Source organism: Podarcis liolepis, assembly GCF_965112155.1.
Source record: "Podarcis liolepis genome assembly, chromosome: 15".
In the NCBI taxonomy this organism is placed as follows: Eukaryota; Metazoa; Chordata; class Lepidosauria; order Squamata; family Lacertidae; genus Podarcis; species Podarcis liolepis.
In genome coordinates, this window is record NC_139566.1 from 19,948,899 (window position 1) to 20,089,879 (window position 140,981).

At 49.6% G+C, this 140,981-nt stretch overlaps 5 protein-coding genes across 12 annotated transcripts in view; 2 read left to right on the forward strand and 3 right to left on the reverse strand.

Moving 5' to 3' along the window:
* LTBP3 (latent transforming growth factor beta binding protein 3) overlaps nt 1–19,858 on the reverse strand; it is a 40,828-nt gene extending 20,970 nt beyond the window's left edge. Inside the window, exons 1-7 of the mRNA XM_083478185.1 lie at nt 19,314–19,858; nt 10,187–10,489; nt 8,643–8,857; nt 6,907–7,012; nt 3,843–3,917; nt 2,058–2,180; nt 377–535 (exon numbers count right to left, since the gene is read on the reverse strand). Coding sequence (XP_083334311.1) covers nt 377–535; nt 2,058–2,180; nt 3,843–3,917; nt 6,907–7,012; nt 8,643–8,857; nt 10,187–10,489; nt 19,314–19,596 — 1,264 coding nt within the window. The 5' untranslated portion in view covers nt 19,597–19,858. The remainder of the gene's footprint in view (nt 1–376; nt 536–2,057; nt 2,181–3,842; nt 3,918–6,906; nt 7,013–8,642; nt 8,858–10,186; nt 10,490–19,313) is intronic.
* A 10,042-nt stretch (nt 19,859–29,900) lies between these two features.
* On the forward strand, nt 29,901–31,603 carry LOC310694096 (insulinoma-associated protein 1-like). The gene has a single exon (XM_083476866.1). It carries the CDS (start codon nt 30,160–30,162, stop codon nt 31,003–31,005), a length of 846 nt encoding a protein of 281 aa, XP_083332992.1. The 5' UTR covers nt 29,901–30,159; the 3' UTR covers nt 31,006–31,603.
* Nucleotides 31,604–34,422: 2,819 nt separating this feature from the next.
* SIPA1 (signal-induced proliferation-associated 1) lies at nt 34,423–71,158 on the reverse strand. 8 transcript variants are annotated; one of them, XM_083478241.1, is made up of 17 exons: nt 71,037–71,158; nt 65,992–66,121; nt 55,065–56,350; nt 53,005–53,129; nt 52,033–52,221; nt 50,408–50,582; nt 49,120–49,223; nt 48,741–48,898; nt 43,726–44,323; nt 43,151–43,425; nt 42,068–42,295; nt 41,066–41,156; nt 39,510–39,678; nt 39,277–39,375; nt 38,955–39,033; nt 38,616–38,697; nt 34,423–36,010 (listed from the first exon to the last, which is right to left on the reverse strand). In XM_083478241.1, exons 3-17 carry the CDS (start codon nt 55,972–55,974, stop codon nt 35,858–35,860), a joined length of 3,435 nt encoding a protein of 1,144 aa, XP_083334367.1. In that variant the 5' UTR covers nt 55,975–56,350; nt 65,992–66,121; nt 71,037–71,158; the 3' UTR covers nt 34,423–35,857. The 8 variants fall into 8 exon arrangements, with proteins under 8 accessions (XP_083334367.1, XP_083334371.1, XP_083334366.1 ...); XM_083478245.1 differs by lacking the exons at nt 65,992–66,121; nt 71,037–71,158 and adding an exon at nt 63,336–63,505; XM_083478240.1 differs by lacking the exons at nt 65,992–66,121; nt 71,037–71,158 and adding an exon at nt 59,635–59,867.
* Nucleotides 71,159–72,877: 1,719 nt separating this feature from the next.
* PCNX3 (pecanex 3) lies at nt 72,878–119,063 on the reverse strand. Its single transcript, XM_083478410.1, has 35 exons — nt 117,991–119,063; nt 111,586–111,779; nt 110,854–110,956; nt 109,373–109,412; nt 108,736–108,831; nt 105,590–106,879; nt 104,304–104,433; nt 104,036–104,205; nt 102,096–102,192; nt 100,346–100,481; nt 99,171–99,331; nt 98,428–98,581; nt 98,227–98,259; nt 96,660–96,831; nt 96,442–96,552; nt 94,949–95,040; nt 94,525–94,634; nt 93,976–94,081; nt 93,043–93,135; nt 92,094–92,244; nt 91,520–91,667; nt 89,914–90,091; nt 88,696–88,804; nt 87,825–87,954; nt 86,331–86,389; nt 84,935–85,150; nt 83,315–83,568; nt 82,217–82,447; nt 81,551–81,654; nt 80,707–80,854; nt 80,259–80,489; nt 78,515–78,789; nt 77,408–77,604; nt 76,031–76,458; nt 72,878–73,156 (listed from the first exon to the last, which is right to left on the reverse strand). The coding sequence occupies exons 1-35, from the start codon at nt 118,141–118,143 to the stop codon at nt 72,965–72,967; spliced, it is 6,492 nt and encodes a 2,163-aa protein (XP_083334536.1). The 5' UTR covers nt 118,144–119,063; the 3' UTR covers nt 72,878–72,964.
* An 11,163-nt stretch (nt 119,064–130,226) lies between these two features.
* MAP3K11 (mitogen-activated protein kinase kinase kinase 11) overlaps nt 130,227–140,981 on the forward strand; it is a 30,608-nt gene continuing 19,853 nt past the window's right edge. The window contains exon 1 of the mRNA XM_083478543.1: nt 130,227–133,096. Within this exon, the coding sequence (XP_083334669.1) occupies nt 132,403–133,096 (694 nt within the window). The 5' untranslated portion in view covers nt 130,227–132,402. The remainder of the gene's footprint in view (nt 133,097–140,981) is intronic.

Sequence of the window (140,981 nt, forward strand, 5' to 3'; positions counted from 1 at the left end):
GTGGCACCACTGCCGAGGGCTGCCCAGTTGGCGCTGGCCTGTGACAGGGCCTTTTCAGTGGTGGCTCCCTAGTTGTGGAATACCCTTCCTAGTGATGTACACCTGTCCCCATCATTATTAACTATCAGAATAAATTTGAAGACATTTCTGTTTGCACTGAATGTACTTATGGAGAATCAATAAAAGCATATTAAAAGATAAGTAAGTAAAACATTGAAAAACAGACTGAACAGTACAATAGCATGTCTTTGGTGTTTTCCAAATGCCCAGGGAAAACAAAAATGATTTTGTACAAACAGGGGTGGGGAACGTCTGGTCCAGGTGTGGCAGAACGCAGGAGGAAATGGGGGAGAGGGAAAAGACCTCTTCTATTTACCGGTTCCGTCGGCTGGGCAGCGCTCACAACGCGCCCCCCAGGCCTTGCCCACGCTACAGCAGCAGGTCTGGCGGGTGAGCTTGGTGGGCAGCGGGTGCTGGCAATGGTGCTCAGGGCTCACCAGTCGGAAGCACAAACTCTTCTCCCCAGCCTTCTCCGCTATCGTTGTCCCCCACAAAGAGGAGAAGGAGAGAGAGAGAGAGAGAGAGAGAGAGAGAGAGAGAGAGAGAGAGGTTAGGGGGTCACAAGAGAAAACAAGGACAACGATTAAGAGACCCAGTTTCAAAAACCCACTGGCCTGGTAAACTCACTCAACGGCTGTATGCTAGTTCCTCTCTTTCAGCCTAGGCTACCTCACAGGGTTGTTGTGTGGCTAAAAATGGAAAAGGGGGATATTCTTGGTCAGTCTCTTTCTCTCCATCTAACTTACCTCACAGGAGCGTTATGGGGTTAAAAGGTAATGGGGGAAATCTTGGCCACCTCTTCCTCTCAGCCTAACCTACATCACAGGGCTGTTGTGTTGCTGCAATGGAAGGTGGGATTTTTGGCCTGTCTCTTTCTTTCGGCCTAGCCTACCTCACAGGGTTGTTTTGTGGATAAAACAGGACTGGGAGGGGGAAAGCCTAGTATGCTGCCCCAAACTCCCTGGGCCAAAGCACAGGATTAAAAATATGATTCATAAAATAAAAACACAAAATAAACCTCAAATTCTCCACAGAAAGCCTGGCCACTACAAGGTATAGAGTCAGCAGAAAGACAGAAGCACCCACATGATACATTTAAAGAACATGGCTGCCCCAAAGAATCCTAGGAACTGTCATTTCTCCCCCTCACAGAGGTAAACTACAGTTCCCAGGATTCTTAGGGGGAAGCAATGTGCTTTATCAGTATGGTGTCAACCACAGCAGCTGAGGAGTCTCCTCTACAATAGACAAAAAGACAGTTTGGTGTCCGCAGCACTGCCATCGTCACAAGTCCCTGTACCAAGGAATGGGTGAAGCATTCCATCACTTCCTTCTCACAGCAAACTCAGGTGATGAGTGCCAATAAAAAAACGAGGCCAGTTCACTGAGAAACTACAGGGAGGTATCAGCGTGTTCAGAGGAAGCTGGAGGTTTGCAGAAGTACAAAATATAAAAGTGGGTGGAAAGACTTAAGAGGGGGCAGAAAGCCCAAGCAGAAGCCCAAAGAGGACTGAGCATGCTCAGAAAATCTTGTGTGAGGAAAGCGAAACTGGAGGGTAGCCAGTTATGTGTCCCCCTTGAGCTGTAGAATATGTCTGGCTGGAACCCTGATCAGGAAGACTCTTACTAGGACAAGCAATTGATGACGATAAAGAAAATAGCAACAGCATTGGCAGAAAAAACTCTGATCATGCGCAGAGTGCAGAGTTGAGCCATGGTGCTGAAAGACCCACAAGTACCTGCCCTGACTCAGACTAACTCCTTTATCTGCACCAGCCCCTGAATCTTGCACTTCCATGGTCCCAGCTACCAGTACTTTAATATGGTGGCTGTCAGTATTGACATTTGCTTATCGTCAGCTGTGGGCCAGACAATGCGCAGAAAGGACTTAAGACCCATGTGATAGGGATTATATTCTTTGGGGAGGGAAGGAGCAGAGAGAGGCTGGGTTGGTTAGATATGAGAGATCTTCCCACCTCCCCAGCCAAGATACGTACGCACACAATGGGTCCGCGAAGGCCCCAGGACATGTCCTGGCTTGCATGCGCAGCGGAAGCTCCCTTGGGTGTTCAAGCATTCGCCCCCCTGGCAGACTCCTTGCATGGCACACTCGTTGATGTCTGTGGGAGGAAGAGACACAGGGCAGTTGCAGTGGAGGGGGCAGGTGGGGGAAATGCAAGAGCAATCTCCAAAGCTGCCTTTTGTCTCCGTTCTTGGGAACAAGCGAACATACACTCTTCGGGTGAATCTTGGTGCCCTTGCCTCTTGGTGCATTCATTTCAATGGGCTTGTGCGGGAGAACCTCCCAATGGACCGGGCTCTGTGTTCCATTGGTGAAAGAGAAGGCACCTTGTAGGTTTATCCCAGAGTATTGGGGCTGTTATGCTCCATTTACAGATGATTGAGTCAAGGCTGGCATAAAATCTTCACTGTTTTGAGTCGAACCTGTCAGTCTGCATTTCTTAGCGCAGAAAGTATTGGTCTGATGTATAGAGATTTTTCCTACTCTTAATTTATTCAAGGGGGTTCTGGAAGTTTCTGGAAGCTTCTCTGTGTGAAAGAAGCTTCATGATGTTTGGGTTATTCCTTCAGAGAAGCTAAGTACAGCTGGCTTAAACTGGTTCTCTTATCTCTTCTGTCATGCTGACTATATACCGTAAGTAAGGCCAGAAGGAGCCTGAGTTTCACTTTCTCTTCCTATCTCTCTTCTTCCTGCTATGGTGTTCTGTACATAGTATGCTAAGTGTTAAGTTTTAGACTTGTTATAACTATTGTAAGTTTAAGTTAAGTCTGCTGCAACTGGATTTCTTCTGGACTGTGCCAATCCTGAATGTATTGGATTTGTGACCATTATGCTCATTTGCCTTCAGTAGTAGTAAAGCTCTGCTGGAAGAAGTACAATTGCCTCTGATCTATTTTTTGGAAACTTTGCATTGTGTTTTAATTTTTTTCCTCCCCCTGGATGACAGAACCATGGCCCAAGCTTTCGGCTGGATCCGTCAACCTTGGTCCACATTCACACCATATATTTAAAGCACTACGATACCACTTTAAACAGCCATGGCTTCCCCCAAAGAATTCTGGGAGCTGAAGTTTGTTAAGGGTGTGGAGAGTGGTTAAAGGTAAAGGTAAAGGGACCCCTGACCATTAGGTCCAGTCGTGACCGACTCTGGGGTTGCGGCGCTCATCTCGCTTTATTGGCCGAGGGAGTAGGCGTACAGCTTCCAGGTCATGTGGCCAGCATGACTAAGCCGCTTCTGGCAAACCAGAGCAGCGCACGGAAATGCCGTTTACCTTCCCGCCAGAGCGGTACCTATTTATCTACTTGCACTTTGACATGCTTTCAAACTGCTATGTTGGCAGGAGCTGGGACAGAGCAACGGGAGCTCACCCCGTCATGGGGATTCGAACCGCCAACTTTCTGATCGACAAGTCCTAGGCTCTGTGGTTTAACCCACAGCACCACCCGCGTCCCCAGGAGAGTGGTTAGGAGGTCCCTATTCCTAGAGTTCCCTGGGAAGAGGGATTGATTGTTAAACCGTTGGGAACACGTTGGGAACTGTAGTTCTGTGGGAGAGGAATAGGGACCTCCTAACAACTCTTAACACCCTTAACAAACTACAGTTCCCATGATTCTTTGGGGGGAGCCTTTAAGTGGTACCATGGTGTTTTCAATGTGTGGTGTGAATGTGGCCTAATACTAGATCACAATTCTCAAAAGCAAAGAGGACCCCCCCCCCAGTGGTACATTCCATCTCTCAGTCTCCACCCCAATTTTATACCTTGGCAATGGCTGCTGTTCAGTCGCTTGTATCCCTGTGGGCAGTCACTCCCCAGCGTTTTCTGCACTCCCAAGTCTGAAAGAGGAAAAATGCATGCATTTAATGAACATCACACATATGTACAGCAGCTCCCATCCTCGAGTGATGGGGATTGCCAAAGGCAGCCTATGATCTCAAAGCAACAGGACTGATTCTGATATTCTGAAATATTTATTTATAGATATTTTATGCCAAACACCAGGGAGCAGGCAAACAACCAGGCAGTTGGGGGTCAGGGAATAATAGAATAACAGAGTTGGCGGGTACCCCAGGGGTCATCTAGTCCAACCCTCTGCAATCCAGGAATCCCTGACAGATGGCCACCCAACCTCTGCTTAGAAACCTCCAATGAAGGAGAGTCCATGATCTCCCGAGGGAGTCTGTTCCACTGTTGAACAGCTCTTTTCTATTTAATAGGAACCAATAAATAAATAAATAAATAAAGGCCCTTCAGAAGGCCAATTCTAAGCACATTTAATCTCATGGGGAGAGCAGCAAACAGTGAAGTCCTATACATTACTCAGAACTCAATGGGGCTTGCTCCCATGTGAAAATGTATACGGCGGCAGCCAGTCTGTGCAGAATTCCATAAGGCTATCGCAACTACAATGCATCTTTAAAGTAACCCCACTTCAGTGCAGGCTCCCAAAAGAAAGCATCAAAATCCTGCAGGGGTCAAAACATGAGCAATACAAAAAGCCCTGGTCTGCCTGGCCTGAACGCTTGAAATGGCAATAAGAACTCCTAGAAAGCTGCCTTCTATTGACTCAGAGAACTCCGGTCCCTCTCACTCTGAACCGCCCACACTGATTGACAGTGGCTGCCCAGGGTTTCAGACAGAAGTCTCTGCTAGGCATACTGGGAGATGCCCTCAGGGACTGAACCCGAGACCTTCTGCAAGCAAAGCAGGTGTTCTGCCACCAAGCTACAACCCTTCCCCATTTGCTTCTGTGCCAACGACGGCATGGCGCATAATCCGAGAAGCCCAGAGAAACGTCCCCTTCCTTGCCATTTTGGACATCATCTTTTAAACATTAGCCTTGCAGGGAGGGGCGCCGAGTTGTGGTTGCCAAGGGGGCAGTTGCCAAGCCAGCCAGCCAGCTGCAGGAAAGTGAAGCGGAGGGGCCTGCATACTGCCTTGGGGCTGGAAGGGAAGAGGGAGGGCCCACAGCCTGAGCACATTCCAGGCCTCGTCCAACACAAACAGATCCGGCCCCTTGCGCGGCTGATTTCATGAAGCTAGAAAATCCATTCAGGCAGGGTCTAGGAGGGGGAGAGCTTGGCTCCCCCAAACCAGTGCCAGCCACCCCCCTGTCCTTGCAAGCAAGACACTAGACATACGGGGCAAAATCTCTCTCATCGTCCCTCCCCAGCCATTCCTTGCCAGTTGTGAAAATGCAACCGAAAGCTCTTTAAACAAAAACAAAAACCTCAGCTTCCCTCACAGTGTATTTATGTATTTAAACTGCAAGACAGGCAGAAATGCAGCAGGTGCAGCTTCTTCCTGGCTGGCAGATGCAGGAATGGGAAACTCTTCTCCGGTTTTATAGGGGACGCAAGAAGCTGCCTTTTACAGCTTTTTTGTCCATCATGCCCACTACGGTCTGCTCTGTCTGGCAACACCTCAGAAAATAAACAGCGTCGGAGATTGTGGCAGAAAGCTTAGGCATGCAAAGGAGATTTTTGACCACTAAGCTACAGCCCCTTCTCTGGAACACCGTCTCAGACAGCCAACTTCCATCCAGCACTGTCTCCTTGGACAGGCAGCAGTTCTCCAGGGTCTCAGTCACAGAAGAGTTTTCCTGCTACCTGATCTATTTTTTAACTGGGATTTGAATGTGGGACCTTCTGCATTCAAAGGACATATTCCGCTCCTAATATCGAGAGTGCTGGTATGCAAAGCATGCAGAGTATGGCTTGTGAATTTGGCTAGACTTACCTGTTGCAATTAAATGCAGGGAGATGCTTGTAGGGTAAGAAAATAATAGTGCTGTTTACAATAGGGAATACACCATTGGGATAGAAAGTTTTCTAGTTCTAACTAATCTAGAGAAGGCAAAGGCAGCCATGGTTGCTCCTTTGCTTTCCGGAGGATAGATTCAAGGTGATTAATCTCAGGGTCCTGGATCTGAGCCCCACATTAGGTGAAAGATTCCTGCATTGCAGGGAGTTGGACTAAATGACCCTCTTGGACCCTTCCAACAAGTCTGTGATTCGGTGTGATTCTCATTTTGAGGCGCAAGAGTGGTGAGAGGAAGGAGAAGCTGCAAACAGGATGCAACCTAAAACGACAGCACATGGCTGTCCCCAACCCCATTTTATCCTCACAAGGGTCCTATGAGGTAAGTAAGGCTGAGAGACAGTAACTAGACCCGGATCACCCAGCAAGCTTCACAGCTTTGTGGATATGGGAACACTTGTCTCCAGTGGGGGGTGCAGGGGGGGCCGGCTGCACCGGGCGCAACATCTGGGGGTTAGGGTTAGGGTGTGCAAATCCACGGGTTAGGGGGCGCAAATCCACGGGTTAGGGGGCGCAAATTACTTGCCTTGCTCCGGGTGCTGACAACCCACGCTACGCCACTGCTTGTCTCCCAGGCAGCGGCAGAGCAAGCCAAATTAGTGCGTGGGGCAGCACGCATGCCCTGCGCCCAGGGGCGGGGCAAGCTGGGGCAGGACACTCTGCAGGGCCTCCGAGGAGTCCGCCTGCCTCCTTCCACTCAGCCACCCTACAGCTGAGGGGGAGGCGGTGGGCGGACCGTTTGGGGCAGCTTGGAGCCTGCGGGCGCCCAAACCACTACATCACTCCCAGGAGAGACGTATGGCTCGGGCGCACTGCAGGCCCCGCAGTGAGTGCCGCCTACCATTTGATCACACACACCCCGGTGGTGACACCCAGGCGGGCCCCCCTTCCTCCGACCCCTGCTCTCAGGTTGCTATCCAACATTTTTAATCATCCACCCGCTCCCTGCAAAGTTTCTAGGTTAGAGGGTGCAGAACTTGGAAGTGGAGGGCAAGAGAGACTTACATTGCAAGTGGGGGCACTTGTGGCATTTATTCTGCCCCCAGGAGGTGCCGATGCTGCCGCAGCAATCTTCTTGCTTGGTGAGGCCTGGGAGAGGGTTGCTTCCACACTGAACAGGACAGGCAAAGGTTGAAATATAAGATTTCATGAACTCCACATAAAAATCTCATGCACACCCACATCACTCAGGGGCCATCCATTCTGTGGTTTGATGTGGACAGTAAACTTCTTGTACCTGCCTTGGTTCTCCATTGTTTGCACGGTGCTGTCTTCCAAATCACTACCTCTCCACACTTTCCCTTCTCTCAGTCCGGATTTTAGCATACCCTCTCCTTTTTTGAGAGTATCCCTCGGATGAGAAAATCCGGACTGAGGGAAAGGAAAGTGTTTGGAAGCAGTGAATTGGAGGAGGAGAATGTCACATGGGCAATGCAGAGTTTAGTGGAGATACAGGAAGCTTGCTATAGGTATTAAACCACAGCGCGGAGAAGCCCTTAAACCTTTCTCCCACCAGCCTCCACACTATGCGTGGAACACCTGCTACAAATAAAAGACGGGCTGGTTTTATTCCTGCATTTTTAAGTGTCTAGATCTCATGGACCATTGGAACGCCTGCGGCTGGTTTTCTCAAGCTAAGGAGCTGCAGCCGTGTGTTTGAGATATTAGTTTAATTCATTGTTTTGTATGTTGCTTCACACATCCAGAGGTGTCCCAAAGCTATTTGCAGGAAATAAAACACAAATAAGAAATGCATTTAAAATTGACATATATAATTTTTGTTAATGTTCGTCCAAATGTGCCCCCAAACCCAGTATGTGCAACTATTGTTTCTGCATCATTGAAAAATAAAATAAAATGCTGGGCTGTGGTGAACTAAACTACAGCCTGCCTTAAACTCTAGTCTCTGGCCAGCCAGCCAGTTGGGGGTACCCATCCTCTCTTATTTGTCCTTAACGTCTGATGCTCAGGTATGGAGCTTTTGTATGTGGAAGCTCCATCCAGCTATTGCAAACATCCCTTCTGCATCTAATTCTTTGCTAAAGCCATCTGAGGTCAAAAGTTCTATGGACTGTGAACAACTGGCTGGTTTGCAAGCAACAGCCTGTGATCTGCTGGAAAGTTTCAGAACCATTGATACTATCTCTACTTGGCTCTAGACTTGAATTATTATTTTTTCAGACAGTAGAAATAAGGGATGTTTTTTTGATCAGGGCTGGATTATCAAACCAGCTAAGGTGGTCCTGGCTTAAGACCCAATGGTTTCCATAATTTGGGGCTGGTTCTAATAATGATGCTTGAGCTGGAGAAAAATACTTCTATTTTTCCTCATCCAGCACATTAGAACAGGAAGACAGCAGTTATTAAAATATGTACGTGCTTTGATTTGTAGAACAAACAAACGAAATTCTGGCCAAGACCCTCTGGGTCCATCCTCCCCCCACCCCCCATGTTGGCCCATCCAAGGAATCAAGTTTGAGAACGTCTGGTCTAGGCTGATGGGCAACCATCACATTCTGTGGCAAAGCAAATCTCATGAGAGAATTATGTGCGGATTTAAAATCACCTCCCTTTGAAACATCCTGCTGATTAGTTTTAAGGAATGGTATCCAGATTTAAGTTAAGTGCTCGTGAGGTAAAATAAATCTCCTCTCCCTTCATATCCTTGCAAAATTAACTGTGTCTCTCTGCTTGGGTGCCATTCCTATGCCTCAGAATTGTCAGAAGACCACTCCACTCACCGACTGTTTAGGCATCGTTTCCTGAAAGCACCGCCCGAGGGGCTTCTGGGTGGGGGGCCTGGTATAAGCGGGCTTGGGAGCAGGGTGCTGGATCAGGTGTTGCTGGCTGCCTGGCCCACTTCCCTCCGAGCTGAGGCTGTCGATCCGGTGGACTTGCACTGAGGCGTCTGGGGGGTGATGTACCCGGACATTGACCAGCGGCTGGTGCACCTGAACTAGAGGGCAAAAAGGTGAGCTACCTGGTCATTCCCTCTGACCTGCAAGCACTCCCTGGGAAATCTCAAAAATGTTGGGCAGTCTGGCATGACCCCTGCATGTGGCCAAAGGCTCTTGTGTTTGCGTAATGCAGGTATGGGGAACTTTTGGCCCTCGAGTCATTGCTGAACTACGACTCCCATCATCCCTGGCCTTGTCTGTCAGCTTCCTCCTCTTTAGTCTCTGTAGCACTCAACAGAAGGAAGGAGACAAAAAGTGAAATGATTTGTCTCCACCTGTTGTTGGCTCTGGCGCCACCTACTGTTTTCCTCCATGACTCCCGCCCTACCAATCCCAAAATGCACCAGTCACCACTAGCAGAGGGGGCATGGTCTCCTCTGCAGTTAGTATGGAAATACAGACATCTAGCTCCTTAGCAGGCTACTAAAAATATTGTGTGGCTTTTCTATGTTTATTTTATTAGTGACTTTTCTGGGTTTATTTACTAGGCTGCAAGAGAGGCAGCTGCTAGAAGCAGTTGCCATTTTGGTAGCTCCTAGGTCACATATGGGAGGCGGGTGGCGCTGTGGTCTAAGCCACTGAGCCTAGGGCTTGCCAATTGGAAGGTTGGCAGTTCGAATCCCCGTGACGGGGTGAGCTCCCGTTGCTCGGTCCCAGCTCCTGCCAACCTAGCAGTTCAAAAGCACATCAAAGTGCAAGTAGATAAATAGGCACCGCTTCAGCGGGAAGGTAAATAGTGTTTCCGTGCGCTGCTCTGGTTTTGCCAGAAGCGGCTTAGTCATGCTGGCCACATGACCTGGAAAAACTGTCTGCAGACAAACGCTGGCTCCCTCAGTCTGTAAAGCGAGATGAGCACCACAATCCCAGATTCGTCTGTGACTGGACGTACCTGTCAGGGGTCCTTTACCTTTACCTCACAGACCTTTACCTCACAGATCTCACAGACGTCTCCTTTAGCCACAAGTGTTGTAGGAGCTGGATGTGGTCATTCTTAACATGGTCAGAGACACCCCTTTTATGTTATTTGCTTATCTACCACCTTACCAGTTCCAGTTGCTGGGCAAGAAGTAAGCGGGACTGAGCCACAGAGCCTGCCGCCACCTAGACAGAAGTGCCACTGAGAAGTTAAGCACTGATGCCAGGGGACTAAAAAAAGCACTCTGCACATGCTCGGGAATCTTATTTCACACACAAGTTCCTACAGTTGGGTTCAAATTAAGCCTCTGCGGTCTCCTAACCTAACTAACCACAATTCTCCCATAGTGGCCGGTGCCCTTCTCAAAGCAGAATCCATCCCTACCCACACATAAATGCCCCTTCTCGGGTACCTTCGGATGAATGTTGTCCAGGGCCCAGAGGCACCATGAAGGTGGAGTGGCTGATGGTGCCTTTCGAGCCGGGCCCAGAGGCCGTGTCCCCGTGGCCGTCCGAGATGAGCTGGACTGCGTAGATGGCGTGCTTGCTGGAGCCCGTCTCCATGGCAAGGCCCTCACCGGGCAGTCGGGCCTGCTGGCTTTGGCTCTGGCGACCGGCCGGCACTTGGCAGAATCGCCCTGTGAACTCCGGAGGGCACAAGCAATGGTTCCCAGATGTACACTGCCCACCGTTCATGCAGGGCAGAGGGCAAACCACTGCCGGGGGGTGGGGTGGGGGGGGAGAGAAACAGAGAGGGGAAGCATTAACTTGAGGTGCATCAAACCCTGTGATAATTCAAACAGTGCTTAATATGGGCGGGATACTGCCTCACTTTGCATGTTTAAATCTCTCTGACTATGGTTCAGGCAAACTGCAAAATCTCCAACTTCAGACTCTTCTATTTTCCCAGGACAGTCCTGGATTTACAGAAGCCATCTCAGTTTCCGGGTAGTTAGGTTAGGAAACCACAGAGGCTTAATTTGATACTGCAATGTCCTGCTTTTCCTTAGGACGTCCCTATTTTCATCGGATAAATATTGGAGGGTATGGAGTTATGCGACCCCCCACCCCGCAAGCCAAGGAGATAACTATACAACCTTTAGAACACATCTGAAGGCAGCCCTGTTATAGGGAAGTTTTTTAAATGTTTAATTATGTTTTTATATTCTATATTTTTCCGTGTATAAGATGACCCCTATTTTTTGAGCCCAAAATTAGAAAATAAATAATTGCAACATTCTGTCTATAAGACGACCCCCAATTTTAAACTTTAAAAAATTGGGGGGGGGGGATATAGTCTTATACACGGAAAAATACAGTATGTTGGAAGCTGCCCAGAATAGCTGGGGCAACCCAGTCCAGTAGGTGAGGTATAAATAATAAAAAATTCATTGGATAAATGTTGGAAGGTACACTCTACTTTGGAGGGTGTGTGTTTATGTATGTGTACGGTATTATGTTCCACAAGTGCCTGTCAGGAACTTAATTTTTAAAAACATGTCTGCCACTTCTTCATCGAATGAGTCCCCAGCTCCCAGGGTGCCCCCTTTCCCAGAAAACAAACCTTTGGACAAAGAGCGGGGAGAAAGACATTTCTAGCTACCAGGATTGAGAGAACAACATTTCAGCCTCTTTGAATTCCGAGTGCTGAGTCAGCAGCCGGGAAGCTGGCAAACATGCCCTCTCCAACGCACACACTCTCATCCCCAGACAACAGTCAGCAGCTGCAGGCTGGTCCTGCCCAAACGCCACCCTCCATTCACAAAAACAAGTAAAAGAGCAGGGCATGGTGCCCAGCTACGGAAAGGCCAACCCAGCAGGGAAAGATCGGTGAAGGACGGTTTTTTATCCCCCTTGGGGAGGGTGTGTGGAAATTCCTTGGCTGCCTTAAGTCCAACCTGTCACACACTGTGGCCTAAAGTTGGCCTCCTGCAGATATCACTTTGCCAGGAAGTCTGTTCTGTACAGTGCAGGAATCGGGGCTTTAATGTGGTGGCACATGCCCTTTGGAGCTTCTTCCTATAACATATAAGTCAGGCAGATAAGAATATGGGTGGGTAAGGCCCATCTATTACAGTGGTACCTCGGGTTAAGTACTTAATTCGTTCTGGAGGTCCGTACTTAACCTGAAAATGTTCTTAACCTGAAGCACCACTTTAGCTAATGGGGCCTCCTGCTGCTGCCGCACCGCCAGAACACGATTTCTGTTCTCATCCTGAAGCAAAGTTCTTAACCTGAAGCACTATTTCTGGGTTAGCGGAGTCTGTAACCTGAAGCGTATGTAACCCGAGGCACCACTGTACAGCATCCAGATCTCACAGCGGCCAGACAGACAGCCCTCAAGCAGGACCTAAGCAGGACGGTACTCTCCCCATCGACGAGTCCGTACCCTCCGACATTCAGAGGGGTACAATGGGGGGCAATTCTCACTGCCCCGATGACTGACTCTCCTCAACCTCCCCGTTTTGGGTCCCCCTACCCCACCCCACAGAGCATTTCCTATCCACCACAACGCTAACAGGACACAGCACACACAAACCCCACCGTCCTAAGAAAACAACCACCCTTAATTCCTATTTTGGGTCATTCCATATCAAGTGATCCATTATTATTTTTTTACCTCGTGCCATTCAATTCTCTTAACATGTTGTACACTGGTTGAATAATCAAAACTAAGTTAAAATCTTAAAATCTTAAAATGGAAAGGGGCCAAACCATCATCACAAGAGGTGTCGAAATTTTGGGAGGTTGGATAGTTACAATGGAGTGGTCTCGGGGGTGGAGTGCACACATTTATTTATTTATTATTATTAGTTTGTTTAAAGCAAACAAACATAGCATACTTTCTGCCATGCTACAGCTTTAACACGTTTGTGTTTGTATTATTAACATGCAGCATAAGTGATCAAATTTAATTAAAAATATAAGAATGAATAAACAAACAAAAGGTGTGCAAGTCAGTAACTGGTATTCAGAGGCATACCACTCTAATATCTCTGCTATCAGCACTTCTGGCTACTAGTGTCGTCTCCACAGAAAGAGGCAGTGGTGCTTCTGAAGACCATTTGCTGGAAGCCACAGGAGAGGTGTGCTGTTGTTGAGCTCAGGTCCTGCTTTCAGGCTTCCCACAAGCATCTTGTGGTCCAGTTCTGTGAGTCTATGACCTGGTTAGCCACTGTGAGAACAGGATGCTAGATTATTGGCCACTGGACTGATCTAGCAAGATGATGGTGGTGGTGGTGATTACCCCACCCATCTGGCTGGGTTTCCCCAACCACTTTGGGCGGCTTACAGCATATCTAAAAATATAATAACCCTGTGGCCCTCCAGATGTTGTTGGACTCCAACCCCCATCATCCCCAGGCAGCATAGCCAACAATTCAGGGACTGTGGGGGCACAAGCCACAAGGAAGTTCTCAAAATGGGGGGGGGGGCCTGGGCTGGAGAAGCCCCAAAGGGGGAAACAGGACAGGTTGGGATATATAAACATGAGTAACTCCTTAACTCAGAAGCTGGGTTGTCTGCTGAATGTCTACAACAATACAATACATCCCATAAAATCAGGAGAAGCCGCAGATGTGTGCAATTTACAAAGCGTAGGCCTAGAGTCAAACCTGGGAATTCTGACATTTCTTCTGAAGTTCTGGAAACAGCCACAAAGCCAGTATTGTATGAAATGGGGAGAGGAGGGAGTCTGAACACACCCCAGATTAGTCAAACCCAGACTTTCAGGAAGTTTCATATCAAATATCAAAACTCCTTTCACTGGAAAATGAAAGGAGCTGCCTTGTGAGTCATTGGTCTATTGAGCTTGGTATTTCAAGCACTGACTGGCAGAAATTCCCCAGGGTTATAGACGGGGCACATTCCCAGTCTTACCTGGTGATGCCAGAGATCAAACCTGTGACCTTTTCACAGGTACTGTGGTAAAGTTGGGTGTTACCCATCTTACATTTGTGCATATTTCTTACTCTAATAAAAACTTTACAGTCATTTCAGGTGAAATTGAGTGTGTGCCCCAGAGTCGGTCACGACTGGACCAAATGGTCAGGGGTCCCTTTACCTTTTACACACACACACCTATAATGCAGCTTTCCCCAGCCTGGTTACCTGTGTTGGCCCCATCGAACAGAGCCGCAAACATACAGCATTTGCTGAAAATGAACTAAAATGGCTTTTTCTCAACAGGATATTCTGTCTTTTTTTTCACAACCTGACCTTCCAAACATTATTTAGTTAAGCAGCAACCTTGACAGGGAATGCCATATAATACATCAAACTGGACAAACAAAATTAAAATGCTTCCCATAGCTAACTGAATCTAATTTTTTGGCACCTCCCATTAGTCCTAAAGAGGGAGAAGAACTTTTTCCTTTCTATACTCAGAAGTTAGGAACATTGGAAGCTCCCTTGCAAAGAGTCAGGCCGCCAGTCCAACTCGGTTGCAGCTTCTTCTAAGAAATGAGGGGTGCTGGAGCTTAGTGGTGGTGCAGTGGTCAGAGACCAGGGCTCAAGTCATGACACTCACTGGATGACCTTGGGCCAGTCATAGGCTCTCAACCTAACCTATCTCACAGGGTTGCTGCAAGGAAGAACTATGCACATTCCTTTAAGCTCCCTGGATAAAAAAAAGTGGGATATAAAAGCACTCAGTAAATACACTTTCAACCCACACCCACAGGTCTAGAAAATCTGCCCGCAAGCCCCACAGCTTTGAACATGGCAAGAAAGGCACTCTGCACATGCCCAGCAGCTATCTCCAATAGCATACACCTCAACTATCCTGGGAAAACCGGGACATCCTGTTTTCTTGCGCGAGAGCACGGTGGCAATGTTGAATGCAGCAATTTTACCCAAAAAAAACCCTGTTTTCGCGGCTGTAATCCCACGTGGGTCATGTGACTCACCCAGGAGCACGTCCTGGTTTTGGGCCTGGACATGTTGGAGGGTATATGCAAGTGTGGCTATGTGCAGGAGTTCATCACAAAGCACATCCCATGAAACCCCTCAATCTGCCCGTCTCATAGGCCCCTATAACCAGGGTTCTAGTTGTCCACGGTCCCTGGGAGAAAAAGGTGATTGAGTAGCCTCTGAGCAATATCAGAGGCAGAGAGAAAACAAGGGGTTGGGCCCAGGAGAACGAAGCCCCAGCCAAAGGCGATGGTGAAATGACAAAGCTTTATGGTGTGGAGGCAGCTGCAGAACGGAAGTGGGAAACTGGGAGGCTCCAGTCCTCCAAGAGGCTGCCCCGGCCACGGATGCAAAGTGCCCTTAGCTTGCCCCTGCCCACGCTCTGGGAATGTGCCAAGGCACCCCCCCACACACCTTCAGGATATGGCAGGTTATGATTGGGGAGAAGGAAAAGGGGAGAGCAGTCAAGAGAGGAAGCTGGCTATAGAGCAGCAACAGACGAGAGCGAGAAAATGAGACACAGACACAGAGGAGGAAGCTGCCTTTTACTGAGCCAGAAGAGCAAAAATGACACAGGCCTGTTTTTGGGAAGGGCTGAAGTTCAGCAGGACAGCACCCGCCTTGCAAGGGGAGGGAGGGACTCCCCTAGGTGGAAAGGCACACTTCTTAACCTCGGCCTTTGGCCCCTGAGATGTGCGTTTCCAGAACCCAATCCATTCCGGTGATTGGGATCTATTTCAACTGTTTATGATTTTAAGTTTCCTGCTCTGGAACCTGCTGGTGAAGGGCAGGTAAATAATAATAATAATAATAATAATAATAATAATAATAATAATAATAATAATACAGTGGTACCTCTGGTTACGAACTTAAATCGTTCCGGAGGTCCATTCTTAACCTGAAACTGTTCTTAACCTGAGGTATTACTTTAGCTAACGGGGCCTTCTGCTGCCGCTGTGCCGCTGGCACGCGATTTCTGTTCTCATCCTGAGGTAAAGTTCTTAACCCTAGGTACTACTTCCGGGTTAGCGGAGTCTGTAACCTGAAGTGTTTGTAACCCGAGGTACCACTGTAGTAATAATAATAGCTATTCCAAATCCAGGACACACACCCCACCCAATGAAGAGACTCCACATTTCCCAGTTTCAGCTTAGACACAATGCTGTATTTCTCACTGGAATTGGTTAACACATTTAGCTGTGAGCTTCTGAGTTCTGCAAATGCAGGACTCAGTCCTGGAAAATGTGGGTCGACTGAATGCTCTTAAAACTACCTAGTGAGGTCTGAGTCCATGGCCTATATTAGCCACATTGGAAGTTGCCATATACATAGTCAGACCATCAGCCTATAGGTTCAGTCTTGTCCACTCTGACTGGCAGCATCTCTCTAGAGTTTTGGACAGGAAGCCTTCTCCCAGCCCTACCCGGTGATGCCAGGACCAAATACTGCACCTTCTGCACACAAAGCAGGTGCCCTAACATTGGCCTACAGTCCTTCCCCTTGAAGATAAGGAAATCTGACAGGGTCAGGAAAAGCTCTGAAATACTTATCTAGCCTCTTTAAGAATGTGCGGTCCTAGCTAAAGCAATGCCTTCTGGGGAATTGGCTGTCCCAAAAGTTCGGGTATCCCACTCTGGAGAGGTTATAGGGAGGGACCCCTCTGCAGAGAGTAATCAGCCAAGCCAGGAAGGCTCCTTCCCACGCTGGCCGGCCTCCTTCCCAAGCTGCAGAAAGTCAACAAACGCTGCAGTTTTTGGCTCATATTGGGTATCTTGAGCCTTTGTGCGAAGAAAAACAAAACATGGGGGTGGTGGGAAGGCGATCTAGGAAGGAAACAGGACTCCAAATCCAAAATGCTCAGGATGAAGGGAAGGAGGGAAGGTTCGGAATGTAGAAGGGGGAAGAGGGGGTGCCGCTTCTGGGCTAGACCAGAACAGGACTTGGACTGATTCGGAGCCCTCGCTCTCTGCATACTCCCAGAGGCCCCACCTCTCCAGCTCTTGGCTAGCGAGATGGGCTCACAGGCCAAAGTTTCCACCTCTGGATTCCATTAGCTGAAGGACGTTCCCTTCCACCGCTCCCCTCTTCCACTCCTGAACAAAGATTAGCTTGCCAAGGAGAGTCCTCTCCAAGAGACCCTGATTTTCGCCCTAGGCGATTTAAAAGGGGGAGAGATTTTTGGCAGTCAGATACCACTCCAGCTGGTAAAGAAATCTTTGCAGCAAAGGAGAAGGCTGCTGTCAGCAAAGCCTGCCTGCCTAGGAATGGCAGTGCCCATCAACTTTGGGAAGGGGGTGGGGCGGCCCCCCAAATACTTTATGGGGGGGGCAAAGAGACCTCAGTCCCTAGGAGTTGACTCCTATGGTCTGCATAAAGAGAAGTTCATGGACTTGTGGCGGCTTGAAACCACACATGCCAACTTGAATGCCAGAGCTAGAAACAGATCCTGGTGCTTAAACCCTCAGACTGAAAATGCCTAGGAAGCCAGTATTGTCTGCTCTGACTAGCAGCAGCTCTCCAGGTTCTTGGGCAGAGAAGGGTCTTCCCCAACGCTTCCTACTTGACCGTTTGCAAGAGATTGAACCTTCTGCATGCAAAGCAGGTGCTCTGTCACTGAACTGCATTCACCTGGGCGCCATTCACCTGAACTCCATTCACCTGGGCGCCAGTTCCCCCTGCCTTATGGTTTCCCCTTCTTTGCCCAAGTACCACCAGCTTATTCACTTCAAAATAGGGCTAGACAAATTATGAGGCTAGTGGTGGTGTTCTGGTGTTATCGGCTTGCCAATTTCAGGATGTCTGTGTCATCAAAAACTACCATTAAGTATGTAAGTTTGCAAAAGGACAAAAAGAGAAAATCATAGTGGTCGTGGAATGATGGACGGTTTTGAGGAGGGGCCATGAAGGAAACAGAAAACCAGGAAAGCAGGCAGATGAAACGGAATATTCTAGAAGAGGAAACACGGTGGGAAAGGAGCATGCTGCAACACTTTGCTGCAGACCTCACTTGTCATGCCTAACAGCCATTTACAGGCCCATCACTTTCTCTCTCTCTCTCTCTCTCTCTCTCTCTCTCTCTCTCTCTCTCATATACTGTAATACTCAGGAGCCATCTGAGGAAGGTGAATGTTGGAAGATTAAGGACAGACAAAAGGAAAGTATATCGTCACACAGCACACAGTTAAATCTATGGTATCCACTCCAACAAGAGGTAGTTAGGGTCACCAACTTGGAGGGCTTTAGAAGAGAATTAGACAAATTCATGGAGGATCAGTCTATTGGTGGCTACAATAGCCACAATGGCTATGTTCCACCTCCATCGCTTGAGGCAAAGGCCTCTCCTCTGAACACCAGTTCTGGGAATTACAAATGGGGAGAGAGTTGCTGTTGCACCCATGTCCTGCTTGCGGACTCACCTTGGAGCATCTTGGCTGGCCACTGTGAATAAATGGGACTTAGCCCTGACCATTTACAACCTGGTCCTTGTACTTTAAAAAAGCCTGTATATCAATTGTTTTATGTTGTGCCTTAATTGTGGTTCCTTTCTCCTCCTGCTCCTCATGGGCCACCCACGAGTTTGAGTTATGGAGCAGCTATATAACTTGTAGTATGAAGTAGGACACTTCCTAGGTTGCAGCAAGTCCCGCTGCCCCAAATCTTGGCCTGAAAGTGGCAGAGTTTTGTGTAGCTCAGTTGCTGACTTGTCCTGCCTTCTCCGCAGTCAGCTTAATTTCTAAAGAGCGGTTGTTGTGGCCCACCGTTTTAAAGCAGCTCTGTGTGCCACCTCTGACTGGCACACAGAAAACAAATTCTGGGCAATAGTCATTAGAGATCTTGGGCCAAAAACTAAATCCTATCTAGGCCATTTGGGCTCCTGTTTATCCCTACCTAGCAAGTGTTTTCATAGCCTCTTCACGCACGTTTGTCTTGGCGAGGCAGCCTCTGGATCTGCATGTGTATTTGCTTGGCTAACGGTTCTGATCTGCTGCTGCTGCTGCAGCAACAACTCTGAGGCAGCCAGGGCCCCAGAGATGGGCTGGGACATGAGGTAAGGTTTTCCACCAGCCAAAAGCAGTTGAGGAAAGAATGGGGTGGCGGGGGAGAGAGAAAAAGAGAGAGAGAGAGAACAGAGAGAGGGAGGGGCAACGGCAGTGGTGTGTGTATGTGTGTTGCTAGATGCTATCTGGAAAAGTGCGTAAAAGTTAAGTGTCCTCAAGTGGGCAAGGCCTTTTGGCCTCGATGTTGAAAAACAAACCGTAGGAAGTGCATCTCTTCTTGGGAAAAGCATCCAACTTGCCTGATTATGCCACCAACCCACCTTCCCGAGTTAACTTGGGCTTGGATCCTGACACTAGGGGTGAGTTGCCTCCTGCACTGGGATTGACCAGAGAGCATCAGAGCCCCGTGAGCACCTCCAGGAAGGCACTTCTGCAAAGGAGGGGATGTCTCCTTCTCCTGAGCAACATCTGGGGCAAATGAAGGGGTTGGGCGGAGGGAGCGTTAACGCTTCATTTGAAAGTGGGTGACTTACTCCGGAACAACAACTCCCCAAGGGCCCCCTCCCCAGCCTTTCCCTGGCATCTCTCCCGCCCTGCTTGGAGTGGGGGGAGAAGAGTTGGCCCATCTCACCCACGCGGAAGCCGGAGCCCGTGAGCGTGTCCATGGAGTGCCCGTTCTCTCCGATGAGGGTCATGTTGCTGCCCGGCTTGCAGCTGTCGCGGCACTGGCCCTTCAGGCACGTCCGCTTGCAGATGAGGGGCGCGAAGACCACCTTGAAGCGCTCCCGCGCCAGCGCCGTCCGCTCCGAGGGGCCCGCCGACGACGAGGAGGCGGCGGCGGCAGAAGCGGCGGCGGCGGCGCCCGGCCAGCCCAGCGCCAGCACCCACAGTACGGCGAGCCCCCGCCAGGGCATCTTGGCATCCCGCGGCCCGCAGGCCAAGCCCGGAGCGGAGGAGCGCGGCGCGCCTCTCGCCTGGCCCCTACGGGGCGCCCCGCGGAAAGCTGCGCGCGAGGCGGCCGAGGGAGCCGCTGGAGCGGAGGGGAGGCGAGCCCAGAAGGAGCAGAAGCAGGAGGAGGAGGAGGAGGAGAGGAGGGGCGAAGCGGAGCGGAGGCGGCTCGCCTTCCCGGCCGCCGCTGCCAAGGCTGGAGAGCAACGCGCGCCCCGACGGGCCCGCTCCGCTCGCCTCGCAGCCAATCTCCGGCCGGGGGCAGGAATCTGGGAGCGCCGCCAAGAGACGCGGAGCCGGCGGCAGGAGAAGAGAGGAGAGGCGGCTCCCGGCCGGAGAAGGGAACCGCGACGGGACGGGCCGACAGGGGGCGCGGGAAAGAGAGGGAAGGAAGGAAGGAAGGAACATCAGAGGAGGAGGGCAGGTTGGCGAAGGAGCCAGGCAGCGGCGCCAGCAGTAGGACTTCTATAGAATCGTAGGATCCATGAACCCGTAGAATCGTGGAGTTGGAAGGGACTCCGAGAGTCATCTAGTCCAACCCCTTGCAGGAATATGCAAGTGGCCCGTATTGGGGATCGAACCCGCGACTGTGGCAGAAGTCCAGAGCCCTGTTCCACAAACTACGCAGGAGGGTCCCCAGACGCAGCAGGGTGGGCTGCCTTCATCTGGAAGTGAAGGCAGTCATCGGGCACCGTCTTTCATTTTATCCGTTTGTTTGAGAGTCGCTTTCCGCAGGTCGATTTTTCTCAAGCTGATTTGCAAACATACCATAAAAAGCAACTAAAATGTCGTAAAACAGTGAAGGCGTTCTACCAGCGTGGTTTAGTGGTGAGAGCAGCATTCTCCAACTTGGCGCCCTCTGGGTGTTTTGGACCACAGCTCCCATCAGCCCCAGCCAGCTGACCTTGGGCCAGCCACCATCTCTCAGCCTGACCTACCTCACAGGGTTCCTGTGGGGATTAAATGAGGGAGGGAGAGAACCATCTACACCACCTTGAGTTCATTGGAGAAAAGGTGAAATGTAAATGAAAACAAACAAGCAAACAATGAATAAATAATATTTAAAACAATATTTTTAACTGCTATATGGAGGTCTAAAAACAAGAGAAAACGAACACCTAAGAATGAGACCTTATCTACCTGGAAAAGTTTTCTGGAAACAAAAATGCCTTCAGTTGTTTCCAGAAAGTTTTGACAGTAGATGTTGTGGAAGAAGCTTCACAGAATGTCTTCTTCCTCAAGGCTCATTCAGTTTAGGAATGGTTTTTTTTGGGGGGGGGGTTAATTTAATTTTTCATGACTCTTGGATAGAATGAGTCTTTTCTCTCTCTTTTTTGTGTGTGAACAGGTGCCCTGGAAACAGCCAGCACATAGATGAAATACAGAAATTCCTGCCCCAAGAAGTTGTGATGGCCACCATCTTGGATGGCTTTTGAAGGGGATTGGACAAAATCATGGAAGAGAGAAGGTTACCAATGGAATCAGAAGCAACCTGCCTCTGAATACCATAGGCTAGGGAACATGAGAATACCATGACGCTCCCATGCTGCTTGTGGGCTTCTCACATTTGGTTAATCACGGGGAGAACATCATGTTGGCCTAGATAGGTCTATGGCCTGACTGAAGTCTTAGGCCCAGCCACAAAAGAGAGGTTGATAACTTGGGGAAAGCGACCATTGCTGTTCCCTGCATGCCACCATTTTGGGCAGCATGGTTAGGGAACCACTCTTAAGTACAGTGGTACCTCGGGTTACATACACTTCAGGTTACAGACTCTGCTAACCCATAAATAGTACCTCGGGTTAAGAACTTTGCTTCAGGATGAGAACATAAATCGCTTGGCGGTGGCACGACAGCAGTAGGAGGCCCCATTAGCTAAAGTGGTGCTTCAGGTTAAGAACAGTTTCAGGTTAAGAACGGACCTCCGGAACGAATTAAGTACATAACCAGAGGTACCACTGTATATGAAAGTATGTGTGTAGGTGCCTTTCAATGTCCTCATTGTTCCAGTTTAAATAGGGTCAACCAAGGCTGGAGAGTCAAGTGGTGAAGATGACTCGCAAGTAAGCGCATCGCTCAGCGCCTCCATGGGCGTCTGTCTCCAGTCTGATAGCCTAATGCATCTCTGGCTGTGAATGCAATTTATTCAGCTCTACCACCTGGTACCCTCCAAAGGTCTCCTGCTTCTTCAAGAACAAACAAACAACAAAAATCTTCCGGCATCTTGAAAGACTAAGTCATTTAATTGTTAAGCGTTTGTTGACCAACATCAGGTGCATGCCTCAAGACTCTTGGCTCTTTTGGGCTGCTTCCTAGTAACATGACCAAAGGCCCATCCAAACCTGCCCACAAAATCCACACTTTGCATAATCTCAGTTTGTCCACTGGCAGCCCATCCCTGAGCAGTTTATATTTGGATGAGATTTTAACCAAAGTTTCCATGTCCATTCTCCCTTTTCCACTGTTTGCTGTTTCAAGCAACTCTGCATAATCTGCACCACCTCAAAAACACCCACTTAAAAAAAGGGGGGGAGACAAGGGCACCCACGGAAAACTAGTAGGAGCACTTTTAAAGTAGAGCAGATTTCATTTTTGGATTTTCCAAGGATGGGGAAACTCCGGATTTAGCAGGAGAAAGTTGGGGACAGCAGCTGTCTCCAGTGTCAGTTATATGGACAATTGGGAATTAAAAAAGGACGGAGGGGTCCACATTAAGCTGGGGTGTGGATGGGCCCTGAGTTCCTCTGCAAAATGACTCAGAAATAGCTGGAAGCTCCACTAAGAGGCAAGAGATGTTTTGGGAAAGGAGCAAACTTTCCTCTCCAGACTGCAGCTTGAGTGAGACTACTACAGGATAGACAGGGAGAGAGGTTTAAAGCTGTTTGCGCTCCATAAACTAAGTTACATCTTAGTAGTTGGGGGGAGGGGCTAGTTTCCTCTCCCTAGAGCAGCCTCCCCCAACCTGGGAAGACTACAACTCCCATCAACCCTAGCTAGTACTGTGTAGACAAAGGTCAGGGATATTAGAAGCCATAGTGAGAAAGAGGTGCATGTTCAAAACATCTGGAGGGTACGAGGTTGGGGTCACCTGCCCTAGAGAGCAGATGACTTTGTAACACCATGTACCTGAAGGTAAGCACAATCTTTTCTGCATATTTGTAGATACATCCAAATATTACGAAACACCAATAAGCCCAGTGGTATCTAGTGCCCTGGGGAATCGGTAGGACTTACTAAGAAGTCATGGCAGGGGTGGTCAAGTCCTGGTTCTCTCTTTGCGAAGAAACAGTGAACACTTAAACATTGCAGTTTTATTCATTTATTTTAGAAAACACAATCCATGAAAACAACAACAGGCCACTAAACAACAGTTCATAACGGCAGCAATCATTACAGTTCAATTAACACTTAGCACCAAAGAGCCTTACTTTGTTTCAGAAGGGGGTCTCGGCTGTCGCCATTTCTAATATGGGTTCATGCCAAAGAAGCTGTACATTATTCAGAAGTAAGCCCCACTGAACTCCATGGGGATTTATTCCCTGGTAAGTATGTACAGAATTGCAGTCTGAATTTATTGAAAGGTGCCACACAAGACGGTTAACAGAGGACATAGCCAGGACCCATGATGAGTTGTGCCAAATACAAAAGTGTCCTGGCTTGATAATCTGAATTAAAGACTGCCCTGTTTAAATTTTCATCATAGCTATCTCCAGTTCCCTTGTCCTATGCAGTCCTACTCAGAAGGAAGACACCACTGGGTGTGATGGGATTCCCCTTAAGTATGCAGAGAGGTATGGTTTGTTTGTTTTTAAGTACTGTACAACAGAACAATAGACCTACTGTTCCAGAAAGCAAGTGAAAGCAATTACTTTCTGACATTAGTGTGCTGCACACAGACACAGAGCAGAAGGCACTCACCCCCCCCCCCACTACAGCTTCTTATCCTCAAGCCACACCACCAGGAGAAGAGTTTTATTTAAAAATTATTATTATTATTATTATTATTATTATTATTATTATTATTATTATTATTATTATCCAACTACTTCCCCTTCCAGTTGTTCAGAAACTACACGAAAAGGGGGGATATTCAAAAGGTGGGAAAATGAGGAGGCAAAAAGGAAGGAAGGAAGGAAGGAAGGAAGGAAGGAAGGAAGGAAGGAAGGAAGGAAGGAAGGAAGGAAGGCTGATGGGCTGGAATTAAAGGGCAGCTTCAAGAGGCCTGGGGAGGCTGCATAACCTGGGAGAGGGGCTGTGCTGTTCACCTGTATTGGGTATCCCCCAGTCAGAAAACTGAGGTTCAGTGTGAGAAGGAAACCTCAAAGGACATTTTTTGCAGAGGGGCAAGCTGCTCACAGAAGCTGCCGCAACTCGTCCCAAGAAGAGAGCTGGATTGACTCGTTGCCCTTTTAACTTTAGTCTTCCTATAAACCAGGCACCTCTCATACCTCACCCTTCTTTATCCACTTCTCTAGCAGTATCTTCCTTCCCCTTCCTCCCGGATCCGGACCCTAACGGGTTAACCACAGACAGCTCCTCGGTGGTGGTGGTGCTGCGCTGGGGAGGGGGGCCCATTGTCTGGCATCTGCAAGGGGGCCTTGCAGCTTTATGGAGATGGGGGTTAGGGAGGTCAAGGCAGGCGCGTGTCTGTGCTTTTCAGACACACTCCCTTGTGTTCCTGGGGGGCGGGGGCGGGGGGGAAGGGATGCTGCAAATCTCAATGTGCCAGGAGGCCTGGCCTGCCCCCACCCCTAGGGAGCAGGGGGCAAGGTTGCAGAAAGGGGGGGCGGGCGGGTTGTCCCCGCAGTGTGTTCAAAGATCCAAGACCAACTGCGCTTCCTGCATACAATGAGCAAAGGCACAGCTGAAAAACTCGGAAGGACAATTGAAGCCTTACCCCCCACCCCCCCACCCCATGGCTGCCTGCCTGTGTGTGTGTGTGCACGAGCGCATGGGCACATGTGTTTAGGTGGTGGTTTCTTTCCTCCTTGCTCAATGAATACCTGGGGGTAGCCAAGGGAAGCTTATTTTAAAAAGAAGTTTGCAAAAAAACAAAACCCACCCCGCAACTGCTTTGAAAATAATCCAGGAGACGTTTCATACAGAGAAACTGTGGAAGAGCACATTTGAAGCACATTTCCAACCCCCCAACCCCCCCAAGAATCCCGGGAACTGCCAGGAATGGTAGGTCTGTGATGGGTGAACAACAGTTATCAGGATTCTCGAGACGGTGGCTTGGCTTGGCTTGCTTTAAATGTAGGGCGTGCAGACAGTGTGCACCACACCGCTATTGTGACTGCATCTATTAAAAAGAAAATCAACAAGAACAGCCTACCTGGTAATACCTTTGAGACCTCAAAGCACCACGGAATCTGTGTGCAAGGGCATAGCTTAAGCCCTCGCAGCATTTCAAATAAAGGGGGGGGGGTGCAAAGAGGGCTCCTCCGCACACGCAGGCAACGCTACTTCGACAGTACTGTGGCAGATACCCAGTATTGGACTGGAAGGACTGCTGCTTATTCCAAGCCAGAGGAGAGGGCAGGATTCTCGGACCACTGTCGAATTCTATGGACTTCCTAGATTGAGCCTCCTAGACAGAGACATCTAGGAGGCACCTGAGCACAGTGAGATATGGGGCTACCAATAAATACTTTAGTTCTCTGTCTGAAGGGCTGGCACTGCCAGAAGATAGCTTCCAGATAAAATCCTGCCTGGTCCAAACCTATATACATATACATGTACATGTACATATACATATACATATACACGTGTGTGTGTGTGTGTGTGTGTGTGTGTGTATGCGCACACGTGTGTTAGATATTTATCTATACCCCACATTTTTTTTCCTGACGGGGACTCCAAGTGGCTTACAGATAAAGATAAGAACCGCTTTTTAAAGAAATCAAAGATAAAGAACCTTCAGAAGGGTAGCCAGGGTAGCGGGGAATGACTCTTAAGTTGCCCATCCACGGTTAGCAACACTGGACAGCAGACGAGGCAGGCACCACACAGCTTACCTGGTCACAGTCTTCCCCACTATGACGAGATGCATTTCTGTTTAAATTACAGCAATTGTTTATAAATCTGCATCGATGCATGTAAATTAGCATTTGCAAAGGGGATGCAATCCGCACCCTCTTTTATCCTCCCCCCCCCCCCCCGTGATGCAGTGACAGGCTATCCTAATAGAGGAATCCCTTTGGTGTTCAGGAGGAACAGGGGCAACTTTACATCCTATAAATAACCCCCTTACCCAGAACCTGGGGCTAGATTTCCACTTCCCTTATCCACTGATTAATTTCTACACTGAGACGGCAGGGCTATCTTAGAAACCTGGGATCTGCTTGCCCCATGTATATGTGGACACCCAGTGCTGAAGACAAGACGCTTTGCACATGCTTAGAAGCACTCTCACCACGATCATAACTTGCTAGAGTTGAGAGTGCACATGAAAGGAGGAGTTCCAGCAAGGGCATGGCGCTTTATCCCTTCTGTAAACGTTATTGCACACTGCCAATATGGTATGAGGGATGGTCTAAAAATAATGAAAAGTAGTAGTCCTGGCTCAAAGCAGGTTGAGTTTAGAACAGGGATCAGTTGAGGTTTGCAATTCCTTCCTTATGTGGTTCAGAGCCGAACATAGGAAGCTGCCTTATACTGATTCGTACCACAGGCACACCTAGACAAATATTGTCTATACAAAAGGTAGCCAATAGGGTGCCCTCAAAATGTTGCTAGCCTACAAGTCCCATCAGCCCCAGCAAGCTTAGCCAGTGGCTAGGGGTGCTGGGACTTGGAGTCCAACGGCATCTAGAGCGGAGCTTTCTAAACTTTTCATGTTGGTGACACACTTTTTGGACATGCATTATTTCGCGACACAGTAATTCAGTTTTACTAGCCAACTGGAGGTTAAACTAACCTCTTTCCAGCCCTGGGGCGAGTGTGGGGAGCGTCTGCACAACACAGCTACACACGGCAGCCGACATACTAATGTATTACGACACACAGTTTGGAAAGCTGTCCTCTCTAGAGGGCACCTTATTGGCTTCGCCCATCCTGCTTCTCCATCCTGGTACCCTCCAGGTGGACTGGAACTCCCACTGGAAATTTGCAGATTGGGGAAGACCATCAAGTGCATAACCTATTTGGAGCCTCAGCTAGAGATGCAAAGGATTGAAGTGGGATCTTATGCGTGCAGGGGCGGAGCAAGGGGGGCGGGGGGAGCGGGCCGCTCCCGGCTCCATCTTTTGGGGGGCAGCGCGCTGCCATCACGCCGCCAACACCGCGAATGGCAACCCCCCCGGCGCATTTCCTCTCGGGAATCGGATCCGTCCGCCACCGCTCCCCCTTAGCTTAGCTTTCCTTGCTTTTCAAGCATTTAATTCTCAAGCCTCTTATCTTAAACGCCTCTTTCCTGCTACTTTTATTCTGCTACGTCCGTGCATCTTTCTGCGAGTGTAGCTACTGTTACTTTTAATTGATAATAATAATAATAATAATAATAATAATAATAATAATAATAATAATAATAATAATAATTTATTTGTACCCCGCCCATCTGGCTGGGTTTCCCCAGCCACTCTGGGCGGCTTCCATAGAAACCAAAAATACAGTACGTAAAATATCACAGATTAAAAACTTCCCTGAACAGGGCTGAACAGGGTTACGTTCCTGTGCCGTTCTTTCAGCGAGTCTACTGCTGCTACCATTGTTTTGTTACATTCGCGTGCCTTTCCTGGAGTGAGGCTACAGTTGCTATTGTTTTTGTTACTATCGTGTATGCTGTTGTCAGCCCGTTGTATTTTGTGAGTGGGTCTGTTAAGTTTTCCTGGCAGCTGCCTTTGGATTCTCTCCGTCCTGCGCCCACGCGCCCTTGGCCAGGGTCATTGCTTCGGAGTTATCTATTTGCCACTACCGCGCAAGCCCCTGACTGGGCAAGATCGCTCTGACTCCCCTCTCCCCCTCTAGTGCAGTCCCCCCCTCTTTGCAATCTTTGTACAGTGGTGCCCCGCAAGACGAATGCCTCGCAAGACGAAAAGACTCGCGGAACGAATTATTTTCGTCTTACGAGGCAGCACTGTATAATTGGCAAGCAGTTTACGTAGTTTTAAACTTTTGCAGGGGAGCTAGTTCAAAGTTTCGGGGAAAGAGTTTTAAGAGCTTATGCTCACAATGTAAATAAACCAGAAAATAACACTGTTAACTGCAAGTATCTTATTTTTCCTTCTTTTAATAATTTCAGGGGGGGGCGGGGTGACAAAAAAAAAATTCGCATCCGGGTACCAATTTACCTTGCTCCGCCTCTGTATGCATGCAGAGCTGGGCTGTACCACTGAGCTGGGCTCTACCACTGGAAAACTGCACTTTTTTGCAGGGAGAAGACAGCTTCCAGCTCTACAGTGGTGCAAGTGTTCAGTGTCCCCGTTCTCCATCCCCATGGATTTTCATGCTCAGCTGCATACATGCAATGCTCAGAGGCTCCAGGTCAGCACCTCCCTGCCCGCCCCATGCTTACAACCACCTTCATTTATTTAGCAGGCAGTGCGTGAAAATATTGGAATGACTACACACAGAACATGCTGCCCCTCCTGAGGCCTCTAGAAGGCCAGACCTGGCCCCACCAACAGATGACAGTGGCGGATGGTAGGCTGCCCTAGATGATGTATCTGGTCTGGGCAGGGGTGAGGGCAGGGGCAGGGGAGTTGGAGGGCTCTGAAAGGCTGGCATGTGCTTCTTCCCTCCCAAGATGGCAAGGGAAGGGAACTGACAGAGGTGTCGTGCCCCTCCCAGGAGGACCACAAACAAACCTTCAGCGGCCACTTACAAGTTCCCTCCAGGAAGTGAGGTCACTCATTTACAGTCGTAGACTGGGACACGGCCGCCACTGCTATCCACAGACAAATATTGCTGCGTTTGTTAATATCTCCTCGGGAGGTCAGTGGCAAAGCACCTGCTTTGCATTCAGAAGGTCCCAGGTTCAATCCCTTGATGGTGATGGTGGGATCGATTTCCTTCTGGAGAGTTCCTGCTCTCTGTCAGAGCAGGTATGTATAAAGCAGCTTCCACTCCAAGCTGCTGAGTTTGGCCCAAGGACTTGCTTTCAGCAGCACATTTCAACCTGCAAAACATGTCCTGCAATAAAATATATTTATTAAAATGCTTTTGATCACATGCAGAGTGCCCTTTCCTCTGCGATGGAGAAAAGTAGCCTCTGTAAGCAATAAATGCTGGAGCAGAGAGTGCTTCTCACATTGGGGAAACTTTCAGTCATGCTAACTCATGTATTTTTGATATATGCATGTGTGTCTGACTGTGCATATGTGTGATGTGATATATATATAGGGGAAAGAGAGGTCTGGGGGCAGGGGTGCCAACTTTAATAAAATATTGGAGGGGGCAGGTAAGCCCCACCCCGCATAATTGATCACATGACATGGCACACACTTGCGCGCACACACTACGTATTTGAATGACAATGCCCATCAACTTTGGGGGCAGCCCCCTTAAATATTTTATTAGGGAAGCAAAGGGACCTCAGCCCCTAGAAGTTGGCTCCTATGTCTGGGGGAGAGAATAATGTAGATAAAGATAAGGCATGAATGCAACAAGGGTCCCTTACCTCCTTGTTGTCAGCAGTGAAGCTGAAATAGAAAATGGGGTTTCTGACCCAAAGGTGGCATCGTTTTAAAAGCACTTTACCTACCAGCTCTGTCAAATGGCAATTGTAGTGTTGATGTGAACTTGCTCCAAGCCACCGAGGAGAGCTGGCTCTCCAGCCAAATAAATTCATACACCCTTAACTAAGCCGATTCCTCTTCTCCGGCCGTTTCTTTTAGCAGTGGGTGAAAAAACGGGCTTTGCAGGCTTAACTGAGATTTGCCCGCTGTCTCTTGTTCGTCTTTCTTGCCTTTCCAAAAAGGCCCAGTAAAGGGTTAACTTTCCCCCAGACCCCCGCCCGCCCGCCCTGCCTGGCCCGTTGATGCTGTCAGCCTCCCTGGGGGATCAGCCCGCAGCCCACCCCCCTTTTGTGGCGGCCCGGCGTGTGCCACCCCTTGCCCCCAATCTGCATAATGGCAGGGCCCACGCGCCAGGGCCAGTGCTCCCATCTGCCGCTCGCCCCCACGGGACCCGCAGCCACGCAACCAGCGCAGCGCCCATTGGCTGCCCCGCACCAGCCATCTGCAGCTTCCAGCCAGCACAATAGGCGCCCGGGCCTTTATAGAGCGGGGCAGCCGCCGTGCTTGCTCCCAGAGGCCAGCTGGCTCCGCGCTGAAGACACGACGGCGGGCACGGGCAAGAGACGCCGACGTCGCCACCACCAGCAGCAGCAGCCCCGGCTAACAAAAGCCTGAGCGGACGCGCCAAGCGGGAGAGCCCCTGCGCCAAGTTTGGAAGCCTCTCCTCTTGCAGGGCCCGCAAAGCAGCAACAGGTGCCAGCAGCCCCCTCGACGTGCGCCGCCGTGCCAGGCCCCTGGTGCCCAAGGGCTAAGCGCCAGCGCCCTTCTCCGCCCTCCGTCGAGCCTCCCAAGATGCCCCGGGGGTTCCTGGTGAAGAGGACGCGTCGAGAAGCGCCCATTTCCTACCGGATCCGGACCCCGCAGAAGGAGGTGGATGGCGGCGGGGTGCCGTCGGGCCTGCTGGTCTCCGGCGGGGTCTTGGCCTTGCCCTCCTCCGCCCCAAGGAAGCTGCCCCGGGCCGGGGGGCTGCCGGACTGCCCGGCCCCAGGGCCTGGCCCCCTGCGCCTGGCGGGAAGCGCCGCGACGCTGGGCAGCTGTCTGGAGCGAGGGGGCCTCCATTCGGGGTCGCCGGCCCCGGGCGCGTCCGCCCCGACGTGCGCCTCGCAGGCTCTGGGCACCGGGTCGGCCTGCGCGCCGTCGGCTAAGCAGCCCAGCGCCCTGGCGCCCGCGAAGAGGGCCGGCGGCGGCGCTGCCCCTGACCGAGGGGCGGTGGTGCTGCTGGGCGCCTTCGTGTGCCAGCTGTGCCAGGAGTCCTACCCGGGTCCGCTGGCCCTGGCGCAACACTGCTGCTCCCGCATCGCCCGCGTCGAGTACCGCTGCCACGAGTGCAGCAAGGCCTTCAGCTGCCCGGCCAACCTGGCTTCCCACCGCCGCTGGCACAAGCCCCGGGGCGGCGGGCACGCGGGGGGCACCACCAAGGAGAACGAGAGCCCCGAGCCGGGCAACGCGCCCCGGGGGGCCCTGCCCCACCCCGGCGCCGCCGAAGGAAGCTACTGCTGCTCGCATTGCCCCAAGCGCTTCCGCCGCCGGGCCTACCTTGGCAAGCACTTGGCCCTGCACAGCGCCGGAGGGCAGGTGCTGTCCGAAAGCCAGTGCCTCCGCGGCAATCTCGCCCCTTGGCCCAAGAAACCCTTTTAAGAAACCCCGCCAGGACCGGGATCGAGGACGCCCTCTCAGAGAGTGCTGAGAAGGGGCGGGGGGAACAGCATTGCCAAGGCCTGGCCCCACAGGCCCCTGCCCCAGCTGTCCGGATTGGGGAGCCAGGGCTAGCCAGGCACCCGTGTTGTGCCACCGGCCTTTCTCCATCACCCGCAGTCTGCAGGGCAGAAAACGAGCTTCTGTGTGATCCGAAGGCTGGCACCTTTCTCGATGATTTTTTCAGTGTGACTCTGAAGCTGCTACGGCCTTTGCGGGGGACCTTTTATTTGTTGGGAGCCAGAGTGCAGAACTTCTGTTGCACTTCACAACGGATTCTTGCATGGACCCTGAACTAAGATCTGTGGCGCCAGATTAAAAGACAAGCTCGACTTTCTCAGTTCCCAGCTTCCAGCTGAAACTGTGCAGTGAGAATGGCGGTTCCCGGCATGTACAGCCTCCCCATGAACAGACGGAAATGCAAGAGGCATCTTCCAGTGAAGAACTGATCTTCCAGTGTGGTTTTCAGGGTGCAAGGGAATAGGAAGTGGGTATTAGTGAGAATGCCGACAGCTGGAATTTGAGATTGTGATTGTGTGATAGTAAAAGAAGCGTTTTGGAAAAAAAACAAAAACAAAAACCTGCCTTGTCTCTCCTCTCTTTCTGTGTAAGAGTTTTGCATTATTGGACACATGGTGTCTCATTGCCAGAGGTGGTAGACATGCTTGTGAAACCACGTGGCTTTCTTCCAAATGTGTTTGGAATACATTCAGAAACAAATCTGCTGTTTTGATTTCAGATTCGTTAATCCATACACAATGTCACAGAATCAATGAACATGGGTAAAACTTCATACCTGAAGCTTTGGCGCATTTAATGAAAACAGATTGTACCCCTTAGGTTTGGTTGCAGATTGGGGAAAGTTTTTATTTATTTATTTTTTTAAATGGTTTTCTCCAAGTAAGAAAAAGTCATTAGCGAGGAACATTCCTGCCTAAGCCTGTTGCTGATGCACTACTTTTCTGCTGACAGGGAGCCTTTTCTTTGCATGGGAGATTGTTCAAAAACACGATCACTCCACATGCGTTATTCTTGGAAGCACTTAGAGCCTCAGGACTCTGCCACCTCCCATGTGTAAACTGGGCTTGAGTTAGGAGAAATACGGTATGCACTTATCCATAAACTCCTAGTTCATTCTAAAGCACATTCTAGAGCAGCACTTTCACAAATCTCGGGAGCCCATTCAAATTATTCTACCCCAGTAAGCAGAGAGTCCAGTAAGGTTAATCAGAGCACTGTTGGTTTGCTCTGCAAAGGGTGATGCTCCCTTTAGCCCATCAGACTGGGTGCACAACAATGATTTGAGAGTAATTACACCATATTAAGCTGCCTTGTGAAACATCCTCCTTGCTGCTGAACAATGGTGTGTGCACAAACCGGGGTGTGTGTTCTTCGTGTTGTTTAATGCACTGTTATTGGGTTGCATTTGTGTCGTCCTACACCTCCAGCCTCCCCTGTAGCACCACCCACAAGCTGGATGGTGTCCTAAAAAGGTTGGGAGGGGGTAGGTCCCTCCCTCCTTTGCCTTGTTTGAAAGACCTTTGCTCATTATGAGGAAGAGGTGGAAAGTCCCTCTCCATATGCTCAGAATTGGTCATGATTTCAGAGTTTTAAAAAATGGCCTCCTGAACTTTTCTAACAGCAAAGGATACTCTGAGCTTGGGAAAGGGAGGGCACAGCCTTTATTTGGGCTCTCTCCTTTCTTTCAATGTCAAATACTGTGTGTGTGTGTGTGTGTGTGTGTGTTTACTCAGCAGCATGGCATGCTGTCTGCACTTGCTCAGGGGCACCCTCTTCTTTATTATCACTTCGCTAAGCCCAGAAAGGTTACAGCTTGGATCAGGCTGATAGCTTGTTACGAATCCTCGACAGAATGTACTTTGTAAATGTACAGCTTGTCCCTTCAAGCTCAGGGCAAAGTTGTGAAAGGGGCATGAAGGTCTTCTCTCTCACACAGATACATATGCTCTCCGAAAGGGTGTTCCTTTCCCACAAGCATTCTTCACCAGTGACATATCATAGAAGAATGCCAGCTGTGACCCTTTATGATTATAGTGTGTGCCATAGAGAGAAGGGCAGCCCTCACACAGTCCAGGTGAGCCCATCCTCAGGAGTGGCCCTCTGTGGGCACAAGTGGAACTTCATCTAAGCAAACGCTCAGGTTCCGAGAAAGTTGACCACATCACACACTTGATTGGGCAAGGATCCTAAACCTCAGAAGCAGCTGCCTCTTCTTTGATCTGCTGAATTGGCCCCTTTCATTCACACTACACTCTGAGGCAATGTGTGTTAAGCCACATCTTTTTAAGCCACTCCACTTTTTTCTTGGCGAAAGGACCTGTGAAGCCTTTGGCAGCTGCTGGACTCTTCCAACGGGCACAACAAAGAGATCTGTGCAGGCCGGAATCTTGCATACTTTTCCCACTTACAAAACGTGGTCTTTGTCAAAGGCGCTGCTGTGCATGAAAAGTAGCCTCGCCCCCATGCTTTAAAACAAAACAAAAGATGCAATGGCAATCCACAAAATAAAGCTGCGGGCTGCGCACAGACACACTGCTGTGCTGACATGAAACCTGCTCAGAGGGAGCTGCTGACAATAGAAGGTTGACACACACTGCAGCCACTGAGAGGAAAGACACATTTTGCATGAGGGCTGGGGGGTGGGAGCCCCATCCATAGGGCCTGAAGATAGGCAGAATGGACCTTGGCAAAGAGAAAGCTAGGGAGACAAGGTGACTGAGGACTAGCAGAAAGAGGACCCAGGAAGAAGGTAGAGCAAAGAACAAAGAGACGGGGGGCTAAGCAGAAAGGAAGAGAACAAGCCATAGGCTGAGAAGAGCGAATGGGTAGAGGGAGCAGAAGGGAAAACACTTAAGGGGTCAGAGAGCAGGGCAGGTGGGAGGGCGAAGGACTCAACCAGGCAGAGTCCATTATATTTATTATGAAATGTCCTCAGCCAAACCTAAGATTTAGCCCACTTAATTATACAGGAAGGAAGGAACAAAACCACTAACTGCAAGTCTCCTAAAAGGAGCGAGTCTGGACAAGCAAGGAAGTGGCTTCTGTTCTCCATCCGGAAGCAAACTACCCGGAATTATAGGGAGCATTAGCTCTGATATCAGCGGATATGGGTGGGTGGGGAGAACGCAGAGGCACAAAAGGAGAAAAGTGAGTTAAAATGGAGGGGGCAGATCATCTAGATGGAATCACAGAAACCGTGCCCCCACTTCCTCCCCTCAGCTTAACCAGCAGCATGCACATGCACACCCACCCACCCACCCCACCCCTTGTTTTTCCAGGCCCCCCCCCCCCGTTTCCCCAAAAGTTGCCAGCAAGGACGACAAAGGAGCCCACGGCATGTGGCTGCAGACCAAAGACTTTATTGCACAAGGAGGGCCACAGCTAGTCTGTACATTCAGTTCAAATCCAGGCAGGAGGCTGGGGTGGGGAAGACAGACGGACAACAAGATTCCCCACCTCCCCTCGCCTCTCTTAACCTTGGTCCAAGGAGGAAGGAAGGAAAAATATGTACAGGACACAAAGACACAAAACGGCACAGGGGGAGAAGGGTGCCCCACCTCTTCTTGCTTCTCGAGGTGGGGCGGGCCAAGATCAGGATAGCCAATGAGCTGCCCTCTGGATCTTGCTGGGGCTCTCAGCTCCAACCAGCCTGAGTCAGCATGGCCAATAGTCAGGGAAGGTGTGAGTCCGCCACAACCGGAGGGCGTCACGTTGGCTACCCCTGGCAGAATTGGAGGAGGGGGGAGCAATGGGTAGCACCACTGGAGGCGGTGAGATAAAACAGCAAGCTGGATTGTCTTGCCCCCACCTAGGAAGAATCTGTGATGGGTTACAAGAAGAGGTGGAAATGAGGACCACACAGGGCAAGGAGGGAGCAGGGCTTGTGTCACAGCTTTCAAAAACTTCACAGTTAACGGGCATGCGGGCCAAGGCCTCCATCAGGCAGGAAGCCCCCTATGCAGTCCCAAATCAGTGCTGGGATGGGTTGGGGGAGGAGGGAGGGAGGGAGGGAGGGAATGGAGGCAGCGAGGGAAGGTTTGCTCAATCCTTCTCCCTCCAGCACCACCACTGTACACACCTCTGCCCAGGGCAAATCATCAACCTGGGCATGTCACACTCTCCCCTTCCTCAAAGGCGATCTGCAGTTATTGCCTGGTGAATTTATTTTATTTTATTTTGTCCGATGGAACCACAAGGGTGGCATTTCCACGGGGGCTGGTGGCAAGAAAAGTCCAGGGTCCAAAATCGTAATTCGGTTTTTTAAAAAATTAAAAAAGATGCTCAACAAGACAACCATTCCCACCCCTAACCCCACCCTGGAGAGGAGGCTTTGTATGGCTCCAAACTAAGGTTACAGGCTGGTGCACAAATTAATTGGGGAAGGGGGTGGGGCAGTAGCCCCTGAAAGGAACTGGGTGGCAAGCCTTGGTTGATAGGTGCAACCTGTTCAGTAACAGGGGCCCAAAGAGTTCCACCTCACCCAAGGTGGCCAGTGGAGCCCTGTCTCCTTTGGGCCCCCAAACCTCAGCTTCCACCCAACCGCCCCCCATTCTGGGAATATACAACATTCCCCCCCACCAAGTGGTAAGAGCTGTAGCACTAGCCACATCAAAGGCTAGCAGAGGGAGGGCTTAAGTGGGGGGGGGTGCAGGAGCACGTTGTAATGGAACAGCCTGTCAAAAGTCTCTGTTGTGCTCCAAGTAACGAGTGAGTGAGAGAGAGCACCAGCTACCCCCTCCTAGGCCCCCAAAGGTGTGAGTGAGGTCAGAGGGCCTCAAGGGCAGTGGGGAGGCGTTGGGGGGCCGCCCAGCATCTGTGTGACCTGGCTGAGCTGAGCTGCCGCCGTCTCTGACGCTTCCTTCAAGCGCTGGGTGTTCTCTTGAAGGGTCTGCACTTCCGCCTGCAACGCCGCCTTTTCAGCCTTCTCCTGGAGGACAAACAAGGAAGAAAGGAAACTCAGAAACACATCAGGGGCTCCATCCCATTACGCTGGCTTGGTTCTAATCCATCTAGAGGCTGAGGGGACAAGGCTGCTGTTGCTGCAACAATTAAAGCCTGCATCTGACCATATGAAGCCATACACTCGCCGAGATCCTCAAGAGAGACCCTGTCGCATGCCTAGACAGCAGATCCTGCTGCTGCTGTTGGTGCAGTGTGTCTTCCGGATGATGCTGACTCGCAGCAGGACCTTCTCAGTGGTGGTTCCCAATGTGTGGGACACCCTCCCCAGTGAGGTGTATCTTGTCTTCTGCATCAGTGTAACATTCCAGAGGAATTTTAAACTGTTCCTGCTCACCCAGATACTGCTCCCAGCAACCCTGAAATTATTAGCTGATTTTTTAAAAAGATGCTCTTAAATGGTTTTTAAATAAATGAATGAATGAATGAATGAATGTTTAATTGTGTTGCTTCAGCATTCTGTTGTTTGCTGCCCAGGGCTCCTTTGGGTGAGGATTCAACAAATAAATAAATAGCACTTGAGGGGGTGGGAAGACAGTGCCCTTCCCTGTTTGCTATGTTTTGTTGGAGGAACACTCGGCCCCCAGGAGCTCCATCAGGCCCCCTTCTCCTTTAGCATTCTGTTCCAGGCTGGAAACATTCCCAACCACCAGGACCCTTTCGAAAAGGGCTTTCAAACAGCCCCACACTAGGCTTTGAAGTGCAAACAGTTGGGGCCTCAAAATGCAGCGTCACCTGATGTCACTATGGCGTTAGGTGGCAAGGTGGTGCTACCCACCTGTCAAATTAGGCCCACCAGAGTGACGGGGGGGGGGGGGATAAGGATGGAACCTGTTGGCTAGAAAATGCTTCCTGAATGACAACTGGACTGATCTGTTCCAGCAAGACTGCTCAGGAGTTCCCTCGGCACCTCAGAGATTAATAAACGCATTGTGGCTGGAGGTTTTGTAGGCAATACCCCACAAACTGTTCTAGTGAGGCCTCATTAATTCAGACATTGCTGAGGAGAAAGTTCCACATGGCATGACTAAAAAATAAACAAGGAAACCCACATCTCTACGAAGGGAGGAAAACCAGACAGTCTGCAATGTCTGAGTTTGGGCAGCGAGTCCTGATAATGACACATACCCGGGGGTGAGGGTGTTATAGGTGGATGCCAAGCTATTTTAAGAGGAAGCCTCCTCCTTTCAGAATGATTTTTAAAGGAAAATGGGAAGGGAAGAATTCATGGTTCACATTCATGAACAAATCTGATGGCTTTCTGCAGGGCTTGAAGTGGGGGGGGGGAAATGAAGATTATGGGCAGCTCCCTCACTGCAAAGGTTTCATTCTATCTGCATTTATTTATACACAGATAACCCAGGGGCTGAGCAGCCTTTGGGCTTGTGGGACCTACTTGCTTGTTCTACCAGAATCTTGAGGTCTACCAACCAGAATCAGGTGCACAACTGCAGCTCAGGTGGATGGAAGTACACTAAGACTTAAGGAGCAAGGTGCCTTTTGAGCACAAACGCAGGCCAGGAAATTGTGCTCAGCATCAGCATAGATGCCAAGTCCACAAGCCCCTTTTCACAAAAACCCAGTCCTGCTTTTTTCCCAAGTTTTCTTTCTCAGCAACCTATTTTTATTTATTTATGGTGGTGGGGTAGTTGTTTTAGTTGTTGCTGTTTTTGGGAATGAAAAACGCTGGCTGATCCCCCGTATATCCACCAATAGATCCTGAACTACCTTGTGCTCGCTTGCCCCTGAGATAACATATAGCTATGGCCAGGTAGGCTTTTTCACAGAACAAGCTGCTGCGGCAGATGTACCCGTTCCTCAAGACTGCAGAAGCAGCCAGTGACATGTGCCTCAGGTACAATACCTTGTATGATTTAAAACTGGTTCAGGGGAGGAATTAGTCCCATGAGGAAATATTGAATGAAATGTTGAAATATTGAAGTAAAGACTGAGCAGAATTCTTCAAATACCCAAAGGACTGTTGCCTACAGGAGGGCAAAGACTCTGGGTGCCTCCAGACTAGGAATTTTGTGGGAGCAATTCAAGTGCACACCAGAACTTGAGATTTGCATAATTAAAGGGGATTAAGGTGCTCTGTTGCCCTAGCACAACAAATCCACTTAAAAAAATAAAATAAAATTTGCAGTTAGGAAAGTGATGGGGAAACGCACCCAAAAATGTGGGATGAACAAATGGTTAACGGCAGGGAACTTTCAGCCCATATATCCACCCAGTTTGACCCACAAGTCCATTTTGGGCAGCCTATGCCCACCTGCCCTACACTTGATGTCAAGTGTGAAGCAGGTAAAAGTGTGGCTTGTCTGAAAGGGATTTTCTTTGTGCAGTACCTCCAAAGTGCCAATAACCAGCTGAGATCCTGATAACGTGCATCCTCCCCTCTCTCTCAAAAGGGCAGCAGCTGCTCTTTTTTAAGAGTGCAAAGGAAAATTTAATGTTATTTTTAGTTTCGCTCTAACTTTGGGAGAATGGGGAATACCTTTCAAAAGTAAATTTTGCAAAAACCATGCTGGTCTGATCCTCTGTGCCTCTTACATTCCTGCTCACTACCTCACCTTCTGAAGATCTTCCTGCAGTTTCTTGAGTGTCGATTCCAAATGCAGGACCTTATCAGCAAGGCTGAGAGGAAACTGGGACCTGAAAGAGTTGGAAAAGAAGGGAGAACCAGGATGGGGAGACACTGATGTTAAATAGCCTGGCAAATGATTGTTCTCACATTTTTATGTAACTAGTAAGATGTATATATATTTGATACGCCTTGCAGAATGGAGAGAAGGAATTCAGGGAGCTGACGTACGGATGAGATCTCCCCACCATACAGTTGAACCTCTCCAGCACGCTCAAATCTCTCTTCCCTGTCCCCTTGTACACACACAGAGAGAACTATTTCTTACTCCTCATTGGGTTGCTGCTGGCTCGTGCTCCTCTGGACGGTGGTGCATAAGGATTCCCTGCTCTCCAACACATGCTGCCCTATGGATGGAGAAAGAGGCACAGGTAAGAGATTCAGCCAGAGCAAGAGGAAAGCCCTAGATAGGGGAATGGCCCATAGCTCAGTGGCAGCACTCTGGCTTTGCACACAGAAGGTCCCAGGTTCAAGTTGGACCTGTTCTAAGGCACCTTCCTGTGTTCCTAAGATGCTACCCTACACTAAGTTCGAAGACTTTTGCCGCAGCTAGTGCCAGCCTGTTGGTTTGGTCCCCCACACTCACTCACCTTCCCTGGAAAGGGCCTCCAAGATGCTGTTGCAAGCAGAAGCCAAGTTGGCAATGGACTCCCACTCATCCTCCAGGGACTCTCCAGCTTCAGAGAGGACTGGGGGATAAAGGAGAGGGCAAGGCCTTCAGTCCTCAAGCAAACCCTTGGCCCGCCCAGGCGTGGCCACATCAGTGCCTCTGCACCCGGGGAAATGGGGGCAGCGAAGGAGCGCAGGGCGGAGGATCTCTTACTTTTGGTGATGGAGTTCCGCAGGGAAAGTGTCCGCGGCAGGAACTTATCTGTTTCTCTGGACTCCAAGTGTGGAGAGGTCTTTTCCTCGGGAGGCAGAGATTCGGGGCCTTTGGCTACCTGGCCCACAACAGATTCTTTCTTGTTTACAATGGGATCTCCAGGATGGTCCTAGGAGAAGCAGAGCAGAAAAAACAGCCCTCTGTGCATTCTGCCATGTGGCACAAGCGACTAAATGTGGCACACAGTGCAAAATCCAACTTCCTGAGAAAACTTTGGCTTTCTTTTTTCTTTAAGAAACTTTCCAGCCCTCTTAAGACAGCAGCAACAGGATATTCTTACCCTAATCCTCATAAACTAGCAAGATGTCTACTGTTGCTACAAGGTGTAGGAGATGGAGAAGGGGACGTGTATGCTGCAAAGACCTAGACAAATGGGGTGCGATTCAGGGCCCATTTCAGTAGATGATTAAGGGATGGAGCAACACCCCTGTGATGTAAGATTGCAGGTGAGTGAGAAGCAACATGCAAGAAGTTTATGAAAGTATGCATGGGAGCGAGAATGGACAGAGACATTTTCTTCTTCCTCTCTCAATATACTAGAACCCTTGGACATTCAATGATGCTGAATGTTGGGGGATTTAGGACAGATAAAATAAATGACTTCTTCATGCAGTGCATAGTTAAACCATGGAGCTCACTTCTGTAGGAGGCTGGGATGGCCACCAATCCAACTTTAAAAGAGGATTGGGCAAATTCATAGCAGATAAAGCTACCAATGGCTACTAGTGTTGACTCCACAGTCAAAGGCAGTAATGCTTCTGAATACCAGTTGCTGAAAGACATAGGAGGGGAGAGGGATCTTGTGCTCAGATCCTGTTTACAAGTTTCCTACAGGCCTTTGGTTGGCCACTGTGATAAGAGGGTGATGGACTAGATGGGCCATTGGCCTCATCCAGCAGTCTCCTCTTATGTTCTCATATTTGATGCCTCAAGCCATCAAATACTAGCAGGTTGCGTGCGCGCACAAACACACTTTGTGACATTGCACTCAACTCCTTCCACTTTAAAAGGGTTGCCTCAGGTGCTACTGTTGGAGAGGGAGTGCAGCTGTGCTGGGGAATTGGATCTGGACAGAGGATCATATCCAGAAATGGCCAACCCTTCACCAGGCAAGGGGGTGGTAGGTGTGGCTTTGCCAAAATGGCCTCATGAGCCATGGGGAGGCCTCATTAGGCCCATGGGTTTGAGATTCCCTACCAATGAGCTCCAGTTTGATGCAGAATGTCCCATGCACAATCACAGCACCCCCAGGAAGGGGAAGAAGGGGAAGACCTTCCTCTGCCTGAGACACCTCCCTCCCATTCCTCTGTTGCCTCCCTTGTGTCTGTTTTGGGACAATAAGCCCCTTGAGGCAGGAACTTGCCAAACATGCTCCTTGTAAATCACCATGAACATAGATGCCACTATATTATTTAAAGTGGTTGCTGTGACTATTATTAATGTTAAAATGAAAAGGCACATAAACTGAGGTACAAAGAGGGAAGACAAACACTTACTGCGTCCTGGTCTGAAGAGGGCTTGGGCGTGGCAGCCAGGATGAGATCCGGAGGGGGATTTGGCAGGACAGGGATGTCCTGAGGTGGCACCCTGCAGAGAATGAGACCCCAGACATTGAGACATGGAGAAAGGAATGGAGAATGTATGCTAAAAGGATGATGTGTCGCTGATACCACATCTGAGGTCTCAGAACCAAGTCACAGCATTTCCTACAAACGTTTTCCAACACACAACAGTCCAATTTAGATCTAAACACATATTGTAAGAAACCCCGCCTTTTTTGCAGCCTTGGTTCCTGAATATCACACATTTTTTGTAAATGGCCAGAGGAAAGGAAATGGCTATTCTATTCATTGATGCCTAACTTTCTCCCCCTCTCGCAGGAGCTGCAAAAGCTGATGAAAAGAAAGGAATTGGCAGCTAGTAGCCCCAGGGCAGAATCTGGTCCACTGACAAATGTTAGCAGCCCTCTTTGCCCCTCCAATTACCTGCAACCTTGTTATCATGGGCCTTGAGGAAAAGACATGTTTACAGGTGCAAATGCACACACACCCCTCACACTCCCTTTATCCCATGCCTCTCTCTCTTCAGGTGCTTCTAGCAGCAGAAAGAGAGGAAGCATGGAGCAGCAATGAAAGGTCTTTCGGCGCAGTCTCCTACACCCCTACAAAAACAGACAAGGGTTGCATGTCTAACCCAAGATAAAATTGGTGGAGGGGCTGTAGCAGAGCGACTGTTTTGCAAGCAAAGATCCCAGGTTCAATCCCCTGCATCTCCAGTTATACAGATCAGGTGAAGCTCTGTGTGCCCAAGTTCCTTTACCATTTGAAGCACGGTGGACAATGCCAAGCTAGAAAAAGAGATAGCCTGGACTGAATAAAGCAGTCTCTTGTGTTCCTAAGATCCATGGAATGAGGCAGAGGGAAGTTGGCTAAATGTGACAGGAAAGGGGTGAGTGGGTATGAGCCCTGAAAGAGCCTGGAGATACTAGTGCTACTCACGGGTCTGGAGGCTTGGGCGTTCGGTCACTATGACTCCGCAGAAACTCAGTCCTCTCCTCCGCCAGGCTGTGAGGGGGCCCGTCTGGCAGGGATAGTGAGTGGAGCAGCTGGAGCGTGGCAGGCTTGAACCCTGCTTCGCTCCCCGGCCTGGTCAACTCCACATCGCTGGCTGGTGGCTCACTCCTCCTCTTCTCTTGGAGAGACTTTAGGTACAGCTCCGAGAAACTTCTGCCAATGCAGAGAAAAAGGAACAGGACAAAGGCATCAGAGCACCATCCTGTGGGTTGAGTGGAGGAATAATCTTAAGTGTCGTCCAGCAACAGCTATTCCATCAGGACTAGAGGGCTAGTTTGATACACCTAACGGCAACCACTCCATCAGGCTGCAGAGCAGGAGCAAAGGGAAGCAAGGCAGATAGGCTCTGCAGAGAAAGCAGCTGCCTTTGGCTCACCCACAACTGTCGTGCAGCAGCATCCATTTCATCATGCTACTTTCCAATCAAGCTGGTCATTTTAAGAAGGATAAAAAGACCTTCTTATTTATAGAGCAGGGAAGGGACAAAAGGGCACCTCTTTTGCACACAGAATAATTTTATGTATGCTTTCATTACAGAGACTTAAATCCTGCTCTTCAAAGTCCTGGGGCGCGCGCGCGCGCGCACACACACACACACACACACACACACACACACAAATACACCAAAAGCTAAGAAAGGGAAGCGTAGGGGAACCCATTTCAAATTAAATTAAAAGGCCGAATACAGGTCATTAAAATGAGGAATACGGGTCATTAAAATGACACATAAAAGCAGGAGCCAGGCAAGCATCCCTGGGGAGAGCATCTCAAAATCAAGCTGCCACCAATGAGAAAATTTATTATGGCCAAGACAGCCAGGTCCCAGCAGACTGCTGCTATTATCTCCAGTTCAAGACCCCAGGCACCTTATGCAAAGGGGTTTAATGCCAGGACTAGGTACTGGGCAAACCCAAAATAAATCAGAACTAAAAGCAACACACCACGGAGAGCAAATATGAGAAACCGGTCCTGGAGTGTTCCTCTCTTCCACCCCCAAAGAGTACTCACCTCCGGGCCTTTCCATTCTCATCTGGGGGTACGACAGTAATGGTGACCTTCTTGGCAGTGCGCAGAAGCTCAGAGGTCTGGGCATGGCTGAGGCTGGGCAAGGGTCTCTCGCAGACACGGACCAGGCGGGCCCCAGGCTGGAGACCAGCCGTCTCAGCAAAGGTGAAGCGCTCCACCTCCGTCACGAAGCCCTCGGGGTCCATCTGGAAGCCCAGCTGGCCAACCCCGTTCCGCAAGAGGGTCAGCTCCCGCGTCTCACAACCCCGAGTCACCAGCTGGGGGGAGGGGAGATAGTTCAGGTGGTGACTAGATTAAGCCAAAGAGCCTATTTTTATAGCCAGTGTATAGCCTTGGGACCCACCAAGTAATAATAAGCACAAGAACCCCTCTCTAAGCATATGGAGAGTGTATTTCCCCACAGCCAATTAACAGCAGTCACCCCCCACCCACATCTGTAATTCAGGAAGTGGAGCACATGGGACCCAAATTTAGCACCACAGCACTTTGAATCCAAATGATGCTATGCATCCCTTCCACTCCCCACCACCCCTTAGCGGGTGAAAACAAATTATTACCTGCAGCCGGTGGACAATGTCACGGATATCGGAGGCCTGACCCTCATCCACACGCATGCAAATGTAATCCCCTGTCTCATAGTAGAGGTCCAAAGTGCAGCTTTCAGAGAAGGTCCAAGCCAGGATGTCCCGGCAGGAACAGTTAAAAACCACCCTCTTCTCACGGGCTTCAATGAGGACTAGAAATTCAGCCGAGATGCCCAGCAGGCACCGCAGCTCAGGAGTCTTGCTCTCGGGTCCTCTACTGCCATCCCGTGCCCACACGCCCCACACCAAAGCCCCCGCACTGTGTGCCTCTGCCCCCTTTGGCGCCTTGGACTTCTCGCGCTTCTTTGCAGCCAAAGCGATGAGGGCCAAGCGCGACGAGGAGGCCTCCAATGTGCTGGTGGTGGCGTGGTTGAGGGCCAGATCTCGCAAGTACTCCTGGCGGGTGCGCGTTGCCATGGCGTGGAACTTCCCTGAGCGCTCGGCCGCATTTTCTGCGTTGATCGCCTTGGCGAGCAGGAGGTCTCGGAAAGCTGGGCCCTTGGCAAAGGAGTTCTCAGCCGGGATGAAGGGACCAAAGCGTGGGATGTCCTTGGTGCAGCTGACAGCCACGCTGAATGGAGCAGCCATTTGCAGAGAGAGAGAAGAAGAAGGGACACAGGACACTTTTAAAATTAAAAAAATGCAATAGAATCGCTTATTTCTCTGCATCACTGAAATAATTTTGCATTGGTCCCAGGATTCAGCATCCTGGGCACCTGAATTTCCATTTGAATATATTTATATATATTTTAAAAGCAGCTTTCTAGCCCTTATGACTCTCGCCAGAGTACACCTCTTCTTCCTAGGCCTTAACCCTCAATGGCCCTGCCTATTGCTCTCATTAAATGCTTTTATCTAGCTAGAAATATCCTTGAACAGTGATAATGGCCTCTTGCTTGTCAGGATGGAGAGAGGTGTTTGCCCTACCATATAAAGGTAACAGTCACATCAATTTCGCTGCCCATTTTCCGGCCCGGCCAAACACTGGCATGTGACCTCTGGGAGGTTGTTGTGGCATGATGGAAACAATTGTGGTGGGGTGGGGGGGAGCAGTCTAAACTAAGACAGTGACCCTGTGCAATCCTAGTTTCCCAAACCTGCTACTTAAAAAACAGCATGCAACTATATTTGGGGGCAGGGATCTATGGGCCTCACAGCAAGCCCACCAAACCAGAGGGCTGGTACAATTAAGGCAGACAACCTGCTAACAAATAAATTACTGGGCAATAACAGTAACTGAGTTCAAAAGCAGCTAGGCCTTCCGTACTGAACTGATCAAGGAACTAGGCCCAAAGCCTGAGGCTTTTGAACTTTGCATTACCCTGACAACCACTCAAGAACAGGCCTCGCAGCTCCCTCTGCTGGTGTGCTGTGACAGTGGTACAGAAAGAAAAGTTCGGGGTTTGAGAGCTTGAAAAAAAAATGGGGATCCCATACCTCCCAATCACCTGAGGGAAAAACAGGATGGTCAAATCTTGGCAGCCATTTTTGGTGCCACAATCGCATGTGCTCTCGCCCAGGAAAAAAAAGTACTGTTTTGGGGCACCGCGCGAGATCTTGCCACAGTATAAGGCAGTGGCAATATGCCTGTGAATAATGGTTTCTGAGAATCACAAGTGGGGAAAGTTGCTGTTGTGCAGGGTTGCCATATTTCAAAATAGTAAAATTCCTGCAAAGTTGTTTTTAGGAAGACCCCAAAATTCTTGACATTTTAGGGAACAAACCCAAATTGTTGAGCTTTTGAAGGGAAACCTCCCCACCAAAAAATAGTGATTTTAAGCTTTTGGAGCTGTTTCCACTGCTTTTTCCATTGCATTACCATACATCCGGGTTTTCCCTAACATTTTGCTGATTCTGCAAAATCCCTCCCCCCCCCACGCCCTTTTTACATGCAAAAACCAGGATGTGTCAGGAATTTTCCTGACATATGGCAAGCCTACTGTTGTGCACAGGTCCTGCTTCTGGGCTTCCCACTGGGGCATTGGGTTGGCTTCTGTTTGTAAGTTATCTAGGAATTATTTTTGTATTGGGCAATTGATAAATCAAATAAATTAACAGTCAAATAAATATTAGCTTTCCACAGTTCCGGCATAGCACCTGATGAGGTAGGCTGTTGCCTCTAAAAGCTTATGCCAGTTTAGAATTTTTTTTAACAGTTGGGGGGGAGGGTCTTGTTAGGGTCAAAAGGCAGTATAAAAACGATTTAATAAATAAATAAAGTTAAAGGTTACTGAAAAGTTAGTGTCATTTAACACATATCTTATTCTTTAACATGCTAGTCTTAGCATGCCTGGAGAGCTATCTCAACAAATGTGTGTACTATCTAGGGATAGCCACCAGAAATAAGTGACTTTATTACTGATTATTTATTACTAATATTACATTTATTTCAGTTGCCAAATTTAGTCAAATTTGACTTGTACTGTAATGATTCATTATTTTACTCATTAATTTCATGAATCAACGCATTTCTAAAACGGGTATTTTTCCTTCTTGGAAAAAAAAATTCCCCGCATCACTTATGGAAAGCTGACATTGTGGCAATCAAAAAAAGGTATTCAGGAAACTGATAATTAAAGATACAGGAGCCTCTCCCAACATCCTTTACTGCTTTGCTCGTCTAACCTGGGCACGCTGGTACTATAATTATACCTTACTGTAAAAAGGGCAAAAATAGTGCAAATCAAGTTTGAAAAAGAAGTTGTACTAGATTGCAATAGTTAGATGCTGCTGTCATCTGGTTTCTCTGGAAAAAGAAAAAATGCACCAAGAATGGCAAATAAAAACAGAAGGGCTACTGTGAACTAACCTCAGCACCAAACTACATGTGACATTAATCTCATGGTTTTCCCTTTACAGATAGGTAGCCGTGTTGGTCTGCCATAGTCAAAACAAAAAATTCCTTCCAGTAGCACCTTAAAGACCAACTAAGTTAGTTCTTGGTATGAGCTTTCTGGTATCTGAAGAAGTGTGCTTGCACACGAAAGCTCATACCAAGAACTAACTTAGTTGGTCTTTAAGGTGCTACTGGAAGGAATTTTTTTGTTATGGTTTTCCCTTGAGTGCAGACGTTTCTCCCGACACAAAGAACCAGCCAGGGGCCCCCATTCCAGATCTGGACAGCTGTGAGGAGGGATGGCAGGGGCAAAGCCACCTGTACCCTACTATACACACACCATTTAGGGGATTTGTTTTTATAATAATGGAAAACCAGGGGGGAAACACCCTTGTAGCTGTACTGTACTACTGTTACAGAGGATACTGAGGGTCAAATTACTGTACAACGGTTCTTCAAAAAATAAAAAATAAAATAAAAAATCCCTTAAAATGTGGCTGTGCCTCTGTTTCACCACAAGGGGACATATTTCTAAGACAAAAGAGTACAGGAATTACAAGTCTCAGCCAGCTGAGTTTCCTGCAGAGAATAAAATAAAAATCTAATTTCTAAAAACCCGTATGGAAACCTGGTCCTGCATTCCATATGCTGTTGGATCTGTGAGGACTGTTAGCATATTCTGGCAGAAAATATTGCAAGAGATAAGTAACAAGTTATAAATACATCAATATAGTTTGCTTGTGCTAGTGAACATTTTTGCAGGCTATCTCTGCTGTGTTCCAGATGAAGTCCTGATTACTCCTCTGATCTTTGTGCCCTAAAACCTTAACCAGAACCTACTTTTTCAATCAGGAATAAAGGACTGAGAAGCAGTCTCATGTCTTGGGATTTAATCCAACGTTAGTCCTCCTCAGAGTAGACCCACTGAAATTCATAAATAACCATTCATTCTAATGAGACTACTCTGGCTATAACTTAGTTGGATACAACCTTTGCTATGAATCTGGGACAAATGGAGAAATTGGTACATCCGATTAATCTTATTCAGAAGTCTAGTTAAACTTGATGCTTTCTTCCTTAAATGGGGCACGTTCATTGCCTATGTGGAAGTGTGGTTTGAGGCAGTGGCTACAGAGTTGGATTAGCACAGGTTTCCTCAACCTGTGGCCCTCCAGATGTTCTGGCCTACAACTCCCATGATCCCTAGCTAACAGGACCAGTGGTCAGGGATGATGGGAATTGTAGTCCAAAACATCTGGCAGGCCAAAGGTTGGGGATGCCTGGATTAGCACCAGGGGGCCTGGTTCAAAAACCCACTCATTCATGAAGCTCAGTGGCTGACCTTGGGTCCAACACACTCTTTCCCTGATGAGCCTACCACAAAGGACTGCTATGACGACCATGGGCCACTCTGAGCAACTTGGATGAAGGGTTGGAATGAAATAAGGAAAGAATGGATTTAAAATTTAACAATGGGCAATGATGGCTGCATTCGCACATCATGTTATGCCACAAATTGCTTTAAACATGGTTTGTTCAATGCGGCTCAGAACCTCATATGTCAAGGACAACCCCTCCCCACATGCACTCACCCTGGCCCCGTGATCAGAGGGTGGCAACACGAGAACAAGCCTTTCCAGCGGTGATTCTGTGGTTGTGGAAAGCTCTCCCCAGGGAAGCTTGCCTAGTACCATCTTTGTCTAGTCTTAGTTGCCAGGCAAACGTGCGCTTTTTACCTGGGCCTTTGGCCCTTAATTTGAAGGGTTTTAAGTATTTTTGGCCTCTATTAGTGGGATAATAATAATTTATTATTTCTGCCCCACCCATCTGGCTGGGTTTCCCCAGCCCCAGGTAGGAAAAGACCTGCCTTTTATTTATATAGATATGTTTTTAAGGGTTTTTTATTGGTTCTGTGTAATTGGTCTTAGTGTTTGTACCTCACTTTGGGTTATTTTCACAAGGTAAGCAACTTATAAATGTAAATAATAATATTGGCACAAGGACTAAAGGATTTACAACCAAAAAATACTAATTTCCTTCAATATCTCTCACTGTCAAGTCCATCGAGAGGAACAAGCCCAAAGGAGGTGTTACAATTGGAAGGTCAGGGAGAGTTTTGCCAGGTTCCCCCACACTGCCACCTCCCTCTCACCTGTAAGTAGTGTGCTCTGTGCAAGATTCATGTGCCCTCACCACAATGAACACATGCTGAAAGTGTGAGCGGAACACCTTTGGCGTGAAGGGGAGCGCTCCAGGCTCCTGGAAGACGATGGTCACAATGTCATTCCCAATGTGCCGCTTCCTCAGCAGCTGCAGAAGATTGGGGGTGGGGGAGGAAAGGAAGGTTACCAGAGAAATGGGGAGCTGGAGACTTGGGACAGGCACTCTGCTCAGCCTCTGAATGCAGCGTTAGAGGATGTGAATAAGTTCTGCTTGATTCTTCTCCAGTATGTGTGTGGCGGCTTCCCCTCGCTTACTTTTTATGGGGAATCTCTTGTTCCCCTGAACTAAGCAAAAGTGCCCCCACATACCTGCTGGCGGTTGTTAGGGGTGTAGGGTAGCATGGTAGAGACATGGAACATGATCTCATAGTCCTGATAGGTGGTATAGAGTGAGTGGGTTCCCGTGGAATCATCTGCAAAGAAGAGTGGCAGAGAGATTAAAAACACTTTCAGTGCAGCTGCAGCTAGCATCCACCCACCCAAAAGGCAGCTCTTTCAGTAAAGGTCTGTGTATGGCAGTCAGGTTGTGCATCCATAGCAGTAACCAGAGGAGCAATGACTGCTGGGAGGAGCGGAGAGAAGAAACGCCACGTTGCATCTGCAGCAGCATAACCGGACGCCTTCACCTGCCCCAGCTGCAACAAAACTGGTCTCTCCTAAAACTTGTCTCTCTACAGTCACAGCAGGCATGGCCACCTTCCAACTTCACGCCCCCCAAAAGCCGTACTTCTCCATTGTCTTCTGAGACAGACAGACGCCAACCAACCAATTTTACTTAATAAATAAATGCATAGCTTTAACAGGAGAAGACAAAAAGAGCTAGGAACTTGATCACTAAGCCCTGCTCAGGCCTGGCATCAAAATGTGGCATACAACTACCAGATTTTTAGAAGACATCTGAAGGCAGCCCTGTTTAGGGAAGTTTTAGATGTTTAGGGAAGTTTTAGATGTTTAATAGATTATTGTATTTTAATATTCTGTTGGAAGCTGCCCAGAGTGGCTGGGAAAACCCAGCCAGATGGGTGGGGTATAAATAAATTATTATTATTATTATTATTATTATTATTATTATCATCATCATCATCATCATCATTATTATCATCATCATCATTATTATTATTATTATGCTGTGGCAAATGCTGTGTGCTGTGGGAGAAACAAGGCCCTTGGGGGGGGGGGAGGTTGATGCTGTGAACCCCTCCATCGTAGGCTCAGGTTGTATATGTGTAAATAAACCATGTATCATAAACACACCATGGTCTCTGCTGTGCCTCATTTCCAAAAGGAACCACAAACCCTGGGCAACTGCCTGAAATCTTTCACTGCTCAGAGACTGGGGTGGCATGCAACAGTATCAATGCCGCCAGGAAATTCAGGTGGTAGATGGGCACTGCATCCAGCTGCCCTCTAAGCAGTTTATATTTTATTACTGTTTACATTGCATGTTGTTGTTTTTTAAGTATTAAGAAGTGGGGGAGAAGGACCAGGAGATCCATGGTCTACTGCGGAAGACCCCATAGGCCACCCCCTAACCATTACCCTGGAACACACACACACACACACACACACACACTAATCACACTCCTGTTATACTTACTCTTGTTGTCTAGCTGGGCACGGTACTTGCCAAAGCCGAGCAGCCGGATGCGCTCACCCAAGAGGTCCAGGAATTCCTGGAAAGTTGGCCCTGCTTCCTCGTTGTTGTACATGTCTTCCTCGGAGCCCTGCCCTGCCCGGCAGTACAGCACCCCGACTTTCCGCTGGAAGCTGAGCTGCAGGGAGGGGGAAGTCCGGGATGGGTAGATTGAAGGGCAAGACCCAAACGAGAACCAATCAGAGGCTCTTTCAAAGCCTTCACTTTACTGGGTAGGTCTAATCCAGCATCCTGTTGCACACAGAATCACCAATCAGATTCCTCTTGTGATGCCCACAAGCAGGCCACAAAAGCGCTAGCCCTCTCCTGCTGCTGTCGCCCAGAAACTAGTATTCAGAGTATCCAATGAGAGGCGCAACCGCAACAAAAAGCCCATCACGTAGTTATCCCTGCCTTACTTCCGGGTAGCTGGAGTAAAAGATCTTAACATATGTGTCTCAGTAGAAAATCTTAAAAGCCGTGCAGATTGATGTGGGACAAGGCACTCTTTAAAAAAAGTACCTGAGGTCCCAAGCTGCGTTGAGCTTTAAAAGCCAAAGTCAACATCTTGAATGGAAATGAACCCGTAGCCATGCTCATTTGAGACAGCAGAGAAAGATGGGGCTTCCAGATATTGTTGGACTACAACAACTCCCATAATTCCTGGCTGTTAGCTATGGTGGCTGGGGATCATGGGAGCTGGAGTCTAATAACTTTGGGTGGGCTACAGGTTCCCTAGCCCTGCCTTACAGCTCAGCAGGCTGTTCTTTGATGGTTGCTGTCTGATGTTTAAATTATTATTTTTAAATAGAAATGATACAAATCTAGTTGCTCAAGGAAGAAACTGATTGTCTAGATCCATTTCAATGGTGGTTTAGGCCCAGTTTTGGCCCAGAACCTGCCTTGGTTGCCCTGTACAATGACCTCAGTCAGGAGAGAAACATGGGTCATGGGTCTCTGTTTATTCTCTTCAACCTCTCAGCGGCTTTCAATACCATCAACCATGGTTTCCTTCTGGAGTTAGGACCATGTGGCACTGCTTTGAGGTAGTTCCTTGGTTGACATCTGATGCCCTTTTAAATGTGTTGTGGGATTATAGGTTTGTTTTTGTTCTTATTTTTACTATGTATTTTGCATTTTTTTATACAGTCATACCTTGGCTCCTGAACGCCTTGGGAGTTGAATGTTTCAGCTCCCGAACGATCAAAAACCAGAAGGGAGTGTTCTGGTTTTCGGATGTTCTTTTGGAAGCCGAACGCCTGATACGGCTGCCGCAGCTTCCCTATATCGTTCTAGTTTTAGTATATGTGCTGCCGAAGCGAGAACACAGCTTCCGCAGCTTCCAATTGGCTGCAGGAGCATCCTGCAGCCAATCAGAAGCCGTTCTTTGGAAGTTGAACGGACTTCCGGAACGGATTCTGTTTGACTTCCGAGGTACTGCAATTTTATGTTGTGAACCATTCTGAGATCTACGGATGAAGGGCAGTATAAAAACAAATAAACAATTTTTCATGGCAGTAAACGGCCTTGAAGGTAGTTCTAAGACATAACAGGGTGGGGAATATGCGTTTTGAATGAAAGAGCCTTACCCCTTGTTCATCCAACTTGAGCAAGGTCTCTGGGACCTTTGGGGAACTAGAGGCCAGGCGGAGACACTGCAGGTTGAGCTCTGGCATGACGTGTTCCAGCAACTTCTTGGGAGGGATGCCCCGTGGGGCAGTGTGGCGGGCCGAAAGGGGAAGAGCATCCTCCAGAATAGATCCCCGCAGAGTCCGGAGCTGGGAGGAAAACAAGAGCTGTCAAGGGGACAGGAGGAGGATCACACCAGGGGGACTCCCCTCCACGTAAGGCCATGACACCACTCAGTGTGGCCTAGTGGCTAGGATGTTGGGGTGGGACCTGAGAAAAGCTAGGGTTAAGTCCCACCTTTGCCACAGACTCTCTTTCAGGCCACATTTACACCATAAAGTGGTATAATGCCACTTCAAACAATCATGGTTTCCACCAAAGAATTCTGGGAGCTGTAGTTTGTCAAGGGTGCTGAGAGTTGTTAGGCGACTCCTTATTCCCCTCACAGCCCTACAGTTCCCAGAGTGCTTTAACAATTAACCCCTGCTCCCAGAGGATTCTGGGAATTGTAGGTCTGTGAGGAGAATAGGGGGTCTCCAAACAACTCTCAACACCCGTAACAAACTATAGTTCCCAGGATTCCCAGCCATGGCTGTTTAAAGTGGAATCCTAGCGCTTTAAACATCTGGTGTGAATGTGGCGGCTGTCATCTGCTCTGGGCTGCTGTCAGTTTTCCTGGGGAGGTGTCGTTCTCCAAGAAAGAAGAATCTGCATAGACAGAACTGCATTATACAAACCATAAATTTAGGAATGGGCTTCCACTAAACCCTTTCTCCCTCCCCATATTGTTTTCCTTGTGTGCCGTGTATTTTAGAGTGTTAACCTGAGAGCAGAGACAGTTCTCACAGCTGATTTTTGGTAAGCAAATTTAGCTCGCAGTTTGGGATAAGAAAACACATGAACGGCTATTGCGGCATGCCTTAAGAACCCACCTGACTTGTGCGGATTATAAGGCGGTAATTGTACTGGGGTCCAGCGCTGCCCTCTTTCTCCTCACGTCGTAGTGATACAGCCACAGAGCCCAGCTTATCGTCTACCCCGAAGTAATTCTGGTGCTCTGTGTGGAGAGAAGCGAGGAACCTGCCTTGAGGACGGCTTGCAAACAAAGCCAACCAGAGACTCTGAAAACAAGGAACCTCGCAGCAAAGTCGGCCAGCAGGAGGCCTACACTTGCCCCACACCCAGTGGTCCATTTTTGCCCCCAGCCACCCTGGACATCAAGGGTGAGCAGAAGGTCCATCGGGGTCTAGTGGAAGATCTCTGTATGATTCAGGAGATCAGCAAAGTTTTCCAACTCCCAATTAGAACAGGGGAAACCATTTTCTCCATCTCCACAAGGCTGCTGGAACGGGGAAAGCTAGCCAGGAGTGGGTGATGGTGGGAAAGGAGACTGAGTTCTGTTTTCAAGTTTGGACACAAAGTCCTTGGCTTAGAATGTGCTCAGAGGCACCCTCTTCTCAACTACATAATTCTAACTGTAATCTTTTGTTCCTGGGTTTGGGCTGGTAGATTCTGGGGTTGATCTGAGAAGGCTAAGGCCAGACCATCCTTCCTTGTACACCAGTCTTCATCAACCTCGGGAGGCCTCCAAATTTTTTTGGACTAAAACTCCCATCAGCCCCACAGCAGCTGGTTGGTAGAGGCTGCTGTGCACTAGGGAAGGACAAAAAGGTAGCCCATCACGCCCAAACTGGGATTTTGTCTTCTCCCAATCTCTAACTTGCATCCAGTCACACCTACTATTCAGGGCAGGTGTCACCACATTTTAGGAACATGCCTTTGAAGCGGTTCTGCCCTGCACCTTGCAAGGCACACTAGGTTTCAAAATTCCCCTTTTTTTCCAGATGCCTTCACTAGCACTGCAATCCTCTTAGCTTCAGAGTGACCACACCACTTGCTGTCCATCGTTTTGGTCTCCTTTTAAAGTCATATAAATGCATTTCAACACACCTAAGAGCCACTCAATTTACTCTAATGCGCAGGGCTGTTGTTGGAATGGATCTAAAGGGGGCTGAATGTCTTCAATAAAGCTATCTCTGTTGGAAAAAGAATGAATGATCTATTGCTGTTTCAGAAACATTAATGAAAAGATTACATGCATTGAATAATACAAATGCTGCAGACAATTTTGTTGAAATATGGCATCCTTTTATAAAATACTTTACTGATAACCCTGAAGAATGGCAAGTACCAAAACCAGAGATTGGACTTCGGCAAATCTTAACTAGATTGATCTCTCCTGAAGGGGGAAGAGTTGGGGTTTTGTTTTTGTATTCCCCCCTTTTGTAATGGTTATATATTGGGAATTAATACAGCTATATTAAAAATTAAAAATAAAGGCAACTCTGACAAAGGGCCGACGGTTGCATAAACTAATAGAATTTGCGGAATGAACAAGTTTTGCAGCCAAAATAAGAAACTGGAATGAGGAAAAAGTAAGGAGTGAGTGAGATTGTTTTGGAGAATATTTAAAAAGAGACGGTATCATGGTTAATTTCCAGGTGGGATGAACTTAGGACCAGCAGTGGACAAGATAAATGAACAGAGAAGAAGAAAAAGGATGGAAGTCTACTGGGGATGCAGAGATCCAAAGAATATGAACTAGAATGTCAGTCAAGAATAGATTGGGAAGCCGATACAGACTGGGTACGTAAATCCATGTATATAAATGAGTGCAACGGTAAATTTGAAAATGCATTAAAAAAATTATTTTTAAAAATTAAAATTAAAGCTATGCATCATGCAAAAAGGAAGCAAGAGGAGGCAAAATAATGGTCTCCAGGAATTAGAATCCTAGTTTTAGGAGGAAGAAAAATGTCCCCCTAGCCAGGTTTTCCATACTGCACATTCTCTGTATACCCCTCTATTGTGTCCCACACAACCCCCACTCGCCTTTTTGCTTTTTCCTTGCTTCAACACCCCAAGTCAACTCCCACAGCCCGCCCAGAGCCCCCTTCCCCTGCTCCATCTCACCCTGCCAGCAGCCGCTCACCCTTGCCGTAGAAATGCTTCCGATAATAGCAGGCTCCGAGGTCGGCGTACTCAATGGCATGGCTTGTCCGGCTGGTCCTCTGCCCGTAGCTCTCCCGGGGCTCCTCCAGCACAGAGACCGCCATGTTGGGGCAGTGAAACCCCGCAAGGGAGCCCCGATGCTGTCCGATCCCCCACTCAGCCTCACCCCCAGCCTCCATGCGGAAGTTGGGGCAGCTGAGCACCAGGGGCCTGTCCTTGTCCTCACTCCCCTCTCCCTCAAAGGAGGGCGCCGGGTCCGCCTGGCAGAGTTCCCGTTCCGACGCAGCCGATGCCCCGGTGGTGACATTGCCAGGCTTCTCCGCCTCTCGGGTGGCCTCGCCCGGCTCGAAGAGGATGCTCTGGACGTCATAGTGGGCCAAGTGGCGACCCCATACTGGCACGGGCGCCTCAGAAGGCACAGGGTCCCCAGCTGGCGCACCGTCCGCCTCGGTCTCCCACACTTCGTTGGCCGCCAGTCCCAGCAGAAGCAGGGGGTCGCGGAAGCGCCGTGCTGTGGGGCTGCCGGCCCGTGGCTCTTCGTGGCTGTGTGCCCGGGCCCGAGGGGGCGCGGGGCACTTTGTGGATGTGTTGGGGATGCTGCTGATGCGGTGAAGGCCAACTCCAGCGGCGGGTGGCGCAGTGGGCAAGGGAGAGCCGGGGGCAGCAGGGGCAGGGGCCAGCTCCCCTTCGCTGAGCGTCACGTCGCTGTTGCTGCGATGCATGAGGTAGCTACGCCTCGGGGACCTCAGTGGAGGGCCGCACTGCCCCGCAAGGGGGCCCTCAGCCGCCTGGGGCTTGGGGGCCCGGAAGGTGTCGAAAGAGAGGGACGTGAGAGGCGGTCGGTTCCAGTGGCTTCGGGTCTTGCGGATGAAGAGGTCGTCTGACTGCATTGCCTCCAGGCGCCCACAGACCTCTCCCCTCGCGCTGGCCCAGGCACCCAAAGGACCACGGGGGAATCTGGATCCTACCCAACTGGAGAAAGAAAAAACAACACCAATCCCGCTTCCCTAGGTGCGTCAGCAAATCAGGTTGTCAGCATGTAACAGGCCGCAGTCTCTTTAGCGGAAGAGGTCAGTGCCCCGCCCATGGGGAGGGGCTTCCAAACACACTTAAAAGGGATCTAGTCCTGCTGGGGAGATCAAAGTTGCTCCTCAGCAAACAGGCTCCATGCGGAGGCGAGGGTCAGCATACAGCAGCCAGGCGGGCACGGGTGCCAGGAATCACCTGGCTACGGCAAAGCTGTCTAGCCATTTTGAGGGCTGTTTACTGCAATGGAAAAAAAGAGACACAGGAGAGAGGGAAGAAGGCAGGTGAAAAAGATCTGGAGCCAAACACACCGGGTTTATGGAGCTGGAATTCAAGCCTGATGTGATATCCACATCTCCTGCTTTGGAGACCTTGCCTAACTTTCCCAGGTGGGGTACAAGCATTGGGCCCAGGAGGCCTGAAAGGTTGTACTTCCCTACGCAAACCTACCCAGGTGTCAAGATCCTCAGGTGAGCACCTTCTCTCGTTCCTGTGAACCTCAGAGCCACAGTTGGTGGTGACACCAAGGAGAGAGTCTATTCTCTGGCTGCTCCCGCATTGTGGGATTTCCTCCCAAGAGAGGCTAGACTGGCTCCCTCTTTGTTATCCTTCTGCAGGCAAGCCCAAACCTTCCTGTTCAGACAGGCCTTTGGAAATTAAGGTGTGGACGATGCTGATAGAATCATAGAAATGAAGAGTTGGAAGGGACCCTAAGGGTCATCAAGTCCAACCTCCTGCAATGCAGGAATCTCAGCTGAAGCATCCATGAAACATACCCATCCAGCCTTAAAAACCTCCAAGGAAGGAGAGTCCACAACTTCCCGAGAGAGACTGTTCCACTGTTATACAGCTCTTACTGTCAGAAGGTTTTTTTCATATGTTTAGTTGGAATCTCCTTTTTTGCAATCTCCTTTCTGATCACTGGGCTTTCAAGTACTTAGTAACACCTCTGAACCTGACTATAACCACGGCATCTGGAATCCTGGGGAGGAGGAGGAGAAGCTCCCTTCTTCAAACTTTGAATAGCACCTGGAATAAAGCGGTTCCTCTACCCAAGAGTTCAGCTTCCCAACTCAGCATCAAACGATGCTCTTCGCTCTGCACATACCCAGAAACACTCTCACCTGTGCTCCGGCCCTGCGGTTTTGCCAAGCCCCAGTATTAAAGCAAAACCAGGGCTCCATTTGCTCCACACCCCATGTAGGATAAAATCCCTTCTGTCAAGAGCTGATTAGCCTAGTTGTTTGACAGAGCATCCTCCCCACCCCACCCCCAAGGGCTGTCACTCCCAATCACCATCGGAGGAACTGGTGCCCAGCTGTCCCTTACCCTGTACAGATGGTGAAGCCCAACAAGCCCTGCACCCAGCCAGGGGCCTGTTTCTTGGAGGAACCGGCCAGCTTGGGGCAGGGATGGAAGATTTGGTGGGAGAAGCTGGAAGGCAGTGGCATCTGAACCCGGGTGCAAAGCAGGTCCCCCTGCCCACTGCCTTGCGGCAGGCCCTGTCCCAGACTCCGAGGAAAGCAAAAATAACAGCATATCCGGCCTTGGTCTTGCATGCGCTTTGCACAATCACTAACCCCATTTAACTCACTTCCACCTTCACCCCAAAATAAACTACGCACTGATTGGAAGCCGGGCCGGGGAAGGCAACAACCTGCCTCTGACCCCGGTGGGGAGGACCAAGTCACGCTGCGGTGACATGTAACGGCAACTCTTAAGCGAGCAGCCCGGAGGCCAGAGGCACATGCTCCACTTCAGCACCACAAGCAGGAGGAAGTGGAAGAACACCAAACTTCTGCAAACGATCAAAGCACAGGCATGGCTTCTTGTCATCAAGGCGTGAGGAGAAAGATTAGGGGGAAGAGGATGAACTGTGTCTGGTGGACAGAGACAGAAGCAAGCAGCATTCACCCAGGGAGGGAAATTTCACAGGAACCCGAATGGGGGGGGGGGGAGCTTTTTCAAGCCACATCGACAACAGCTTGCAACCCACTTTTGCACTCTGTGCTCCTGAGTAGGCCTGGGCTATATATCGCCCAGGACCGGTATGAGGAGCAGACCGCAATGTTGGTTTCCCTCAGCAGTATATCGCTGGTGAAACAGCCAGTGGCATAGCGTGGGGGGTGCATGGGGGGCCGGCCGCACCGGGCGCAACATCTGGGGGTTAGGGTTAGGGGGCGCAAATCCACGGGTTAGGGGGCGCAAATTACTTGCCTTGCCCCGGGTGCTGACAACCCACGCTACGCCACTGGAAACAGCAACCGTTCCTGAGTCCCTCTGCTAGCCATGTCTGCTGGGGGGGGGGCGAGGGTCAAGAGTTCCTTCCTCCAGCGGCACAGCTAGCAGACAGACTCAGGAGCAGTGGCAGTTTCACCAGTGATATATCACTGAGTGAAACCGCTATTGCACTCTTCCATCGTATGATGCAGAGGGAGAAACAAGCTGCCCGGACCTGGAGTTGCAGTTTTGCGAAACAATTCGACTGTAACCTATTGCTTAGCAATAAACAACAATAGACTCCTAACTCCTCTTGTCTCTGAGTTTTATTGGCATAAACTCAGAAGATAAGCCATTTTTGGCTCACAACAAAACTGCCATTGCACTCTTCCATCATACGATGCAGAGGGAGAAACAAGCTGTATCAGTGAGGCGCTGATACAGTTTGTCCCTCCCTCTGCATCTTTAAACTGCTCAACTAAGGCGTGTGCAGCTGCCCTTACCTCAGCCAAGCAGTTGAAGAAGCCCCCAGCCTAGCCCTGGCCCCCGTGAACTGGTGGTGGTGCTGGTGGTGGGGCTCTGTAAAACTGCTCAGCTGAGAGGAACACGGTTGGCACTCTCCACAGCAAGCTGTTAAAGGAGCCCCGATACTCTGCCCATTTGCCGGTGAGCGCTGGGGCTGTCTCAGCTGGGGAGGGGGAATCTTCTGGACCCCCAGCTTTGCTGCGCAAACAAGCTGCGCTGCCCCAGCCCGTAACCACCAGGGTGAAACCGCCTCAGTTCCTGAGGTGAGAGCTGGGGCAGTTTCACCAGGTGCCTCACAGAGGCCAATGCAGCTTGTTTTTTCAACATTGCGGTATATCGCCAAACCGCAATGTTCGGCTGGCGATACACTGCAATGTTGAAAAGCTGATATCGCCCAGCCCTACTCCTGAGAAGAAGAAGAAGAGTTTGGATTTGATATCCCGCCTTTCACTCCCCTTCAGGAGTCTCAAAGCGGCTAACATTCTCCTTTCCCTTCCTCCCCCACAACAAACACTCTGTGAGGTGAGTGGGGCTGAGAGACTTCAGAGAAGTGTGACTGGCCCAAGGTCACCCAGCAGCTGCATGTGGAGGAGTGGAGACGCGAACCCGGTTTCCCAGATTACGTGACTACCGCTCTTAACCACTACACCACACTGGAACTCCGCTCTGCTGTCCTTCTCTAGGCAGCACATCTTTTACATGGTTTCCCTCCTTTATCACACACATACAGAGTTATAGGTACATTTGTTCATGCCACACCGTGCCGAAGCGCCACTCACTTCAAAGTGTGATGTAGTGTTTAGAGAGTGCCAGACATGGGCCACGTTCACACCATAAACTTAAAGCACTACGATGCCACTACTAAACAGTCCATAGGAAACCTGGGATCTGTAGTTATCTAAAGGGTGCTGAGAGTTGTTAGGAAAGGCCTGTCCCCCTCACACAGCCACAATTGTCAAAAGCGGTTTAACAATCGACCCCTCATCACAGGGAACTCTGTGGGAGCTATGAAGGTAATAGGGGTCTCCTAGCAACTCTCAGCACCTTTAACAAACAACACCTCCCAGAATTCTTTGGGGGAACCCATGACTTTTTAAAGTGGTATCACAGGGCTTTAAATGTATGGCAGGAATGTAGCCAAAGACTGGGCAGGCCCAGATTCAAATCCCTAATCGAGTGCAAGGGCTGCTGGGGGTGAGCTGGGACAGTCACTCCCAACCTAACCTACCTCACAGGGTTGTTGCAGTGAGAAGGATGGGATTGGGACTGGTGGGTGGGGAAGACCACCACCACCATGTACCATCCTGAGCTGCAAAGGCGGGAAAAGAAGATGTCGGGGGACGGGACGAATTAATAAAATATTTTGAGAACAACACAGTTGTTGCTGTTGTTGCTGCTGTTGTTGTTGTTTCCCTAGTGGACATTTTTAGAAAGCACAAGAGTTTCTGATAAGATCCAGTCAAGATGAGAAATGTTCTAAAATGGAAATTCTTATGCATGGGGAAATTTCACAGTGGGCAGCGAGAGAATACATGCAAAGAGAAAGCGAGAAAACCTGTATCACACCTCAGCGTGGGTGCAAAGGAGAGAACTGGTGAAGCGTCAGCAAGCGATTCTAACAAGTCATGCGGATTTTTGCATCCCTCACACCTGTAAACCAAATGAAAAAACTACTTGGGGCTCAAACACACATTGACACCGCCCCCCACACAAAATGTGCTCTTTTTATTCCACATAAACAGAATTCAGCACAGTCACGTCCACATCATACATTTAAATCACATTTATGGCACATCTAACAGTCATGGCTTACCCAAAGAAACCTGGAAACTGTAGTGTCCCCCCCAAGCTACAATTCCCTGCACCCTTAGAAAACTGAAATTCCCAGGATTCAGAGGAACTCAAAAAATGGAGGACCTGTGAGTTTCCAAGATGTGTGGATTGTTGAGGTGTCAGTTGAGAAATTCAGCATGGAACTGAAGGATGTGTTTATGAAGAGGGAATTAGCCTTGTTCAAGCCGTGAAGAAATTGCAAATTATAGTATCTTGGAGGGGCAAGTAGGATGGGGGGAAATGAGTGCCACAATCTTAAAAAATGTAAACACTCCCCTGTTAGTACTACACAGGGATACTTCCAGAGAAAAGGAAAGGAAAGGGGGAAAGATAAGCTTTTCCTTCCCCAGTCTCCAGAAACCTCTTCTCCTCCTCTAGGGCCACCTCTTCCCATATGAACCTACTTGGACCCTGAGATCACCTTCCAAGGCCCATCTTTGTGTGCCTTCTCCACGAGAGGTCCGGAGGGTGGCAACATGAGAATGGGCCTTTTCTGCAGTAGTTCCCCATCTGTGGAACACTCTCCCCAGGGAGGCTTGCCTGGTGCCTTTATTATACATCTTTAGGTGTCAGGTGAAAACTTTCTTCTTTAACCAGGCCTTTGGCTAATTGACATCTGATGCCATTTAAATACATTGTGTAAGTGGGGATTACTGGGGATTTTTTTTTTGTTCTTATTCTTATTCTTATTATGTATTTTGTCTTTGTTATATTGGAATTTAACATTGTGAACTGCCCGAGATCTATGAGTATAGGGCAGTATACAAACAACAACAACAACAACAACAACAACAACAACAACAACAATCTATTAAATGTTCAGGTTCAGGATTTGCAGCACAAAACCTGAGTCCTCTAGCACAATGTAGACATAGGAAGTTGCCTTATGCTAGGTCAGACTATCTAGTCAAGTAATTAACTACTCTTGACTGGCAGCAGTTCTCTAAGGCAGGGATCCCAATTTAATCAACTGCTACCTGCTCTGTGGCCATCTAGATGTTGCAGGATGACCATTCCCACCATCCCAAACCACCATCCCTACTGACTGCAGCTAATGGGAGCTGGGATTCAACATCATCTGGAGGGCCGCAGTTTCCCCATTCCCACCTTGGCAGCTGGAGATGCATGGCAGCATTTTGTTACAGGTTCTGACTGCAGAACAAGGCCCACAAACTTGGGAGGAATGTCTAATACAGGTGCCTGCCCAAAGGCAGGGCCCTCCACACCCCACCCCCCCGACATCCAGGTAATGAATTACTGTTTTCCTCTCCCCTTTAGCGCACTTTTCCTGCTTCTGTCTTATTTCCCAGACCTTGGAATCTCTGTAGTTTGTGCTCCCTTTTATCCTAGCAACCAGGATGCCTCTTTCCTGTGGTGGGCTCACCAGAGATCAGGTACTCCCTAGAAGTTACTTTCTGAAAATACTACTAAGTGTGGGTGAATGTTAAACCCACCAACCCCCTCAATGGTAAACACAAAATGTGAGAACTCTGTATGTCTCCTGCCATGCAGGGGCTAAAGACAAGGTACTCACTGGAGAGTTAACTTGCTGTACAATGGTATACATACCTACTCAGAACCGGTGTATGTCTCTTTGTTTTTAGCAGGGCTTTCTGCCAGATAAACGGCCACAGAATTGCAGCCTAGGCTTTTATTTAAGGTTGGTACTGGGGGAAAGCAGGTTTCTTGTGCCTCTGTGTGCTGTATGGCAGTCAAAAATTAAGCAGGTTAAGCTTTTACTATGGAAATACAATTATGGGGGAAGCTTTACCTGTCCACATTCTGTCTGTCAAGCATTTCATTAGGTGTGTGGCCACTGGTTTATTTTTGGGCCCTCCACCCCGCCTGCAAAAGAGGGCATCCATTTGTGTATGACACAAAGAATGTACAAATTTTGTGCAAATCCACCCACTTTTGTGCAACCCACATAGAGTGTACTGGACCCATAAAATCCTGCTGGGCCCACTGCTCACATCCCAGAGACCCCAAACAGAGCAATGCAAGAGACTTTGGGGGAAAGAATCTGACAAGCAAACTGCCCCAGATGCATTAAGCAAGCAAACCGCAAGACCCGCTGCCAATCAGGATCAGACCCAACCGCAGGAATTTATTCCAGGGCAAACTTAACTGGGTACAAATAAAAAGGTCCGTCCCCTCCCCTGCCGCAATGTTCCCAGCACATCTCAGGCTCCAGGCAGTTGCCCCACAAACAGAGGTGATGGGAGTTGCCATCTTAGGGTTGCCGAGAGAAGGAAAAATTTGCTTTCCGAGGAAGGAAGCAGACATGAGGCAGAAGGCTAAAGTCATTCAGCGGCGGCTGACCCGATGGCAGGCATGGGGTGGGGGGAGAGGCAGGAAAAAGAAGGCTGGAGAGCCATGGAAGGAAAGAGGAAGATGTCGATGACAGCAGGAAATAGGCACCCCCGCCCCCACCAACATGCCAAGGGACACGATAAAGCATTTGGGAGGAAGGCAAAAGGAAGGGTCCTTGGGCAAAGAGCCCAGTCATTTTGGCGAGGCCTCGTCCATTTCAAATGCACGGAAGCACCCCCTTTTTACCTCCCCGTTTCCCTACCCCCATTGCAAAACAACCCCGTCGTGTGCCCTACCCCCCCCGATCCCTTCCCGAATAATGGTCGCCCCTCACCCTGCCAGAGAACCGGTATCTTTTTTGGAGGGGGGGAGGTAGCGGTCCGCAGTGGCCTGACAGCGCTGGCGCGGTGACTCACTTCCTGTAGCGCAGGAAGTGTGGCGCAAGCAGGAGACCAGACTCTTCCCCCCAAACACACGGCAGCTCGGCTACAGCTGCTTTTGTGTTTCTTCCTCTTCTCTACCCCCCCCCCCGCCCCCAATCCCTCAAACACACACAGCAACTCTCTCACGTAACTTCCTCAGGAAAGAGCTGGGCCTTAGCTGCAGATCTGCCCCCCCCCATCACCAAACACACACGAAGTGGTGAGTGCGGGTTCCTCACTAGAAAGATCCGTACTGGGCCGTAGCACACATTGCAGGCCTGAGTCCCAGTCCCCCAAATATAACAAGATTCTAGAGGGTTTCCCCATCCTACCTAAAAGGAAAAACTCGCTAGCTTCCTTTCTTGCATCCCATAAAAATGGGATCCACTGTGGATGGGGGAGGGGAGGGGAAATTATGTCCGGGTCCCAACTGTGTGGCCTGGCTTCCTATCAGACCCACGTCCTGCAACCCAGTCTCCCACTCCTCTCTCTCTCTCTCTCTCTCTCTCTCTCTCTCTCTCTCTCTCTCTGGGTCTGCTCCGATAAGGCCAAAGTGTCCCTTTGCAGCTGGATTTCCAGGAGCAATGAATAGGGGGCTTTCTCCTTCTGCCAGGCTGGAGGTGGAGGGGGCAGGGAAAGGCCACAAGAGTGCCATTTGGGCTGCGTCAGCCACCAGCCGGCCTGGCAATGTGGACAGGGAGGCATTGAGAAAGCGCTGGCAATGCAAGGGGAGTGGCCTGCCACTCAGGAGGCCCCCTTTTGCGGTGGGAGGGGAAGGCCTCAAGTCCCCACCCCCCTCTCTCCTTTGTCCATCTAGCACTGTTTGGAGGGGAACCTTTTCAGTTGTGCAGGCCAGATCTTTACCGGATCTCAGCCCCACGGGCCAAATCCCACAAGTGGGTGGGATGTCCACCTGCCAACTGCCTGGCGTCACTATCCCCTCAGGTGATTGGGTACTTTGAAGTCCCAAAGCTGGGACTTCAAAGCTTGATGCCAGGCTTGCGAGAAGCCCTACACAGTGCTTTAAAACACTGAATGCTTCAGTTTTACTGCTCAACAGCTTTCTGCAAACAAACTTTGCACGGGGAGTTTGCTAGCAAAGCTCTTCCAGCACACTTTGGGTTTTCATTGCCAATGTACAATGGGGAGGGCACCTTCCTGGCCGTACTGGCAACCACGTCTCAAACAGCCCCACACCTGAAATTGGATATGATGCAGAGTAGGTGAGCATGGTTTGGGGGAAACAACCTTGCAGGCCAGCCTCAAATCCCTGACCAAGTCTGACCCATGGGCTGGTGCCTCCTCACCCCTGATTCCAGCCCAGCCCAGTGTCCTCTGGCAGGAAAGTTGGTCTTGGGCACAGAATTGTCTTCCCCATCATTTGCTACCACAACCTTTCATCAGGGGTTGGTCTTAATCCAGGCTTGGAATGGAGATTGAGATTGAGTAATCGGGATGGTTAATTCAGAGGGAGACTCTTTCCGCTGGGCTGCCCATTCCCAAACGGATCAATGCTGCCTGCCTCTATCGCCAGCTGTGATCACCGGGGTTCAACCCACACAGGATGGCAACCCACCAGTCAACACCATAGTGAGGAGACTCTCAGTCCCAGAGCCAGCCCTGGGTCAGGTTATTGCAATCCGTCAGGGATGAGAGGCTTCATGCTGAAAAAGATCACTTGCTTATCTCCACAGGCCTCTGAGCGAGGCTGATCTCACGCTTGGTCTCCCAGCCCTCTCGTGCTTCTCTGTCTGCTGTGCCTTTGCAGAACCTCATTAATCTATACACGCCAGAGGCTGTACAGAGATTTAAAGCCAAAGAAAATAATATAGCCTTGTAGGGACGGGGAACTTGTGGCCCTCCAGATGTTGCTGAATTACAGCTCTCTTCGTTCCTGGCCATTGGCTGCAGACGTTTGGGGTTGATGCAAGAGAAGATGTTCAGCAATGTCTGGAAACCCTTGTATTAACAACAACAACAACAAAGAACAAGAACCCCCCCCCCAGTTGTCCTGTGGAACTGAATGCCACAGGATGCCTGGGGTTTAGGACAAATAGGCAAAAGTGCTGGTTGTTAAAACAAGAGCCAGAGGCCTGTCATTAACCCCTAGCAGGTCAGGGGGCCACCGTAGCTCAGTGGCACAGTGCTTGCTTTACATATAGATGGTCCTAGATACAATCCCCACAATATCTGGATTTTTTTACTTGCCTCCGTCTGAGATCCTGGAGAGTGCATGACCAGTCAGAGCAAGCTAGAACTCCCCAATCCGGAGCCCTCCAGATCTTTTGGACCACAAGCCCCATAACCCCTGACCACCGGCTATACTGCCCAGTGCTGAAGGGAGTTGTAGCCGAAACCATATGGAGGGCATCAGGTGAGGGAAGGCTGGCATAGACAGCAGTACGGCAAAGGGTTTGACCAGTTTCCCATGCACCTAACCCAGCTTGGAATGATCACTTGGAATGATGCAGCTTAAATCCCCGATTCAACTCATTAATTCACTTAAGCAATCTGCTCTGCCTCAGCCTTAGTCCCCATATTTGCAATATGGGAACAGCACCAACCTACCTTACAAAATTGCTGCAAAGTTATTGTAAGCGAAGCATCTGGATGCTAAATGCCATTGCAGAAGCTGCCACCATCCGGCCCCTCCTTCCCCAAAATGCAGCCAAGGGGGGAATCTGAAGAACCATTTGCCCTGAAGAGAGGGGAGAAGCAGAAACAGAACTTACAAAATGAGATTGTTCCCCCATCCTGCTTTTTTGGGGTGGCTGTTGTAGAATTGTGATTGATGCTTTAAAAAATAACCATCATTTCATGTACGGCTTCCCCTTGAAAAGTATACAAATCCTCTGAATAAATATTTCATTGCTGAGAATAACCAGCAGAAAAGTTAAGCTAAGCCCCCACCTCAAAACTTGCTTTGACCACCAGGAAGTCAGCCCTGAGATTGGTGGCCAGTTAACAGCCAAGATGGGAGACTCTGACCTTTGACCCCCAGCAATCTGAGACGACAGGGCAGAGGCTTTGACCAGAAGAAAGTCTTGCACCTTAGCACTGAGCAGATCCACTCCGTAAATTCTCAGTAGCTTCCTACATGGGGGGGGGGGGGCGGATGAGGAACTAGTTAAAACCACATCCTCCTATGCTAGACTAATTAATTTAGAATTTAAAGCAGGCGCACAGATGCCGGGGCCAGCTGTTGGATTCAGTCATGTCTGCTCATTGCTTTCGAGGTGTCTCCTCCAAAGCCACGAAGGAACCCTTGTCCTCGCCAGCCTCTCCTAACTTTAAAGATGCTTTGATCGGGAGGGTGGCTCACATCTGCACTTGCCAGACCTCACCTGGGTCCAGTTTTGGGAGCTGCACTTTAGGAAGGACAGAGACAAACAGGAAAAGGGGATAGGGAGGACCAGTGGGGGGGAAAGACAAAGTCCTAGGAGGGAACACCGGTCTTGAAAGACCTACACTGGCTCCCAGTACGTTTCCAGGCACAATTCAAAGTGTTGGTCCTGACCTTTAAAGCCCTAAACGATCTCGGTCCAGTATACCTGAAGGAGCGTCTCCACCCCCATCGTTCTGCCCGGACACTGAGGTCCAGTGCCGGGGGCCTTCTGGCGGTTCCCTCCCTGCGAGAAGCCAAGTTATAGGGAAACAGGCAGAGGGCCTTCTCGGTAGTGGCACCCGCCCTGTGGAATGCCCTCCCACTAGATGCCAAAGAGAAAAACAACTACCAGACTTTTAAGAAGACATCTGAAGGCAGCCCCGTTTAGGGAAGCTTTTAATGTTTAATATATTATTGTATTTTAATATTGTGTTGGAAACCGCCAACAGATGGGCAGGGTATAAATAATAAATTATTATTATTATTACTATTATATAGCGCTAAAGTCTTATTTTTGAAATAATGGACTGAATGGTGATTGATTCTTAGTTAAACATCTGGCTAGTTCAGATGACCACCTTGAGCTAAGTTAAGAACTTCTGAGAACTGAAAGAAAGGTCACTTGATCCAGGGACAGTCCACATATCTATCAGCCTACTCAGACCTCTTTTTCCTTAATGGTAACTGCTCCTGCTCAGGCTGCACAGAAAAAGCATTTTGGTTCCAGAGATATAATTCTACAGGATGGGGTATTTGTGTGCGAAAATAATCAAGATCCAATTATCGCCAGGCATGCCCCTCCAGATGGTGGAGATGTTAGGAGCCATCATGGCTCCTTAGGCATGTTCCCTTGGCCACTTGCCAGTGGTGGGCAGGGCCAGAAGCAAAAGTGGGAGGAGCCATGGATGTGACTCCCACATGCCTGTTTTGTTTCCCAACTAGCTGAGAAGTGCAGAACCTTTTTCTGCCCAAGGGCCAAATCCCAGAGGTAAAAGTGAGTGGGGCCCTGGATGAGACTCTTACCTTTCTACAGGAGGCTGCATTCCAAAATTCATTCATATGGATGTCAGAGGTTTCTACACAGTCGTGCACACACACCCTCCATTGTGGCAAGCAAGAAGCATCACCACAACTGAAGGACACACTCCAGCTGGGCAATGCTACTCAAGGAGGGTGTGGCAATGTCGGGGGGGGTATTTGGCCCCCTGGCCTAAGTCTCCCTGTCCCTGATCTAGCAATTCAAGCCTGATGAAGAGTTCTGGGGAATTCAAAACTTGCACACTATTTTGCAATATTTCAGCTGGCCTAATCACTTTACATTTTTCTTATGGGCCGACAAGATCACCTTTGCTTTTTGTACGACTTGGAAAACACCAAATTTAGCTGTTCTACAGAAGAATCCTAAACTGGACAAAGAGGTGCTGAGACCACCCTGAAGATGGGACTTCCTTCTCCAAGTGGCCATTCAATGCAGCTACGAGAGAAAGCAAACTATTCTGGTTTCTGCTTTCTTTTTTTAACCGAGACACGATCTAAAATTAATCTCCAAAAGATCCCTAGTTTCCCCATTTCCCCCACTTGCCAAGGAACGTGCCTGTGCTGTCGAAGGATGGAAATAGATCTAGGTAACAACTGGAATTTATTTTTATTTTTTATTTTTTTTAAAAAGGGAGATCAACCTATTTTATGTGTCTCCTTCCCAGCTCACCTAGGTACAACATGAAACCTGCAAACCACCTGACAGCACTTGAATATCTGTTTCAGTCTTCCAGGTTCCATCCTATGACTGTGATTCCATCCATGGCTCCAACATTAGCCACACACCCCCCCCCCCCCCGGTTTAATCACCTATTCCAGCCTTTACCAACCTGGTGCCCTCCAGATTTGTTTGACTACATCTCCCATTTGTCCAAGCCATGCTGCGCTGGCTGGGGCAGATGAGAACTGTAGGCTAAAAACAGACCTCTGGTGAACCTCCAAGGACCTCCAAGGATGCTTGAAAAAGAAGCCACTACAGGTGTAAATGCATCCATAGCTCTGTTTCAGCAATTATTAGCTCCCATGTCCATCTCTCCTCTGACATCTGCAAGCATCTGTAGGGTGGAGGCCTCTGCACATGTAGTCGTACATGTGCAAGTTCCCCTGAGATCTGAAATTCTGTTCCTGGGGAGACTTTGGGCATTCAACTATATGTGTGAAGGTGCAGATAGACTTTCACACCTCACAGGCATAAAACGGGCCCAATTCCTTTGTACGGGATTTTTGGCTATTTGTTAATTCAATGTTGGGTGTGTTTTATTGAAGTGAGAACCGAGTGCATGGAATGGTGTGGGCAAGGAGAGAACTAAGTGATTGTGGATTGTGTGTTTCAATTAGTTGTGTGAAGTGCGAATATGCAAGTGAATACGTCCGACAACTCTATTATGTTTTTGGGGTAATTATGACTTTTTATGCTATACTGCAATCGTGTTGCATTTTGACATATTTGGAGGTATTTAATTATGTTACTTGAAATGTGGAGTTCTTATTAGTAGCACCATCAGTCTTATTCAGTTTTGAATGTGGAATTTGTATTTCTCATAAAGATTTTCCCCCCTTGGGATTTGCAAAACCACTTAGCTGCCGAAATATGAAGGGGTATATCTATATCTATATATGGTCTCCTTGCTCCTGCACTGCTGAACTGTGCTGTGTGCTCTTGACACTTAAATTCCCAAGCTCACTCGACATAAGATGATGGCCAAGCGCAAGATCTCCAAGGAGATGTTCTCAGACAACTGCTAGTAAGGACCATTAATAACTGAAGGGTATCAGGAAGAGACCAAACTCAGAGGCAAAACACCTGTCCGGCATGCAGATGGTCCAAGTTTTCATTCACTGGTTTCTCTAAACAGGTGAACCTGCAGTGCTTGAGACCCTGGGCAGTCGCCATCTGTCAGGGCAGAGACAATGCTACGCTCAATGGACAAATGATCTGACCAGCAATAAGGCAGCTGCCTATATTCTTAAGCATTGCCAAAGGCTGAAGGGTGTGAAGGTGTAGCTGATTTGTAGGGGGGGGGGCGGCTCCAAATCTAAACACAGCAGCCAGCAGTGTCCTAGAGACGGCTATGGAGTTCAGGCCACTCGGTCTCCTTCCTAAATAACAGAGGCCTCTAGATATCAACGTCTTCGCAGTGTCCCTGCTGCAGTTCCCATCATTAAGTGGTGCTTCCTAGATTCACTTCCATGGGAACATTTCGGCCCCCAGTTTATATCCCCAGCATGGTGGACAGACTATGACTGCCTTGACTACAACTGGGGAAGATGCAGCTTCACAAAGCTCTCTGGGTGACCTTGGGCCCTTCACTTCCTTTTCAGATCTAACCGACCTCGCAAGGTTGTTGTAGGAATAAAAGGAGCGGGGAGCTCGTTGGGGGGATCAAACGCACAAAGGGAATCCTGCCTGCGAGTGGCTGCCCAACCACGGCCGCCGGCTGGAGCGAGAAGAGCACTCTGCACATGCTCTTGCACCCCTTGCCTCCTGTCTTGACGTATACCGGGAGGAAGCCCCCTTGCCCCGCCCGAAGCCGAGCTTAGGCACGGGAGAGTTGGGTCTTTTGTCACACAATAGCGGCGGCGGCGGGGAGCCGGGAGCCTGTTCTGCGGGTGAGCGCCTGCGCTGCGCGTGTGCGCGCCCCGTCTGCCTCGCTCTATGTAACAGCCCGGCTCCTGGCGCAGGTTGCGTCCGTGTGCGCGCGTGCCTCGCAAATGCCCTCTTCTCGGTGCTGGGATTTGAAGGCGCAACGAGGCGCAACGTGCACGGTATTGTGTGAAAACGCCCGCTGCGCGCTTTACGACCGGGGAGTTTGCCTCGCTCGCGTTTCCCGGGGCGGGGAGAGAGAAGGATGTCCTTAAAACGCTTCAATGGAGGCGATCTCTTTCCCAGGCAGCCAATGCATTCAGACCAGCACCCATCCATCTTTCCCCCGCCCCGTTAGAATCGGCAAGCCCTGATTTGGAAAAGCGGCGGAGCCTCTCTCTCTCTCTGCCCCTTCCAACCCACCTCTACCCACCACGGCTTCTCCCCCCGGGCTCAGTCAGGGCGGAGGTGCCGCCAGCTTCGCTTCGCTTCCCTCTCCTTCCCCGCCCGCCGCCGCCTGGAGCCCGATCCACGTGCCGGAGCGCATGACGCGCGGCCAGGGCGCACAGGACGGAACTGGCCCGGCCGCCGCCGCCGCCTGCCTACCTCTCCACGCCCGTCCGCGCTCCAGCTCTGCAACCCAACCGGACGCTGCTGCTGCTGCCGCCGCTCGCCCCGCGTGTCCCCTCCCGGCCGGGCGCCCGCCCCCGCTCCGCTCCCTGCGGCCCTGGCACCGCCCTCTCCTCCTTCCTCCTCTCAATCGGGGGCGGAGAGACCCAGATTGGGGAGGAAGGAGGGGGCGCTTTGCGGCGTCACACAACGCCAGGGAGGACTCACAAAGCGCGGGGGGGGGGGGGAGAGAAGAGTGGCGGCTAGCAGGAAAGCACGGCTTCTTTCGTTTCCAGGACAAGAGGAGAGAGATTCTGAACATGTGCAGAGTACTTTTGAGCACCGCTCCCTCCCTCGCGGAGACAACGACAAGACTTGAGTTAGCGCCCTGATTTTGAGGGTGATAAGAGAGCGCCCACCACGACGGGGGAGAGGGCAGCCCTCATTCTCCCCCCTCCCCCAAACAGTTTCTAATTAACACCCCCTGTTTTATCCATCTGGAATGTTTTATATTGCCAACAGCTACGTTTCCTCCAGGAGGCGAGGGCTTTGAAGTCACCCACCCTGAATACACCCCCCACCATCATGACACACTAAGGGGGGCTGTTTCGGGAAGATGCTCAAGAGCAGGGGGAGGCAAACTAAGGCCTGGGGGCCTGATGTGGCCCAATCGCCTTCTCAATCCAGCCTGCGGATGGCCCAGGAATCAGCGTGTTTTTACATGAGTAGAATGTGTCCTTTTATTTAAAATGCATCTCTGGGTTATTTGTGGGGCATAGGAATTCGTTCATTTTTTTCCCTTCAAAATATAGTCCGGCCCCCCAAAAGGTCTGAGGGACGGTGGACCGGCCCACGGCTGAAAAAGGTTGCTGACCCCTGCTCAAGAGTGAAGAACAAGTGTAAGGCAAGTTCCCAAAACATACACGAAACTGGGGTTGGTAAGGACTTTGGCACGGAAAACCACCTCCTTCTCTTCTTCACATTGCCAAGGCATAGGTAGGTTCAGGTGCAGTCCTTCTCCCCCCAGCAAGAAGACACTCTCTCCATCCATTCCTAGGCAAACAAGGCCCCCATCTTTGCAACTGGGATTAAATTTAGGGTGGTGTGTGTGGAAACAGTTCTCAAGTTTTCTCTTCCCCCCACTTCTGCCTTGCATTTTCCATTGTAAATGGCAGATTTCTTAAAAGGTCTCAAGTGTGAGCACCTATGATTTGCCTGTAAGGGGCCGACAAATCCAGAACCAGTTTGAAAGAGCAGAATCCCACCCCAGAAGAGGAGGAAAGCAGCTGCTCTCTTACTCAAGGAAAGAGGGACCAGTGAAGGAGATGCAGAACCCACAACCCCTCTTCTCTCGCAAATATCTGGTTTCCCGCCACCCACCGCAAGTTACAAAACATGATGCACAGGTGCATGGCTGTTGTCGGTTTTTTTCCTGCATTTTTAATTTTTATACCAACCAAAAATCCAGGATCCAGGGATTGGGGGGGGGGGCGGGGCAGTAAAGAGGAAAAGAAAAACAAACAAACAAAAATATCCCCAAGAAACAACGGCAGAAAAGAAAAGAAAAATGTCCTTGAGTGTCACTAGTACAAAGTTAGTGTCCAAGGTGGGTCCCTGTGCAGCGGTTGTGGGAGAGAAAAAGGGGGCAGTGCATGGGGTCCTCCCCCCTCCTCTAACCTTTCGGGTAGACTGAGCCTGCCCCTGCAGGCAAGGAGGGAGGCGAGGCGAGAAATGGGGGCACAGAAGGCTGTAGCAGGGCATGAAAGGAGCAGCCCCCACTCCCCTTATTGCTGTCCATGGTCCTGAATGAGGGAAAGCAGAATCAGAGTGCATTCCCCCCCCCCCCAAAAAAAGGGGGGCGGCAGAGTAAGAGTCAAACGGGACCAGCCCGTAATTCTGTAGGAGATGAAACAGCCCCACCCCACTCAGTACTGGTGTTCTAGGAGGGGCTGCACGGCTGCTGGGCTCTCCTCTTCCTCTCGCTGCCTCTCCCACTCGGCCACAACTGGGGCAGGTTCTGGGGGGCTGCAGTTCCCTCCGGGTGTCGTTGATGCTTCCAGAGGCAAGGGGGGCGTGGAGTCGCTGGTGGCTTCAGGGACTGGTCCTGGGGTAGAGGGCTGAGAGAGGGAGAGAAGAAAGGCGTCCACGTTAGTATATCACATATTTAGAGAAACAGTACTCGATTCGTATTACAAGCCTGCCCAGGACAGATTAAGCCCCTCTGAACTCAATGGGGACGACCTTTGAGTAGACCTGCATAGGATTTCACTTTTCATCTTAAACATCCTTTGGCATAAAAATTATCCAGTAGGAAAGGAGAACGACAGGCTTTGGTATTATTCCATTTTTTGGTTAAACTGGGGTGTGTGTGTTTTTACCCTTTAATACCTTGCCCTGTAAACCAGTACCAAAATTATTATACTTTCTGAGTCTTTACGCCGCTGGGGGGATTTGAATGGAAAGAATACCAGAATTCCAACTGGCCTCAGAAAGGGGCCTGAGCTACAAAGAGTTGGGGAGGGGAGAGGATGCGGCTGTGGTTGGAGCTGGGGGGAGGGAGACAAGGGTTAGGACCCAAGGGATTCATCCAGACACCACAATGCACACTGTCTGCAAATGGCTGGCAAATCCTCCTCCTGACCTTCAAAATACACCCCCCTCCTTGTTGTTTATGGGGGAGGGGGAGTTGGCCTAATAGCTTTCCATTAGCACTAAGAGGATTGCAGAGCTAAGGATGGCACCACGCTGAGCCCAGCCACCTGGCTGGGGTGGGGAAGGAAGAATATCATTGTTTTCTCTCCCTCTCTCTCTCTCCTCTCATTAGCCATAGCCATCATATCTGAGATTAGGTCCTCCCGAACATTCCCCTAAAGCACGAGTGGGGAACCTGCACTGCCCTCCAAGGGTTATTTATTTGTCTTTATGTATGGGCCACTTCCCAGCATAAATTCATCAACGCAGATGTAACTAAATAAAGCTCTAATCGTTTTAATGTTTTGTCACCTTTGCGTCCACAACCCTGAGCTCCTTCGGGAGGGATATAAATCAATTCGATAAACAATGAGCGCACAAAAGCACGAGCAATAAAATCGTTTTGACAAACTCTAAAGCCAATAAAGCCGGCTTCACAAGCTCTAAAGCAATGAAACAACTTCTGCAGGTATACCCCTCGTATTGCATAAAGGATTGGACCACACAACAGGGAAAGCTTAAGACAACAACGTCTTCAGTTGGACGTCCAAACTGTTGGATTCCAACTCCCATGAGTTAAGTGGTCAGCAAGTATGGGGCAGGGAGGGAGCAGATTCCCCACTCTTGAGCTGTAGGCCCCACCCACCAGTTAAGATTGGTACTGGCTGGCAGCACAGAAGAGCAGCTTTTCCTAGGCTGGCGATCCGACTTCAGAATGCTGAATTTGACATTTGACTATTTTATCAAAATATTTTTAAACCATCCTTCCTCTGTTAGATATCAGAGCGGTCTAAAAGAAAAGGCCAGAAACTAAAATACTACACAACTAAAATACTCTTATTGGCAGAGCATTCCACAGGACTAGGTCAATGAGACTAAAGGATTTCTTGCTGTTGTCAAATGAGCCTCACCAATTTGGGGAACAACCAATGATGCTCCTATAGATGATCTCAGTGATTGAGCTGGGATATCCCTGAATACCCTGGGCCTAAGCAGTGTTAGAATCACAGGTATATAAGCTAGGTGCCGAACGGCTTCTTAAACCAGGGTTATGGTTGCCAAAACGGAATGCCTAGTTGCCATTTTTGGGCCAGGTGGCTCAAAAGTCATATTCAGTACAACTTTTTGGTTCTTGAAATTCATTCGGGATAAAATATAAACAGATAAAATTCGACAGGATGTGTTGCTGGTGTGTGAAAACGGCCAAGACCCAAAGACCCCAGGCATGCACCTCCAGATGGTGGAGATGTCTTCACTTGGTCGCAAGTGGCTGATAGCCAGGTGCAAAATGTGCCTGGCAAATTTTGAATGCTGGACTTAAGTGATTGGGGGCTTTGTAAATTAATACAAGGACCTTAAGCCTGGCTCAGCAGCAGATGGGCAGCCCGTGCAGATGTTTTAACAATGGTGTGACATGCTGCTGGCCAGCTGCCTCCTTATCGTAACCAAGCTTTTGCCTGATGGTTCCTGAGATCAAGCAGCAGGTTCTTATCCATGCTTGGATGAATTGGGTGCCATTTTGGATCAAGATGGCGGACTGACCTTTCGAAATGGCACTGATCTTTCAGTTTCTTAGAATTCCCAAAGAACACTGGGTAGATGTTTATAGAACAGGCAGAAGGGACAATGGCTGAAGACCAATTCCATGTTATTTCAGAAACTCGAAAGAACTGGCTGTCCTGCAGAGGGACCAGACTGGCTATTTCCCACCATTTTATCCATTTGTTTATTACTTAATTTTATATCTTTCTGTGCAGCGGTATCCGGGATGGGTCATAACAATGAAAGAAAACACAAAGTGCCTTAGCAGAGATTCCTGCATTGCAGGGAGTTGGGACTAGATGACCCTTGGGTCCCTTCCAACTCTACGAATCCACGAGGCTATTAAAACATCTGCCCTCTTGTGATATGTCAGGGTACAAAGAGGAAGGGAAATACAGTGGTACCTCGGGTTACATACGCTTCAGGTTACATATGCTTCAGGTTACAGACTCCACTAACCCAGAAATATTACCTTGGGTTAAGAACTTTGCTTCAGGATGAGAACAGAAATCATGCAGCAGCAGCAGGAGGCCTCATTAGCTAAAGTGGTGCTTCAGGTTAAGAACACTTTCAGGTTAAGAACGGACCTCTGGAATGAATTAAGTACTTAACCTGAGGTACCACTGTAATTGGGGGGGAGGGTGGGGGGCAGCCCACTGAAATTCAGCTGAAGGGCAAAGCTTTCCTGCTGGCTCTCTGCAGGGCTGTAAAGGCAAGGCAAGTCTATTAAAAATGGATGGAGGTGAGCAGATACACACCTGAGGTTTAGGGCTCCCACCAACACCCGGAGTCCCCAGCGCAGCCACAGCGGGAGATGATAGAGCAGCGTTGTCCTTCGTGCGGGGCGAGGGTGTTCCGGGGGGGACGTCGCTCTCGCTCCCGCCCAGCCCGTTCAGTCCCTTGCGGCTGGGCAGGCTCCATTTGCCACAGAGGCCCTCGTAGGCAAAGGCGGAGTGGGCCCCGAGCCCTGGGCGGAGAGGCAGAGGGGCACGTCCCGGCCCCTCAGCCACAGAAGCCAAGGAGCTGGCGCAGGAAAGCTGGCTTCCCAAGAAGTGCGGACCGGGGGGCCACGACGCAGCCGGCGTAGGTGGGGGCCGTCCTTCGCCCTGGCTCAGCAAGGGGCCTGCCGGCTGGGGCTGGACCAGCCAGCTTTGGCTCGGAGGAAGAGGAAGGCCGGACTCTAGTTCTGCAGAGATAAGAACAGCAACGTGGCCAACACAGCAATGTGACAGGACAAGCCCCAAGGGACGAGCAGCCCTGCCAAGCCTTCTTATTGAAAGGGCATTGGACAAAATTCAGGGAGGATAAGGCTATGAATGGCTATACGTTAAGAAATATGCCTGAACATTGAGCGTGTAAGTTTACGTCTGAAATCAATGGATAGAACAAACATCATTACATGTACTTATGGATAAGTGTTTAATGGTTATATGTTTAAAAACCAATAAAATTTTGTTTTTGTATTAAAAGGCTGTCAGTGGCTTTTAGCTATGTTGGCTGTGTTCTTCTCCATGCTCGAAGACAGTGTCTGCAGTGGGAACAAAGAGAGTGACTTCTCCAGAGTAACTCCCAGTCAACAGAAGCCGTAAGGCACAAAGGAGATCAGGAATAACTAATATGGACATAATATTTGATAAAGAATAGAAGGAACAATTGATGGAAGTTAAAACCTCGCACAGGAAGAAGAAAGGAGAACTTCATTTGCGAATTTACAAATTACTGTATGTGTTAATGCGAACTGAAGTTAATCATTGTGGCTGTAGTTTAAGGGATTTTATCAAGAAACAAAATTTATATTTGGCTATGTAATTGATTTGTATTGGAATTGGTATTGCTATTTCAAATTAATATAATATGGCACATGTTGGATTTTTGTAATTGAAAATTAATAAAAAAAATTAACAAAGAAGAAGAGGAAGAGGAAGAAGAAGACGGTGTCTGCAGGTGCTGGGGGCGGTGGGCGAGTGCTGTTACAGGTTTTCCATCCAGCAGGCTCTCCTTCTGCTGGAATCCCAGCCTTCCTCCTGTTTCCAAAACCTTGTCCTCTCTGACTCCCACTCCTACCCCCATTATGCCCCATTCTTTCACCAAAAGCCATGTCGCATCTGTGTGTGGGGGGGGAGAGTCCTCCTTACCTGCCTGGGGTTGGGCAGTGGTGATGACCGGTTCGGCGGGGTTTGCAGCCCCTGTGCCCACACTGTGAGCGGTGCTCCCTGGAGCCTGAGACCCGTGCACAGTGGGATTATTGCTGAGGGAGGAAGAGCCACCACCGCAGTCCGAATCCTCAATGTTCCCTCCACTATTGCAACCAGCCCCACAGCCTTTCTGCAATCTGTGAAACAGAGGAGGAAATTGGGACAGGTGTTGAGCAGGTGGGGGTGCAAGCAAAGGGAATAGCCGTGCTGGTTACTGCCCACCCTGTCCTTCTAGTTGCTAAGAACCGCCCCCCCCCAACCTTGAATTTTATTTATTGATTGTATTTATTCTTGCCTTAGCCCTGCTATCTTTGGAAATAGGCTCCACCCTGCACCACAGAGAACTAGTAGGCTTCTTCCTGAGTGCCACATGGTCAGCTCAACAATGGAAGAGCAAGACTAAAAAACCCTAAACATATGGGAAAATAATACGTGGGATACAGCAATGTTTGAGGGTCTCGCCAGACACAGGAGGGCAATTACAGTAAAGGCATAACGAAAAGAGGTACCTTCCAAGAAACGTGGACCCCCTTTTTAAACTATGTTAATGGCCAAAATCAAGACTTTGTTATACCAACTGCTCCATCTGTGCAGTGGAGAGGTTATGTTAAGTAATATGTCTGAGCACTGAAGGTGTAAGATTCTGTCCAAAGTCAATGGATGGAACAAACACCATCAGATGTATTGCTGAATGTTTGAAGGTTCTTGTATTTGCTTTAAAACCAGAAACAAATTTTTAAATTTAAAAAAAAAATATGCATTTATATTCCACCTTCTTCTCCAAGGAGCTCAAGGTGGTGAACAGGGTTCTCCTGCTCCTCACTTAACCCAAACAACAACCCTGTGAGGCAGGTTAGGCTGAGACACAGTGACTGGCCCAAGGTCACCCCGTGAGCTTCATGGCTGAGTGGAACCTGCAAACCCCCAGAAGTTGCTGACCTCCAACTCCCATCAGCCCTAGTCACTAGGATTTGGGAGAGCCACAGTATCCCCCATCCCAGCCACAGGGAAACATGGAGCCTCCTGCAACACAAGGGAGAGCCTCACCTCTCCCAGCTTCGTATGAACCAAGCGGAGATATTGTGCAAGCTGATGGGGCCTCCCCACAGCGAGCGCAGCTGCTGGTGGCTGCCGGCGTACGAAGTGGTCAGGGGAGAGACGTAGATGGGGTATCCGATGGGCTGGTCGCAGGAGGAGTTGATCATGTTGCGCAGGGCCTGCTTGGCGTTCTGGATGCTGCCGCGCTCGGGGTTCCGGTTCCGGAGAAACACCAGCTCCTGCTGCTGCCCGGCCCACAGACCCCGCACACATTCCCGGTTCACCTGGAACAGAAGGAGGGAGGAAAGCGTTGCTCCGCAAGAAGCACACAGCACAAGTTTCCAGCTTTGGGAGCGGGAGCTGGGTGCAGGATGGAGTCGAAGGGGCATCCACCAAAAGCCGAAAATTAGCTCCTCAACATTCTCTTCTTTGCACAGTTTCACCTTCTGAACCCGGAATCTCTGCACAAGTCCCAGGAGAACCCATGCCAATGGTAGAAGTTCTGGCCACTGCCTGAGCAATGGATGTGGGTGCGCTGCAACTGCTTGGCCCTGCTGCCCCTGCTGGTTCAGTCAGTGACACACCCAGCTGCTCTTCTGGTCGGGATCCAGGCAGGTCTGTCTCCCCAGAGATGCCTCTTCCTGCAAAAGGCACCTCTGGGCATGCCAGGCATGCAAGCTCAGGCTAGCACCACGCTTGCAGGTAATCCAGACAGAGGCTCAAAGACGAGTGGGGATGAGCAACACTTCCAGGCTCTCTCGCTTGCAAGCCTCCTCACACCGCCCAAAGCATTGTAGGAAAACCCTTTTGAGGTCATTTTAACAGCTATTCTAGGGTGGGTGCATGGGTACACACACAAGGCTGCACCCCTGCTTGTTCTACTTGCCAACCCCACCCCTAAATATCCCACGGTATGAAGATACTTTACTCAAACCTCTGCCATTGTTTAAAACCACAATTTTCTTCTCCCCAGCCAAGCTTTACTCTAACTTCTACTGTTGTTTTTCCCATCAGTGTTCCTCCCTTTTCACTCCCATGCCATGCCCACTAGTGTTGTGCAACTGCCGGCCTTCTCTGTTGCTCCCCTACCAAACCCTGACTTCATGAAAATGCAGTATTGTGATGTGGCGAGGCACTACAAATCCTCCAACAAGGACTGCATGACGACAACCTTATATTTTTATGTATACAGAAAGATATAGGCAGTTTTGGGTGAGATGTTAACCGAGGCTAGGGTGTTCTTCTGTAAAAAGGTGCAAGGTGGACAGGACAACTATTGCCAGCCCAACTAAAATGCTGGAAGGGGACTCAACAGAAAGCTTCCACAAGTCAGCAAAACCCTGATGGTGAAAATGATGCAAACTATAAGGACTGACTTTCCCAGCCTGCTGCCCTTAAGATGTTTCGGACCACAACTTCCCTCAGCCTCAGCCAGCGTGGTCGGTGGTCAGGGAAGGTGGGAGCCGGAGTCCAACAACATTTGGAGGGCACCAAGTTGAGGAAGGCTGCTATGAAGTTTCTTTTTAGGAGCTGGAGAAACCAGGTGAGTCCGCTGCATGAAGCCAAGCGCACTGGTCTTTGTTTCCCAGTGTGGATGCTTCAGGCTCTGCTTGCCCTGAACAATGCTAAGGTGGGCAATCTTTTCTCGCTACCTGAGTCCTCACACTTTCCTGCCCACAGAGCTCAGCTTCTCCCCCACTCCCATGAAAGTGGACAATCCATCCATCTCCCACAATCTCGGCCTTTTGCCCACCTTGATGACCCGGAATCCGAGGTAGCGCTTGTTGAGCATGATAATCTTGTACTCGTCGCTGGCGTCGTCCATCACGTGGCGCAGGGCCAGCAGGGCGGGTGTGTTGGTGAGGATTGCACTGCGCCAAGCGGGGTCGCCCTCGTGCGAGATCACCATCTTCTCCTCGTTCGACCGTATGGCGTCGTACAACACGGCTGGGTCGTCGTACTCATCCGGGGAGGTGAAATGGTCCTTGAAGAGGAGGAGAGGCAATGCTGTATTGCAAGGGGCGAGACAGGGAAGGAGCACCCCTGGCTCTGAGACTTCTTCCCCTGGGGGTTCCCTTGGGGGTTCCCCAGCTGGGTTCTCCCACCACTCCCCTGCCTCCAGCCAGTCCATGACACAGTCTGGCTCTCTATGGCAGCTTCCGATGCTCCTACTTAATTACGTGGGTGGGGCAAAGGCACACCTGGTGTAGCTTGAGTGACATGCGCACTCCGGGTGCCACCACGTGATGCAGCAGGTCCATGTCAGCAAAGACCCACTCATCGCGGGGTGATGTGATTCGGAAGTCCCCCTTGAACAGTGCATGCAGGCCGTACAGGAAGGGCTCCAGGCTGCAGAGAAAGAAGGAGGGAGGGAGGAAGGGAGGAATCATGGAATTGCAGAGTTGGAAGGGACTGGGGAAACCCAGTCAGATGGGTGGGGTACAAATAACAAAAATTATTATTTTCCAGTCCAACCCCCTGCAATGTAGGAATTGTTTTGCTCAATGTGGGGCTCGAACCTACGACCCCAAAATTAAGAGGCTTATGCCATGATTAAGATTAAAAGCTTTAGATTAAGAGACTGAGCTATGTTGTTCAGGCAGGCCACACAAGCAGGAGTCTTTAGCAGTTGTTCCCTATATGGTCGCACCTTGGAAGTCGAACGGAATCTGTTCTGCAAGTCCGTTTGACTTCCAAAACATTTGGAGACCAAAGTGTGGGTTCTGATTGGCTGCAGGAAACTCCTGCAGCCAATCGGAAGCTGCAGAACCCCCGTTGGACGTTCAGGTTCCAAAGAACGTTCACAAACTGAAACAAGTCACTTCTGGGTTTGTGGCGTTCGGGAGCCAAAGCGTTTGAGTACCAAGGTGTCTGGGATCCGAGGTACCACTGTATCCTCATCACCATCATCATTATACAAACTGATATGCTGCCTCGCTAGGCAAACAATAATATAAACCCATGTGGCAAAGCATTCCAATCAAACCTACTCTGGGGTTCTTAACACAGAGGGTGGGGAGGAGGCATTTCTGGGGCTGGTCTCACCTGGCTGACATGCTGTGGGAGGCAGTGCCCAAGGCCCGGCGCCCCAGGATGCAGAGCCCAAAGCACAGGGTGACCAGAGGGGAGTTCCACTCCCGGTCCACTGGCTGCAAAGAAAGAAAGAAAAGACACACAGAGGCATGGGAGGCAGAACGGGGCCCATGCACAGAAACTGCATTTGTAAGGGCTGGAGTCAGATGCAGGTCAGCACGAAGAAGCAGAGTTGGGGTTGTCAGTGAAGGTAACTCTTTATTCAAGGAAACGGCATGCAGCTCAGAAACACTTCTTGCCCTTATAGAGCAGCTGCCAAGACTGAAGGTCTCAACCTTCCACCCCTTTGAAGGCTCCTCCTCTCCCAGTTGTTTCCCAAGCAGTCACAAACTGTGTCTGCACACATCTGGTCTCCGTTTTGACCTCCTCATTATGCTGCTTGTTCTTGGAGACCAGGGTGGAGGACAGCTTGTTGCAGCAGGAGAGGGAGACTTAGATGGGCAGCATTTAAAATAATAAAGTTATTGTTACTAATTATTCCATCTCAGGAAGACTCTGAGCAGCCCACATACATTGGGGGTTTGGGAAGACTTCCAGGAGAACCAGGTGGAACGCCAGGCACCTCCTTTTTCCAGAGAGGGAGCAACCATTTCTCTCCTACAACAGCCCATGACTCACCTTCTCCCTGCGGCTAGCACAGTACTGGATCCAGTCGAGGTAGATGTTGCAGAAGGAAGCCAGGGTGATGCCTGCCATGCGGTGATCGTAATCCTCGTCTATGTTGAGGTTGAAGGTGGGGTCGCTGTCTGCGTAGTTCAGAGAGGTACAGGGGCGGAGGGCCTCCTGGATCCCCTCATTGCCCAGCCACTCCTCAAGCTTTGGAGAGCCAGTCACATAGTAGATGATGCTCTGCCAAAGGGAAGGTGGAGGTGATCACAAAGGATGGAAGGGGAGGGGTGTCTGCATGCCACAAGACTTTCTGTGACTGTTTCTCTAAACCAGGGTTTCCCAAACTTGGCCCTCTCTCCAGATGTTCTGGGACTACAACTCCCATCATCCCTAGCTAGCAGGACCAGTGGTCAAGGATGATGGGAACTGTAGTTCCAAAACAGATAGAGACCTAAGTTTGGGAAACCCTGCTCCAAACTTCTGTTTTATTTATGAATCGATTCCAATGAACCAACAATAAAAACATCAACAAAAAACAATATTAGACTGGGAGAAAAACCTCAATTTAAAAGGCTTGCTGGAAAAGGAAAGTCTTCAAGAGGCACCAGAAAGTTAACAGAGGCGGCATCTGTCTGATACAGGGATGGGGGGAAAGTTCTACATTAAAGGCCTCATTCCTAAGACCAAAGTGACTGTATGAAGCTCATGCCTGTTGGCTTGTTAGGCGGAGATTTCACTGTTCAAATGCAACCGGAAAAGGGGACCCCCTAATACCAACCAATTCCTTTGGGAATTCTGTATGGTAAATATCAGATATGCATTGTTTCCAGGGCTCCCCCCGGAACTCATTTCCAGCACTTCTCAGGCGGGCGCCATTGCCATTCTAAAAGAATGAGGGAGATGTTCCTAGTGAGTATCGGCACCTCTTTTTCTAGAAAAACAGCACTGACCAACTCTGTTGCTTTTCCGGTGCCTGCTGAAGGCACCAACCTCTTTCAACCAACCTTTTCATTTTTAGAAAAATAAAACTATTGTGACGTAACAACCATTACTAACAACCCAGAAGTGCAGTAGTACAGATCTCCCCTCTTGGGCAACGAGGTTCACCTTGACGTAGTAAGTGATGAGGATCTTCCGAAGATCAAAGACCTGGAGCATGGAGGCGGCATTGTTGTCGCTGATGCTGTAGCCCTCCAGGACGTACTTGGTGGCAGCCACCTCCCAGGCCAGCCAACGCTGCCCAAAGGCTGCGTTGAAGCTCAGCATGCGCGGCAGGTGGCCCGGCTCGCAGCAGCAGCAGCCCTCGTCCTCTTCCACCCCCTCCGTGATGGCTTCCACCTCTCGCTGCTGGCAGTAGGTACCTGGAAAAGAAAGGGCAGCCTGCACGTCAGTCTGTGGCAGCAGGCACTGACCTCTCTGTGGCCCATGGGCCATAGTCACCTTGACAGCAGGAGATCTGAGCCCACACTTAAACAAGAACACAGAGATCCTTGCAGATAAGTTGAGGAGAAGGGCTACTGCCCCCTCCTTGCTCATGAAATAGCCAATCTAATGCCTAGGGAGGGGGATCACTGGTGACTCGCATCACAGCACAGCACAGAGGGTTCTAAACCTTTCAACAACAGTCTCTTAATTTTGTTTGCCTGCGCCGCTGCCATCAAAATTGATGGGGTTGGATGATTCCACCTCTGGGCTGGCGTGTTGCCTACCTCCAGCCTACAGGCTAGATGCAAGGATGGAGCTCAGTGGCAACTCTGGTATCTCCACTTAAAAAAGAACCAGGAGGCAGGGGATGGGAAAAAGCCCTTTCTCTGCTGCGACCCGCTGCTAGTTAGTGACAGTATTTTAACTGTTCTTAAATCTGAATCTTAGGATTGTTGTAACCCACCCTGGGACCTGCTGGAAGGTGGGTAATAAATTTTAATAATAATAATAATAATAATAATAATAATAATAATAATAATAGAATCATAGAAACACAGAGTTGGAAGGAACACCAAGGGTCATCTAGTCCAACTCCCTGCAATGCAGGAATCTCAGCTAAAGCATCCATGACAGATGGCCGTCCAACCTCTGCATAAAAACCTCCAAAGAAGGAGAGTCCATAACCTCCTGAGGGTAACTGTTCCACTGTCGAACAACCGCCATAACAACAACAACAACAACAACGGCCAGCCTTCCACACCCTAGTTACCTACAGGTGTTTTGGACCTCAACTCCCATTATCCTTGACCACTGGCCAAGCTGGCTAGGGCTGATGGGATTTGCAGTCCAAAACATCTGGATGGCACCAGGTTGCAGAAGGCTGCAGTAGGCAATACTGGAAGGCTGAATGGGCAAATCAAGTCTGACTTGATATAAAGAAGCTTCCTATGCCCAGATTTCAAAGGCCAAAATGTCCCAGGTTCAATTCCCAGCATCTCCTGGCAAGGCTGGGAAAGACCATTACTGAAACCTGGTGTGTGTGTGTGTGACAATATGGACCAGGGACAGCCCATGTGTAGAGACCCAGATGTTGGGCGTCCATCTCCCATCAGCTCCAGCCAGTGTAGCCAACCACCAGGGAAGGTGGAAGCTGTAATCCAGTCTTCTGGGGCCCTCCAAATGTTTTGGATTACATTTCCCATCGGATCCCACAAACAGCCCCAGGAGCAGTCTTCTGTCCCAGGAAGATTCAGCAGGAAGATCATGGGCTTCCCCATCGCTTTGGCCTCCCTGCTGACTTACCGCGAAACTCGAGGCCCCGCAGCTGGAAGGTCACCAAGCCGTTGCCAATCTCGATGAGGTGCACGAGGGCGTTCAGGTAGTCCGAGGCCAGGATGAAACAGTCCCCTGTGGTGTAGTTGCCCCAGCGCCCCAGGATCAGGTCCCCGCAGAGTGTGTGCTGCAAGGAGCGTGTCAGGTGCTCGTAGAAGATGGAGTTCAGGTTGTTGTCATCGGCGCCTGCGAATCGGGGCAAACCGCATGAGCACAAATACGTAGCAAAAGCACAGGGGAGGCAGAGAGGAGCAGCCTTCCAGATGTTGGATTCCCAACTCTACCCTCATCATTCGGGACCCAGAAGGGCTTCCCTCCACAACAGGCAGGCTAGTGATTTGGGCAAAGGAGGGGAGGGGGTTTTCTTTGCCCGCAGTGCATGACTGCTGCTGGCTTCCATGGCAGCTCAAGTGTTGCAGCGCCTGCTTTGCACCCAAGAAACTCCCAGAAAGCTTCTCCATTTAAATGAATCAGCTGATGAGAACTTATCTCCGCCGAAGACCACAAGGAGCCACTGCCAGCCAGTGTCACTGGGCTGACGGTCAAAGACCCTGACTCAGTGTAAGGCAGTCTCCTGCTTTCAGGGATAGGGACTGCAGCTCAGAGATAGAGCCCCTGCTTTGTGGGCAAAGGGCTGCAGGATCAGCCCCTGCCATCTGACGCAGCAGGACTAGGGAAGGTTCCCTCTCACACCCTGGAGAGCTGCTGCCAGCCAGAATCAGCAATACTGGGCTAGACAGAAAATTAGTCTGACAGGATGTAAGTCAGCTTACTATGTGCCCTTATGACTACCTTGTAGCATTCACACTCCATTTAAGCAGCGCACTGGCTCTTTTATCGACCGTACTGCGCTTTAGCCTGGGAAGTGCCTATGTTTATAAGCAGAGGCAGAGACACCAGGCATAGCGGATGGGTCCTGTTCTTGCAGCAAGGAACTGTAGCCAAGGGACAGGTGACTTGTGGAAAAAGCATTAATCACCTCCCATCATTATGCCTATCAAATTCAAACTCCCTCTGTGGCTGCACTAAAGTTACATCTAATATGGCCTTTAGTCTTTCGAGCCGGCAATGTCTGGATATGAAACAGCACTTATTAGTCAGACCCACAGAAGGCTGTGGGATTTCCTTTACAGGAAAACATGCTTAAGATTGCACGGCAAAATTATTTTAAATGTGCGGCTTTATATAGAAAGGTGGACGGAGAGCTGGAAAACAGCCACAGAACTAAAGCAGAAGATTTACTCTTATGGTACAGTGGCTTTTTTAGACCAGGTTGACATAAGAAATGGACTAGGAGTTCTGTGCCAATCCCTGACCTGCTGTCAGCCTCAAGCTCTCCAGTAGGGGGCCACCCCTGGAAACACACCTGGGTTGCGGTCAAGCTGCGTGGCCAGTCGGGTGTTGGAATGGTCAACTCTCTTGGTGCTGAGAAGAAAGGAGAGAGATTAGACAAGGGGGGGAGCAACCTGTGGTCCTCAGCCTAACTTAGAAATGTCTTTGCAAGTAATCAGTTCGGACCTTCTGAGTTTTCCCACAGCAGCCCCTGGGACAGGGAGGGAGACAAAAGGGGGCAGATCACCCACTTCTGGCTCTGGCCTGCCCACCCCTGGATCCAGTCCCACCCACAATCAGCAGGAATGTGGTCCTGGCCAAGAGTATGGACCCTGTGATCCAGTGAGGAAGGGCTGTAGCTCAATGCCGGAGGAATCCCTTTGCAAGCAGGAGGTTCTGGGTTGCGTCCCTGGCATCTCCAGGTAGGGCTGGGAATTGTCTCCTACTTGAAACTCTAAACAGACAGAGCCACTGCCAGTTTCCCAAACTTGGGTCTCCAGTGGCTGTTGGGACTACAACTCCCATCATCCCTAGCTAGCAGGACCAGTGGTCAGGGATGATGGGAATTGTAGTCCCCAAACAGCTGGAGACTGCTTGGTGTAGACCAAGAGTGGAGAACCTGGACTACAACTCCCATGGGCCCCGGCCAGCATGGCCAGTGATGAGGGATGATGGGAGTTCCCCACCCCTGGGGTAGACAATGCTGGGCTAGATGGACCAAAGAGCTGTCTCCATACAAGACAACGTTTACGTCCCTATTGTAGAAAGCTCACTCCGGAGTCATTTTGAACTCACAGCTGTCCATGGAGGCGCAGCTCAATTCTGCATCCAGGGAAGTTGTCTATATCAGCTCCATCTGGTACGCAGACTGAGACTCTACCTGCCCATGGATTGTCTCGCCAGAGTGGTACATGCTCTGATTATCTCCCACTTGGACTACTGCAATGTGCTCTATGTGGGGCTACCTTTGAAGGTGACCTGGAAACTACAACTAATACAGAATGCGGCAGCTAGACTGGTGACTCGGAGCGGCCGCCGAGACCACATAACACCGGTCTTGAAAGACCTACATTGGCTCCCAGTACGTTTCCGAGCACAATTCAAAGTGTTGGTGCTGACCTTTAAAGCCCTAAATGGCCTTGGCCCAGTATACTTGAAGGAGCATCTCCACCCCCATCGTTCTGCCCGGACACTGAGGTCCAGAGCTCACTGTGAGAAGCGAAGTTACAGGGAACCAGGCAGAGGGCCTTCTCGGTAGTGGCGCCCGCCCTGTGGAACGCCCTTCCATCAGATGTCAAAGAAATAAACAACTATCTGAATTTTAGAAGACATCTGAAAGCAGCCCTGCTTAGAGAAGTTTCCAATATTTTATTAATTATTGTATTTTGCTGGAAGCTGCCCAGAGTGGCTGGGGAAACCCATTATTATCATTATAATATTATTATTATTATTATTATCATTACTATTAGCGGCTGAGTGGCAAGGGAGATTGGCTCCAGGGTCTCCCTGCAACATGCTCGGCACTCACTTGTAGTCGCGCTCCCAAAACTTGACGGGGCGAGCGTAGGACATGATGAAGACGGCGCTGCCCAGCAGCGGGTTGAGAGGGGTGGAGAACAGAGCAGATAGGACAGCCTGGACAAACAGCATTGCAGAGTCTGGACAGGCAGGCAGCAGTCAAGGAAACGTCAGCATCAAGTTCAAAAAGGACAAAGTCAAATACCCGGCTACTCTTGCTGCTGGTTCAGTGTCCAATGTCAGCACACCCCAGGTGCTGAAAGTTACAGCCAGCCACCTGCTCTCTGTCTGCAGCATTCACCAAAACAAGGTGCTGTAGGAGTGCGAGTGATGCACTGGGATCTGGGAGACCAGGGTTCACACCCACACTCAGCCAGGAAGCTCAATGGGCAACCTTGGGCCAGTCACTGCATCTCTCGGCCTAACCTACATCACAGAGCTGCTTTGGGGATCAAACAGAGAGGCAGAGAACCATGCTGAACTCCTTGAAGGAAAGTTGGGGGTACAGATAACAGGAAACAAGTAAAAATGTTGACCATGGCTGCTCTGATTCAAGCTACTGAGTCACTGACGAATTGAATCTTCCTAGAAGCAGCTTATGCTGCCCACCAGAACATCATGTGGCAGTGAATCCCACTGGTTAAATGTGCAGTCCTGAGTCTGCTGCCACTCCTGTTGGATGACAGGGGTTGTGTTGAGAGCGGAGGACAGAAATGGAGTAGGGGGAATTATTTCCGTTTGCATCACTCATCATTTGTAAAACACTCAAGCGTTCCTCCGCCAAGTAAATTTCATGAAATGAATTGACTATTACTGAGGAAAACTCTGAACGCGCTGCCTTCCACCTCCACCCCTTGGCTGCCGCAATAGGAAAAGGATACGAGGTACGGCGAACGGCTGAGCGAAGGCGTGGAAAGCAGAGCCCCACGTGATCTGCCAGGGGGCGATGTAGGTGAGCACAAACCGGAGCTTGTATAAGAGGTCCCACAGCTGGAGAGGGGATGGGGTGCGGGAAAAGAAGAACAGAGAAGTTTACCCACAGGGAGCTCAGTCCAGTAGTAGAGACTAGTGGATCAGAGAGGAGAGGGAGCAGCCTGGGATGGCTAAAGGATAGGCCCCACCTGAATTTGATAAAGGAAAAATTGCCCATCAGAAGTCTTGGGTCACCTTCCCTATTCCCAATGGGTTGGTCCACAATCTGTGGAGTCCCTGCCTGTCCTCCTCCCCTGCCCCTCCTCTTTGACCTGCACCAGACACTCCTCGTCAAAGACTGCGCTGCATGCCACTTTCCAACTCCTTCCTTCCTTTGTGATTTGCTATGCTGCCAGGGATTGGCTCTTTACTGGGTAAAGAAGATAAAAAGCCCTTCCAGATAGCGGGTGACAATGATTATGCAGTCCTCTGGACAGGGTAACCCAAAACTTTTGGGTTCCCTCAATACACTGAAAAGGAATGAGAGGTACAAATGGTTAAAAACAGCAGCAGAAACCTTTGGTTTCCCTTTGTTTAAACTGTAAGGCGGCTAATGGGTTTACTGCAATTTTTTTTATGTTGCGAACTGCCTTGGGAATGCCAGTTGAAAAGCAGGCCACAAATCTACTGAAAAATAAAAATAAAACCAACCAATCAGTAAATAAACAGAAGGCAATCTAAACACAGGAGCGCAGGACACAAATAGGGACTGTCGTGTTAGAACGAGCCAGTTCCTCAATTGCAAGAAACCACATATGCCACCACCTTGAGCTCCAAGGAGAAACAGAAATCAATTAAATGAATGAATGAAAAAAATAAAGAATTCACACTCAGAGAAGGAGTTTGATATGAGTTCATAGAAGATCTGCTATCACTTCCCAAATGAATGGCACCAAGTCAGAGGAAGGCACTGCAATGCATTGGACCCCAAGCAAACCTGCCTGTTCTGCCACAGTCTAAGGACTGGTTAGAGCGCGGTGCTGATAATGCTTAGGTTGCAGGTTTGATCGCCGTATGGGAGAGCTACATATTCCTACATTGCAGGAATGATCCTCAGGGTTCCTTCCAACTCTATGATTCCAGGACTCTCTTCCTGACAGGAGAGGGGGGTTCAGGTCAGCACCCACCTTGCTAAAGAGGATGGACATGACAAAGTAGTCGGTGAGGAAGCCCTCGGAGTACTGCTTGTAGTCAAACTGGAAGAAGAGGACAGTGAAGCCCAGGGCGATGTACTGCTGAGGGGGGCAGCAGAAGGAGCAGCGCAGAAGTTTCATGCCTGCAATGGTGATGAGGAGGGCTCGGCAACTGGGATTAGAGGGGAGGGAGGCAGGGAAAGGGAAAAGAAGAGAGAATATGTTACTCGTGCATCTGTCCTCTACAGCCAGCAAAAATAAAAATAAAAAGGGAAACCCAAGGTTCTTAAAAGTTTATTGCTAGCCAAAGGCATTTGGAGCCCAGTGTTCATGATTTCTGATCACAAATGAATCGTGCAACGCTTCTGCAAAATGTTTTTCTGCAGGCTATGCACACCGCTCCTGCTATTCATTGGGAGAACCAGAGAGCCAAATTCAGACACAAAAGTTCCCCTCAGTCCCCCACCCTCCCGGTACGCTCTGGCTTCTGAGATTCTGCCAGGCACAGCCCACTGACGTTCAAAGCACAGCTTCATAAACGCAACAGCTAGAAACTCACTTAAACACACACATAAGCACATGCTTTCAGTTCAGCGCCAGCGCCTCAGCCTGGGCAGTAGCAGAAGTACACACACAAAAATCCAGTCTTGGCGGCCAATGCTATTAGATCATTCTGCGCAAATGGTGAGCAAGCACAGGATTTCATATTGCAAATTCAGTATGCTTAAGGATATAGGCTTATTAGGCTGATTATTTGCTACCCTTTGCTTGGAAGTTATATGGACATCTCAGAAGTCAAAAAAATGGTTGGAAGAGGCACGAGTGGAGTTTCTCAGTACTCATGGCCCAAGTAGACACCCACACCCAATCCCTGTGATCAGCAAGCACACAACAAATTCTGAAAATGATGCAGTTACACAAGGGTTTTCTGACAGCCATAATTTAGAGCAGCTTTCCCCAACCTGGTGCCCCCCCAGATACGTTAGGCTACAGCTGCCATCAGCCCCAGCTAGCATGCTGATCAGAATTGTGGTTCAAAACCTCTGAAAGACACCAGGTGGGAAAATACCATATTCACAACATAATTTTAAACACTATGATACCGCTTTAAGCCGTCATGGTTCCCCCTCATCCAAAATCCCGGGAGCTGTGGCTTGTTAAGGGTGCCGAAGGTTGTTAAGAGACCACTATATTCCCCACACAGAAAAATACAATTCTCAAGAGTGCTTAAACAATTTATCTCTCTTCACGGGGAAGTCTGGGAATTGCAGCTCCACAAGGAGAATAAGGAGTCTCCTAACAGCTCTCTGCACCTGTAACAAACTGCAGCTTCCAGAATTCTTTGGGGAAAGCCATGACTGTTGAAGCTGGTATCATACAGTTTCAAATATATATGGTGCAAATGTAGTCTTAGGGAGTCATGTTTTCCTGGTGCAAACATTTTTGGCACTAGAGAACCCTTAAGACAGCTTTCTACCCAGAAGTGCAGAAGGTGACAGAGAAAAGGAGCGGAGGGAGGGAGGGAGGGAGAGAAAGTCCACCACAGCAGCCCCTGCCACCATACAATGAAGTTGCAGCCCAGCGTGGGAGTGGGACTTACTAGATGCAGAACTTGTCCTGCCGTGGAGTGCTGACCAAGTGGGCATCAATGGTGAGAGCGTTGAGCACCACAGCTGGGTAGATGAAGTATTTCTCCACACACTGTAGCCAGGCGTAGAGCTTCTCAAACCACATCAGCTGGGCAGCACCTGGAAGATGTTGAGTGGAGGAAGGCACACAGGAACATAAGACGATGCTCAATCACCTGCTTGGCTCATCTAGCTGAGGACTGTCTTCACTGACCGGCAGCAGCTCTCCAGGGTTAGAGGCAGGGGTGTCTCTCCCAGCCTTACCAAGACACGGCAGGGATTGAACCTGCTTCGCATGAAGCACCACTGAGCCACAGTGCTTCCCTGGGGGCTCAAGCCTTGCTGCACTGCGCCTCAAGCCTACCTAGAAGCTCTGCTTTGTGCCATAAGAAGTCCAGGTGCACAAAGGCATCATTCCATGTCTGCACCATCCCAGGGCTGCGCTGAGCAATGAGCCCTCCAAAGGCAGCCTCTCCCTGCTCAAGAACTCAGAGGAACATCATGTTTAGTGACGCCTGCCTGCCTACGTGTACCCAGGGTACTTACTGCGCACTTCGAACTGGCTGTACTCGCGTGGCTTCAGCACCGGCTGCGAGAGGCAGAACCAGGGCAGCTGCTTCCGCAGCTGGGGCAGCAGGTAGTGAGTGACGAAGCCCACCAGGCCGGCCAAAGCGTAGAGCACGTAACCTAGAACAGACTGGGAAGGGCAGAACAAGAGGCGGGCAATGCAATAAAGTACACTGCAGGCACATAAAGCGTTGCTGTTAAACTTGTTAGCCTAAAGCACCTGCTCACTCACTGTTTTTCTTCTGTGTGTGCAAGCTTACTAGACTAAGTAATGCCTACCTGCCAGGGGTTATCTAAGTGAGCAGCTCAAAGAACTGTTGAACTGCCGGGGGCGGGGCGGTGGCAGGGGGACACTGGTGCCAACAAGCTGAGCAGAAAATAGCTTAGTCAATATAGCATGAGACTCTTTAATCTAGATGACCCTGATGGTCCCCTTCACACATGGTTCACATGAGGTTTTCAATTTTCTCTTTAAAATTCTGTGGGGAGGGGTGTTGTCATCCGATCCCCTAACCCAATTCTTTTTCTAGGCCTTTACAGCTACTCCCTGGATAGCTCAGTCGGTTAGAGTGCTGTGCTGATAACACCAAGGCTGCAGGTTCAATCCCTGTATGGGACAGTTGCATATTCCTGCATTGCATGTGGTTGGGCTAGATTATTGCCAGGGTCCCTTCCAATTCTATGAATCTACGATTGCCTTCCTTCCTTCTACCTCTAGTAACACTCCCACCACTGCCGCTGGGTCCAATCCACAGACATCGGCAAATCTGTGACATCACCGGACCCCACAGATCTCAAGTTTTTGGCTCTAGAGTGCTAGCACCTCCTCGGCAACCGCTGACGCTCCCTGCGCAAAGCAGCACCCAAGCTCCTTTGGAGCCTCTGTCTCCCACACCCACCAACGCCACGCCTTTCTTCCCAGGGATACCTCAAGAGCGATGAAGACGGTGCTGGCGCTGATGGCAAATGTCAGGACAGCGATGACGAGGCACATGACCAGGTCTGAGTGAAGGATCTCTCGCTGCATTGGGGCGAGGAGGAAGAGGAAGTGAGAAGCTGGGACTTTCTCTGTGCACATCACCCTTTGCTTTAGAGGTGACACAGACACCTGAGCCCCACACCCTCCAGGGAGCTCCCTTTTCTTCAAAAAACCCATCACAACTTTCTCTTATGGATGATCACTACTATGCCAATATTTTAAGCCAGGCATGTCCAACTTTCAAGAGACTGAGATCTACTCTCGCTATAAAATAAATGGCAGTGATCTACCAAAGTTGTTGAGATTTTTTTTTAGGAAATCAAAGTTGTTGAGCTTTTTTAGATAGCAGTCAACCTGTTGGACAGCCCTGTTTTAAGCTGATGGACCACTCTGGGACGGCCCGTTGCTAGGACACCATTTATCAGTGAAGAAGTAAAACTGCATAGGACAGGCCCCCTTCTTTTTCCTTTTCTAGGCTGCCCCACCCACCTCACCAGCAGGGATGGACAGAGCAGACTGAACTCAAACCACATCAATTTTGCACGTGAGGAACAGATAGCCCCTTTGCAAGTGCAGGTCTTTTTTATTTAATTCACATGAAAGGCGGTTTACGGGCTGTATTTCAACTTCCCCACTCACCCTACTTTTTAAATTTTACAGCACCGTCGCTTTAAGATGTGGATGGAAATGCTCCTTGGGGTGATGGCGTGCTACCCTTCCCTGGGATGTTGCACGGAAAATTAAAATTAAAAAGACTGCTCTCCTCCCGCCGCCTGGCTCAGCGCAGACTACACCCAATTTGCAAATGAATTCGGGGGCTGTGCCTCAGATGAATGAGCTTTTCAACACCCATCCACAAATTCCTCAAGCCTCCTTACTCACCAGGGAGCTGCGTAGTTTCTCAGGCAGCGGATCCTTAATTCCAAGTGGGGGGCTCTCCACATTGCGGTTTTCAAATTCAGGGAAAAGCTTGCTTCGTATCAAAGACCTGTCCCGTCCGGGGGAGACAAACAGGGAAGAGAAGAAGTAGGGTTAGGAAATCCCCAGCAGGCTCATGTCTCTCCCCATGTCAAGTCGGCTTAGGGAGTCATAGAATCACAGAATTGTAGAGTTGGAAGGGGACCCCGAGGGTCATCTAGTCCAACCCCCTGCAAACGCAGGAATCTCAACTAGATCGCACATAACAGATGGCCACCCAACCTCTGCTTCGAAATCTCCAAGAAAGGAGAGTCCACCACCTCCCATAGGAATCTGCTCCACTGTCTCCAGCAATCCTCCCCTTTCTCATCCTTCCACCTCCCAGCAGCTATTGATTGCAAACCCTGCTCCCCCCCCCCCAATTGTCTCCCTGCCACTCAGGAGTCCCAACTCCCTCCTCGCTCTCTGCTGCTGCAGGCTGCACTCCCCATCCATCCCGCATGGGATACAGACCAGAGCACAGTCGGGTCACTGCTCTGGCGGCTCAGGTGATATGAGAGTGCCATGAGGAGGCCACAGAAGACGGAGAAGAGGACGGGCACGTGCTGGTCACCCCACGGAGTCTGGGAGAGAGAGCAAAGAGGAGAGAAACTAAACCAATCAGGCTCAGAGAAACCACAACACCCTCAAAGCCCCTGCCTGAAACCCAAAGCCCTAGCAGGCAGCCTAGCAATACACAGCCCTAGCAGGCAGCCAAAAGAGGACACCCCCCCAACCTAGACCTGATCTGATGCACCGTTGCTTCAGACACACTTTGTGCAGTGTGACCACAAAGCAAACCACCTGAACCTGCCCTGGAGCTCAATGCCAACACCCAGCCCCAGCCCATTCCCCAAAGGCAAGTCTGGCCCGTTCGCTCCCCACAAAGGTCAGGTACCTTGATGGCCCCAAGGCAGAAACCGTACAGAAGGGCAGCCACGAGGAGGCTGCGCAGGAGAGCAACAAGGGCGGTGAGGGGACTGGTGGCAGCTGTAGGTGGGGAGAGAGAGAAAGAGAAGGCAGCACCATAAATTAACATTATTACAGTTGTAACTTGGATCCCGAACACCCTGGAACTCGGACATTTTGGCTCCCGAATGCTGCAGACCCAGAAGTGACTGTTCCGGTTTGTGAAGATTCTTTTGGAACCTGAATGTTCGACGTGGCTTTTTCGGCTTCTGATTGGCTGCAGGAGCTTCCTGCAGCCAATCAGAAGCCACAATTTGATTTTTGAACGCTTTGGAAGTCAAACGGATTCCGTTCAACTTCCAAGGTATGACTGTATTATTACAATTAATGTATCAATTGCCTTCTAAACCACTGTCTCAAGGCAATTTACACACAATAATCATAAACAGCAGGTAGGTTTAAAACAAGACTGAAACCCTAACAAACTCATAGGTAAGACACATCTAGGAGCGAGAGCTTGCCAGAACAAAAATGTCTGTTTCTGGACAGTGCAGATGGTGGGTGCCTGGGTGTCATCTCTGGACAGGAACAGTCCACAGAACAGGGGCTACAAACCCTGCTCCTCTGAGCTACTGCAGAGGCGGCTTCTGAGATCTTAGGAACTTGCAGGAGAAAATTTCCTGCAGAGCACAGCAATGTACTGGGTTGTATAAGGTAAAAGTGACCTGGGCCCTGAGCTGAATCGGGCTTTATCTGTCAGTGCCAACACCTTGAAATTGGCCCAGTAGCAGATCAGCACTCAGTGCTGATCTAACAAGCAGGGCGTTCTACGCTGGCTCCCTCTCATCTGCCCCATACCACTCCTGCAGCCACAACCCAAGCACAAGAGCACTCTTGCCTCCTGTGGCTTCCAGCACCACGGCGATCCCTGCACAGTCACGATTAGGCGTGATTCCTGCATTGTAGGGGGTTGGACTAAATGACCCTGGGGCCTACAGGCTCTACAGTTCTAGGACGCTAAGTCCTGTGGGTGGAGTGGGGGAGGAGGTGCAGCCCACTCCTCCGTGTACCTCTGACCCTGTTATTTCCACCTGCCTCTGCATCAACAGATCGGGACAGTGGAGGGAGAGAAAGGAGAGCTTTTAAAACATTGCAGGGGCTGACGAATTGGCTTGGAGGCTGGGTGGAGTCGCAGCTACGAGTGGAGGGACCTCCTGACCCAGTCCCTCCGTTCCGAGCCCCTCCACCTTCCGTAATGCCTCTTGCAGCCTGCAATATGGGGGTCCCACCTTGGACCCACGGTTTGAAGTGCTGCAGTCCATACCCAGCTCCGCTACGGATGCTCAGCTCAGCAATGCATTGCCCTTTTTTCACGCGAACCAGGGAGGACGAAGAGGAATGTGCTCTGTACCTCCAGCAGAACCCCGAGACCCCCTCAGCCCCAGCCCCTCCCCTTTCACCCTTCCCCTCCTCTCTCTGCACCTGTTCCGCCAAAGATGTTCATGTCCACTTGCTCCAGAAGGTACATGAAGCAAGTGTTGACTTGGGGGAGGAGTCCGAAGAGGAAGATGGCCGGGAAGCAGAGGGTGAAAACTGGGTGAGAAAAGAAAAAGCGGAATCAAGCCACGGACATTCAAATGACCCCATGAGCCGCCCGGGGATTCTCTCGCCAGCCGTGGGCCACCCCACCAGCCACTCACCGATCGCCACGTCTCGGGCGCAGTAGAAGAAGCCGGCGGAGAAGAGGGTGAGGTCGTAGAAGGAGACGGGTGGGAGGGGCATGGCATGGGCGCAGAGGTCCAGAAACCAAATCAAGAGGCACGCCACGCAGAAGTAAACAGGGCGGCTGTAGGCGATGATCCAGTTGTGCCCCTGCCGGAGGAAGGGAAAGCAGAAAAGCCCCCTTGAGAACAAGGGCCAGGGATGCTTCCTCTTAGGGACAGCAACTAGCACAAGGCTGCGAGGTCCCTGGGGAGGGACTGCTTCATGTCTGCCTTCCAAGGCCATCTTTCATGCATGCAGTGGAAGGCAGCGGAGAGCAGGGGGCTGGATCTACAGGCCAGATAATTATCAGGCCCCTCCCATTCTTCATTCACATGCCGGATGATTGCCAGGTCATATGTCTCCTTCGGTGGCACCGGGAGGGGGGTAAGCTGGACTCCTCCAGTCAGTAAACATGCTGTCATTTTTCTTTCAGAGATCTTACAACTCATCCACCTAGAAACATACTTTGCCTCTTCTGTGCTCCCCCTGTATTCCCCCCCGCCCCGATGCCGCTACCTGGGTGTTAAAATCCATTGTGCAGTGGCTGGCATTGTGCCCGGAAATCACCTGGCTGTTGGGCACTTGGGAACCTCCTGTGCCCAAACAAGGTAGGACTGACCTTCCTGCCCATCAGCTTCCTGCAGGGTTTGATCGTGTGAGAAATGGGGAGGTCTCTCATGCACCTGAGCCAGGTAGCACTGAACCCCTTTGCCCATTGGTGGGTGAGTCAATCCTCCTTCAGTAATAATAATAATAATAATAATAATAATAATAAATTTATATGCTACCCATCTGACTGGGTTGCCTCAATCACTCTGGGTGGCTTCCAACAAATTAGAAAACCACAATAAAGCATCGAATACTTACATCTTCCCTATACAGGGCTGCCTTCAGATGTCTACTTAAAGTCATGTAATTGTTTCTCTCTTTGATATCTGACAGGAGGGCCTTCCACAGGCCCTTTGCCTGGTTCCCTGCAACCTCACTTCCTGCAGTGAGGGAACTGCCAGAAGGCCCTTGGAGCTGGACCTCAGTGTCCAGACTGAATAACTGGGATGGAGATGCTCCTTAGGGTATGCAGGGAAGAAGCCATTGAGGGCTTTAAAGGTCCATTCCAATGCCCAGCCTATCAGGTGGCATTAGCCACCCATTGAGGTGGCGTCAGCTGATTGACCGGTGGGCATGGTTTCAGGGAGTAAACTACCTTGCGGATCAATCTGGAAACCCTGGTGGAACAAGGTTGGACCACAGGCCAGAGGTTCCCACACCTGGCTGAGAGCAATTGCCCCATTGCCCACCCCCGGCGGGTGGTACTTCCTGCCCTGTCCTCCTGCTCCCAGCTCTCGGGTGCATGAGGCCCACTAATAAACTGATTCCACACAACATGCACGAAAGTGCATCCAAGGGAAGCATCCTTAACCAACCAAAGCTGTATCTGCTATCCTTGTGCGCATGCACACACACTCTCAAGCCTGCTCAAATTCCCAGCAGTTTGATACTCACATGCATCGGCGAAGCAGCATCAGGTTGGACACTCTGAAAAAAAAGATGGCAGGAAAGGGGGCGGGAGGTTAGATACATCAGGTCTCCTTGCAGAGAAAATGCACCCTCAGGACATCCAGGGGGAGGGCAGCAGTACTGAAAATACGCTCATCGAATGGCAAAGCTACATGCTCAGCCGCAGACAGGGCTCCACAGACTCACCTTCAGCAGAGAGTATTGGCAGCTGGCGATGACCACGCAGAACTGGAACACCCAAATGTCCCGGAAGAAGCCCTGGAGGAGGAGGAGGTATCCAAGGAAAGCTACCAGGCTCACCAGCACCACCACAAACACGTTCTCTGCCACTCGCCGGTTCCTGGAGGGGCGGAGGAAGAACGGAGCATCACTGACCATCCACTGCCACCTGGCAGCAATAGGCAGCAGAGGAGGGAAGAGGAGGGAGGCTGGGGCTGCTCCCATCATTGCGAGGCAGCAGGGACTTCTCCTTGAACTGTTCCACCCCAGCTGGTCATTAGAAAAATGCGTAACTAAAATCTGCTTCCTTATGTTGAATCGGAAAGCCCAATTTTCACCTTCCCTTCCAGGGACAGGGCGGAGATCAGAAACAGGCAGGGGGGTTGTTTTCAGAAGGGTTCTGCTATTTTTCTCAAAAGTATTGTCCAAATCCACCCAAGGGCTCGTGAGCAAATCCGTTATCTTGTGACCATTTGGGCTACAAAGTTGTGAGGTTGCAAAGAGGCTTCAGAAACCCAAAGATCTGGACGGCGTGTAACCAAGGAGGTGCCAGTCGTCCATTCAGCAGTTACCTGCGAGACTTTGCCAGCCTCATTTTGCACCTTTATGGCTGCCATATGCCCAGAGGCACCTTTCGCAGGAAGAGGCATCACTGGGGAGACAGGACTGCCTGGATCCTGGCCAGACGGGCAGCTGGGTGTGTCACTCACCGGTCCAGCAGAGCCAGCAAGGCCAGGCGGTCATAGCGCACTCGCATCCAGCGTCCAGGCAGCACCCAGAACTTGTAGTATTGGCGCGGGTGGCATTTGTCCTCAATCATCAGCGTGTTCTCCTGGGATTCGTGCAGCGATTCCTGGTCCAGAAGGTCGAACTGCAGAAAACAGCCAATTAACTGGGTCAGTTCTGCCACTCCACTCAGGACCCATCCCATCACCCCCAAAACCGTTTAAAAGGAAAGAGACTTCGCCTCCTGGCCAGAAAGTAAAAGCTGAACCCACAAATGATGCCCCCTTTCTCAAGTCTCTCTTACTTTTCAATCTCTCTGCCCCTGCCCTCTTCAGTTTTTGTCCCAGAAAAATCGAATTCTGCTAAGCCCGTTTTTCACAAATGCAATAAACTGGGAGAGTACAATTATTATTATTAATTTCATTTCTATACCACTTTGTATTTTAAAGAAAGCAAAATCGGTTTACAACACACGAAAACACCAATCTAGAATTAAACAAACTTCAAGTAAACTGTTTCAGATCCTTCTCTAGGTGACATTTTGCTTTCCCCTTATTTATTTACCTACTTAATTTATAGAGCTGCCCCATAGCAGTAGTACTCTAGGAAGCCAGTGTGGTGCAGTGGTCAGAGTGTTGGACTAGGACTTGGGAGATCAAATAGAGTATGGCTGCAATTTACACACATGTAACTTGCGCAATTCCAACCACATGCGGTTGAAGGCAGGTTGGTTGAAATTGCTCAGGTTACATCCAAGCAAAGCAGAGAGATGCAAAGCTCTTTTGTGTCCAATTCCCTTGGAGTTACCCAGCACAGAAAGAGCTTTTAAGCTCTCTGCCTTGCTTAGCGGGGAAGGCCTGCTGTGTGCAACAGCTTTCGGGTGCTCTCATGAGATCTCGCAGGGCAAACTGAGTTCCTGCAAGATCTCAGGGAAGCACCCCATGTCTTCCAGAGCTGGCATGCCGAGCAGGTCTTATCACCCAAGCAAGGAGGAGAGCTTAAAAGCGCCTTTTGTGTCAGGTAACTTATACCTCTTCTGTCTGAAATTTCCCACATTTGAGGCGCCTCATAAAATTACAAAGCGATGCAACCCATTCATGGCTCTTTCCGAGGAAGCCCAAGCGATTTCAGTGTTGCCACCTGGGTCCCAGGGCCTCACCTCAGGGATTTCCAGTGGCACCCGGCGCACTTGCATGCCCTGAAGAACCACGGGGCGTGGCTGCAGCAGCGTAAGGGCAGGCGTCCCTTCCGGTACCTCTGCAGAGTTGAAGCTGGAGGAATGCGAATGCCTGTCCCTGCCAAAGCAAACAGAGGAGGAGTGTGATGCAGCAGCAATCACCGGAGAGAGGCTGGTGATGGGAGGCATGTATCCCAGGGCAACCAACAGGTCCTATAAGTGGGAGTTTGCTTACATCAGGAATAGGGAAGCTGCAGGTCTCCAGATGTTGCTGGACTACAATTCCCAACAACCCTGACCACCGGCCATGATGGCTGGAGGCTGATGGGAGCTGGAGTCCGGCAACATCTGAAGGGCCACAGATTCCCCACACTTTCAGCATCCATTACTTTCGGATAATCAATGCATGATACCAATTCAAGCAATTTTTTAATTAAGTTTACAGTCCCGCTAGTACAGGAGTCAGCAACCCGCGGCTCCGGAGCCGCATGTGGCTCTTTTACACCTTTGCCGCGGCTCTGGGACGGATACTAGCGAGGGGAGGAGGCGCATTGTGCGCCCCGACACTCCCCACTGTGGTGGGCGCTGTACTGGCTGTGACGTCACATGGGGGTGGTGCGTGCATTAGTCACGCACCGTCCCGACGTCACCTTCCCGCCCGCTGTCAGATCGCGACTCCAGAGATATATTTGTTTTAAATGTCGCAATGGTTTGGGGGCCCCAGTTTGTTTTTTCTTCGGAAACGGGTCCAAGTGGCTCTTTTTGTCTTAAAGATTGCAGACCCCTGCGCTAGTAGCTCACTGGTTCTTGCCATCACCTACTGTATCCTCACAACAAGCCCATGAGGTTAGGCTAAGATCTGGCGACTGGACTGAGATCACCCACTGGGTTTCATGGCTGAGCGGGGAATTTGAACCTGGGTCTCTCCAGTCACAATCTGACGCACTAAGATAGGAAGAAGGCAGGAAGATGCCTGAAACTGAGCCAGGCCATTTGTCGGTCTAGCTCAGTACTGTCTTGCACTGACTGGAATCAGGACTCCAGGGAGCTCTCCCAGCCCTAACTGGCCCCACCAGGAATTGAAGCTGGGGTCTTCTGCATACAAATGATGCACCTTCCACTGAGCTATGGCTCCTGCCTGGCCCAGAACCATTAGACAAGGAACACAGGAAGCGGCCTTAAACAAAGTCCGGCCATTTATCTATGCAGCTCAATGTTTGGGAAACCCTGATCTAGATAATGATTGACCTAATGTCCATTGATTTCAACAGGTTTACTCTGACTGTATGTCAAATGAGAGAAATATATGCTACTGGGCTATCATATCTTTAAAAGATTTACAAGTATTTCAACAAAAATCAAATGTTCCAGGAAAGCCTTGAATACAGCAATGTACAAACCCCCCAAAAGCGCAATCATAAATGGCTACTGAGATGTAAGCTTCACTGAGTTCAGTGGGACTTCCTTGCAGTTAAGTGAGTATAGGATTGCAGTGTATCTTTCTTTGAAGAAAAGATCTGTTTACTAATGATTATTACGAGAAGAATATATTTGTTTACTAATGATTATTACAAGTGATTACTTCATTATAAACATGCTAACTTAGCCCTAAGTTTAGGACCATGGGAAACTTTTCCAGAATCCACCCCCCCCCCAACTTTCAAAGCTTCCCAGAAAGCCCACATCCACATGTTACATCAGCTGCTCAAGTTTAGAACACAGGAGGCCTCACCAGCCACTGTTGGTTGCATGCTCTGTACTGACTTGCTGTGCCACAGGATTCTCGTAGCCGCCCCCAGCTAGTCCGAAAGTGTATGAGCGCCGGACCCCTGGAGAGAAAGGGGGAAAGGATAGGAATACTGAAACTGGGATCTTCTACATGCAAATGCAGAGAGAAATGAGGGCGTCCACTTATTCAGGGAGTGGAGCCAAGGTACATTCTGGCATACACCACTTCCTTTATCATCCTGCCCTTATATTTAAGATCTACAGGGGAGGCCCTGCTTGTAATCCTATCACCCAGCGGTGTGCATGAGCAGGGCCTTCTCGGTGGTGGCTCCGTATCTTAATAACAACTTCCCCTCCTAGGTGTGTCATGCTTCAACCGTGTTGGCAGGTGAAGATGCACCTCTTTACCCGGTGAAAGTGTTTTTATTCTGGTTCTCACTGCTGTGCAGTCATTCTTATTGAGATTTTATGATGACTTCTGTGTTTCAGTTTCAGCTGATATATTGTTTTCAATAAGATATGAGTAACCACAACCTGGGACCTTTGGACAACGGGTGAGTTGTACATACCACAAAGAAATAAATACATACAGTTGTACCTTGGAAGCCAAACAGAATCCATTCTGGAAGTCCATTCAACTTCCAAAACATTTGAAAACCAAATTGCGGCTTCCGATTGGCTGCAGGAAGGTCCTGCAGCCAATCAGAAGCCGCAGAAGCCCCGTCGGATGTTCAGGTTCCAAAAGAACATTCACAAACCGGGACCCTCACTTCCGGATTTGCGGTGTTCAGGAGCCAAAACATCTGAGTTCCAGGGCATTCGGGATCCAAGGCATGATTGAATAAAATCCTCCTGAGGTGAAGGGAACCTAGTCCCGTCCACAAAACACTGGTGAACAACCTTGAAGCAAGACCTGCCCTCCTGAATTACTATGATTATTTAAATTTTATACTACTACTAATAATAATAATTATAGTAGTAGTAGTATTTCACCTTTCTTATTGCAGGGTAGCAAACGTATCAATAACAAAAGATTTCTAAAATACATTCTATAAACAGTTACCATTAATTTAAAATTTTCTTTAAAAATTACAGTAAAAACTGTCTGAAAACAGTGGTCTCGGTGTAAACAGGAACAATTTCAAATTCCTCCTGAAAGTCCCTGATGAGGAACGCAGGTGCACCTCTGTGAGGAGGGCATCTGTCAAGGCTCAGGGAATCCTATCCCTCCCCCGGTGGCAGCCAAAAATGTAGAAAACACGAAGAGGCCTTACCACATAATTTATTCAGTATTCACAGAGAGAGACAAAGGAATGTAGTATCTATGCCATGATGGCGTTGCTCCACGTAAGGTCCCACCCCGCTACGTCGTCCCTATTCTACGTCACCCCTCCGCCGGCTAATCTGAGATTTCTGTCTCTGAGCTCTCTGCTCTACTACCCGCAATGCACGCCTGGTTCTGGGAGTGGGGGGGTCAGCAATGCTTTCCAAGGACTGAGTCTGTCAGCTGTCTCTCCCCTGGTGCTTGTTGTTCTTCCCGCTGTTCATCTTCCAATTATTTCCCAGCTTCTGCCCTCTGCAGCCTCTGAACTATGCCCCTCTGCAAACCACTGTTCTAAATCTATACTGTCCTCCAGTTCTCAGGAAGATTCAGGAGAAGGGGGGGCGGCCCCCCACCATTCTTCTTCAGTCCAATCCCTGACAGCATCCCACAAACAGGGAACTGCCACCAAAAAAGCCACAGCCGCTTCTGAGCAGTTTTCAAAGGCTGCTTCTGAGCGGCTTACGAAGTATGACAACACAAACCTTTGAACCAGAACACCAATAATTTGAAATGCAGAATGAAACAACGGGAGGCTCGGGAGAGGCCCCCTGTTCAAGCACCTCCTGCGGCTCTGCCCCCCTTTTCCCATGCGGTGTTCCTCCCCCCCGCCCCTCGCTCACCGCTCTCGTCGTAGAAGTAGTGCACGGCACCTTCAGACGTGTCGTCGAAGTTGCAGGCTTCGTGGATGGCCCCTCGCGGCAGCAGGAGGGAGCTGGCAAACTGCAGGGCGGAGGGGAGGGTGAGCGCACGAGAGTGCGAAGAGGCCCGGCCCCGCTGCAGGTCCTGTAAACTGTGGGGAGAGGCAGGAGGGTGAGAAGAGGCAAGATAATAATAAAGAAACCACCAACTGAAAAAGGCGAGAGTGCATGCATGTGCCGCGGTGCTTACCTGGGCGGGGACCCCATCACAGAGGATGGGGGGGTGGGGTTGCTGCCTGCGTTATGCCGCCGCCTTATGGCCTGCATGCGCTTGATGCTGCTGGACCGGTCAGGCTTGGGCCCTTCCTCTCCAGTGGCAGCTGCAAGAGAAAAGGCCAGGCGATCCTTTGCTGTAGTTGTCCCCCACCCTCCCTCCGCTGCCTCCAGATTCTGGTGACAGGCGGCTCCCCACTAGGGCTGGGTGATATATCGGCAAATGGTCTGAAACTGGTATGGTGCTCAGGTTGCGATAGTGGTTTCAGGCATTTTGAGCTGGCGATAACATCGCGGTGGCCAGGGGCACGATGTGTTCCCTGCCCAAGTTGCCTGTAAAGCTGGGCAACTGGGTGCGATGTCGCGGGAAGTGTTTGGGGGCCTTTGGCATGAGCCTTGGAATAGCTGAAATAAAGGGCAGAAGGATCTTGGCGGAAGGCAGGCTGGGAGAGATGCCTTGGGGAACCAAGGGGGAGCAGCACTGCACTGCTGTGGGGAACCAGCCCCTCTTGAGATGACCAGGCTGAAAGATCTGTACAGTGGTACCTCGGGTTAAGTACTTAATTCGTTCCAGAGGTCTGTACTTAACCTGAAACTGTTCTTAACCTGAAGCACCACTTTAGCTAATGGGGCCTCCTGCTGCTGCTGCGCCGTCGGAGCACGATTTCTGTTCTCATCCTGAAGCAAAGTTCTTAACCTGAAGCACTATTTCTGGGTTAGCGGAGTCTGTAACCTGAAGCTTATGTAACCTGAAGCATATGTAACCTGAGGTACCACTGTACTTCCTCTCCATGCAGACTAAAGGTGGATACAGTGGTACCTCAGGTTACATACGCTTCAGGTTACATACGTTTCAGGTTAGACTCCGCTAACCCAGAAATAGTGCTTCAGGTTAAGAACTTTGCTTCAGGATGAGACCGGAAATCGTGCAGCAGTGGTACAGTGGCAGTGGGAGGCCCCATTAGCTAAAGTGGTGCTTCAGGTTAAGAACAGTTTCAGGTTAAGAACGGACCTCTGGAACGAATTAAGTCTTAACCCGAGGTACCACTGTATATGCAAATAAACCAAATATCTTAAAGCTACGACAGCCTCCACCATGTCTTGCTTCTCAAAGGAACACAGACCCTGGGTTGAGGGCCAAGAACCCCCCGGAATCTGGCCATGGCTAGGCAGAGATTGGGAGTGGTGTCCAACTTTTCTAACAACATTGTGAGCTCTCCCCTTGGGCAGTCAAGCCACACCTGGAATATCTCAGGGACTCACCTCCTCCGACGGCCCCTTCGGCCTGCAGCTCCCCTCTCCAGCCGGGCTGGTTGGCAGACTGGCTCCGCACGGCGCTGCCCAGTTCCTGCTCCGCTGTCAGCTTCCCCGCGTGGGACTCCAAATCCGACTTGGAGACCGTGAGGCAGCCCGCCGGCTTCCCTTCCATGTGGCTCCCGTCCATGCTGAGGACACGGGCGTGGGTTTTGGCGCTGGCCGTGCTCCCGGAGCGCTGGGCATAATGGGAATGTTGGGGCGGGAGGGTGGCGCCCTCGGGGGGCAGAGGGGGTGGGGGCTTGGCCTCGGCAGCGGGGAGGCACTGCTTGCCGTGCTGAGTGGGCGGGTGGCGCTCGGGAGAGTAGCAGGAAGTGCTGGAGGAGGTGTCAGTGCTGTAGTTGTGCTGGGAGTGCAAGCTGGAAGCCCGGCTCAGGTCGCTGCAGTCGCTCGAGTCCTCGTCGGCAAAACAGCCCTCGGCGTAAGCCTTACTGTCCAGGAGGGTGCGCATGGGCAGGTACGAGCTGCCGTGCTTGCGGGAGAGGCGCCGGCGGCCCTTGAGGCCTAGCTCCTTCGGCCGGACCACTTGCTCCGGCTCGGGGCACCCCCACAGCTCGCCGTCGCCTTTGACCGTCTCCAGGGAGTTGAGGGTGTCAAAGCTCAGTTCCCCGAGAAGGCCCAGCTCAGGGGAGCGCAGCAACTCGCTGTCGGAGAGGGCGTCCGTGTCGCTGCCACCATCAGGGGGTGGGGATATGCCTGGCCCGCCCTCGTCTCCCCGCGCCCCTTCTCCGGGACTGGGGCCGAGCGAGGGGCTGTCCAAGTGGGTGGAATTGGTCTTCTCGCTGCGGTAGCTGCTCAGAGAGCTGGGGGTCTCTTTGTCGGTGCCGCTGAAGCAGCTGTCCGAAGAGCCGGCCTTGAGGGGCCGCTCCGGGCGGGGTTCCAAGGGCTGGTAGTCTGTTCCAGAGCAGCGCTTTTCACGGCGGCCGTGACCCCCGGCCTTTGGCAACGCCAGGCTCAGGAAGCTCTGGCTGAGCTCCTCGCTCAAGCTGCTCTTGATTAGAGGGCTCAGCGGCGTGTCCCCCACACTCTCCGACTCGCTGGCGGTCCAGCGTGGAGGGGCCCGGGACCCTGCCCCAGCAGGGGGAGACTGCTCTGAGGAATCTGTGCTCTGTAGGGAAGTCTGCGCTGGGAGGGAGGGAGGCTGCTTCCTCCCAGCTGGAGGGGGCTCTGCCTTGGGAAGAGGCAGCAGGCTACCGCTTGCACCTTCCACGTCAGCAGACACCATCGTGACATCACTGGCTGTAGAGAGGGCAAGGCAGAGAGGAGGAGGGCATTACACACAAGTGCACATCTCAAGACAGGGACATTGATTAGCTGGCTGGGATCTTAACCACACCCAAGGATGTATGCATATAAAATGGGTCAGTGGCGGGCCTACATCTTCAGGGGCCCTTTGCAACCAGCAGTGAAGTCTAGGTAACTGCTGTTATCCTCTTCAATGGGGTTGTCTACCACAATCTTTACAACATCTGTGCTACTGACTCTCAAACTCTGGGAATGAAAATTTAACCCTCCCCCTTTTTTAAGCAATGTGAACTATTCACTTCTGTGGTCCTCCGGGATTAGAGGCCTTGAAACTTAAGCTCCATTAGTTTCGCAGTAGATCCACCCCTGAAATGGGAGCATGACGGGTAGAGATATGAATCTGGAGCAATGATATCTGGGTCGCTATGGCCAAGCAGAGTCAAAACATGGTATGTACAGTTGATGGTATGTACACTGAAGATAAGAGGAAGCAAAAATAAATAAGCACAACAATATAAATAAAAGTGGAACACAACTTTTCTGCCCAAAATCTCAGGCAAAAGAGTGAAATCACTCCAGAGTGTCACTTGGGTAACTGGGGGGCTTGAGATTTGACTCTCTGTTAACAAAACATGAGAACGGAAACAGCACTGATTCAAAATGGTACTGCTTCCAAGTGCCTTGGACCACTCTACCGTGGGAAGCAAGTCTTTTTGACACTGCTACAGGCCAGATCGCGTCAAGCTAGCTTTTCTGAGACAGTCTCAAATTGTTTCCTCATGAAGTGCTCTCAATGGAGTGCTATTTCCACTCACACAGCTGCCAACAGCAGGGCAACAAGTTCCTTGTACTGAACAAGAGATATCCAGCTCACTGTCTATTGATGGCAGCACTCAATAGGTCTACTCTTAGGAACAATCCTATGTGTCTGAAAAAGCCTGCAATCCACACATTAATCTCCAAGCAGGAAGATTACAGACACTCCTCTTTTTGAGAAGCAGCAATAGGAATATAGGAAGTTGCCTGAGACTTCTACCAAGTGAGCTGCCAGAGGGAGGATGGATCACTCTGGCCCTCTTGTGCTGCTGCATTTCCATGCTGATCATGGAGGAAGAGACTCCATGATTAGCACGGAAGAGAAATGGAGTGAACTGTCTCTCCTCCGTCAGCCCACTCACTCGCCTGCATAGAATTTCTGGTCGCCTATGGCGAGTTGCTTCTCTTTTTGTATAACATTTGCCGGGGGTGGGGAGCTGTACATATTATATATGAAAAAAGGCTCCCAAGTGACAGGGCTGGGAAAGATCTTGACAAACTGGAACACGCCAGAGGAAGGTAGCAAAAAAGATGGCGATGGAGACCCCGTCTCATGAGGAACAGATGGATGTGAATATGTAGGTGCGATTGAGAAGCGACATGTAAACCATCTCCAAATATTCAAAAGGACTGTCACACAGATGATGGTGCAAATGTTTTCTGTTGCTCCAGAGGGAAGGCCCCAAACCAAGTTACAGGAAAGGGGATTTTGACAAAACATTAGGAAGAATTTCTGGACAGTGCAAGCTATGCAACAGTGGAACAGTGGTATGCCTTAGAAGGTGGTGCATTAGAGGATTTTAAGCAAAGGCTGGGTGGCCACCTTGCAGGGGTGTGGTAATCCTAAGGGATTGGACCAGATGGCTGTTGAGAGCTTTTGAAACCCACTGCCAGTCAGAGCAGAAACACTGGGATAGACAGACGAACAGCCCAGCTTGGAAGAAGTCAGCTTTGTAAGTCTATAAAACTACTTCTTCCCGCCTCGTTCAGGGCCTCCCTCCTTCTCACCCCACCAACCACAGCCAGGGACCTACCACGGTTCTCGGGGGAACAGTGCTGGAGCATGTCCCGGTCAGCTGCCGTGACAATGACGTTGTTGCTGCCTTGCTCACGGACAAGTTCTTTGATGTCTGTAGGATGAAGCGATAGGAGCTTGAGAGACTTTCCCCCACTGCAGACAACCCACCCTCTCACCACCCCTCATTCATGCCTCCAACCTCAGCTATAAAGCCAGGGCTCTTTGCTCTAAGGCAGATGAGGGCACCTCTTCTCTACCAAGGTCCACGTTCCCTTGGGCGTAATCTGCTGGGGGCTGCATACTGGTCATAGGCACTGCAGCCCCCTTCCTCCCCCTAGGGCTGCAAATTGCCCTGCCCCTGCTTCATGGCACATGGCTGGAGAAACCCACCGCCTCCTGCTGAGCTCAGGAGGGTGAGATCACCAGGGCCACTTTCTGCCCCTATTCAGAAACACATACATTGGAAAGCGACCAGAAAACGGCAGAGTACCCGCAGTTTTGTAGTGCTGGGAGGATCAGGCGCAAGTCCATTTGCTGCAAAGGCACCTTGTGCAGAGTGGATTTCTCCCACCCCTCCCCTGCCCCCAATTTATAACTGAAATGAAGCCATGGTGTCATGTTTTGGGCAGAATCGGCAGAGGGAATAGTCTCACCTCTTACAGGCCTCCCGTCCTCCAAGTGGGGCAGCAGGTCCTAAAAGGCAAAGAGAAAGATCAAACTGCTGTTTCACAGAAAGATTATTGAGGGAGGGCAGGAATGAAGGCTGGACCTCCACGCCTTTCAGAGCAGCCATAGCTCAGTGTGAGCGTAGCACATGCAAAAAAATCCCAGGTTTAATACCTGGCATCTTCAGTCATGGCTAGAAGAGAATCCTGCCTGAAACCCTGGAGAGCTGCTGCCAGTCAGTGTAGGCAATACTCTGACTCAGTATAAGGCAGTTTCCTCTGTTCATAACACTCTCTTGACGAAGTCTGAGGTCCAGGTGAAGGGAAGCAGGGGCACTCTTCATGCAAGGATCTCTTGATCCTGTGCTGAAGTGCAGCCCACCCCCTGGAGGGCCAAGCACCCAACCCCTTACCCCACTGCTCCCGTGCAGCACTTAAATTCAACCAGAGCCTTTGAAGGCTTATCTAGAGTGCCTCCCTGCTGAAGGGCAGGGCTCAGATGCTCTTATCATTGCTGCTGTTCTCGTTTTTCATTTATTACACATATTCTGCTTCCACTTGAATGAGTGACCCCTGGGAGTCCTGGGCTTCTGAGCAGGTCTGCACCTTCCTTGTGGGATGGCAGCATCAGCAACTGCCAGGCCACCCACCTGAAAACTGGGGTGTCCCTAAGTCTGCACATGATGAGTTAACCTCAGCTATGTCTTTTACATACACAAGATAAAGGAAAGGCTACAACATTGGGGGCTTTGGGGGTGGGGTGAGGGGAAGGGGAAGGGAAGCAACTATGGGATAACATAGTCAAGGTCATCCCCTGTCTCACAATGCTATAACCCAGGGTCATCCAAGGAAGGTGAGTGGTGGGATATTCAGAGCAGACCAAAGGGAATACATCTTTACAAAGCACGTAAGCTAAATGATGGCATCCACTGCCCATAAGATCCAGTGCCGACCACTAGTTTAGAGGCCTGCAAAAGGCAATTAGACAGACCAAGGACAAGGCTGTCCAGGGCTACTAGTCCCATTGGCTGTAATCTGCCTCCAGGGTCAGAGGCAGCCTGACGCCTCTGAATGCTAGTTACAAGTGGGAGAGGGCTGGCCACTGGCGGAAGCAGGATAGGCCACTGATCTGATCCAGCTGAGCTCATACAAGATTCTGCAATACACAATCCAGGCAGGCAAGAGCCTGGCACCTGTCCTTCTGTACTCTGCAAATAAATCCTAGAGTCACAGAATGAGAAGACAGCAAACAGTGCAATTCAGCCAGACACCTTCCCAGCAGCATCCTATGCCATCCCGCCCCCCTCCCAAAAGCTTCTGAGGAAGGTGGCATGTCTCAGTAGCTCGTTCTGTGGTGCCAGGTCCCTTGATCCTTTCTCCCACCAAAGGGGATGACTGCGGTCCCGATAACGCCACCAGTGCTCTCAGCCCCCATTTCCCAACCCTTAGAGAAGCTTCCTTGCTCTTACCATGACCTGGTTGAAGCCAAACACAGAATGTTGGGAACTGCATCTCACCGGAGGTGTGGAGCTGACCTTCCGAAACACTGTCATCTCCACCCCGCCAGGGTCTCTGCAAGGAGAGGGGAAGAGGAATGGAGCAGAGTGAAACTTAAAATTATAAACAATACTGATTGGTGAGGGGCTATAGCTCAGCAGTACAGCATCTGCTTTGTATGCCGAAGGTCCCGGGTTCAATCCTCAATGGGGTATCCAGGTATGTCCCCTGCCTGAAACCCTCAAGAGCCACTGCCAGACCCTGTAGACAACGCTGACCTAGATGAACCAATGGTCTGGCTTGGTATTGGGCAGTTTCTTAAGTTCCTATGCTGCTAAATGGGATTCGTTAGACCACAAAGCTAAATTCTGTCCCCAGCTGACAGAGGCAATATGCGTCTGGATACTCACTGCTGGGAATCACAGGTGGGGAGAGTGATGCTACACTCGGATCCCGCTTTTGGGCTTCTTGTGGCATTTAGCTGTCTGCTTTGAAAACAAAACGCTGGACTAGATGGGCCTTTGGCTTGATCTAGCAAGGCTCACCTTATGTTTTTAAGCAACACAGTCACATCAAATAAGAATAAAAATAATAATCTGGCCAGTAATGGAGTACAGTATGAGGGGGACAAGAAGAGAGGCAGGGCAAAGGCAAGTCGCCCAACCGCAAGAAGCTGAGATGTACCCTCTCACATCCCTGCTCACCTGGCCAAGTTCCCCTCGTCCGCTGCAGCACCATCTTCAGCCTTGGCACCATCTGCGAGTGCAGAGTTCTTCTCCACAATCTCACCCTGATCAAACATGGTGTGCAGGCGGTAGTTGATGGTCTTGACTGTGGTGAAGAAGGTGGCAACCACCGCGCAGTAGACACCTGCCACCACGATACTGGGAGGCATCACCTGCCAGGGAATAAGATGGCTGTGCATAAAAAGGAGTAGATAAAGATACCGCAGGCATTAGCATCCATGTGAAAGAAATCAACAAACCACTTTGAGTGCACTGTTCTGAAATGCGCAGCTTTTTAGTGCATGTATTAAAGGTAGCTGGAAGGAAAAAGGTCTACATTATTGTAACGAAAGGGAAAGGCATGATCCAACTGGAAGGGAATTCCAGAGTTTTGGGGCTACCACCGAGAAGGTCCCATCTGCTGTGCACACCAGCTTAGTTGATCTGAAGAGCAGGCATTCAAGAAAGATCTTTGAATCAGATATTTAGTGCACAAACACAATAGTATCCAGTCCCAAGCCATTTAGGGTCTGGAAGGTTAAGACAAGCACTTTGAATTGAGCCCAGAAACTTATTGGCAGCCAATGCAATTGGCACAAAAATCGGAGCTATGGATTCAGATTTTCTAGCCTGTCTTTTCCAGGCAGCACCATTTTACACCAGCTGCAACTTCCAGTATATTTTCAAAGGCAGCCCCGCAGGAAGTGCATTGCAGCAGCGCAATCTGGTGGCAGCCCAATGCCCAGCATAGGTTGCATAAAGCGCAAGCGCAAGCGCACACACGGCACCTTTTCTTTGCACAACAGAAACAGATTCAGAAGCACACCTGAATATCCATGCCTTTATAACTTTCAAACAAACACAGTTCAAATGGCACAGTACTTCTTTGGAACCAATTCACTTTCAGAATGACAGAAGTGAGCTTCTGAGCTACACAGAACTCTTTTTCAGGTGCAGGTATTTGAAGCAAAACATTTTTTTAACTGTGAGAATGTAGAAGGCAGTGTTATAACTTCAAGCTGGTGCAGACACCATGAGTGAATGTTTTAATGTTTACGTTTAACTCCCACGCCTGGTGAAAAGAGCTATGTTTAACTAAAGAGCTCCACTGAGCCTGACTGAAGCTATCTGCAGAAAGAAACTCATCATCTTTTTCAAAAGAAGGCTGAGAACATCAGGATGCTCAATTCCCTCACCAGATGCCAAGAGAGAGCTCTAAGGTTAACGGTCCAGAAAGAGGTATCACAATTCAGTGGAGGAGCATATACTTTATACCAAGAAGGCCTCATTTTCAATTTCCAGCATCTCCAGTTCAAAGTATACAGGAAGCACTCTTTTCTGCCTAAGAACAGGACAGCCACTGCCAGTCAGAGTTGATGACAACAACACAGTAATAATAGTAATCATAGTAATAACAACTTTTTGCTTATACCCTGCCCATCAGTCAGGGTTGCCAGATACCTAGATTCCCAGTTTATTACAGAGAGTCTTCTGAGCATTATTCAGACTGAGGATTTTGCTTTGCAGACTTGCAGCGGCAAAATCCAAACAGGACACTGGTGAGCAATTTGCTTTCAGCAGTGATGCTTTGCTAACAAGCCTATTTTAGTCCCAAAGCTGGAAAGAATCTACAGGAATGTAGCATCTGCGGCACTCTTGATTAGGCCACTGAAATTCCCACACCTGAGCAACCCCATCATATCTCACCCCAAATCTTTGCAGCGGTGACTCAGAGAAACCTGGCCATTATTAAGTGATGTTCTGACAGCCGTATCCCAGAACCCCTGATTTCCCTCCATTCCTAACGGCACAGAATGGGCCTATACCCAATTGAGTCCTACTTCAAGGTGCTGGAAACTGAATCTGGGACCATCCTTCTGCATGCAAAGCAGATGTTCTACCACTCATTTACAGCCATTTCCCATAACTGTATAGGCACACTAGCCATGTACAGATACCCAAGCCACTAGGACCCGCTCCCCCCTCCTCCGCACCGGCCGTCCAGCTCCAGTTTCACACAGCATCTTCCCATTATGATTCTCACATGCTTGGCAAGGAGCAACTGCAAGCAGCAAGGCGAGACTGTGCCTGACACAATAACTAAATTCCCAGGGCTTGGGGTTTCTTTATTATTTATTTATTTATTTATTTACTTACAGTGTGCTTATACCAGGGATCAAAATTTGCCAGGTGCATTTTGCAACTGGTGCAGGTCCAGCTACAATCATGTAGAGATCTCTGGATGCCAGGTTGGCAACTGACCTCTCCATCTGACTGGCCCTTCCAGCTTTCGTAAGCAGGCAAGCAGAAGAGCTAATTCACTGCGTTTATGTCCCACCTTTTACTCCAAGGAGTCCATGGTTCACTCCCCACTCCTCAGTTAATCCTTACAACAACCCTGTGAGGTAGGTTAAGAGGCTGTGACTGGCCCAAGGTCGTCCGGTGAGCTTCATGACTAAGTGGGGATTTGAACCCTGATCTCCCAGGTCCTAGTCCAACACACTAACCACTTCACCACACTGGCTTCCTAGAGGTCTTCTGCTATGGGGCAGCGCTCTCTCTCTCTCTATATATATATATATGTTCTCTCTCTATATATATACATGTTAAGTTTTCAATTTTACAATTACATCATTTTCCATTTTTATACAATAGATCTTTTAGACTTCCCACCCAGCATTCCATGGCAGTTCTTTATACATCTTGCATAGCTGCGTATATATTAGTTCCTCGCCTTATTTTCTACATTCTCATAACCTTTATATTGTATTGTCAACTGTTGGTCACAAGGTATCCCCTACCTGGAATTAAGTCAGTAAATAAATATGGGGAAAGCAAAATGCACTTAGAGAAGTATCTGAAATGTTTTCCTTGAAGCTTGAGTTTGTTTTAATTTGGATTGTTTTATTTAAGGTTTTAATGTGTTGTAAACTGCTTTGAGATTTTTTTCTTTAAAATATAGAAATGAATTTAATAGTAATAATAATGATGATGATAATAATAAATGTCACTGTAAAAAAAATGGTGGCTAGGCATTCCATTTTGGCAACCGTAATTCAGGTTTAAGGTGACATTTGGCAATTAGCTTATATACCTGAGTTTCTAACACTGGTTTACATCACTCATCAACAAAGTCTTCTGGGTGTTTGCAAAATTGAGGAATCAGCAAAGCACAAACATAAAATCAACCCATGCCAAAAAATGTATTAAAAATAGTATCAAAGCAACCAGTATCAAACAGAACACAGCATAAAGTTGTGCTCTCTGGAGGAAAGGTGGGATGCAAATGTAATAAATAAACAAATAATGACCGGCTAGAATGGAAGCAGTTCAGGAAGGGCTGGATTAGGCCCTAGTCCTGTTGCTCCCTCCAGTGTTCGAAACTCCCATTGTTCTAGGCGCATTTTGCAACAGAGAATTTCATTAGTGCAAGCAGTTTCTGAGCTCTGGGCGCAGTACTGCACCTACAATTTCAGATTAAAACTGCAGAGTGGAAGGAAAGGAGGACCTTTTTCTGCCTCACGCTCCCAGCTACTCTGAAGACTGCAGAAGAGACCCTCTTAAGAATACTAGGGGGGTGGGCACGGGAAGGACTAGACCATGTGAAAAATAAACATAATATTTTAGCTGCAATTTGTTCATTTTCAGCTTTGTATTCTGGTTATAAAAAAGTGCACCTAGACTTTCTGTTGTTGCACCCATAACCTAGGTTTAAGGTGCCATTTAGCTCCTAGCTTTCCTATCTCAGTTTCTAACACTGGCTCCCTCTGCTGGTTCCTGATGGAATGGTTGGGGGTCACTTTGGTAAACAAGATGCAAGTCTGATCCAGCAGGGTTCTTCTTATGTGATAAGCTCCATTAACACACAAACACACACACTTGCTATTTTGCCAATGGCAACTCCCCTCCCAAAGTGCATAATGGTTGGAAAGATTTTTGCCAGAACCGGGAGTATTCTGTAGTGCAAATAACCACTACTACCCACCCCCCAAAGCTAGTTAGGTCCAGTCGTGACCGACTCTGGGATTGCGGCACTCATCGCGCTTTATTGGCCAAGGGAGCCGGCGTACAGCTTCCGGGTCATGTGGCCAGCATGACTAAGCCACTTCTGGCAAACCAGAGCAGCACACGGAAACGCCGTTTACCTTCCCACTGGAGTGGTACCTATTTATCTACTTGCACTTTGATGTGCTTTCGAACTGCTAGGTTGGCAGAAGCAGGGACCGAGCAACGGGAGCTCACCCCGTTGCGGGGATTCGAACCGCTGACCTTCTGATCGGCAAGTCCTAGGCTCTGTGATTTAACCCACAGCGCCACCCGCGTCCCATACAGCAATATTACTTATCTGCTAAAACTGCCAGGACTAGACTCTGGCTTTTGGTTTGAACGTTTGCAACTGGGTCGGCAAGGGATCTGTAAATGAAGTTCAATGTGGAACTATTGAGAAAACTGTATATGTTTGCAGTGGCGTAGCGTGGGGGGTGCAAGGGGTGCCGGCCGCACCGGGCGCAACATCTGGGGGGGCGCATTCGCCACCTCCAGAGTCGCCGAAGAGCCTCGGGGCTCAGCTCCTTTGGGAGGAGGGGTCGGGCTGGGTGACCAGGGGGAGTAGCAGGCGTTAGCAAGGAGGTCTGGAGCCGGAGCCTGGCCAGGATCGGGCGCGGGATGGGGCGCAAGAGGGAGGGGAGAGTCGAGCCTGTCCGCCCCGCGAGGACTGCTGCGAAGAGGCGGGAGGGAGAGGAGGCCCCTTGGGAGGAGCGGGCAGGTGCTGGGGCGGCAGTGCCGGGCGGGGGCCGAGGGGTGGGCGCCCCCCTGCGCGGGCATCGCCTCGTCGCCGCCGCGGGCTTGGCTGGGCGACCGGCTGAGGGGAAGCGCCAAACAAGGCCAGGATCCAGGCCCCCGCTCTCCTTATTTGGCACCCATTTCCGGCTCCCGGGTGGCCCCCTCCCACCCGCTCTCGCTACCAGTGGAAAGAGAGACGGAGGAGCAGCGGAACCCGCAGCCTTTGCAGGCGCTGCCGGCCGGGAGAGGGGAGCGCGGCCCCGGCCAGCCGAGGGATCTTGTGGCGAGGAAGGAGCCCAGTCTGCGCCCTCCTTCCCCACAGAGCTGCAGAGGGAAATCAAGGTTCTCCTGCTAGTTTCTCTTCTTCTCTCCCCCCCCCCCACTGCGTTACAACCGTGCCCCCCCTCTCGGTGCACATAGCACGATTGCAATCTCTCTCTCACCCCCCCCCCAAGTTAAACTAATGGAGCAAGCCAGTGCCAAAGATTTGTAGAACTGTGAATACCCGGCCCAGGCAGCAGCAAGAAGCTGGCAGCGGCGGCAGGTTAGGGGTTAGGGGCGCAAATTACTTGCCTTGCCCCGGGTGCTGACAACCCACGCTACGCCGCTGTATGTTTGGCTTGCAGAAGAGAAAATTAATGGGGGGAGGGGGGGAGAGATGACAGCATTTTTCAAATATCTGAAGAGCTGTCATGCAGAAGAACATGGAACAGGCTTGACCCCTGGTGCTCCAGCGGAGAGGACTTAAACAAATGGGTAGTTACTGCAGGGAAGCAGATGGAGAAACATTAGAAACAACTTCCTAACAGCAAGAGTTGGTTGACAGTGAAACTGACTACTTCAGGAGGCAGTGAGTTCTCCTTTGCTAGTGGTATTTAAGCAGAAGCTGGACAGCCATCCCTCAAGGTAGGCTGTAGTTGAATCCTGCAGCACAGATCCTGCAGGAATAGATGACTTTTGTGAGAGCTTACAGCTAAATTTCTTCCCTGGATGATTCCTGACAAGAGACAAGATCCCAGATTTCCTCAAACAAGCACCAGGATGGCATTGCTTGGAAGCCATGAGAGCTAGAAGCTGGTCCAAAGAGAGAAAAGGCTGGTGGGGGGTGGGAAGAGATATTCCACTCCATGTTTTTAGTCAAGTCACATTAGACAATCAGTCAGGCATTGGACTCTTCCATCTTGGACCTGAAATTCAAGGCATTCCAAGCCACTTGTCCATCCACCCATCTTGAAATTCAATCAGTAATTATTCCTTTCTCTGTTTATAAGCTTCTCACTTTGCAAAGACAACACTATCTTAGCTAAAAGATTCAGGCTATGAGAGTAAACGGAGAGCCGCCACTGGGATTAATTGACGCAAGAAGCTGAAATTTCAAGAGCTTCTAACGTTCTTGTCTATACAGTACCTTTGTGCCTTGAAAGACGACAAAGAAATGAGTGAATAAATAAGGAGGGAAAGCTTCTCCAGGTATAAGCAGCAGCAAGGAGGAAGGCTCCTGCTATACAGCCCTTTGTACCTTGAAAAGTGCTACAGACATTAACACCAGTATACCAACACTCCGCCCCCGCCCCCCCGCAGCCTAATGAGACCCAGACTCACCATGTACAGCAGGAAAGGGAAGATGAGCAGGAAGATCCAAGTATAGAGGTGGAAGCAGTTGGAGAAGGTGCTCTGGTGCGGGTCAAAGAACCAGCCACCGGTCAGTGAAGCCCAGACGCCCTGGCGTAGGATCTGCAGGACCTGCGACCCCATGTCCACGGTGGGGCCGCCTCTTCCTCTTCTTCTTCTTCCTCCTCCTCCTCAGAGAACACCACTGCCCAGCTGGCACTCACAGATTCCTTCATCAAGGCAGCTTGAGGCCCATGATCCACAAGGCCTGGGGAATCCAGAACCCTCTCCTCCCCACTTTTGGGTCTTACTTTTGGGTCTTACTTCAGCTCTCTCTACAAACCCTTTCCTACAGCAGTAGGGTGGGGAGAGGGGGGCGATTCACCAAAGGTCCATGCGCCCCATTCAGCAGGACAAGTTCACCACACCACTATCCCCCCCTCCCGCTCTGGGCAACCATCCCCTCCTCTCCCCAACCTCCCCTGTGGAGAAGCTTCTTTCTCCACAATCTCCACTATGGAGGCTCACTATGGAGACTCATGCCATCTTGGCTTCAAAAGATGGGGCTCTGCCAGGGCACCTTGGTGGATCTTCCCAAGGGCTGCAGTGGGATTCCTGCGCCTCTGGAATGGGGGGGAGGAGGGAGGACGACGGCAAAATGGGACCACGCTCGATATGGCACAAGCTGCTCCAAAACACTAACTAGTGACGGAGGGAACCCCAAAACCAAGCCAGCCTGCACCGGAAGTGGCCCCTGAGGGTGCTAACTGGGGGTGCTGGCCCAGGCGGGAAGAGGCAGCCCCGAAATTGCTAGGGGGCCCCTTGGGTAAATATAGAGCAAAATTAAGCCGGAGAACGGCCGCCCCCCCTCCAAAAAATATAAAAGGGAGTCAAAGTCCAGTTCACTTCCGGGGTCAAAGGTCAGCTCTACTTGGCCTGAGCAGAGAGGGGCTCCCGGTGCCTCAACCTACTCAGGGGCTGGGGAGGCCGGAAGAGGAGCCCGAGAAGCAGCAGGAACAGCAGCCATGGCACCGCGCATGCGCCATCCTCTGTTTCCCCCTTGCAGGCAGGAAGTAAAAGGGAAGGGTCAAGAGGGAGAGCATGGATGGGGGTGTCGCTCTTGACGGGATCGCAGATATATGAAAAGTGTAGAGAGATATATTTCGGTTTCAGAACGGGAAGTGAGGTCTGTCTCCGCAATTTAAAAAAAGTCCCAATACTGTATTTTACTGAAAAGTCCTCTTCGACTATAAAAAAAGGAAAACAGATACAAAGATAGGAGTGACTCGCTTTTTCTAGCTCGAGGCTTTCTGCGCGTAGGATTTTTGGTTGTGTGAGTTTTTCAATATCTGTAAATGCTGCGAGTGACGAAGGGGAATTCGCGCTGAATAAAACCCGAGTAAGAAAAAAGCAGATCGTGAAGCTGAGGCTCCAATACTTTGGCCACCTCATGAGAAGAGAAGACTCCCTGGAAAAGACCCTGATGTTGGGAAAGATGGAGGGCACAAGGAGAAGGGGACGACAGAGGACGAGATGGTTGGACAGTGTTCTCGAAGCTACAAACATGAGTCTGACCAAACTGCGGGAGGCAGTGGAAGACAGGAGTGCCTGGCGTGCTCTGGTCCATGGGGTCACGAAGAGTCGGACACGACTAAACGACTAAACAACAACAACAAAGAAAAAAGCACGAGCTCCATTTTGCTGCTGCCCTTCGTCCTGCTGCGGGAACTTTGTTCTCCAGTCACGGTCACAATCCTGTATTTCTCTAGCTCTAACTTCTGCGGCTGGAGAAGGACACTTGAAAAGCTTGTTCAATGGGAACCTGAAAGTGACTTATCCAGAGGCACTGATGGTCCTCTTTCATTTTAGCCTCTATGAGACGAGGAGGCGCCTAACGTACACGTTGACCTTCCTACGCATGCGCACATATGGAGCGCTCTGTGCCAGTTCAGTCCTGCGCACGCGCCTAAATCTTCAACGGCAGAGAGCGAAAGTGAAAAATACGCATGCGTGTCTGAAACCGGAGCTCGATGGGGGAAGAGGGCGGACATTCAGTCAAAGAAGATACCCTATGCCTAGCCCATTCCCTCAAAGCGTAGGAAAGCAACTGATGAATGGGAATTGCACAAAGGTGCCAGAATCCCTACTCCTGCCATCGTCCTCTAATTTCAAGACGGGGTGAAGTGGGGGGTCGAGCCCATTCAGTCCTGACTTCCTCGGCACAATAAAATATAGTAATTTGCAGCTTGCATATAGATTTTTTCGAAATGTTCGGCTTGCTAAATATATATAATCGAAGCCAACCTTGCAAAATTGTCCGTAATTCTCAGACTGCCCTCCTAAAGCACCACGGAGTAAGTCCCACCGAATACAGTGGGGCTTACTTTTGAGAAGACGTGCATAGAATTGCGCTTTAGCATCCTCTTATCAACCCTGTAAAACTGACTGCTCTTATCCTCATATTGCAGAAAGAAGAGGAGGGTTGCAGAGGCTGAGAAATTGGGGATTGATGTGCCAGATTTACGTATAAACTATAGCTTAGGGCTCCACTCTCTTGGGGAGGTCCCCAAAAAATTAAAGGGAAAAAAACACCTGCATGTACATTTCCAAAATATAAGATAATTTAAAAAAAAAAACTTACATACAGCAACAGTGTTTTGTGTTGTGTAGGCTCCTATGATGTACATATTTTGTTGTGTGCAAATGGCTTTAGATACCTATCAGGTCCATAAATTACCATATAGCATATATTCAACACAAAAAAGCAACAATTTGTTGTTGACAAAGGACAGCTGGACATATAAAGGGCCCCATTACTTTCGGTAGCTTAGGGCCTCATCAAACCTAAATCCGGCCCTGCCCCTATCATTTCTATAATCGCCCTAGAGGTGTTGGTGTGGAGGATAAGAAATAATTCAGACATAAAGAGGATATGGGTGGGCCAACGGAATTATAAATTAAAAGCCTTTGCAGGTGATGTGGTGTTTTCTGTGGAAGAACCATTGACAAGTGTACCTAAGTTATTGGAGGAAATATGAAGAAGTTGCAGGTCTTAAAACAAATAAAACTAAGGTTTTAGTGAAAAATATGGATGCACAGGCAAAAAAAGATTGGCAGATGGCCAGTGGGCTGACAACTGAGAAAAAGCTGAAGTATCTGGAAATATGGTTAACAGCGAAAAACTCCAATATATTTCAAGGTACTTATGTAAAGACATGGAAAGTTATAAGAAAAAATCTTGAGTTATGGGGAAGAATAAAAACTCTTTAATGGGAAGAATTTTGGTTATAGAAATGAATATTTTGCCTAAAATGCTATTTTTATTTCAAACCACTCCCAACAGAAGGCAGAACAAGATGCTTCAAAGAATGGCAAAAATATATTTCTAGGTTTGTCTGGCAAGGGAAGAAACCGATAATTAAATATTAAATTTTAAGAGATACAAAGAGGGGATTTTCATTGCCTGACGTACAGTTGTATGATGAGGTGGCTTGTCTCCCCTTCTCCCCCAAACTGCGCTGCAGTGAATCAGGCCAGAGTCCAGCTTGCCACCCGGTTTCCCAGACACTGCTGCCCGCCTTTTGCCAAGGCAAGGAGAGACTCCTCAGGGAAGGCGTCTGGATTTGCCTTGTTTGGAGTGGGGGAATGAACCAGAGACTGGAGGGAACCCAAGCCCCAAAGTCTCTTTCTCAGAGGCCTGAGGCAAGGGGAGGGTGGGGGGAGCTGGAAAAGAGGCAAGGAAAGGGACTGGCTTTGGGCTCAGAGCCTGACTGATGAGCTGGGGGGCAGTGGCGTAGGAAGGTCAAGTGGTACCCGGTGCGGAAAATTTATTGTCACCCTCCCACACAATGAAATTATTAAAAGAAGGAAAAATAAGATACTTAACAGTTGCAAGTGTTATTTTCTGGTTTATTTACTTAACATTGTGAGCATAAGCACTTAAAACCCTTTTTCACAATGGAAATTTCTTAAGAATGATTTTTTAAACTTAATTTCACTATTCTGCAGCCTACTGTTGATGTGGACTGCAGGAAGCTGAGGTGCTGTGTGAGTACAACTGCAAAAAACAAGCACCAGTGTGGATATGCCCCCACTCTTAAAGAGCTTACCTAGAATACAAGAAGAGCCGGTGGTGGAGGAAGGGGGTGCGGAGGGTGCAGACCGCCCTGAATGTCATCACTGAGGGGGGTAACAAAATGACAAAAATATGAGTTGTTGTTTTTAAAGTGGGCTCACAAAACTTTAATTTAGTCAACAAACATAATGAACTGCGGCTGGCACTGGGCACTACACTGCCGGGGCTGGCCCTTACTCTGCCTATTTGGTAATCCAGTCTGGCCCCTTTGGCTGCAGGAGAGAAAAGAAACGGAAGTTGAGGGACGCCTCCTGATGCGCTGCAGCTGTTCCCCACAAGGCTCAACATTTGTCAGGAACTTTTGGAAGCTCAGCAGCCCTGTGTGGTTACAACAACCCTGTAAAGTAGGCCAGTGCCATGCGCTCCCCAAATTGCAGCTGAATCCCTCGCAGATTGGCATCCAACCTCTGCTTCAAAGCCTCCAAGGAAGGAGAGTCCACCACCATTCCAGAGACTCTTACCATCAGAAAGTTCTTCCTAATGTTTAGTCCGAATCTCCTCTCCTGCCCTCCCCTCTGGAGCAGCAGAAAGCAAACTTACAGCACTCAGATATTGGAAGATGGCTCTCCTCTCTCCTCTTCTCCAGGCTAAACATACCCAGCTGCCTCAACTGTTCCTCATGAGGCTTGGTTTCCATTCCCTTCATCATCCTGGTCGCCCTCCTCTGCTCACCTTCCAGCTGCTCAATGTCCTTCTTCAACTAGCCTGCACTGACGGGCAGCAGCTCTCCAGGGTTTCGGATAGGGGGGACATTCCCAGCCCCCCCCCCCGAGATGTCGCCCAGGACAGAAAACCTGCATGCAAAGCAGATGGTCCAATCCTGCGCTATGGAGACCCCTAGCCTGCCCTTTGGAAATGGGGCTGCAGGAAGAAGGATGTGAAATGCCAATGTGAATCTGCCAAGAGAAAATGCAGCCCAGCTGCAGGCGGAACAGCAGGTGCTTCCAAGTTCTGACAGTGGAGCATCACCTCTCAGGAGGGGCCATGTCTAGGTGGGGGGGGGGGTTGCCACGGTGACAAAGACCCGCCCTCCTTTGTGACATCTTTTCCTTCTCCCTTAAAAGCCACTGACTTGCAGTTGGCCATTGTGGGTTAGTAGTGAGGCGAGTTGAGTAGTAGAGAGAGAGAGAGAGAGAAGGAGGGAGAGGTGGTGGTGGTGGTTGGAGACGATAAGGAGAGGTGTTTATTTGATTGTTATTTTGATTTTATTTGATTTATTACTTTTATTTTATTCATTTTATTTTATTTATTTTTAATTTACTTTTCATTTTAACACTTTTATTTTTTATTCTTTATTTTCATATTTTTTATTTTACATTTTTATTTTGTGTACGTTTGTGCACATTTTGTATCTATTTTGTATATATTTATTTTGTGCATAGAGGAGTAGTTAGGGTGTAGGGTTAGGCTTAGGGCAGGGTTGTCAGAGTTAGGCTTGGGTGGGCATTTTAGACAGCTAGTTTAGAGAGGAGGGTGGGAATTTTTCGTGAACAAAATGTGCAGACTGTAAGTAGCATTCCTTTGCTTTCTCTTAGTCTCCTGGAGGCGGGGTGTGAGTCCTGGGGTCCCTTGTACAGCCTTAGCTCTCTGGAAATCGACCCGGCCAGTCTTCTCCAGAGAGCTCAGCTCCTCCACACTCTTTCCCTGCCTTCCCCTTTTCTCTCCCCTCTCATCATTTACATTTACTAGGACATTCCTAGACCACTTTCCTCCCAGGAGCTCAAGGTGGCCTTCATGGTTCTCCCTGCCACCAATTGTTATCTTCACAGCAGCCCTGCAAAATAGGCTAGGCTGGCCCAAGGTCCACCAGGGAGCTTCATGGCTGAGTGGGGATTTGAACCCTGCTCTCCCAAGGTCCTTCTAGTCCAACCTTCCAACCACTACACCTCTGCCTAGCTCCATTTTGCATCTCTCCAACTGCCCTATGACATCAGCCTTCTCCCCTTTCTTGGGGGTCTCTCTGGCTCCATAGAAGATTCCACCAGCTTCCTCATGTTCTGCTCCTCTTCTGGGACACCTTGATGCTTGGAGGACCCTCCTATGGGTCTCCTCCCTCTCCAGGAAGAGCAGGGCTGTCCTAAGACGAGGCAGAGCAGCCCTTTAACAGCTGGCAATGCTTCTCTTTCCATTGGGCTGGAGCTCTTAAACCCATAGCACTTGGGGCCTCCTTTCTCTCTCGGCCAGTCCTTCATGCTCTGGGCTGCCTCTTTCCAGCTCTGGTGATGCCCTTTCAGGTCACTGAACTGCAGAGAGATGGAAAGAATTGGGCCAGACGCCCCCTCCTCACACACAAACACCCCCCAAGAATTGGGGCCGCCGGCTTCTGAGTCACTTTCTCTGCTCGTCTCTTCTAAGTTAAGGTGCTTAAGACGCCTGATCAGCTGCAACAACAGGGTGGCCCCCCTGCAAAGCCTGGAGCAGCCCGTGGCATCAGGTGAGCAAGTGGCCCTCCTTTTTGGGACAGAGTAGGGCAGGAATGGACTAGGAGGGCAGCTAATCAAAAGATACACAGAGCTAGATAGCTGGACCTGACCCAAGGTCCATCTGGGCCAGCATCTGGAAAGCCAACCCCCCGCCCGCCCCGTGACCACCCCATTTTGTGGGGTCCAATGGAGTAAGCAGGGGGCTGGGCTGGGCTGTGGGGCAAGCCCTGCCCCTTCTAGGTCCCTGATGTACAGGGTACAGACTCAAGGACTTGTTATGGAAATAAAGGGGGGGGGGGACTTATTGGAAATTAGTTTTGTCACCTCTCAACACCTCTCCTCCCTCAAAACCCTAGGACGATGAGCCTTTGCACTGTTGACTGTCTAGAACTACCTGTAAAGGCAGGAGGCCAGAAGGCAGGTTGGTAACTGGACCTCATCCTGACTCTGACATTAATGGGAAGGGGGAGACCAGGCTCCAAGCTAACAATCTTTTGCAGAAAATGGAAGAACTGGAATTTGTGTTTATGCTGCATTTTTGGACCTGTGTGCTAGGTCTTTTTCACAAGGTCAGCAAAGCCCTTCAAAAATCAGACCTGTTATTGAGTTCTTGTGCAAGTTTATACAGTTCACTTCTGGATTTTTAAAGGGAAATTAGAGATGATTTTGAAGAACTTGAGAAACAAGCAAAAGCCACCTTGCCAAATGTCAACTACAAAACAAGGAGACAAAGAGGGAACGGCAAAGGAATGACAGAAGTGCACCTGGTCCCTTAGATGCGCTTTCTTCAAGAGATAGGTTTAGGATAAAATTCGTTGATGGAAGCATACCCAGAAGATACTGACCTGAAACTTACTGATGAACTTTTGCACTATCACCTGTAAGTGAGACAAAGCCATAGGCTTACAGCAGAGCACTCTGTCTCATACAGATCTTTATCAAATTATATACAGTGGTACCTCGGGTTACATACGCTTCAGATTACATACGCTTCAGGTTACAGACTCCGCTAACCCAGAAATAGTACCTTGGGTTAAGAACTTTGCTTCAGGATGAGAACAGAAATTGTGCACTGGCGGCGCAGCGGCAGCAGGAGGCCCCATTAGCTAAAGTGGCGCTTCAGGTTAAGAACAGTTTCAGGTTAAGAACGGACCTCCAGAATGAATTAAGTACTTAACCCGAGGTACCACTGTACAAGGGAAAAAATCGGATGGCCTTTCCTAATGTGGAAGTAATCTTGCAGCTATTTCTTAGCCTTATGGTCACTAAAGACTCAGGGGAGAAGAGTTTTTCAAGACTCAAAAGAATTAAAAATGAATTAAGGCCCATGAATTAAATTATTAGGGGGGGAAATGGGATTAGGAGTCACATAGATAAGAGGAATTAAGGCAATTTATACAGATCGAACTACAAACCTGATTGTAAATAATGCCATTACAGGAAAAATGTAAGATATAGAAGGGGACGAGGCAAGGATGCCCCCTATGTCATGGCTGAAGCTGCATTTGAAGGAGAAACTTAACAGTTATTTTAAATCACTTGGCTATACCAGATCAGAAAACAACAGATCTCTGCCTGCAAGGTGCTTACTAAGTAAGTGTGACAAGATTAAGTGGTGTGGGGGAGGAATTAGGAAAGCCGAGGTTCAAATCTCTGCTCTACCATGAACAGCCCAAGTTGCATTAAGCAAGGAGCTCAGGTTATGTATGTAGCTCTCCTCCTCCCCATTTTATCCTCACAACAACCCTGTGCGGTAGGTTATGCATTCCTGTGCATGCTTGGATACGACATACTCATTTTATATTATTTATTGTATGCATGGTACCTTTATTGTGTACAGTATTTATTTCATATCCACATGTATTAATGTGGCTCACACTTTGGGGGGCTTTGGGTGGTGTATGAATAAAAAACCATGCCATATGCCATGTATTTTGCTGTGTGCATAGGATATGTTGCTGCATGTTGCCTTGCATGTTAGCATGGGGTGCTGCTGTGAAGGCTTCTGCACACATTTGTGTTTGTGTGTGTCAGAGAGATGGAAAGGGAAGGAGGAGCTATCAAGACTTCAGCTGATCAGCTGTCTCTCTGGTTTGACTTACTCTGCTCCCTTGCCCTGCAAGGGAAGATGTTTAGGACCGAAGGACGAGAGGAAAGTGCGGGTACATGGAGGCAGGTCCACGCCATACACTTAAAACACATCCAAATCACATTTAAGGCACATGACACTCCTCCCCTCCCGAGTCCTAGGAATTGCAGTTTGTTAAGGATGCTTTTGAATTATGGTGCTGGAGGAGACTCTTGAGAGTCCCATGGACTGCAAGAAGATCAAACCTCTCCATTCTGAAGGAAATCAGCCCTGAGTGCTCACTGGAAGGACAGATCCTGAAGCTGAGGCTCCAATACTTTGGCCACCTCATGAGAAGAGAAGACTCCCTGGAAAAGACCCTGATGTTGGGAAAGATGGAGGGCACAAGGAGAAGGGGACGACAGAGGACGAGATGGTTGGACAGTGTTCTCGAAGCTACAAACAGAGTTTGACCAAGCTGCAGGAGGCAGTAGAAGACAGGAGTGCCTGGCGTGCTCTGGTCCATGGGGTCATGAAGAGTCGACACGACTAAATTACCAAACAACAAGGACGCTTGGAATTGTAGCTCTGTGAGGGGGAAACTTCAGTTCTTAGGATCCTTTGGGGAAAGTAATGTACTTTAAATGCACTTTTTGTTTTAAATATATGGTGTGGATCTGACATAAAAGTTGTAAAGCAGCACAATATGAGACTGTAGAACATGTTTTCTGCTTACACAGTGTAAAATTTAAGCCAGGCCCCTGAACTTTTACAATTCCCATGCTTTTCGTTGCATGCATAAATATATGCCGTAACTCTTCACTTAAACATATGGTTTCAATGTTCCTAGAATAACTGATTCCTAATAGTGAATGCTATCTACACTTCAGTCTTTTTTTTATGATTTGTATTCTACCGTCAAGTCTGAGATGTGGAAATAAAGGATGAAAAGCCATGCCTGCCTGTCGATTCCAAATCAGACAGTAATAAATCACAGTAACATGTCAGAGGGGTTCTGTGACATTGAAAACATGGGTTGTGACACCATATTCGCTTGTCTGTGTGCCGTAAGTTATGAGATATGAGGCCAGAAAAGTGGCACTGTATTCGTAGTTCCAGTTTACTCTGCCAAAGATTATCCCTTCAACAGGGATTTTAACAGAAGCCCAATGTACGTTTTTGCTGCAACTGGCTGTGTGACTACAAGCCTTACTGGTCTGAAAAGGATTCCCACAACTGAAAGTGTACCTTCCCTTTTTGCTCTATGGAGATGCCTGCATATTAAGTGCCTTAGAATGCCATCGTCTGTCCTCCCCAAGTCTCAGGCTGGTAGAAACCCCAAACTGTGCTGGGTTTTGTGATGTCCAGCCCCGCTTGGATATATTGAGGATTGACCAGCACAACTGTAAATAAATAATAGTATCATAGAGTTGGAAGGGAGATTGAAGATCATCTAGTTCTAGTCCATAGGGGTGGGCAAACTAAGGCCCGGGGGCCAGATTTGGCCCAATCGCCTTCTAAATCCGGCCCGCGGACGGTCGGGGAATCAGTGTGTTTTTACATGAGTAGAATGTGTGCTTTTATTTAAAATGTATCTCTGGGTTAATTGTGGGGCATAGGAATTCGTTCTTTTTTTTCTTTTCAAAATATAGTCTAGCGCCCCACAAGGTCTGAGGGACAGTGGACCTGCTGAAAAAGTGGACAGGGGCCCCTGCTGAAAAAGTTTGCTGACTTCTGGCTAGTCCAACCCCCTGCAATGCAGGAATATACAGCTGTCCCATAGGGATTGAGCCTGCAACTTTGGTGTAAACAGCACTATGCTCTAACCAACTGAAGTGAGTGCTAATAACTTCCCTTCTTTCTAGAAAGGAGAATTAGAGAGAGGTGATTCTCAAACAAAGAAGATGAGCTGAGGGAATGTCTCACACTGGAATAGGACTGACCACACAGTCTTGATTTGGCCTGAGGACTGGAGCAATAAAAGGAAAGGGACAAAGCTTAACCCTGAACTTGCTCAAACCAAAACAGCGCAGCCCAGCCCAGGCATTTGTATACAGGAAATCACTCACATGATCTGCTTCAGCCTTTCCTGTGTTTGAATGAAACCGGAAGAGCAGGGATAATAGCTCGTTTTCCCACAATTCCCTCCTTGATGATTGCCCCATCAATGCCCCAAGGCCACAGGTTCAAGGTCTGCTGTGAGCTCTGTGCTATTTTCCAAAAAGCAATCAGAAAAGCTTGAGTCAATGAAGCACAATCCTGCTGGAAAGATCTACCCAGAAATTCTGCCCCCAAATGCTTGGGAACCTGGCAAGCAGAGGAGGAGACAGGGAGTTACTGCTTGATCAGTTTCAGAGAATGAGAAATGTCAAATCCTAGATGTGTGATCTTTCTTGACACATCTTCACTATGCTCAGAAGCATTAGAGGTTCCCATAAATTATTTTCCCCACCCCTTGTAATCACCAATTGTTATTTTTAAAATGTTCTAGGTCTGGGTTCATGCTCACATTTTCCCTATTCCTTTCAGTATTTGATTGTAAGCCTGCAGGCGTCTTTAAAAAAAATTCTGACAAAATCAGAACAATGCAGAACAGAACATAGGGTTGCCATATTTTAAAAAGTAAACTTCCTGACACCCACAAAGTTAAAATAGTGATTTTAAGTTTCTGCTGCTTTTTGATCGCTTTGCCATACTTCTGGGTTTTCCCTGACATTTTGCTGATTCAGCAAATCCCCCCATGCTATTTTTACACCCAAAAAACAGGACATGTCAGGAATTTACTTGACGTATGGCAAGCCTACCTAAATATAACATAAACATAAAAGTTACATATACCTACAACCATCTCTGTTCTTCTTATGACCGGAATCCTCTTTTGGGGGGTCTGTGGTATCACTTTATGTGATTCCACAGAAGGTCATGCATGGCTAGTGGTTGCCATTGATGTTCCTTTTGTGCTACGTTTTTAATAAAAGGATGCCATTTTGCTTGTAATTTTTCTTCTGTCTTTTTAAATTTGTTCGTTTTTCACCTTTTGCGTTATTTCCCCATCAATACAATTGCCCAAGTTTGCTGGAAGCATTCAAATAGCAAGTTGTCTCTCAAATCCAGGGGTCAGCGAACTTTTTCAGCAGCGGTCCAGTCCACTGTCACTCAGACCTTGTGGGGGGCCGGACTATATTTCGGGGGAGAAAATATGAACGAATACCTATGCCCCACAAATAACCCAGAGATGCATTTTAAATAAAAGCACACATTCTACTCATGTAAAAACACGCTGACTGTCTGCAGGCCGGATTGAGCAGGCGATTGGGCCAGATCCAGCCCCCAGAGCTCAGTTTGCCCACCCATGCTCAAATCTTTCTACCTTCTAGCTATATCTTTTCAGCTTCAAGCTGAAATACTCCAGATAGTAAATTTTTTAATATCCTTATTTTTTAATCACCCCCCCCAACTTTTTATCAAATTTTTGTAACATACAAAAATAGATAGGCACTGGGGAAAAAGGCAAATAACAAAGGGGGCAGGGTGTGTAACAGAATGAAATAACAACAGCAAACAATACCAATCATATATCAAATGGTATTGAAATACCCCAACCATAATGTTTTACATTTTGACTTCCCTCATCAAATATGGGTAGCAATGCTATCCTGGGATTTAGGTCTAGTTTCTGACCCATGGTTAAGTCCCATTTCATAAAATATATTTTCCTGTAATTTCTGTATCTTCTCACAGGACCACAACATATGGAAATTGGAAATTGACTCAGCAGCCTCTCCAGCATAGTAGCCTATCGGTACTTGATATTCTGCTAAGACTGTGTGGAGCCAGGTACCATTGATGAATTAATCTGGGTGAATTTTCTCTCATTTGGGATGAAATGGACTGGAATGGTATCATGCTCCAGATTTGGTTTGGTTTATTCAATTTATTATATCTCTACACCGCTTTCCATTCAAATGAATCCCAAAGTGGCGTACAAACAATAACAAAACATGTAATAGAACATCACAAATACAACATAAATTGTATAAAATAATTAAGAAATCACCAGTGAAACAATTACAATTTATAGTCAACTTTATAGTCAGTTTCAGGCTTTAAGACTTGTTCCCAGTTCTCTTAGGCTTAGGGAGTCAAATAATGCTCGTGGTTTCTTGCAGTTTCTGATACAGTCCACTTATCAGCGAAGGATCAAATTATTTAGAAATAATGCATATTTATTAATTTCAAGGCTGTTGAGAACCAAACCAGGAGTGGTTAACCTGTGATCTCCAGATGCTGGAGGACTCATAACCCCCATCAGCCCCAACTAGCCAGAGTTTTTAGGGGGCTAACCAGGTTGGGATAGCTGGCTTGTTAGTTTTTGAATGTCTTGTTTAGATTTTTCAATTTCGTTGTTCTGTATGGGACAATGACAATAAAGATTATCGTATTGTATCAATGATCACCAATGATTGGCGCTGCAGAGTAGTAACACCCAATATTACCCCAAGGGGCACAGGTTGGCCATCCCTGCCCTAATCCATCCCGCTGTAGTAAGTGTGCCCCATGCTCCCCCGATGTCCCTTCTTGTATATATTTTCTTCAGGAGTCAGTTATGGACCTGGTCTCTCAGAGGAGGTTTAGAGGTTTTAGAAATCTCCCTTTGATTGGCGTGAGCTGCAGGAGAGCGCAGAGTTTCGATTTTCACAGAACGCTGCGCCGGGAGAGAGAAAAAGCCCAAGAGTGCTGTTGGACTCCAAAGCTTGCCCGCGCCCCTTTTTACACCAAACGAAGCTGCTCCCCTGGGAAGGGAGACAATGGTTTTATGTATCTCCTCCCACGGATCTGGAAAGCAAGAGCCCCCGCGTTCTGGAGGCCGGAGCTGACCCTTCGCTGGAAAGCACCCTTGCCTTTTGTTCCACCCAGAGGAAGGAGAGAGAGAGAGAGAGAGAGAGAGAGAGAGAGAGAGAGAGAGAGACCCGCCTCCCCCGGGGCAGGCCGAGGAATTCAAACCCCTCCCTTGCCCTGCCTTCCCCGCCTCGCTCCGTCCGGCACTTCTGCCCAGGACCGAGCGAAGCGAAGGTACAAAGCCCAGGCAGGCGCGCCATCGGGGCTTCCTCTTCGACGGGACGGGTTCCTTGTGTGCCGGGGGTCCTGCCTGCCCTCCACCCGTCCCAGCGCCGGCTTTGAAACGGGGTTAGCGAGCGAGTACTTTCCGCGGAGCCGGGCGCCGCTTCGCCTGGAAGCTTCGAGGGGAGGGACCGGACGGGACTGGATAAGGAAGCTGATCGCGGCGCAGATCCGCTTGGAGAGCCTCGGACGGAGGGTGCCTTGGGAGAAGAGCAGGCAAGACGCCAGGGTGGGGGACGACGGGGGGACGACCACCATTGCCTACATCGGATCGCGTTGGCGGGTTCGACGGGGGCCCCCCTAGCGAGTTCCCCGCCCGCTTGGGAGGAAACCGGCCGTAGGGAGCGGCCCCCTGTTCTCTGCGGGAGAGACTAGACGGGGCGGTCTTCCTACCACTGGTGAGGGCGATGGAGAGCCTCTGACTCCGGATTCGCTGAGAGGAGTCTATAAACTCAAAGGGCTGGATCCTGCTTCCTCGACGGGAGGGGGTTTTGGCAGGCAGGAGTGTTCACCCCACTTCCCTGCTGAACGCCCCTGTGGCCCCCTGGATGGTCTCGATCCCGTGGGAAGTGGCGAGGAAGGCAATGTTAGTGACCTAGATGTGGGGGGCCGTGGACCAATGAGGCCCAGAGGACCCCAAGGAGCCCCTGTGAAGCATGTTCCGGAAGGCCCCACTAGTGGCCTGGGGGCCAGGTTCGCGGAGCGGGGGCACCACGGCCTACGCCAACCCCGTCTGGACGGCGTTATTTGACTACGAGGCCGCCAGCAGCGACGAGTTGACCCTGCGGAAAGGCGACTTGGTGGAGGTGCTCTCCTGGGATGCCGCCATCTCTGGGGACGAAGGCTGGTGGGCCGGCAAGGTGAACAACCAAGTGGGCATCTTCCCTTCCAATTACGTGTCGCCCAAGACGGGGGGCTACGCAGGCCCCGAAAGCCCCCCTGAGGCCGACTTCCGGGACCTGAGGCTGGAGGAAGTGATTGGAGTCGGTGGCTTCGGGAAGGTGTACCGCGGCAGCTGGAAGGGGGAGTTGGTGGCGGTCAAGGCCGCCCGCCAAGATCCGGACGAGGACATCAGCACCACGTCGGAGAGAGTGCGGCAAGAGGCCCGGCTCTTTGCCATGCTGCAGCACCCCAACATCATCGCCCTCAAAGCCGTCTGCCTCCGCGAGCCCAACTTGTGCCTGGTGATGGAATATGCGGCCGGGGGTCCCCTCAGCCGCATGCTTGCCGGCCGCAGGATCCCACCCCACATCCTCATCAACTGGGCCGTGCAAATCGCTCACGGGATGCAGTACCTGCACTGCGAAGCCATCGTGCCCGTCATCCATCGCGACCTGAAATCCAACAACAGTGAGTAGGAGGGTTGGGGTTGGTGGTGGTGGTGAGGGATTTGCATTTATTTGCATATATTTTGCCTAAAGAAATCTAGCTGGTTGGTTAGTTTGTGTCAAAAATGTGCATCTCCGCCTTTTGGCTTGAAATTGCTCACGTAACGATATCTTAAGATCGAACAGTGGAACGAAACCCGAGAAAATGTAACCGAGCCATAAACTGACAATAATGAAAAGAAGAAGAACCGAGAAGGGAAAATAAAAACGAAACACGGAAAATTAACTTGGAACATCTCTGTTGAAATAATCTCATTTTTAAATGCCGGCAGACCTTTCTGGGAGAGAATGTCATCTTCTGGGTGCCACGTTGGAAAAGGCTCTGTCTCTTTCCCCCTTAATCAAACGTTTGCTGTTGTGCAGGAACAAGGAAAGCCTCAGCAGCTTGACAGAGGTGATAGGCAATTCCCAAGACACCACCCTGCTTGCAGATTTGAGTGCAATACAGTGGTACCTCGGGTTAAGAACTTAAATCATTCTGGAGGTCCGTTCTTAACCTGAAACTGTTCTTAGCCTGAAGCACCACTTTAGCTAATGGGGCCTCCCGCTGCCGCCACGTTGCAGCTGTGTGATTTCTTTTCTCACCCTGAAGCAAAGTTCTTAACCCGAGGTACTATTTCTGGGTTAGCGGAGTCTGTAACCTGAAGCGTCCGTAACCTGAGGTACCACTGTACTTAAGAAAATGAGGACACCGTAAGCCAGGAACAGGAAGCATCAGGCCTGGGGGCCAAATATGGCCCCCAGGACCTCTCGGTCTGGCCCTTGAACCTCACCCAAGGCCATAGCCCTTACCAGCCCTGCTCTGTGCCATAGTTGAGTTGTTTTGCCTGGTTTGCCTGTCTTCGGATTGTGAGAAGGTGTCTTGCTTGCAGGATGGGAATATGTGGGGGAAGTGGGAGCCATGCAATTGCCTTTGGCTTTCATGTGCCCAGAATGCAACCTGCTGCACAAAGCTGAGCGTCACATGCATTGCTCTGCCTACTTTTGCATCTGGCCCCTCCCACTCCTGGCACGCATCACCTAGAGCACTGGCCACGAAGGAATGCGACCTTAATGCGGGGAAGAACTTCCCCATTCCTTCCTTAAGCCTTGATAGTAAATGTCAAAACTGCAATTCCAAGTTGCATCAATTTTATGGCCTAAGCTATGTCCTTCCTTATTTATTTTAGCTTTGGGGTACACAATCTAGCAGGCGGTTTGTGCCATTGTGTAGAAATATAACTTCCCGCTAGGGATTGTGCCCCACAGGGGGCGGGAACCACAGAAAGCCTTCCTTTCAGCAGTGGCGCTGAAATTTGAAATGTTGTTAGTGTTTCAAGTGTAAAAGAAAAATGGGGGGGGGGGAATGAAGGCAAGAAAAGGTGACTTCTGGAACAGGTGTACTGGGAGCAAGCAGCACTCTCAAAAGAAGCCATTGATAAGGAATATGCACCGTAAATTTAAAGCACCTGTTCCCCATAGAAAATCCTGGGTATTGTAATTTAAGGGTGCTGAGAATTGTTGCTCTTTGAGGAGTAAACTACAGTTCCCGGGATTTTATTTGCTTTTAAGTTATGGTGTATATGCAGCAATAGGAATATATAGTATAGTAGTATAGTATAGAAACATAGAATTGTAGACTTGGAAGGCACCCCAGGGGTCATCTAGTCCAACCCCATGAAGCGTAGGAATCTGCACTAGCTGGCAGCTGCTCTCCCAAGATTTCAGCCAGGGGACTCTCCCAGCCTAACAGGAGATGTTGAGGGTTTAAACTTGGGACCATCTGTGTGTAAAGCGGGCACTTGACCACAGAGCCACATCCCTCCCTGAAGGGGCAAGCTGCCCAGTGGAGAGGAAGGTTTTGGAAGGCACAGGAAAGGAGCCTTCCTTTAGCCAGAATCAGGCCTGGAACCTTCCTTCAGTTCTGGGAAGCAAGGGTGCCTCTGAGCACATCCAGAGTACTTTCCCCCTCCCTCCCCCGCCAATCAAACACATTTTCCCCCTCCCACGTGCCATAATTCAAGAGGTGAACTTAAGGTGGAGGCAGGCATGAGAACTAGCAAGTCCAGTTTGGGAAATGAAGTTCTATCTGCCACCCTCTCACTGTTCTCCTCCCGGAGTTTTGCCACCAGACAGCCAGCGAGTGTGACCTCAGTGACCCAAAGCTAGAAGGAAGTGACAGCAACGCACTCTCTCTCTCTCTCTCTCTCTCTCTCTATCTATCTCTCTCTTCCCCTCCCTCTCCCAGAAACGAACTCTACACTGTCGTTTCCTCTTGTGAGGGCGAGATAAATGTTTTTCTTTCCATGCAAACAAGAGCCTGATGATTTGAAGCCTTTTCCTCTCTCTCTCCAGGCGCTGGGCTTCCTCCAGCTGTAGATTTGGGGAGGGGAAACCAGGGACAAGGAGGGGGAACTTTTAGATAGATAGATAGATAGATAGATAGATAGATAGATAGATAGATAGATAAACTTTATTTGCATTAGCCAACAGACATAAAACAAGCAATATATACAATTAAAAAACAACAACAATGGATAAAAAGGACCTTCAAATGACCAAGAGGGGGAACTTTGTACCATACCATTGCAGCCCTAAGCAACTCTTGCTTTGATCTGTTTGAAAGTAAATCTTCCTGCAGCAGAAGCCCGCACCTCCCCATCGCAGATAGGCAGATGGCCAGAGTCATCTCCCTTGTGCCGGTTGCAAGACACTCTGCACATGATCAGAGGCATATTGTCCTCTAGATGTCACGTCTTTCAGGCAGAGCACTGGTTGAAGGGTTCCTGTTTCAAAGCTGATCGGATGATGGCTTTTTTCTTAGTCCCATCCCAACTGCCCGCCTCCGTCGGTCATAATGAGAATCACGCCTTGCAGGGTTGTTTTAATTCTGGATTAATGAATTTAACTCTGGGTTAATGAATTTAATTCTGTATTAAAGAATTTAATTCTGGGTTAAATGGGGAGCATCTGTTTGGCTACCATGGGGAACGAGACGCTGGAAGAGGTGAGCCTTTGCTCTTAATCCGGCAGCTCTGCTTCTTACGCTGCGGGAACAGTACCTAGCAATTTGTTCCCTAAATTGTAGTTATTACTGTTTGCAAAATGCCCACCATTATGTCAGGCACGGTGTGAGAGGAGGACAAGCCCGTATATGGCAGGGAATGTTCACTGCAACAGGATTCCTGCAAATATAGGACTAAATGGGAGCTGCCTTTGGATGCAAAGTTGGGAAGGGAGTAGATGTTAAGCACCCATCCTGCACCTGTGTGCAGAGCACTGTCCTCCTTGTTTCTTGGTCACCCTGAGTGTGACAGAATGCTGCAAACTGGGATATATGCATATATTTTAGGCCAACGGATCTTCCTGGCTCAGGGACCTCACCTATCCTAAGAATGATTACTTCCCTCAAAACAAGGACAAATGCTGCTGTCATCGAATTGTAGAGTCAGAAGGGACCCTGAAGATCGTCTAGTCCAGGGGTCGCCAACTCCCAAGAGGCTGCGATCTACTCACAGAGTTAAAAACTGGCAGTGATCTACCCCATTTTGGGGGGGTCAGGTCAAAATTGTTGAGCTTCTTTGGGAGGAGCCAGTGATCTACCACAGAACGTCCACTTATTTACAGGTAGATCACGATCTACCTGTTGGGCGTTCCTGGTCTAGTCCAAGGGTAGGCAAACTAAGGCCCGGAGGCCGGATCCAGCCCATTCGTATTCTAAATCCGGCCCGCGGACAGTCCAGGATTCAGCGTGTTTTTATATGAGTAGAATGTGCTTTTATTTAAAATGCATCGCTGGGTTATTTGTGGGGCATAGGAATTCGTTCATTTTCCCCCAAAAAAATATATTCCGGCCCCCCACAAGGTCTGAGGGACAGTGGACCGCCCCCGTGCTGAAAAAGTTTGCTGTCCCCTGGTCTAGTCCAACCCTAGGAATATGCAGCTGTCCCATATGGGGATCAAACCTGCAACCTTGGCTTTATCTGCACCATGCTCTAACCAGCTGAGCTATCCCATTAGGGCACAAGATTGGGAATCTTTTCAGCCTATGAGCCATGTTCCCTTCTGGAGTCACATGCCCCTTGTAGGCAGGGCTAGCAGCAAAAGTGGGCGGAGCAAAAATAATGTTAATTTTACCATTGTATAATCAGCTAGTTTCTACACACACTCAACACATTGCAGCGTATCCTCTATCAAGAAGCATGATCAGAGTTCAATGACACATTCCAGCCTGGCAAAAACACCCAAAGGAGGATGTGGAGCATCTGGAATTTGACAGATACTGTATGTTCAGAGCATACAGTATAGCCCATAGCTGTCAACTTTCAGATTTGAAAATAAGGGATCAGCAGCCTCGAAAATAAGGGATCAGCAGCCTCACCTGTTCCAGGGATAGTCTACAGAATATCTAACAATCCAAGATAGCAGTGGGAAGCAGTGGGAAATTGCGCTGGAATAAGGGAATTTCCCGCAAAAAAAGGGAAGGTTGCCAGCTATGGTATAGCCTCTCCTAACAGGCTCAAAAAACCTTGCCATCCGCCTCTCTATAGAAATATAAGCTACCGTAACAGAACGTAGACCAGAGCTTTCCAAACTTGTCATGGTGGTGACGCACTTTTTAGACACGCATCATTTCGCGACACAGTAATTCAGTTCTACTAGCAAACCAGTAATTCAGCTTTACTAGCAAGTTCTCATTCCAGCCCACACTGCAGCCGACACTATAACATGTCGCGACACAGAGTTTGGAAAGCTCTGACGTAGACAGTCATTTTTAAGTCAGTTGGAGGTTGCTTGGGAGAGAGATTTCGCTTCTTGTGATGTACACACACATGCAAACGTCTTTCTTCCTACTGTCACTTCTGATCACACAAGTTTTGCGGGGGTGGGTGGGGGGATACGAAAAACTTGCCAAACCTGTTTAACACAGGTGAACATGGAAGGAGTAGGTACACCCCGCAAACAGTGATCCCTCTTTCAAATTCCTTTCGACTCCTCTCAAAGGACAACAGTTGCTTGTCTATAGGTTCTCCCTTCTTTATTCCAGGTCGTGTGTGTGTGTGTGTGTGTGTGTGTGTGTGTGTGTGTGTAAATTTGTCGCTCATCTCAGTATTCGACCATCTGGCAATATTTGAAAGCAGCATGAGAGTCATCTTCAAATATCTGAAAGGCTGTCCGTCATGCAGAAGACAGAGCAGACTCAGGCCACCTTCACACCATACTATAATACTACTTTATAGTCGTGACTTCTGTGCCAAAAAATCCTGGGAAGCAGTGGCGTAGTGTGGGGGGTGCAGGGGGGGCCGGCCGCACCGGGCACAACATCTGGGGGTTAGGGTTAGGGGGCGCAAATCCACGGGTTAGGGGGTGCAAATCCACGGGTTAGGGGGCGCAAATCCACGGGTTAGGGGGCGCAAATTACTTGCCTTGCCCCGGATGCTGACAACCCACGCTACGCCACTGCTGGGAAGTCGCATTTGTTGAGTTTGCTGAGAGCTTTTATTCCTCTATTTCCCTCCCAGGGCTTCAGTTTTCTGAGTGGTTTAACAGACAATCTCTTTTCCCAGGTAGCACTAGAAATGGTAGCTTTGGGAAGGAGAAAGGGGTTTCTTAACAACTCTCAGTACCCTTAACAAGCTTCAGCTCCCAGAATTCTTTGGGAGAAGCCATGACTGTTTAAAGCAGAGGTCAGCAAACTTTTTCAGCAGGGGGGCCAGTCCACTGCCCCTTAGACCTTGTGGGGGGGGCGACTATATTTTTTTTGGGGGGGGATGAATGAATTCCCATGCCCCACAAATAACCCAGAGATGCATTTTAAATAAAAGGACACATTCTACTCATGTAAAAACACACTGATTCCCGGACCGTCCGTGGGCCGGATTTAGGTGGTGATTGGGCCGGATCCGTCCCTTAGTTTGCCTACCCATGGTTTGAAGTGGTATCATAGTGCTTTAAATGTATGAATGTGGCCTTGCTAACTGTTGTTCTGGAAGTCTGGGTGTAGAGCCCTAGGTCTGGGAACAGCAGGGAAGAAGGTTTTGGCTAAAGATTAAGAGAAAGGTCCTAGTGGCATAAGCTGTCCGACAGAGAGCCAGGCTGCCTTGAGAGTCGCAGGTGGGCTCTCCTTTGCAGGGGCTGTTAAATCCCAGAGGCTGAGTGGCTGTCGGTCAGGGCTGTGTCACTGTAACATGCTGCACGAAAGATCCTTCGTGGAGGTCATCTCGTGCAACCCCTTGCTCCACGAAGGATCTTCAGTAGATCTCAGGGCTTGCCATTAAGCCAAACCAACACAGAGTTTTCATGTACTGATGACTTCATCAATACATGAAAACTGTGTTGGTTTGGCTTAATGGCAAGCCCTGGGGAGCTGACTGGGGAGAGGACAGTTGCTACGGTATGTTGTGATCTACGGGTGTGGGGCAGTGTACTAGTTTAATAAATAATAATAATAAACACAGTTTGAGCCAAGGCTTGGCCCTCACCCCTGTTTTCAGTGCTCCATTTTGCCGTCAAACATACAAAATGCTAACAGAGAGGAGAGTTTCTTTATACCCAGGCAAAGTGGCATTTGCAGCTTTACACCACAATATTATAGGGGCTGGATGTCAGTGCTTCAAACACCATTCTTTATTCTCTTTACAGGAATTCCAACCCCCTTCAGTGAATTCCCAGGGTGTCTTACCCGTAAATGCAATTAAAAGAGTTAGAGAAGCACCACCATTTAACGCAGCAGCTGAAAAGCAAGGCCAGGAGATAAAATTATTCTTAAAAGCTGTTGTAGTTTTTAAAAGCACACTACTTTGCCCCATGCAGAAGCCAAATCAGAGCAAGCCCCACCCACACTTCCTTAAGGAGAGTATTTCACAACCAGGCTGCCACCACAGAGAAGGCCCTTTCCCCGGTCACCACCCACTGCGCTTCTGATGGCAGAAGACAGCCGCCAACGAGACCTAAAAGCAGGGATGCGGAGCTTGTGGCCCTCGGCCTGGCTTCATGTGGCCCTCAGTCTAATGTCATGCAGGTGGCAGTAGCTGGGGGGGGTGGAGAGGAGGAGAAAAAGTGAGGAGTGGGAGGAAGGAACAGCTGAAGCAGAAGCAATGATGGAAGGGGAGAAGGAAAGCTCTATGCAAGAAAGCAGTCCAGACCTCTGGCAAGAGAAACCTGCCCATTTCCTGGCAATCTGCCAGGCAAAGAAAGGTGGGGATTGTAGGAAGAGAGAGACAGATAGAGAGAGCTGGCAGTGGGAAGGTGGAAAGGGGAGCTTACCCTTCCAATCCTGAGTGTTAGTACTTCCCATTGAGGTAGGGAGTAGTTGCTGACAGTGTTCGAAATTAGCCAGGGGCCAGGCGCATTTTGCACCTGGGTTTTGACCACTCACAACCAAGTGAAGGTGCCTGGGCGCCAGGATGGTGCCTGACATCCCTACCATCTGGGAATCATTGGATCCGGACTGTTTTCCCATCCTGTAGAATTCTTATCAGTTACATTTTATCTTCACAATTGGAATGAATTTCGGGAACCAAATTGCTTTTTCTGTCAGCCTGAGCAGGAGCAGTCAGCATTAAGAAAAAGAGGTGGGAATAGGCCGATAGATATGCGGACTGTCCCTGGATCAAGTGACTTTTCTTCTTTAAGTTCTCAAAAGTTCTTAAGCTAGCTCAAGGTTGTCAGCTGAAGTAGCCGGATGTTTAACTGAGAATCACTCACCGTGAGTCCATGAAAAAGAAGACTTTAGAGCCGCCTTGCCCTAAAATGGCAACTAGACTTTCTCTTTTGGTGAGTGCAGCCTTGGTTTAAGGAGTCATTTGGCTTATATACTTGAGTTTCTAACACGGCGAGTCTTGGCAGGGCGGCAGAAGCAGGGGACG

What these genes read in the sequence shown, in the direction of transcription:
- PCNX3 (XM_083478410.1), bottom strand. Translation starts at nt 118,143, where the DNA reads ATGGGGTCGCAGGTCCTGCAGATCCTACGCCAGGGCGTCTGGGCTTCA. An exon ending in GAACATCTTTGGCGGAACAG is followed by an intron (nt 95,041 to 96,441) that starts GTGCAGAGAGAG and finishes CCCCACCTACAG; the next exon opens with CTGCCACCAGTCCCCTCACC. An exon ending in TTCATACGAAGCTGGGAGAG is followed by an intron (nt 77,605 to 78,514) that starts GTGAGGCTCTCC and finishes TCTGTTTCACAG; the next exon opens with ATTGCAGAAAGGCTGTGGGG.
- LOC310694096 (XM_083476866.1), top strand. Translation starts at nt 30,160, where the DNA reads ATGCCCCGGGGGTTCCTGGTGAAGAGGACGCGTCGAGAAGCGCCCATT.
- SIPA1 (XM_083478241.1), bottom strand. Translation starts at nt 55,974, where the DNA reads ATGCAGTCAGACGACCTCTTCATCCGCAAGACCCGAAGCCACTGGAAC. An exon ending in CCTCTTCAGACCAGGACGCA is followed by an intron (nt 39,679 to 41,065) that starts GTAAGTGTTTGT and finishes TGCTTCTCCTAG; the next exon opens with GACCATCCTGGAGATCCCAT. An exon ending in GCGGAACTCCATCACCAAAA is followed by an intron (nt 39,376 to 39,509) that starts GTAAGAGATCCT and finishes TTTATCCCCCAG; the next exon opens with TCCTCTCTGAAGCTGGAGAG.